The sequence below is a fragment of the Betta splendens genome, chromosome 9 (assembly GCF_900634795.4).
Source record: "Betta splendens chromosome 9, fBetSpl5.4, whole genome shotgun sequence".
Lineage (NCBI taxonomy): Eukaryota > Metazoa > Chordata > Actinopteri > Anabantiformes > Osphronemidae > Betta > Betta splendens.
Window position 1 is genome coordinate 26365808 of NC_040889.2, and position 114070 is coordinate 26479877.

The 114070-nt window shown below is 47.3% G+C and overlaps 9 protein-coding genes and 1 long non-coding RNA gene across 21 annotated transcripts in view; 5 read left to right on the forward strand and 5 right to left on the reverse strand.

The window, feature by feature from the left end:
• Nucleotides 1-15059, reverse strand: part of LOC114862584 (transducin-like enhancer protein 4) — a 22033-nt gene extending 6974 nt beyond the window's left edge. Inside the window, exons 1-8 of one of the 3 annotated variants that reach the window (XM_029163060.3) lie at nt 14390-15059; nt 13927-14024; nt 12538-12601; nt 12379-12423; nt 6718-6780; nt 4489-4563; nt 3945-4143; nt 2521-2537 (exon numbers count right to left, since the gene is read on the reverse strand). In XM_029163060.3, the coding sequence (XP_029018893.1) occupies nt 2521-2537; nt 3945-4143; nt 4489-4563; nt 6718-6780; nt 12379-12423; nt 12538-12601; nt 13927-14024; nt 14390-14434 (606 nt within the window). In that variant the 5' untranslated portion in view covers nt 14435-15059. Of the gene's footprint in view, nt 1-2520; nt 2538-3944; nt 4147-4488; nt 4564-6717; nt 6781-12378; nt 12424-12537; nt 12602-13926; nt 14025-14389 lie in introns of all 3 variants that reach the window. The other 2 variants (XM_029163059.3, XM_029163061.3) reach the window with 2 other exon arrangements.
• Nucleotides 15060-30709: 15650 nt separating this feature from the next.
• On the reverse strand, nt 30710-34472 carry psat1 (phosphoserine aminotransferase 1). Its single transcript, XM_029163897.3, has 9 exons — nt 34316-34472; nt 33688-33748; nt 33492-33561; nt 33190-33395; nt 32712-32884; nt 32459-32628; nt 31818-31946; nt 31566-31703; nt 30710-31474 (listed from the first exon to the last, which is right to left on the reverse strand). Exons 1-9 carry the CDS (start codon nt 34370-34372, stop codon nt 31372-31374), a joined length of 1107 nt encoding a protein of 368 aa, XP_029019730.1. The 5' UTR covers nt 34373-34472; the 3' UTR covers nt 30710-31371.
• Nucleotides 34473-35915: 1443 nt separating this feature from the next.
• On the reverse strand, nt 35916-36930 carry LOC121202472 (uncharacterized). Its single transcript, XR_005898110.2, has 2 exons — nt 36175-36930; nt 35916-36047 (listed from the first exon to the last, which is right to left on the reverse strand). It is a non-coding gene; the product is annotated as an uncharacterized LOC121202472 (long non-coding RNA).
• A 403-nt stretch (nt 36931-37333) lies between these two features.
• Nucleotides 37334-40828, forward strand: cenatac (centrosomal AT-AC splicing factor). The gene is made up of 11 exons (XM_029163896.3): nt 37334-37621; nt 37861-38027; nt 38229-38327; nt 38405-38471; nt 38579-38641; nt 38852-38919; nt 39021-39135; nt 39222-39252; nt 39422-39523; nt 39752-39884; nt 40125-40828. Exons 1-11 carry the CDS (start codon nt 37505-37507, stop codon nt 40243-40245), a joined length of 1083 nt encoding a protein of 360 aa, XP_029019729.1. The 5' UTR covers nt 37334-37504; the 3' UTR covers nt 40246-40828.
• Nucleotides 40829-41500: 672 nt separating this feature from the next.
• On the forward strand, nt 41501-61564 carry LOC114863263 (atos homolog protein B). Of its 4 annotated transcripts, none has more exons than XM_029164195.3 (11): nt 41501-41898; nt 52792-52910; nt 56010-56188; nt 56346-56531; nt 56896-58218; nt 58861-58919; nt 59170-59269; nt 59402-59560; nt 60344-60412; nt 60562-60767; nt 60856-61564. In XM_029164195.3, the coding sequence occupies exons 5-11, from the start codon at nt 57055-57057 to the stop codon at nt 61007-61009; spliced, it is 1911 nt and encodes a 636-aa protein (XP_029020028.1). In that variant the 5' UTR covers nt 41501-41898; nt 52792-52910; nt 56010-56188; nt 56346-56531; nt 56896-57054; the 3' UTR covers nt 61010-61564. The 4 variants fall into 4 exon arrangements, with proteins under 4 accessions (XP_029020028.1, XP_029020032.1, XP_029020031.1 ...); XM_029164198.3 differs by lacking the exon at nt 41501-41898 and adding an exon at nt 52014-52488; XM_029164199.3 differs by lacking the exon at nt 52792-52910.
• Nucleotides 61565-61630: 66 nt separating this feature from the next.
• Nucleotides 61631-78596, reverse strand: naaladl1 (N-acetylated alpha-linked acidic dipeptidase like 1). Of its 5 annotated transcripts, none has more exons than XM_055512012.1 (19): nt 78319-78596; nt 66710-66869; nt 66419-66591; nt 66224-66345; nt 65537-65656; nt 65272-65464; nt 65085-65178; nt 64898-64999; nt 64745-64830; nt 64555-64674; nt 64323-64408; nt 64178-64241; nt 63744-63972; nt 63574-63667; nt 63424-63505; nt 63189-63362; nt 63027-63114; nt 62786-62878; nt 61631-62650 (listed from the first exon to the last, which is right to left on the reverse strand). In XM_055512012.1, the coding sequence occupies exons 1-19, from the start codon at nt 78473-78475 to the stop codon at nt 62473-62475; spliced, it is 2415 nt and encodes an 804-aa protein (XP_055367987.1). In that variant the 5' UTR covers nt 78476-78596; the 3' UTR covers nt 61631-62472. The 5 variants fall into 5 exon arrangements, with proteins under 5 accessions (XP_055367987.1, XP_055367988.1, XP_029020026.1 ...); XM_055512013.1 differs by lacking the exon at nt 78319-78596 and adding an exon at nt 74916-75407; XM_029164193.3 differs by lacking the exon at nt 78319-78596 and having other exon boundaries at nt 63744-63835; nt 63905-63972; nt 66710-67602.
• Nucleotides 67741-73457, forward strand: erap1b (endoplasmic reticulum aminopeptidase 1b). Its single transcript, XM_029164188.3, has 19 exons — nt 67741-67960; nt 68319-68844; nt 68931-69069; nt 69136-69270; nt 69345-69465; nt 69567-69721; nt 69820-69933; nt 70021-70152; nt 70229-70360; nt 70480-70563; nt 70634-70791; nt 70929-71008; nt 71083-71266; nt 71343-71499; nt 71575-71759; nt 71834-71995; nt 72089-72229; nt 72338-72419; nt 72519-73457. The coding sequence occupies exons 2-19, from the start codon at nt 68348-68350 to the stop codon at nt 72687-72689; spliced, it is 2829 nt and encodes a 942-aa protein (XP_029020021.1). The 5' UTR covers nt 67741-67960; nt 68319-68347; the 3' UTR covers nt 72690-73457.
• Nucleotides 78597-78623: 27 nt separating the features above from the next.
• LOC114862952 (skin secretory protein xP2-like) lies at nt 78624-89204 on the forward strand. Of its 3 annotated transcripts, XR_008695727.1 has the most exons (15): nt 78624-78968; nt 79638-79797; nt 80451-80520; nt 80698-81022; nt 81117-82406; nt 84134-84475; nt 86393-86440; nt 86731-86769; nt 86865-87161; nt 87291-87323; nt 87427-87486; nt 87564-88097; nt 88243-88399; nt 88479-88562; nt 88637-89204. XR_008695727.1 is itself a non-coding variant. In XM_041072454.2 (14 exons), exons 4-13 carry the CDS (start codon nt 82362-82364, stop codon nt 88539-88541), a joined length of 1548 nt encoding a protein of 515 aa, XP_040928388.1. In that variant the 5' UTR covers nt 78624-78968; nt 80451-80520; nt 80698-81022; nt 81117-82361; the 3' UTR covers nt 88542-88562; nt 88637-89204. The 3 variants fall into 3 exon arrangements, 1 of the variants encoding a protein (XP_040928388.1); XR_008695726.1 differs by lacking the exon at nt 79638-79797; XM_041072454.2 differs by lacking the exon at nt 79638-79797 and having other exon boundaries at nt 88243-88329.
• A 209-nt stretch (nt 89205-89413) lies between these two features.
• gak (cyclin G associated kinase) lies at nt 89414-104981 on the reverse strand. Its single transcript, XM_029164187.3, has 29 exons — nt 104514-104981; nt 102370-102431; nt 102139-102198; nt 101416-101530; nt 100875-101017; nt 100543-100668; nt 99869-99958; nt 99631-99766; nt 99424-99536; nt 97931-98009; nt 97151-97268; nt 95775-95824; nt 95440-95588; nt 95222-95344; nt 95017-95150; nt 94689-94883; nt 94470-94587; nt 94311-94390; nt 93943-94136; nt 93694-93858; nt 93446-93615; nt 93099-93357; nt 92820-93014; nt 92604-92741; nt 92397-92483; nt 92038-92319; nt 91787-91935; nt 91510-91686; nt 89414-91431 (listed from the first exon to the last, which is right to left on the reverse strand). Exons 1-29 carry the CDS (start codon nt 104653-104655, stop codon nt 91330-91332), a joined length of 3951 nt encoding a protein of 1316 aa, XP_029020020.1. The 5' UTR covers nt 104656-104981; the 3' UTR covers nt 89414-91329.
• A 2744-nt stretch (nt 104982-107725) lies between these two features.
• The window catches only part of aacs (acetoacetyl-CoA synthetase), a 23046-nt gene continuing 16701 nt past the window's right edge, over nt 107726-114070 (forward strand). The window contains exons 1-6 of the mRNA XM_029163018.3: nt 107726-108064; nt 108885-108988; nt 109347-109467; nt 110064-110177; nt 113376-113473; nt 114052-114070. The exon at nt 114052-114070 is cut by the window's right edge and continues 96 nt beyond it. Coding sequence (XP_029018851.1) covers nt 107926-108064; nt 108885-108988; nt 109347-109467; nt 110064-110177; nt 113376-113473; nt 114052-114070 — 595 coding nt within the window. The 5' untranslated portion in view covers nt 107726-107925. The remainder of the gene's footprint in view (nt 108065-108884; nt 108989-109346; nt 109468-110063; nt 110178-113375; nt 113474-114051) is intronic.

The window sequence follows — 114070 nt, forward strand, 5'->3', positions numbered from 1 at the left end:
CATCCTTTAAATATCATTACAGGAGGATTAATCCTCTTTGAGAAGCAAAGATCAAAATAAGGTCAGCTAAAAATTTCCCCTCTTGCTCGACCCTGCTCTCTCTCTCTCTCTCTCTCTCTCTCTCATTGCCGTCTCCTTAGCCGGCAAATGACGGACAGAGAGAAGAAAAATAAAGCAGGACCTTTAACTCGACCTTTCCTCTAACGCACGCGTGTGACCTTTCTGCTGCCCTTTGCCGTGCTGCAAGTGTTGATTCTGCGCTGGGGGGGAGGAGCGAGCTTCACTCGGTGCGCGCGCGCCGCCGGACACCGCTCCGACTTGTTTACATTTCAGTCCGCGGCACGTGCGAGCAGCGCGGGTCTGCCGGTGCGCGTGCGGCTGTGCGTCCCGCCCGACGGAGACGGAGAGGGCTGATTTGATTAATTAGCCCGCAAATTAGCTCCTTCACAGGCATCAAGTCAAATTAATTTTGCTCCTGAGACAGATGAAGGCTCCGCTGGCGCTGGGAGTGTGAAGACGCGTGCACATCATAATTATATTTGCCTCCTGTTTGAAATTGATTTGGCGACGTCTGATAATGATAGCCGTAACCTTCTCCTTCTAATCCTTTAGTAATAACATATTAAACAGAGGCTGATGATGACCACACCTCATTTTGGGTTTTTGGGGCTCATTTGCTCATGCTCTGGACTGTGAGCATTTCCCTGAAGTTTCTCATTTGTTTTGGAGGTTTCCTTGTACATGTATGTCGTCCATCTGACCTGAATGACTTGTTTGACTCAGTGTTCGTCCCACTCACTTTTTAAAATCTGATTATGTCCATGAAAATATTTGAAATGATTAATATTCTATTTCTCTTCCTTGTTTTTATCTCCTGTCATAGCTCATACCATCGTGCGTCTGCTATTTGGAAACTGGGTATTTGGCTTCTTCTTTCCCTCAGTTTTTCTTGCTCGCAGACACAAAACACGCTTTGTTCACACCAAAAACCAGTTTTACTCAGGATTCATGTCATTTGATCTGCTCCAACATTTCTGATCCTTCTGCTTCTCATGCTGCTGCCATCACAGCATGGAGCTGCACAGTGTTCAGGGCTCTTTACAGGGGTGTCCTACCATTAACTAAAGCAAGCCGGTCTCAAGCAAGGTCTGTCAGCCATTAAAAAACATGAGAAACAAGTACAGAACAACAACAACAAGCTGAAGTATTTTTACTGCAACAGGTGACTAATTGTAACAGTCCATTTAACCTGGAGCCTCAACCTCATTAGGATTTCATGTCGCCCTCAGAATCAAAGATGGCAACTGAAATGATGACATTTAAAATCATCGGAAAAGAACTGGAGCATTTATCACACCAATACACAGGAAAAGGCTGAAGCAGGAACGAACAACTCTCACATCCTCCGGACCTGATGCAGATGCCGTGTTGGACGCGCCGCTGCTTGATTGACAGTCAATGAGAAGGCAGACGCAGACGTACACACCCACATGCATTTATCAGTGTGTGAGGTGCTAACGCCAAGGACACACACACAGATGTTCAAGCATTTCACACACACTGTACCCTGTGGACTGTTGCCAAGGCAACTGTAGACCACTGGGGGTGGGGGGAGGGGGGGGTCATGAAGTGACTGTTGGCCGCTGTGTCAAAGAGCAGTGTGTGTGTGTGTGTGTGTGTGTGTGTGTGTGTGTGTGTGTGTGTGTGTGTGTGCGCGTGCGTGCACTAATGAAAGGCATTCATCACTCGGGTTTATCTTTATCTGCACGGCTGATTTTTAATGACCACACATTCATGCTGCTAACTGCTCCCATCATGGCGCCTGTGGGTCTGCACGCGTGTGTGTGTGCAGCGAGCAGGACGTATTACATAAAGAGACAGCGTATTAAATATTCACTCACGCATGCACGCACGCACGCGTGTGTGTGCTGCAATAAAGAAATGCTAATCTGCTCATTGAGTATTCAACAAACCAAATGTTTGCCTTGGGAAAAAAGCCTCTGCTTAAGGGACTAATTACTACAAGCGCTGGATGTAACAATCTGTTGCACAGCCTCTTTCTGCTTCCTTCACTAACCAGAGTTGCGATTTATCTGTGCTCGTCTTGGGGGTTCTTCTTCCCCCAGTTCACGTCTTGCTTCGTATTTATTGACACCAGAAACCTTAAAAGCATATTTCTTGTTAACACTAGAAGGAATTTACTCATCAGAAAATACTAATGCTCCCATAGGAATTTGTAATAGTAGTGATGGCCCATATTCATCACTCAGCCTTTTACCCACTGTTGGGCACCTGCATTAGTCACCAGCGGGTGTGTTCAAAATTATAAAGCAATCTGGTGGGAATGTTGATGGCAGGAAAAGCAATTGCCGCCTAATAATGTACGTGCACCGCCTGTCCTTTCATTAATATTGAATAGTGTGGAGTCAGACAAAAGAAGGAACCTGACAGAGAGCGAGCAGAAACGAAGCAATGCTTCAAATGTGCCTTTTTGCAGAGGATGGAAGTAAAATTACTTACCTTGACTGAATCTCTGTCTGAGGAGGCAGAAGGCAGGAGACAGAAAAAAATGATTAAAGCATTTTATGGCTCAAACACACACACACACACACACACACACACACACACACACACACACACACACACACACGCACACACAGTAATCAGCAGAGGAACACACAGAGCAGGAGTATTAGTATTACTCCATGACAGGGTTGAACCCCAAAACATTTTACATAAAAAGATGTTGTTATCAGGACCTAAATTACACAGTTGTTGTTGATGTGAGGATTTGGCCCAAACTGGTGGAGGCGTCATCACCTGCCATATTACATCACTTCCTGTTTCCTGCCAGCTTCCAATCGTCTTTGACCTTCCCTCTAGTTGTTCTGTTAGTAAGTTTCCGTTTCTGCTTGTGCAGTGACTTTCAGTTTGAACTTTTGTGTTCAGAGTTTTTGTCCTGCCTCGCAGTGCTTTTGTGTTTTCAGCGCTACTTTGTTTTGCTAAGTTTAGTTTCCTTCATTAAGTTGCTATCATAGTGAGGCCATCCGCCTTAAATTCTGCATCCTGTAGCAGTCACTCCGAGCTAAAAGCATCATTTGCTGCATTGCTCTGCTCTCGGATGATGTAACAGCTGCACCTTTTCCCATGTGAATGGCTCAGGATTGTTAATATTAGAGGCAGCGGCCTCCGTGCTCACGCTGTGTGCATATGAGGAACGTCTTCTCCTTTCACCGTGCGCGCTCGTACGAGGGGGAGTTCTAGCTCTTAGCTTTCCTGCAGCTACGGGGCAAAGCCGACTGCTCGGCAGCACCGTGAACCCTCGCAGCGAGTAATCAAGAGCTGGCGCGGGCTGTGTCTATCGCGCGCCACCACATGCTCTCGCTCATACAGTGTCTACGCGCGATAATTAAACGCTTGAGCTCTGAGTCAAGCTCAGAGAAGAATTAGAGGCGCTCTGTGTGTACAAGAGAAGAGAGGCATCATGGTGGTTGTGTATCGCTCCATATTAAGCCAATTAAAATAGCATAATGACTAATCAGAGATTGATTGCTTTAGCTTGCACTCATTCAGAGAGCTAACAATCTGTACAAATGGTAATTCATAACTGAATGTTCTAGAGAAGATTGAGTATTGTTGCCTGTAAGAGACTCTCACCATCTGCTTGTGAGCAACTTAAAATGTCAGACTATAACAAACCTACAATGCTGAGTGTAAATGTGCTGATTATAGAATTCAAAGCATGACATCATACAGCTTTAAATACAGCTGATTTGTTGATTATAACAAATTTTGCGTGCACCTCGGCAGAAAAAACATCCTCACTGAGATGTTGTGCCTTGTTACCAGAGCCAATAAGGCATGACAGGACTCACTGTAGACATGAAGACAGTCGCAACACAACCAGACCAACACTGAACGCACACAAACGCGGCGGGTCTCACCTCTGGGGTGCTCGCTGTTGCTGTCGTGGTGTTTCCTCTCGTCTTTGAGCGGCAGCTGGTGACTCAGGGCGGAGGAAAGCGCCAGCAGGCTGGCAGTGCTGGCCCCGGGGGGCAGGGGGGGCTGGAGCCCGGCGGGGTGGGGCGTGAGGGGCACTGGGATGGCGTGGCCATGGGACAGGTGCTGAGCCTGGAGCTGCTGCTGCTGAAGCACACAAAGAAGCACTCCGTGATGCTACAGTTCAACTTCGGAAAAGAACAAGAGAAGAGGGTGCAGGAAACAACAAGTCTGGCTTGATAACAACATCACACAAACAGCTGCCACGTTTCATGCATTTGATGAGCTAAATCTACCACACCAACAAGATCCCTGCAACAGGTGACTTCTCTTTCTCTTACCCTTCATATCTTACATTCATATCTCTTTGCCACTACTACTGTATAACACTTATCTTTGCTAGAAAAAAGATCTGTGTGTGTGTGTGTGTGTGTGTGTGTGTGTGTGTGTGTGTGTGTGTGTGTGTGTGTGTGTGTGTGATACACCCACTCCTATGATGGCGTTGAGCTCAGCCATGGTGACCTGCTTGGCCCTCTCCACTGCCTGCACCACCTGCTGCTGGTGCTGAGGAAGAGAGCGACAGAAACAATGAGACCAAAACAGCATCTGGGATGGAAGCGGCTCGAGAAATGTGGATTTGATGACGACAATACCTACGGATGAATGCAAAGTACTGCATTAAACTGATCATGCATTAAATTACAGGTAACCCTCATCCTGCACAATAAAGTAAAATAACATTAGAATACAACTGGTTCCTCACATCTGTTTCTTTTCTATCGAACAACTACAGCAAGTCACACTTAAATTAATTACAGTATGAAAAACACAAATAATTTGGACATAAGGTCATAAATCAGTAAAGCAGATTTATTTGCTTCTCACCAGTTTCTGGACAGAACCATGCATGCTGTTAAAATTAAAGGCTCTGTCCAAATGCAGCTTAAATACCATGAGATCAGAGCCAGAGACGCCTCTGAGTCACCACTGTGCTTTGCTCTTTATTAGGAAAGCAAACGCTGCTCCTCTCCATTTGACAGTGACCAGCGCTTCCATCAAATATCTCCACACGGACAAAACCCAACTAATTAGAGCGTTCGAGCTGGTTAAGTGTAGTTTTGAGAGGCCAGTTAATTGTAGATTAAAAGCAGATCACGGTGCTGGAGACGTTTCAGTCTGGGGGAGGGATGAACGTCTTCCCTTCATTAACGTTTCCGTTTTCTGTCACTTTGCAAAATGGTTTCCACATCTTCAATGTAGAAACAGCAGAGAAAAAGGGAAATCGACAGTGAGAGAGAGAGAGACGGCTAAGAGGGTAAAGTCAACCAAGGGGTAAAGTGAGAGAAAGACGGCTACGGAGGGTGAGACGGCGCAGCGAGATTCAACCAGGAGTGCAGAACATCAAAGTAGGCCTGAGATGAAAGAGCTTATCAGGTGTGGAAATGAACCTGGACATCGAGTTCAGCTGCAACTTCGCAGGCTGAGTCTAACCTGCTTGAACGTGACAAGCACGGATGAAAACATCCACCTTTGTGATGCATGCTGGGAAAAAAAGCTTTAATATGACCCATGTCGCTCATTCTTAATCGACCCAGGACGGCGGGAACACGCAGAACGGGTCACCGGAGCATCGCAGGGTCGACACATGGAGACACGGGCTCACGGATCAGGACGAACATCTGGAAGCCAGAGGTGTTTAGTCTGTGTGATCCAAACCCGTCGCTACGCAAGTCTACAGTACGTGTGCAGGACTGTACACACGTCTGTGCTGAGATCCTATTAGTGACAACAATGCAGCCGTCAAAGAAATGTACAAACAGCGAAGAACAACATCAGAAAATGACAGAAATGAACGGACGCAGAATGAGCTCTCAGAATCCCGTCCAAACACAGTCAACGTGATTTGCTGCGGGACAATGCTACGACTGTGTTAGCCCTCATACACGCGATCAGTAAAAGAAGCTGTGCATCAAAACAAAGCGATGAAAGCTGCCTCCTCTCCCTGCGTCCCCTCTCTGTGGGCCTCGGGGCTGTGTAGCAGCACCGCAGTCTAATGCCATTATTCCTAATCCACCCTAAACCCTCCTAATCCATGGCTAATCTGGAGGAGAGCTTTGGAGTCCACACTCACTCCTTCCTGCTGCTCCCACCCCTGAGCGCACACACACACACACACACACACACACACACACACACACACACACACACACACACACACACACACACACACACACACACTGTCAACTCCTCCAGTGAAAGGATTTATCAGTGAAACACACCAGCACCTAAAGATTTTAAAATCACACACTGCCCACACCCACCGCTGCTTGTGCGCATATTACTTACATCCGGCTCTGTCACACACATACGCACACTCCTGCATATAGTAGAGGAAGACATTTAATAAGTTCAGAGCATATCTGCCTATCCTGAGCAAGGAGGATTAGCCCCGGATAATCTTTGCGTGTGTGTGTGTGTGTGTGTGTGTGTGTGTGTGTGTGTGTGTGTGTGTGTGTGTGTGTGTGTGTGTCTGTTATACCTCACAATCCACCACACGTCTCCTCCCTATATGGCTCCTATCTGTCTTCTTTACTCCTTCTCTCTCTCTCTCTCTCTCTCGCTCTCTCTCTCTCTCTCTCTCTTTCTCTCTCTGTCTCTCTCTCTCTCACCCACCCACCCCCAGATTAACTCACAGTGACAGGAACCTTTGAGTCTTACCTCTTGAGAGAGGAAGGGGATGACTTGGGCGCAGATCGCATTCAGCCGCTTGACGATCTCCGCCTGCAAGACAGAGAGGTCGGCGCAGAGAGGCGTCATCTTTAAATTCTCCAGCAGACACCAGGGAGTCAACGACTTCACGTAAACTTACAAATCCCCACATCACAGAGGTTTAATGTGTCAGTTTCTAACTTCATAGTCTGTCGTTTGTAACAGGACATAATAATTATAAGTGTGTAATTGGTGTTAGCTGTAGTGTCTATAGACAGTCATCCTGCTGCTGAACGTCCCACTCATCCTCTTGGATTATTTGTTGACCTAAACCCAGGATTCATCCTTCTAGAAAACCTGAGCAAACAGCTGAAGACATGTGGCGTGTTTGTTGACTCAGTCATGTAGATTAAGTCCAACTCACATAAACACAATCATTCCAGCAGCTGCAACACAAAATCAGAAGTTGAAGTTGTTCCACCTTTAACCCCGTCAGGTGCTTATTTCCTGTATATAACCTTGACAGAGGTGAACTTTGCTCCGCTATCAGCTGCTAACAGATGCCCCCAGAGGCCACACACACACACACACACACACACACACACACACACACACACACACACACACACACACACACACACACACACACACACTCCTCAGACAGCAGCACGAGCAACGCTGCTGCAGGGTGTTGCACACGTGAACACGAGCGCGTGCACGCAGACAGACAGGTACATCCCTCCACAGGCTCTTCAGTATTCATCAGACGGTTCCACTGAACCCAAGGGTTGGTTTTAAAAGATTACACAGCTCGCTCTCTCCCCACATCAGGTAGGTTTTTTTAACAAGATGTTGCCTGATCCACTGTCCCACAGGGAGTGCTGGTAGTGCAACTCAAATCCAAACACAAGCACAGACAAAAGGCACTGACTCACACAAACACAGTAATGATCATCATCACCTCCTGGCTTTAGACACATACAGTAAACCTACAAGTCTTTTATGGTTGGTTGGTGATGGGTAAAATACTGCATCTGCTGCAGATTACAGTAAAACATACAGTAAAATTGTTTTTCTGCTGTTGTGTTCAATAATTAACTGACTTGTACTTTTATATGTGCTGTACATACATCAATATGTAAATAATAACAATTACAGTCTAATTTTCTACTACATACAGTAATGTGTAGTGATGTTGAATGACAGAAAAACAGAAACACGCGCTCACTTCAAACCGAACCATATTCACACTTTACACAATTAAAGTCTTTGACCTCCAGTGGAAATCTTGCTCTGGACTGAACTAAGGGCGATAGAGGCGCTGAGCGAGCGGGCGCCAGGTCTGCAGCTATTCGCGTGGCAGCGCGGCTGCTCACACCACCTAAAACACTGACATTTTCATTTTATAATAAACGTTTATCCAGGGAAGACTCGCTCTGCACACATGCCCTTTTTCAGCTGGTTGTTCTATTTCACATTCATGCACACCAGGGAGCCGCCCAGTACATATTAGCCTTTGAGCAACTCACCGCATGAATCGGCTGGGGTTTAAGTACCTTGCTCAAGGGCACCTTAGCTTTAAGTGCTGAGGGAAAAGGAGGCCGTGCTCCGCTGGGGAATGAGTTTGGTGATGCTCCATGAGGCTGACACCAACGTCTGCTCCTCTGTCATGGTGTAAGGAAACAGGAGCGCTACAGCTACAGGACAGTGGGCAGAGGCGCCACTAGAAGAAGCTAGAGAGACGATCAGCTGACAGAACATGAGCTAGAGGGAAAGAGGGCCACAAGCAACAAGCAACGATCCAACGCTGGACGTTGAAGGTCCAACTGCCCCAAATCCAGGCTTTTATGATTAGTATTCTGCCAGTTCAGCCTTTGAGTCACTTTGAAGAACTTGCACTTTGATTATATGAACAAAAATGTCATCACACTCATTGCGATGATTTGCTAATTCATTTTTAGCTCATCCAGATTTTATATCTGGATAATTTCTTAATGGTTCGTTTTATTGCACAATAAAAAAAAGAATATTATTCACTTAGTCTTTATCAGCAAGATTTTCAAGTACAAATGGCACAGTTCAAACGCTGCAGGTTCTCGAATGTGAAGCTCAGTTGTTTAGGTCTCATATTTGCTAAAATGCACCAAGTCAAAGATTGCAACGGTTTTATTTTGAAACGCATCCAGGCAAAACCATTAGGGTTAAAAGATCTGCTTTAAAGGATGGATTCAAGTCTCCACTAACAACTCTACAGCCTGAACCTCCAATCAATTCATTCTGGAGACTTGACCCTGAGATGTTGGCTCACAAATGGAAACAAAAGCGCTGGAGCAGAAAAGGAAATGGAGATGCTTTTCCACAAGGCAACACAACCAATTTCAGGTGACATTTTACATCAGGGGCAAACAATGGTGACGAGCAGAGTGCAGAGTTGTCAGCGTGTTTGGCCAACAGATCCGTTCACGCTGCAGAGACTAAAGGGAAAAGCGGGGTTCCTTTATTTTCTGAAAAGTGTCCTGTGATTTGTGCAAACCTGGAGAATCGTTTTTTGGTGGGAGCGGGTCTCATCTTCGACCTGGACCCGTCAGCGTCACCGTCCTGACAGTAAGTAAATAATAGAGAGTCCTCTAAGGTTAGGACTCCAGGCGGGTCGATCCAGGATGCTTATTGACAGAATGCAGGACTCTGTGGCCACATAAAGCCCAGAAATCTCCCAGATGAGATCATGTGCAATGAATGCATCTTTGATCCCGTAAGTGAGTCACTGGAAAAATGTCCTTCCAGTAAGAAAAAGATGAAAAGTGAGCGAAATGTACTTGTCAAATTGCTGAACACCTAATTTTATCATTTCCTAATAATTCAATTAGGAATGTTGAGACCAGGAAAAGGTCCATTAAGCATTTGCCACAGAAAATGATTTTCTGCTGTAATTTACCTGAGAACCTGCATAACTTGCTGTGCTTCACTGACATGACAACGTGTTGACACCACAGCAATAATGAGCAGAAAAAAAGAAACAAACGGCTCAAACAGTGGCACTTTAACTCCTAACAACAGAGAAATGAGATCAGACAAGAGCCCCGGAGTCAGACTGGGTCAGACAGAAGATCAAATGTCCGCCTCCCCCGTGGAGCTTTGTAAGCACCACATCAGCAGCACTTTTCACCAGCAGCTAATACACCTAATGGACACGGCCGTATAAAGGCTCTATTCCCTGGTGCCTGTGTGTTTGAGTGGGAGTGTGAACGACACCGCTAGGGTGGGCAGGGCTGGAGACGGAGAGGGAAAACAAAGAGCGCTCTGCAGAACGCTTGAGCCGCCGAATCAACGCAAACGTACAAAATGCTGCCGCTCGTAACGAAGATATAAAACAATATGAGTCAGGTTTCAAATTGACTGCTTTGATCCACAGCTTGCAACAATGACTTCCTCCAACCTTTGGCTGCCTATCGGCCGACTCTATACTGGAAGGACTGGTGTCAATAATCTCCAGTCACATCCGGACCACTGTGATTGACCTTTTGACCCCTCGTTTTGAGCCCCAGATTGGGCGCCACTGATACAGTCACTGATACAGTCACAGTACAACCTGTCGCCGTTGTTGCCCTTTAAGTGTTTTTTTCTAGGTGTAATCATTCATCCACAACTACATGACATCTGCTGCAGCGTGAACAGAACCCGCTGCTGCTCTTCAGGAGTCACACGGTCCCTTCTTCCTCCACGTTCTCCTCCCTCCTCCTCTGCTCCCCATCCTTCACTTGCTCTATTCCTCTCTCAGACTCTCTAATTTGCAATTGATTAGCTGTCCTCTCGCCGCTCTACGCCACTCGTGGTCCCCTCCCCTCCTCACCCCCCCCACCCACCATCCGCCCCCCGCCCCGTCCTCTCCTCCGTCTACGAGTCAATTTCTCTTTAACGAGCGTTGGTACATTTCACTCCCCTGGCTCCGCGGTCCTTCTGTGTAAATAAAACAGGGAGCAGAGCCAAAAATCAATGGACCTATTACCCTCAGAAAATGCTAAACAAGCAATATTAGCAATTGGCTTGGTAGCAGAGGGCGACCGCCTTAATGGGACTGCAGCTCGACACCCTCCCCCCAGCGCTGGCACCACCACCACTCGCTTCAATCTTCATCCACTCAACAAGCCACACGCACTGTATCATCACACACTGGATGGGGAACTAAATCATCTGCTCCCACACACACACACACACACACACGCATGCACGCACGCACACACACAGTGCTGGCAAAAATTAGAAATTCACTCCCCAAAACAGCTCCCTGACAGAAATGACTGGACAACACACACACTTTGTATTTTATCATAAACACAGATTACTTCTCTCTCTCTCTTCGAAGCTGCGACATTCAAACGCACAAGAAACCAAGCAGACACAAATAGCATCACATAACACACACACAACATACAAACGGTGCACACAAAGCTGAATAAACGCGTACAGTGTGCATACAGACAAATGAACACACACTCAGTCAACATGTAGCGCCGACGTACAGGCTGTTACACACAGTCAACACACGGCACAGCGACACACACGCAAACAGAGCGAGACAAAGGCAAAGTATTTATCACATCCCCTCACGCAGACACACACCATTTATCTGGAAATGAATGCGTAGCCGCTCGCGTAGCCGTGGCCCATTTAGCCTGGCAGCTGATGTGTGGTTAACACAGACAGTTATGCTAATGACGGCCCGTGTTTAAAAGCGGCAGCAGTAATGTAAAGGCTCGTTAAAGGCCAAATCCTCGCTCACTCCACTCGTTTCGGACCATTTTCTCATTCAATTAAACTGATGGATCTATTATTCGCACGTGGAATCGCCTCGGAAGCTCAGCGGCCGGCCGTGAACGCCCGCGACCGGATCGCGTGGCGCCTCCACTGTATTTTACGTCTCAGTGGACGTGTTGGAATCATTTATTTGTGGGCTACTTCAGCGGTGCTGGGTCGTCCCAGGTCTCCGTGGACCGCCCTTCCTCCCACTCCTTAATAAGCTGTGCCTAATTGCTGGCGAGCACTTTCTGCATAGACGGATCAAAGGCGTCTGATGTGTGCTTCCCTCTGGCACAGACAGACCCGCAGCTCGTGAACGCACACTGGCTGCTGGGCAGCGGATGATGGCCACTTTCTGAAGTTTTGGTCTCGCTTACCTGCAGACCTGAAAGCTCGCCTCAGGCACCACATCACACACGGTGGGCCTCGTGATGGCGGGTGGCTCCAAGGCCTCATATGGAGCGTGGAGTCAGGCCTGTGGTGATTGTACTGATCCTGTGTGTTACCGTTCGTCTATTCACGTTTGAACTGTCTGTTTCCTGAGTGAAGTTGTGGTGATGTGGTGGTGGTGCACCTGTTTTCTGTGATAAACCTCAAAAAAGATCAATGCTCAGGCTAAAAACACTTACCAAAGCTCAACATGTGGATGGAAATAATAGTTTTTTTTAGAAATATGACTAATAATAATCAAAACATGCTAATATCAATAATTTGGTATAATTTGGTTCATATTAAAGCATCTCAGAAGGAAACTGTGTAGCAGAGTGTTTCTGCTTCAGACATATTTATAATGCACCTTATACCAGGCTAAATGTGGTTGGAGTCCCGTTTACTTTTTATGATAATAAATAAAGGGCTGAAAAAGATTCCTACCTGCTTGTGCATCTCGATGTTTAGTCCGTACGACATTTCATAGTACTGGAGGAAAAACATAATAAAAGTCAGGACTGTGACCTTTCGGTTCCTCTTTTTGCACAGGCTAAATATATGAACACACTCATGCATGTCACACATGCAGACAATGAAACCCACCATAACATAGTGCCTCTGCATCTCAGTCTTCTCACTGGCCAGTTTCTCACACTCCAGCTTCAGACTGGACGAAAAAACAGAAAAATGTTATGTCAGCATCAAAAAGCACGAAGACGCAGTCGAACAAACTCCCAAAAGGTGAAATATGAGAATGTTACTGGCAGAATGCGAGGCTTTTAAGTAAGTGCATCCTGTTACAAATTAGCATTTCTAAATCTGGATAGAGAAAAAAAAGCCTGAGAAAAAGAGCTCAGCATCTACAGCTCAGTAAGTAATGGATCAATAGACATCTCATCAGCCATCACGTCGTCCTGAGTGAGGGGAAGCCCAGACTGCACCGTCAACACAAAGAGCTTCACACGAGCAGGAACCATTTTACAACTGTGATTATGCAAAAGCTTAGCTCTTGCAAATCGCACGCGTTACTGGAAAGCTTTGAAAAACAAGCACGGTGACAAGGGAGGACTTCTATGTTCTATGAATTAACCTAGTAAACGCATCTGGAACTGTTTGTGAGGCGGATGCCAGCGAATCTTTCACACTGACGTCAAGCACATTTAAAAGTAGATTAAGTTGACGGGTGAAAACACAGCTACGTTTTCAGCTCAATCAAAGTTGCAGAAACAATGAAGCCTTCACGGAACCAGCAGGAGCCGGTCTCCAGTGAAGACGTGAGCAGGGAGCAGGAGTTCGACTGAGCGCGTGCAACAGACGCGATCTGCGGCTCAGCTCATTTCACCGGGCGATGGGGCAATAATTAGGAGGCGGCGTGCGATTACTGCGCCCTGGCATCCCGGTTCTGCCCCCAGCGCTGCGTCTCACTCCACCGCGGCGGCTGAGGGAGCGTTTCACGCCACTTGGCGGTCCGGGGTTGATGGGCTTCACCCGTGGGCGGCCACGGGCGAGCGCCGGACTGGAGGCAGCCGCTGTTACCGCAGCTCCACACGGAAGGTGTGAGGTGACGGACGGCGCCTCGCGCGGGTGCTTTAAACCAAACAAAAACCTGTTCTGACTTGTATTTCACATCATTGCGTCATTTCCCTCGTAGTTTGAGTGCTACATGACTGGTGCAAGGCAGCTTCACACCACACTCTCTTCCTGCAGTGATCTGGATGTTGAGTTTAATATGGATGAGGCAACACGATCCACGGATTCCTTTAATGCAGACTCATTTATCAATAATGAGATTTCAGTTAGTAAATCAAAACCTGTACAATACATTTTTAACAGAACATTTTCTCTTCATATGTGGCTTACTCCGATTATACAGTGCAAACTTCAATTGCTGCAAATGTATTTTATAAAATGATTATTAATCTAATTTCTAATCACCCTTCACCCGGAGAAAACAGCTCCCTGAGCAGGTACAGGTTGATGTGAATACTTTACCTGTGATACTGCGCTTGGAGGAACTGGAACTCCTCCTTGATCCGGTCGCAGGACTCAGAGACGGTGAATTTAAAAGGCTGTCCCGGCTGGTGGGGGACCTCGACCCAAGCCCAAAAGCGTGTGAGGGGAGAGAGGCAGAGCTGAGCCACCGAGGTTCAGAGTCACGACACGCAGACACAGACACAGGCACGACTGTACATCACAACAGGCCTCTGTGATCGCGGTGGCCTTTGGCTTCTCTCGGGCTTCTCTTACACGTTGACCCACGCACACTCACAGGCGCGCACACACACACGCACAGCTGCAGCCGCGCTGACAATGAGAGCAATTGTCCGTGCGAGCGCGCGGCGGCACGGAAACTTGATCTAAAGTGATTACGCATCCAGAGCGCGCGGCCGTTAATCTGCGCTCCTCTGACGGACCGCCTCGGCCGCCGCCGCCGCCGCCGCCGCTTCCTACTTACCGGATGCCGCGCCGGGGGGTACATCTTGCTCAGATCTCGAATCATTAAAGACGTGTCGCAAAGTTCGCCCACATGAAAACGAAAAGAAAGCGCGCGAGCACGGATTTCTGCCCGTGCGTAAAAGGTCAGTCAGCGGCCGGCGTGGGGACTACGTGCCGCTTTCGTGAAGAGTGGAAGCATCGTCGGACTTTGGGCTTTGCAAAAACAGTAAGTCGGTATTTCAAAAGTCCTTCCAGGCCGGTAATGAAAACAGGTGTTGTGTCAGTCTTCTTGAAAAAAAAATCCAGTGCGTTGTTGTTCACGCACAAAGCTGAACGCTCGTCCTCTGCGTTTAACAGCGAATCCGTTTATTTTCTCGTATTTTCTCTACGAAGCATCAATTTGGCGCTCATCGCGACCCTCCGCGTCCACGCCTGCGCTTCCCCGCCGCGTCCCGTTGTCACGCATTTATCGCTTTATGTCCTACAGCCTCCGTTAAGCTTCACATTCCTCGCGCGGCGGCGGCGGCGGAGCGACCACCTCACCGACTGTAGAAAGCCAAATTTAGAAGCAACCAGTCGTACGAGCGCAATTACATATTCACAACAATTATCAGCGGCCGTGACGTGACGTCGGGACGTGTAGTTTAATTCATATTAGTCGATAGTAAGCACTACAGATGTGCGTCTGCTGTAAAGAACTACAACTTCCCGGCTCCTCCGCGAAGCCCCCGAAGCCAATGGCGCGTGGCTTGAAGGAGGAGCGGCCATTAAAGGCAGCCAATGGAGGCGCGAACGTGCCCGCACCGGACGCCATCCTCCTGTCAGTCATCGACGTGCGGCCCAATCGCCTCTAACAGGCTGCGATTTATGCAGACGCCCCACGTGGGGGCTCGATCTTGTACTGTCACACGGATTAATCTGGAAACTATCTGTTGACTTATGTTTTTTTTAGAGGCTTCCAGGCAGAAGCGAACATATGGCCCCGAGGTGTCTCGTGTGTTTCCTGTTTTTAATTGAATTGCCTATTAAAGCAGTCTGCTGTTATGTCCACAGATTAGACTCGTAACCCAGCAATTAAATTCTCATTCAGCTCCCCAGCACGCTTACGTAGGATGTAAATAATATGGAGGGTAGAGGAAATAATGTAAACAATTAAATTCAATTAAAATATGATTAAGTCAATTAGCCGTGTCTGTGGCACATGTTGGAAAATGTCTGCGTGGTTTTCTACACTGTTTTCATGAAGCATTTCTCTCTCGTTGACCCAATCATGACCCAGCTTTTACACTCAGTCTATTGTGAGCTTGATTTACAGGACCTTTCCTTCTTCACTGACTGATCACAGTTGTTAAAACAATAAATAACACATGTCCCGAAGGCTGCTGAGTTCTGGTTCTGGTTTCACCGTCTCTTCTGTGCAGTAACTGCACCTCATTCATTCATTGATTGACGTCTCCTTCTGTCTGCTGTTTGTCTGCACCCGTTAGAGCTGCACTTGCACATTTACAGTTTTATTGCACGAGCGGCTACAAACATTATCAGCGCGTGGAGTTCGGTGATGTCATAAAACTTCCCGGCAGCGCGCAACGCTGGGCTGGACATGAAATCAGTATCGGAGTCCACCTGTGCCTAATTGAAAACCATTACGAGCGGAGCTCACGCGGTGTCAATCCATCAGGCGTGCGCAGCGCGTCGGCTCGTGTGAGGAGATCAAACGCGGCTGCCGGGTCAGCAGAACCTTAACGATCCTCCGCTGCACGGCGCCACGGTCCCGCCTCGCTTCCTCAGAACCCGTCGCCTGTTAAGCTGCGCGTGGGCTCAGATTTGTCATAATGTGTCGGCCTAATTGTGTCTTAAAGCAGATAATTAAAGGTGTTTCCTCCTTCCGCAGCCTCTCCCGCACGCACGCACGCACGCACGCACGCACGCACACACACACACACACACACACACACACACACACACACACACACACACACACACACACAGGACTGTGCACACATACACACAGCCATTCAAATACACATCTCTATCTGCCTCACATACAAACTAATATCTCAGGTAAGCACGAGGCCTAAAGTGACCTGCTGTCGCGGTGCGTGAATGCACCGAGGCTCAGAGAAGGTAATATCTCGCCCTCCCTCACTCCCCTCCAAGGGTTGAGCCGTGCTGTGGGCGAGCATGGGAGGTGCGGAGGCGAGGGGGGGCAGGTGAGCAGAAATAAACAGATTTATTTGCCTGTGCCCCTCTCTGATTATTTTGCCCCTGCCTTTTGTTCCAGACCTTATGAAACCCAAATGTCAAGTGAGGCGAGGGCCTCATATCGAGCCCTGTCAATCACGAGCCTCTGCGCACCTGAAGCCTTGACGCTGGATTATTGGCTTCAACACGAGGGCTGCCTTCGCCGCCAGCCACGCTGCCTCAGACGACTCGACAGCCCGGCTTTTTTTTTTTCTAAAGAGGAACTTCATTTGGCAGCTGATGCGCAGGAGATTGCACAGGAGCGGATTTGGAGGTTAGATGGGTAGCAGGCTGGACGTGTGTATGTATGTGGGGCCAGAGTGGCTTATTGAGGGTGGGGGGGGATTAAGGTTGAGGAGGTGGGCTTGACGCGGGGAGTGGGTGGCGAGGGACCCCGGCCTTAACATGTTGCTCGGTGCACTCGCAGGCAGCTATCAGCACCTGTACATATGTCTCCTAATCTCAGCGCCGCTCGCACACGCACACATCGCCTCCCACTTTAATATCACTCCCTCACCATTACTGGCCTTGACATGCATGCATTTTCACAAACACGGCCCACTGGTCGTATAATTTACCTTCTGGTGGCCTTCAACTGCAGCTCCCCGTGTTTTATGTGGGGAGCGACATCCAACACATCCAAACAAACTTACAGGGAAACGTAAGGAAAAGAAAACACAGAAATGTCCAAGCACGAATCATAGGAAGTTCCATCAAATTATTATCATTATGTGTTTAACCCAGAACTAATAACAAATATCTTTTTCAGACAATTAAATTTATTAAAAATGCAAAAAAAAGTCCGTATGTTAGTTTTTTTATTCGTGCGTCACAGATTTCCAGATGTTGTCACTCCTCCTGTGACTGATCCTCAGACTCTGTTGTTGTTCTACAGGTCAGTAGGTCGCAGAGGTTATATTTACTATAGGACAAGCACGGTGCTATTATCCTTTCACCACCACACCATCCTCTGGGTATAACAGTTTAATACTATTGGACCTGCCTGTCACTGTGTGTGTGTGTGTGTGTGTGTGTGTGTGTGTGTGTGTGTGTGTGTGTGTGTGTGTGTGTGTGTGTGTGTGTGTGTGTTGGGGGTTAGGTGTCTGACTAATCATACTTCACCGAGCACTAACCACTGGTCTGTGTTCTCAAATCTCTTGTCCTTACGGCAAACCGCATCCAAATCCCCCACGGTCACCCCTTTAACACGTCATTAATCCCCGGCGGCCGCCTTTTTTGAAGACGGAGCTTGCGTGAAGGGATAACCAGGCCTCCTCAGACACAGAGATAGGAGGCGGAGGCAGCACAGCGCTGGATTTACCCCGCTACCTGCAGGTTAATCCTGCTGCCACGCTGAGCGAGCGAGGGGAAGCGGTGTGTGTGTGTGTGTGTGTGTGTGTGTGTGTGTGTGTGTGTGTGTGTGTGTGTGTGTGTGTGTGTGTGTGTGTGTGTGTGCGTGTGTGCGTGTGTGCGTGTGTGCGTGTGCGTGTGCGTCTTTATTGGAGACAGTTAAGGATCGGGTCCATCACGGTAACGACTCTTGGGGAACATCAGCATCTGGTGCTCAAAGTCATCGAGTCCCTTGAAACCAGCGTACAGATTGCTGCCATTTCTTTATTAGATTACAAATGGATGGGTGCAAGCGTTTGTGCTGATAAAAACCAAAATAGCATGGAACGACCAGATGACAAACAGACTGAGACGCTGAAGGCAGCAAAAGGAGACAGACCTAGATGAAGAACAATTAATTACCAGGGAAGTGGTGACATCGGCAACATTTGAAAAAATAAATCTGGATAATGCAGCGTCTGAGGAGCACGCAGCCCAGCTGATGGCAGACATTGTTTATCTCCATTACCTGCTCAAGGTGTGGTAGAAACGCTGGAGCAGGTATCATTAACGCTCAGAGTTTGACTAATTCTCTTATCAACACACATTTTTCAGGTCAAACTGTTGTGCATCTTAGAGGGAAGCGGCACAAAGGCTCGTATGCGTCCCGTTGACATGCTGTAAAAGGCGGCGGTGGGGTTTGCGGCTCTAGAAGCGGCTCAGCGGCAGCAGCACGATGCCTCCTCACGTTCATCCGCATGCCTCGAACGTCCCCGACCGCCGGTCCTCACCCGCTCCTGAACGCAGCGTTTACCGAGGCTGAAACGTAAAGCTGCGGCGCTGCTGGGCTCCACAGCATGAGTCACAGCCTCCACGCGTGTGCACAAAGAAAGGTACGGAGCGCGGCCTGAAACATGGCGCCGGGTGCCAACACGGTCGTAAAATTAAAATGTAAAAACAGGCCCTTAAATAAAAAATCTGCAACGCAGCAGATACAAACCAGACGTGCCGTTGGTTTAAACCGAGCTCACTGTGTCGCTGCACCGGAATGAAGCGATTCCTCAGCGACACGGTGTGAAAATTGTGGATAAACCCAATTATTGTTCAGTTCAGTGTGTCACATCCACGAGGCGACAATGAGGCTGCTAACAGTTGTTTTCAGTGGAGCAAGTCCTCGTCTTTGTCTGCCGCGTGGAAGACTCTCACATACTGTAGGCAGTTGGACTTTTAACATTCTGTCTCCTCTTCAGTCTAAAAGACTAATCAGCCACTCGGCAGGACTCTGGCTGCTAACCAGGACTAATTCTGCCTCCTGCTGGCTGGTGACACACACTGGGACAGCCATGATTGGCTGTTTAGCACCAGGGGGTACACCTCTGATTGTCTGCTTAGCATATTTTCTTCCCTCGCTCTCAAGGCACACGCTCACCTTATTGTCCTTATTGCACAGTGCAATGCCAGGGAAACAGTGGGACGTTCCAGGCGTCGGTGTTTTTCCGCGGGCGAATGTGTGTTTTACATCACATGCCACAGGAGTGTGATGGGCAAAAACAAAACGCCACAGCGAGCGAAGCCGTCCCCTCCGTTCACCTTTCTCCACCGCAGCACAGATCAGATAGAATGTCACCTCCACAAACTGCCGCGAGCTAATTAGCTGTTAGCCATGTTTGTGTTCTTGACTGATGACAGGATCATTTACTCTGGTCTCCAGCTGGCTCTGTTTGTCTGAGCCATCTCATTAGCATGGCAAATTAGTCCCACTCAGTCAGGGCTCTGCCTCGCCCAATGAGGAGTGATTGGAATGCAAATCAATCAAGAGGGCGGGGAAATGGAAATCACTAAATTATAGTGAAGATGGAAGGATGAGAATATTATGTAAACTTTAATTTAGGAGGCCATAAAAATCAAGTTGGCTTGTTTCCTGCAAATTAGGAAAGGCCACCGCGGAGCTAATTCAGGGGAGAGTCCCTACGAGAGGCGCCGCCGAGTGTTTGGGCCGGTTCCATCTGCCTGGAAGCCGCCTGGAAAAAGGAGCGTTCAAGGGCGACGCCTCGCTCTGCCGCACGCCACTGTTATTAGTTCAAGGAAATCCACTGTAAATTGTAGGAACATTGCTCTGAATTTGTGAGCTTAATTCCCTTAAAAGCTCAAACTTCATTGCCAGAACCGGAGCCCAGATTTAATCAGCAGCAGCCATTTGTCCAATCAGCGCCAGGTGCAGCGGGCCTCACAATTTAAGTCCCGCACAAAAAATAGCTCCAGTACCAATAAATAAACGGGTTCAGCGTCGTAACGAGCAGCGCTGCCTGGCAGAGAAACCGTGTTTGTCATCATTGCTCGGTAATTCTGCTAAGTGAGCCGTTAATACGTTCCCAGCGTAAAACAATCTTTAATTTAATATTCCGTCATCAGCTTTTTCTCCTCATCAGCAGGAAGTTATTGATCACGCTCAGGGGCCGCTGTCATAACAAGACAGCGGCTTTCTCCCTCTGCCTTTGCCTCGGTTTAGTATTCGACTGAGGCGCCGGCCGTGTTGTGAACGGCGTGTAGCACGTTCTTTTATTTATTTTTTTTATTTCTGCGGCTCAGGACAATGGATGACAGAGCCACTGGGGTTTCAGAGGTGCATTTATGCTGTTAGAGGTGCGAGAGGTCTCGCTCTCTCCTTTTTTTCTGTGTGTTTTACTTCTTCAAGTCATTCTCGGCAAAGCTGCCGCTATCTCCAGTTTCATTTGTCGACAGGCCTGACAGCGGGGGGGAGGGGGGTGGGGGGGGCAGCAGAGGGTGGGCTGGCGGCGGTGGAGAGAAGGACGGAGGTGGATCGAAAGGGAGGGGGAGCAGTAATGTAAGAAAATTGGTGGATTAGACGGCGAGCCCTCTTCCTGTCTGCTGCACCCCCCCCCCCCCACTTCTCCACCGCCTCCTCTTCTTCCTCCTTCTCATGCCTCCATCCAACCCTCAGACTATAATAACACAGCCTGACATGCTGATGATCAGCCACCCCCCCTCCTCCCACTCCTCCCTTATCACTAACAGATCTGTCATACCTCCTCTTTCTCCCCGGCTTCATTTTCCTCTTCCCTTTGTACATGTGGAACCTGGACGTTTCCTCTCGCTCTGCCTTTTTTCAGTTAAAAGCAGGATTACGCTCTATTTGTGTCTTTTTCACTGATGCTCTCACCTCCTGCCATCGTCAGCGTCGCTAATCTTTACAGAGGCCTCGTCTTTGCCGTAAAGGATTTGTAGGATCTCGATTTCGTTGTCGCTGTTTCTTTTTTCTTTTTTTTTTTTTTTTTGCATGCGAGTAACAGAGCGCACAGATGTGGTGCTGACACGACACGAGGCAAAGAGGTAGTGGTGGTAGTGGTGGAGGGGTGTGAGCAATGAGCAAGAGTTCCAGAGTGTACATGGAGGGGTCTGAAAGGGCCTAAATGGATCTGCGATTGGACTCTCTGAGGTCGTCATCAGCCCAGATTGCAGGCCATTAGGGCCTATTTAAAAGAATTACTTCCAGGATGCAATCAAAAACCCTGATAGGTAATCAATGGCAACTAGATCAGGGCACAAAGGCAGTCCATGTGTCTCAATCAGCCACCATTCAGCAGGACAGGGAGATCAGTACTGGCCAGAAACTGCGTTCATTTTTGACACACATGCACAAAATATACACCAGCAGCAAATATCTGCGACGTGTACATATGCACACACACACACACACACACGCCACTGTGTAAAAGGGCTGAAATACACACACACACACACACACACACACACACACACACACACACAGGACAGTTAGTTGATGTTACTCAGCTCAGGCTCGCAGATAGTGATTTATCTGGAGGCCTCCAACACCACCCCCTGAGCTTTAAAAGAGGAATTACAGGACAAAAGAGAGAGAAAGAGAGAGAGAGAGAGAGAGAGCGAAAGAGAGAGAGAGAGAGAGAGAGAGAGAGAGAGAGGAGAGAGAGAGAGAGCGAAAGAGAGAGGGAGAGAGAGAGAGAGAGAGAGAGAGAGAGAGAGAGAGGAAGAAGAGAAAGGAAAATGACAAGGAGGGAGGAAGGAGTAGATACGAGGAAAGGAAGGAGGCGGCTGAGGACAGAGAAGCCTTATTAGGCCTTCTAGTTAGCAGAAGCCACACACACACACACACACACACACACACACACACACACACACACACACACACACACACACACACACACACACACACACACACCTGCAGCATCCAGTGAGAGTGATGAGTGGGTAGAGGTTGGTAATGCTGCTCAATGATGCGTATGGCGTTTAGTTCAGTCTGACTGCACCTTTCTCCAGCCATGCAGGCGCACAATATGCCCCAGCAGGACAAAAAGAGAGGGAGAGAGAGAGAGAGAAAGACAGGAGGGGAGAGAGAGGGAGGGAGAGAGAGACAGAGAAAGGCATGGGACACACACACACACACACACACACACACACACACACACACACACACACACACACACACACACACACACACACACACACGCACAGAAAGGCAGGAGGGGAGAGAGTATGTGCCAAGGCCACAAATTGGGTCAATATGCCTGGTTCATAAACAGAGCAGAACCCTCAGAGCAGCCCAACACACCGAGGGGCAAAATTAGCACCCACATCTGAGCCGGTGGGGGCTGGGGGGTGGTTGGGGGGGGGTGCTCCTGGGTGCACACGTACATATGCAAACAGAGGGCGACGCACAAAAATGTGCAATAACTCGACTTATTAGGTTATATACACCAGCGCATATAAATGCAGAAACACATATACCAATAGGAACAATAATAGTCCTGACATGATAAAAGACCATCAAGACGGGGATATGAAACACTGCGCTCTCTGCAATAAGATTACCGGCTATCAGCCCTCAGTAGGTTTGCCAGCGGGAGTCCCCAGTATAATAAAATCAGATTAAAGGACAATCATATTTATTTCTAGTATATACAATATATCAAGGTTGCTCAGTAGCTCTTATTGTGATAGGCTGTGAAAAGGCAAGCCTCTGTGTACTCTCCTTCTTCTAAGTTGACGTTAGGCTGTGTTTAATGAGCTTCAGGTGTCAAGGACTCCACAATGTAACAGGATGTGTTGCTGAGGCTTATTGATTTATTGTTTTTCAAAGAAGTTTTGGTACTTTTGTTATTGCCTGGCTGTCGCCCGTAATGTCATTTCAAAATCATTTCAAGTGAATAAAAGTTGAGGGACGGTGTGTAAATGTGAGCGTGTGATTGCTCTGCAGCGGGAAAAAAATATTGGAAAATCAGATGACTCGGAGATGTTAATACGACGTGTGACGCGTAAATAAATCCCGCGCCGTGGGAATTGAAAACGATATGAGGACGAATGCAAAGCTGTGAGTCGGAAATCAGGTAAAGGGATGCAAAACAAACCGGGACTCTGAATTAACGCGTCTCAATTAGGTGTTCGCTGCCAGTTCTGCTGCTGCTGCTGCCGCCTCTAAAACCAAAGGAAAGGAATTTATGGCAGGAAACCGCCGAAACTACAAAACAAACCCGTAGGAGCGAAGTTGTTTGCAGTTAGGGCTCCTGAATTGATGTACTGGCTTGGGTCCAGACGCTCTGCAGTAGGTGGTCCAACAATCGCACAGGTGTCCTTCCGCATTCATTAAAACCTGGGAAGGTTACTGAACCGCAGTCAGCTAAATTGGCAGCAGAGGAACACAAAGCGCAGGGACCGCTCACATGAATGTCAGCTCGCCGTATTTCAAGCAAGAATGTTCTCTTCATGTATGAACCACACGAAACGAAAGGCAGCAGTTGTGACGCGTTAGCGCCCCTGCAGAGGCTCCTATTCATATTATGTGCCTTCCTTCCTTCCCTCCTGTCGCCCGTGGAGCCTCGTTGCCTCGTCTGAATAAAGGAGGCTCCACGAGCGCGGCCCTCGTCCGCTGTGTGCTTATGCGCCCCCGTGTTTGACTGCTTGGCTGCTCCCGTCCAGGAAAAGCAACTGTCCAAACAGCGGCTGTGTGGTTCACCAGGGCCGTAGTATAAAGACAGTTAAGACAAATATATTGGACCGGACTCCCTGGAGGTGCTGGTCCACTCTCTGCAGACACCAGTGACCACAGAACCCAGCATCTCGACCATGATGTCGCTGTCTGAATGCAGGACCACGGGCTCTGATGAGGAAGCAGCTGCGGGGTTTTGTGAATTGAACCATTTTGTGTTTGCTGTTTATTAATGAACTAAAATAGCATTATTAGCTTTGTCACATGCTTGTGACGCGTTTAAGTGTCAACCTTTAGCTCTCCTGTTTCTGGACGGCTGAATGAAGTGGTTCGTAGTGAGCTCACAGGGGACGTTCTGGCCCTTTTTACTCACTAAATGCTCTGCAGCCAGAGCCTGAACACGTCCGCTGCTGCAGGTGGCATTTTCCACATGATTTAAATGTTATAAAGCAAAAAACCTCGATTTGAGCTTCTATAAACGCCTGGATTCCACTTGTTTGAGCTCAGGAACATGGCAACTGTGTTTATTCTCAACAAAACACCCCAACATGTAGATGTGGGAGCCTCAGACTCAGCGGCCCACTCGCCCACGCCACTGCACGTCCCTTCCCTCTGCCTAAATGCCACACAATTATGACTAGCTCCGGGACTGCGGCTGAGCATGTGTGTGTTTGTGTGAGCGTGTACATTGTGTGAACAGAGGAGTCATCTTATTTACCCACCTTGGTGTTAGGGCTGGCCATCGCCCGCCCAGCTAAATGCCATGCAAATGCTGCCGCCGCCGTCAAGCTGCCAATCACGCCGGCGCTGGCATTCACGGCACAGCGCCGGAGCATTTACAGCCTCTGTGATCTTTACTAAATGAGAAATAACCCTGGCCTGTCCAAGCCGGCCGCCACGTTTAAACAGCGCCATCCCCAAATTCCCACAGGAGGAGCGCCGCGGAGTCAAGACATCATATTGTGTCAGAGGAGCGATAAAGAAAACACGGGGGGACGGTGCATGTGTGGGTGGGGGGTGAGGGAGGTGTCTCACTCCCACAGTACAGCCTCATTATGATGATGTGATTTGGCGGAATGGCAGCAGTGGCTCTCGTCACTAATACCAGCTCCCCTGAGCCCCGAAACAGCGCTTTATTAAACTTTATGAAAGGCTTAGCTGTCCAATTTATGAGCCTGCCTGCTGAGGACATGAGCATGTAGAGACAGAGGAAACGCTGCAGCGCGACATCAGATGAGATTACGCCCAACAAAAAGTTTTACCCCTGACACTACTTCTTCTCCCTCGTTTTGCTCGTGAAGGCAAACACACGACATTGTTTGAGACTGGTCTCACAAGAAGCGATGCGTTCATGTGATTAGGCACACACACGAGATTCAGCTATAATAAAAAATACATTCTTTAAAGAATTTCTGTAATTAAAGCATTTTGGAGATTTTAAATAATTTTATCTTGTTTCACAAAATGGCTACAAGAAATGACACTGAGGAAAAAGAAGAGGATCCAACAACAAACCCTGAGGAACTCTTTAACGCAACGAATGCAGACAATTTTGTTAGTGTTGGTCAGTCTTGCTAATATTCTCATCATCATCATCCCAATAATCCTAGTCAGTGTGTGGATTGATAGTCGACTCCGAAGCGCCTGTTGTGATATTCTGATGCTCTGTCTGACAGTCTAAATTATGCACAGAAATAGAGCAGCGTGCACCTTCCTCAATCCACTCCTGGTGACAAAAAAGGCTCATTAACTCCTCCATCTTTGCTGACATTCTGTTATCACACACTGACAGACACACAGAGATAAACACATGCATTAAATATTCACTAAAGTGTTTATGTTGGCAGAGAGACAGCAGGGGAAGCATGCAGCACGCACACATGCACGCTGATCCCCAGGCAGCAATTAGTCATGCCCCATGCGAGGTCCCTGCCTCCTCTCATTCAGCTGTAGGTGCAAATTAAATTTGTTTTAATGCACCGTCACCGGTCTCCTCTCCTTCAAGAACATGTCAGGGTCACACTGAGACAAAGACAGGTGCACTCGCTCACGCTCACACCTTGAAAGTGTGTAATTACCCAGCGCTTTTTATTTCCTGTTACCAAAGGAAGAATCTGCAGATATGGGATGACGAGAGCAGTAACTCAGTATTTGATGCACTGAGCACAGATGTCGTAGCAGATGTACAACAAGTGAACTTACTAAACTACAAACCGTGTTTGTTCACAGGTTTAAAACATAAATTTAGCTGGTAGTGATAATCTGTTAGCAGGTCTTAAAACACAAATGTACCACAAAAGGATAAAAACTGCTTCATTATGTTCTCAAATCAAAAAAACTTAGTAGTCAAGTGAGTTTTTGTAGTGACTTATTAAACTGTATGCCCTTTCATGCCAGTTATTATTAGTGTTATGGGCCATTTGTGGTTTGGCTGTTTTAACTAGTAAGGCACAAGCAGCCACTGGGGGCATTAAATGAATATTTATTTATATACTTAAATCTTTATTTCAGTATCTCCTTTATTTTTTTAGTGACCAATAATGTTTTGGTATTTTTTGCCTGTAAATGTGAGGTAGCAACCCAAGCCAAAATACTGGTGTTCAAAAGTAATGTAGCACAAACTAGTACAAAAAAGACATTTACTAAATTAAAAATATGAACCCAGACATTTATAATATCAATATTGCTTCCTTGAAATATTGTAGAATATTTATTCATTCATTGTGTTTAAATACATAAACACATAGTTTGGTAGTGGTTTGACATTGTAGTGCTTCTAATGAGATGATTGGTTCACAAAGGCAGTGGCAGAATCTCATTGGTTTAAATTAATTATTTCTTATTCCATGAGGGTCTAATCCCATCAGGTAGGGATGAAGTTAAACGATTGGCCCCGCCCACCACAGGTACCTGGATCAGGTGTGTTTAGCCAAGTAAGAAGACGCATTGTGCTCGGACGACTCAGAGAAACTTTGTTCATACGGGTAGACTCAGGTTCCTTCAAAACATGGTTCCACTGAAGCACGTCTCACTATTTTCAGCTCTACATTTGCATGACAGGAAATGTTTCTCTGCAGCATCAGGGACATTCTGGGGTTTCAGAGTCTCGATAATAAATAAAAATAAAAGTAAAACACAAATGCATTACCAGATTTCTGCATCACTATAACTTAATTTGCCCCAGTAATCCAGTTTGTAAATGCAGCCAGTGACTCAGCAAAACGGGCGACGAAGCCAAAGATGTGACTCCCCGACATGACTCCGCCATGTGAGCGCGTTCAGCGCTAGTGGTGCTACAGCAACGAGTGGCAAAATGACAAAGTAACACTCAAATCAATGGCACTCGGCTGCTAATGAATGACAAGGCTAATTGCAGGAACGGCTTGTTGCTCTTTGGTTTAGATAAATACTCCGACAAGTGAAGTGCTTTAATTATCCCCAGTGTGTTTGTGGCTGAGTGCCGTCGCCACCGCTTCACTCGAGACGCCTGCCTGAATGAGACAAGCTAATTAAGAGTGATTTCCCCGCTCCCCACTCATTAATAACACAACAGCAATTAAGAGGAGCTGGCGGAACATGGTGCATTTGGTGCTAACAAGATTAGCCTCATGGAGCAGTGAGTTTACAAGAGAGACAGGCAGACATGTACACACACAAAGGAAAAGATGGGGAGAAGAGCTTCAGAGGGAAGACGGAGGGGGGATCACAGAGGAATGCGGCTGAAATGAGGAAGCAGGTGAGGAAAAAGGCAAATGATGCTAAACGAGGAAGACAAAGGCGAACGCACAGGGACAGGAGACAGAATAATAACAGACGGGAAGCTGTGCTCCTGTTTTCTTCTTTTTTTTCCTTTCATTTTTCTGCATGAATCATCAGATTGGCCTTTAAATGAGCTGTTGCATAAAGGACATTCACTTTCACGAGCTCGCTGAATAATAACAGGGGCAGGGAAGTGATTGTGCACCTCTGATCATGACAGCCTTGAATTACCAAGAATGTTTGAGGGACATTATACAAGTAATAAATTCAGAATGCAGCAAATGTACTATTCTGGTATATTTATATATAGCTTCAATAATCTGAAGGCGCGATTAGACAATTTCTATAACAATCAAGTTGGTTTCAAGCGGTTCCTTTACTACTAAATGATGTAAATAGGATAAATTAAACTAGAGGCTTTTGTTTCTATAATATTGAGTGAAACTAAATCATCTGAGCCACGACTGAGCCGTGGCAACGGGCCGCCCGCCGTGAACGACCTGCCCGGCACCAATCGGCGCGGGGCCCAAATGAAAGCGAGCAGCTGCTGATCCCGCAGCGTTCAGCAGAGCCACATATTTCCCTCAGGAGTCGGGAGGGCCCAAAACGCACGTAAACAGACAGCGACTGGAGGACGCGCCGCTAAATAAATGTTAGCGCCGTGGTGTCTAGATGTGTAAAGACGAGCACCCGCGCTCACTACTAGTGCAGCCGTGCCCTGCGGTCGGTCAGAGCGAGAGGAATGCACATTCTGTAACATGTAGGAGTCGCCAGGATTCAGTGATGGTCCTCTTCAAGCATCCGGTATCTGCAGAGAACAGACTCGCAGGCAATGCAAACTGTGTGTGTGTCTGTAAGAGGATGTCAGTCACCGTAACTTTTCATGCTGCAAGAATGGAGCTCTTGACAAGAGACTCAATCAGCAGCACTAAAGCCTGCCTCTGCCTCCTGTGCCGCTGCCACCCTACTTTTGTGTCGGCTAATCTCCACTGTAGGATGTAGAGGAGCCATTTGATATTGTCTTCCCCGGTGTTTTTCATTATCGCCGTCTTACTGCAGCCTGCCACTGGCATTAGCTCGACATTAGTGGGCTTGACGGGATGAGAAGCACCACACAATCCTGTCACAACCTCCCATCTCTGCTGTAACCCTACTCGCATTTCAAAGCTCCTCTGCCTCTTCTTATCTTCCCCCTGCTTCTGAGGCGGAGGAGCAGCCGGTTCGTGGACAATATTTTTTTGGAAGATGACTGAGAGGGTAGAGTTTGTCAGAATCCAAATTTCATTTAGAGCACAGGGCGTAAACAACATGTCGCCGTGCATGAGACACATGCAAAGTCTTAATTTGAGAGAGAAAAATGCAATTGTGTTTTCTCCAATGAGCTGTGCAAATACCCCCCTAGTCACACACAGAAGTATTGGTTGAACACAAAGCTTTTCATAGTTTTTTTGACCATAAACTGCCTCTGCACGGTTAATTTTATAAGCCAAGTTTCATCACGGTTCACATTGTTGACAGACTTGTTTCCATTAACACATGACTCATATTGAATATTGTGCCCCCTGTGGAGCCCACGGCAGCAGACTGATTCCCATATGATTTACAAGTGAAATGAAACATACATTAAGTAGCACAGAAACATGAGGGTTCTGTTGGGTTCAGTAAATGATATAATTTACTGACATGACTGATGGCGAAACGACCAAACAGTTGGTCCGAGACGAGCGCGGACTGACACAAGCTCCTGCTAAAAGTTGTGAAAGTTAGAAAGACGCGGCCGAGTCTTCTGGTTCCGAGCGAACACTCGCCTGGCTTAAAGTAATACCTCAGTCTGACAGAACATCTTTGCCTTTCAGCACACACACCTTCGCAGCAGGTCCAACATCACCTGCCCTGGGGAGCCACAGTCAACACCAGCACTCAGACTTTCTCCCCTGCTCGTGGTATTGATATTTGCTAACAGCCAAAATTACTTTTTGGAAAAGACCATGTGGGACGTTATATAAAATAATAACTCCTGGATCAACTTTGCCATGTGTTTCATTACATTTCCAAATGAACAAGAAAATAGCTGCTTTCTTCCCGCAGTCGCTTCAAATGGCTCAGAAAGAGTTATTGTCAGAGGTTACGCTTCATAATCGCCTGCCATCTAAAGGGAGCCTGTAGTATATGAGCACAAAGCAGCTAATTGGAAAAATCTTACAATACAGACACTGAGGCTGGAAACGTGCTGAGAAGCAGACGCGCTAATAGTTCACTTCCCACATACTGCACTTAAACAACCATTCATTCTGTGATTTAGTTGTAAAACATAAAGGATAAAAGCACTAACAAGATGCTCATCTCGTGCTCTATTAACACCCCAGACTCACTAATAGCCTTTTTATGGAAGTCCACATCAGGACAGCATCTGGAGAGGAGTCATCTCCATAATATCCAGCTCCTGGAAAATAAATTAAACCTTGTGTCTCTTACAAAAGCTGCAAACAAAGGCAGAGATGTAATTTTACTCTTCACCCAAAGACCCACTGTCTGTGGTAGTGAGATGACCTGGCAGAGCAAACTACACCGATCTGTGTCAAGCCTTTGTGTATTAATTGATATATTATGTCACTGTTAAACCCTCACTACTTTATCTTACTTACCAGGTGTCTGCACTGTCGTAATTGCTTTGGAAAGATAATTAAATCAAAATATCATCGCAATTAAGTCTTATTGAAAGGGGTGGACAAAGGCAGACATGACGAATGACGTGAGGATGACCTTCTGCGATCACACGTGTTGGAGGACACTGCCACCTAGAGGTCAAAGGCAGAAAAACCTCAATCCTGTAGCACATTTACTGCAGCTCAGACTAAACATTTGACAAATCTGTATGTGTGTGCATATGTATATACTGTGTGTAAATATATATTGTGTGTGTGTGTGTGTGTGTGTGTGTGTGTGTGTGTGTGTGGCTGACACGCTCACTACAACAACATCAATAGTTTGACGTTATTTCGCAAAGATGTTTTGAATTCAGGAAAATACACAAATATTATTTATTGAATAAGAGGTAAACCTTCACAACAGGTCAAAGTTCAATCTGATTGCATGAGCTTAAAAAACACTGACGATTGTAGGCTTGAAGTGAATGTGTTCTACACCATGTACTGGTAGGGGTTGTAGCAAAGCCTCAGTCATCATCAAGCATCCTGTTTGGTTTAGAAAATCATTACAAGGCCCAAGAAGCAGGAATGTCAGTAGTGGGTGGTGTGTGAAAATAGCAGAAAGGTTAGTATTGGTATTAAAGACCCCTACTTCTAGTTCATGTGTAAAGTCCCAAATAAAATAAAAACCTACCAACTGTACCATATTGATGTGAAAGGCATACAGTGTTTGCAGAAAACATATTATTTCTTTCTTTATAAATAGAAATCACCTCAGTCTGTTGGCTGTCCTGCACTTCAGACACTGGAACGTAAATATATTCTCAACAACAATTACCCTCACTATGTACAGTACATCAACATAGCTTGATTCAACACGTTCATTAAAATAGTAAGTCTAGAAAGCACAGGCATAATTAGGACATTAGCACAGTGGTTAAAGCTTATTAGAAACGCTGTCCAGGATCAACGAGGACCTCGACTACCAGTAAGTGTTTATGTGATAAAATGCAAGTTTGACAGAATTCGCCTCGGCCCATTTCATTGATGCTCTTTGTGGAATTCCTCCATATACGCAGCCAGAGCTCCAGCGTCGTCCAGGGTTACTGCGTTGTACAGAGATGCCCGGATTCCTCCCACGGACCTGCAGGAGGAGACCAAAGGTCACATTTTGAGGTCAGCCCTGCCAGACTCGACTGCGCCACCATGTGGAGGGAGGGTGGGATCGTCTCTACCTGTGTCCTTTCAGTGATATCATCCCACGCTTGGATGCTCCGTCCAGGAACTCTTTCTCCAAGGCGTCGTCTCCCTCTTTCTTCCCTATGCGAAAGGGGACGTTCATGCGGCTTCGGCATATCCTGTCTACAGGACACCTACAGTGACAGGAGAGGTGGCCTTTACTCAGTCACGCCTGGACCACGAGTGATTATGTAAAAAAAAAAAGAATTTCTGACTAACGTGTGCTGCAGACGTTTCGTCGTACTCACACATAGAAACCGTTGGATGCATCGATGATGTCATAAATCAAAGAGGACTTCTGTTTGTTGAGTTTTTCCATTGCAGTGCTGCCTCCGTTGTTCTTAATCCAGTCCAGCACAAGACCCATGATATAAATACTGAACCAAAACAAATATTAGGAAGGTTAAATCGGTCACAAAATAAAAAGCAGCCTGTGCAACTGCAGTTTGTGTTATTTCTTCTCTTTCTGGCATCACTCACTTTTTCATGTTTTTACTGTTTAGTTTTTTATTGAATTAGCTTATTGTTCCATAGTGAGTGTTTTTCGAGTAGCCAGCCATCTACAGTACATGGCAGCAGGTATAGATGGGGAGATCCATCTAGTCTGGATCCAAAGGTCAGTTGTTTTTAGCTCCATGAGCAACACACAGATATGGGAACGTTGTATCTCATCTGAACTCACCACAAAAATGCAAGTCAGCATATTGCACAAAATCAAAAAACCTCCTGGGACTAGTATTACTGTGCAATGGTCCAGAGACAAGAGAACTACTTTACTTTAAGATATCATCACATGTTAGCTTTTATTGATGTGCAAATACAAATCTTACTTAACATGTCTTAAAAGTGCTTCCAGAGAAGTGAAATTAAAAAAAAAGTGGACCAGTACCTGAAACACGGCGGCGTGTTGTAGAGGGAGTTCATTTCCGCCTGCATCTTGTAGTCCAGAACAATGGGACACTCCTTCAGAGCGTGGCCTATTAAGTCCTCCCTCACGATGACCACAGTGACCCCGGCACAGCCCACGTTCTTCTGAGCCCCGGCGAAGATCAGCCCAAACTACGCAGCGAAACAACACAATAACACCTCACAAACAGCCGTCCGTCAGTTGAATACTTTATTTCCTTTGACATCATTCTCACCTTGGACACATCCACAGGGCGAGAAAGGAAGTTTGAGGACATGTCGCTCACGAGGACCACTCCGTTTGTCTCAGGTGTGAAGTTGAACTCGACGCCGTGCACCGTCTCGTTGCAGCAGTAGTAAACGTAGGAGGCTGATGGGTTCAGGGCCCAGCTGCTGGGGTCGGGGATTTCTGGACGGAGCAACGACAGAACTTTGAATCAAGATATGCCACAGACAACAGGGAAAACCCTACACAACCTACATCAAATTCCCAAATACTTTAAAACTGCTCACAAATATTGGGTTTGACAAACACGCCACTGAAAACCTGAATCAGACACAACCATGCGGAAAAAGCTGCTGGCACACCAGAGCCTTTCACTGGTCGGCGCCTCTATTGTGTATTACGTAACAGCTAAACAGTCTTTACCCAGTGTGAATGGCAATGACTGCTCATAGTGGCTCTGTGAGCGTTAAGCATCTGACCAGACTTACTGGTGTAACTATCCAGCTTTGGGTGAACGACATTGATCTTCCCATATTTCTCCGCTTCTTTCGCAGCCTTGGCCGACCAGGTGCCGGTCACCAGGTAATCGGCACACCTGTCAGGCGTCAGGCCAATAAGGTTGAGGGGGACGGCGCTGAACTGCCCAGACCCACCGCCCTGCAGGAACAACACCTTGTAGTTGACTGGGATCTTCCTGTGGAGACAAAGTGTCAATAAAAACACAACAATCTGAAGCACACGTCTCAAGGTATTGTCATATGCAGAGCAAAACAACACATGCACCACTTACAACAGCTCTCGCAGTAGAGTCTCCGTCTGGTTGAGGATTTTGTTGAAATCGGACGACCGGTGACTCATCTCTAATTCAAAGAAGATCAAAAACAACCTGAATTTAAACTCGCCGCCAAAGACAATCGCTCATTCGCTATGTGTACGCATGGATGTGTGCAGCTGTTCCTCTATAACATCTGCATAGTTCCACTCACCGAGGACACTGATGCCAGTGCCACTATAATTAATCAGCTCCCTCTGTGCTTGAAGCAGCACCTGAAACAGGTCACAGAGAAGGTTTTGGTTTAGTTTGGGTTATATTGAAATCCAAAGATCTCACGGTTACAGAAAACCTCCGGAGGTGCAGAATGTGACTTTAGCCGAGGCCCTGGGTCAAAGCCCAGTCCAACCCTGGGACAGGGTTTGATGGGAGCTGTGATTTGTTCTGACGCGCTGTTTTTCTGCCATCTACTGGATTTGCGAGCTGCTGCCAATGGAGCCGGTTTTCACACGGATGAACGAGGCTGATGCAACTCAACGCCGTGTTTTCAACCCGCCGGACCTGTCGCCGCACCAGCCGCACCAACAACGCAGGAAGCGGCGTTCGTTCACCGGCTGCGGGGACAGGATCCGTGGAAACCAAAAGCCGCAGCGACAATCTGAACCCTCGATACAACAGGAGAAAATGTCCCGAAAAAACAGCCTCCATCAGACGTCTTCGACGTGTTCTCACCAACGTTCCCCTCCACACCAGTTTTCTTAGAATAATTGGCTTGATTTAATTGATTTTTTTTACAGGTTTGCGCCTTAACGTTACACACGCATAGTTGAACAAAAACTTACGGATGGGGGAAGTTTTGCAGGTCCCGCACCAAAGTTGATGGTTTGTTTCTGCTCCATGACGGTAAACTGCTTTGTTTCCAGCCGGTGGTTCCCTCGCGTTCATTCGGCGATGAGGCAGATCTCTTTCTGTTCTCATTCGCTCCTCCGTGGGGGAAATGATGCGTTAAAAGACTGCTCGTAAACTCGCGATCTTTGCGAGAGGGCGCGCGCGCGCGGTAGGTTGGCAGGCATAGTGCAGGAGCCCTTCTCGTGTACGTTTGATTTTTCCACAAAATTAAAAGCTTGGAAAACGAGATTTTTTTTCTCAGAACGATAAAACGGGTAACGACTTTAAATCAAAGTCTGTGTCTAGTTTTGAAAAAACAAACAAGTTCAGCTGGTTTATTGGTTTTTAACACGGTGCTTTGAATAAATTCCGTTTCTTGCTTATATCAGGAAAAACGAAAAAACTGAAAATATGAATCCATTATTTAATTCGTGCGTCAGCACCGGCTTCCTGCCTTCGTGTACTACGTTTCAAAATAAGAGTCTCGCTTAGGCCGCGCGTGTGGCGTCTGCTAAGGTTCGTTCGATGGATGTGGTAAATTTGCCACTACAGTATTTGACCTCGTGACCAGAGTTACTGTATCTTCACTGGACCTCTTATAGCAGTTATAGAAGGCCATTCATAGGTCATCCCACAAATGAGCCACTGTGCTCATCGGCTCTGATCGTTTTAGAACACATGCATGATTGTAGAATAACATTTGGTGCATCCACAGCAAAGAGTTAGAAGTTATTCTCCACTCTGACAAACACGTTGGGCCGTATTTCTTCTATTGACCCCTTTGGTCTGACCTGGTGACAGTCCATGTTTCAACCTGTTCACCCATGAAGAAGCAAATAGAAGACAGGATCTATAGGCCGCTCTACCACACATGCACACATATCATTGTTTTGCTTTGTTTTGTTTTTACTTTTTGTTGCTAAATTTCTGTAAGAAGAACAGTTTTTAGTGAAAACTATTGTTTGACGGCAGAAATTTTAATTTTGGGTTTTACAGAAGACTCAGTCTGAGCAAGTTACAATTAACAAATAAAAAGACAAAGACTAGAGTGTTTTATACAAGTCCATCAGTGTGTTGCTTGTGATATAAAAAAGGAATTCAAACGACACTTGCATGTATTGTTGAAAGAATATCATTTTCAGAAAGAAGCATTAACTTTTGATTGTAGTGTTTCATTTTGGCAAAGATGTGAGTTGTTATTCCCCAAGTGCTATGTCTGATTGACTTGTTTGTCGAGTTGACATAGTCGCTGCTTGGACACCCAAAACAAAGCAAGACTTTGTGTGTTGTGATTTCTACTGAATTTTAAGGTTAATAGTCAAATTGAACAACGCACTAATTTTACAAGTTTATTTCTTAAATTGATGTATGTAGTGAAGCAAAGTAAGAAAGAAGTTGATGTGAACAAATGCACATCATGATTAGTGTTACAACACTGCTCTGACCTGAGCGTGTTATTGAGCAGATGTTACATCCTAAGTAAAAGCATTTTTACCATTTTACCAACACAATCATAATCTCAGTGGCACTTGAAGCAATACAAAAAAGTATGCGTTTAACATTAAATTGATTTATTGCGGCTTGTATCAGATGTTCTAGATTATCTATGAAACTAATTCTTCCTCTTTGTGGTTGATATCCGGAGGCTCCTCGTCGTCTGCGCTGGAGGGAGCAAAGCAGTGCAGGCTGCAAGAAGAAGCATCATGAACAGATGTATTGTTATCATACCTCTCTACATTGTCAAGTTTAAGCTAACCACCACTTTATGTCGCTATTATTACTCTGGTAAAATACTGCTTAGGTGATGACTTACTGCACTGAGCCACGGAATGACATCTCTATCTCTCCACGTCCTGTGGTCGTTATCTGGTCCCTGTCGTCAAGGAAACCCTGGAAATAGTTTTCCAGCCTCCACAGCTGCACCTGTCATCAGGAGTCTGCCCGTACGCTCCATCAGCTCTGGTATTCTTCGACCGGTGATGATCAATTTTCCTAAGGAAGGCACAGAGGACAAAAAGAGAGAGGGACACAGGGAGGGAGGGAACTTGGATAGTGAGGTAGGAAGAGAGGGAGTTTAAAGAGACAGAGAAGGAGGGAGGGAGAGAGACCAAGACAAGGCGGAAGAGCGGGAGCTTGGAGAGAGAGAAAGGGAGCTTGGAGGGAGAAAAAGATGGAAGGAAAGAGGGGGATTCAAAAGAGAAGAGGGAGGGACGGATGGAGAGAGCTTGGAGAGATAAAAGGAGGGAGAGACAGAAGAGATGCGAAACCGACATAAGAATACTATGGTACTTGAACATTACATTTAGCCTAATAAAGCTGCCACAGGAGCAGCACACAAACTAGCATTGATAGCGCGCACACACACACACACACACACACACTGTAAGGTTTGTTCTGGCGGTACACACGTTGGACGCTTAAGATAGCGAGACTCTTATTTTGAAACGGACGGCAGGAAGTCGGGGCTCACGCGCAATTTAAATAATGGATTGATATTTTTCTTTCCAGAGGACATCGACAGAAATTAAGCCGTCCTCTGATTAAGTTGTCCAGAAGATCAAATACAAAGCACATTCGTTTTCTCGTTTCTCTTATGAGCAAAAACGGAGTTTGATCAAAGTACCCTGTTAAAAAACAATAAACCAGTGGAAAATAGTTTTTTTTTCAAAACTAGACAAAGAAACTGATTTAAATCCATCCTAGTGTTTTAGATATTTGTCAGCACACTATCAGCTCAGACCAACATACAAAAATGATCTTGCTTTCCAGAGTTAACAGTGCCTGGCAGAAATTCATGATTATGCTCCAGGTTACTACCTGTTGCATTGAATAAAGTGCAAGTGGGGGAGATGTTTTCTTTTCATGTAGTATTTTAAAGTGACTGCTTGGACTTTTTAGAAGTCAAATCACGTACCCATAGAATGAAATATGTATCTTGTAAGTAGGAACAATTACACATGAGCTTGCGTTTCCAAGGGACAACATACCGAAACGGACCTGCTTCCGCTAGCGTTGTCCACTGTTAACTTGTCTTCTAACCTGTCGTACTGTTAGGCAAGAAATGATAATAGCAGAGTTTTTTTTAGCTTAGGACGAGCGTAAATCAGCTTTCGTATATTTTTGACTTTTAATACGCCGTATAAATGGGCACTTTCTACTGTGCCATATGTAGACAAACAGCGTTTACTGGGAAGTCGCATATATTCGGAAAAAATCATCAAAGCAAACTAAGAGTCGTTCTCCTAAAATTTTTAGAAAAGGTGGGTCCCATAACTTAAACTTAATGTCAGGTCATGTCTAATCCAATCCCTCCCTTGTTACTTTAACAGTTACTAACTACAGTATCATTAGGATTAAAAACAATGTTAATTCCAGAAGGTCCTTGTCTTATTGAACTTGACTAGTCCTAGTTCACTTGACTAAATGTTGCTTTGCCACATTAATTTTTGTTTTTATATTGTAAGCAGCCTTTTCACCTTTTTAATCATTATGGTTTTAGGTGAAGGAAGCTCGACGAACACTAAAAAATCCCCAAGTAGAAAAGTTTGATTGCACCCAGCACAAACAGACGTTCTGGTGCTATTGCTGTGAGCTAGAAATTGAAAGACACAGCACAGATGGTAACATGACTGTGCTGCACGGAGGCTTGATAGAACACATGACCACGTAAGTACTGTTAAGTTATCTTTTAACTTGTTTACTGTAAGTGCTTTAATATAAGTATCTCATGTACATAAGGCTTCCCTGCATTGTAGAATGTTATGATCATTTGCACTTCCTTAGTTGAATATTAGTATCTGTGATTAACAGTTTTTTTTCTTGTTGTTCTTATTGCTGATTTACATTTCAAATGTTTTTTTGTTTCAGGCCAGAACACAGAAAGAATACACACAAGTTCTGGTGGCACAATAAGGCTGACCCAAAGTTTAGAGACAGGGTCATCATCACAGAGGAGGAAACAGAAAGGTAGACTTAGTAAGCCAAATGTTGCAAAAAAGGTTTATGTGTGCTGTATTAATTATCATCGTTTTTTTTAAAATCAGATTTAAAGCTGAGGTGATTAAAGTGTTGGAATCATTTGTCGAGAAGGAGGATGAATTTATTAAACAGGTAAAACAAAAGATTAGTGTTTTTAATAAACTTTCTCAACTGAGAAATAACACTTGTCAAATTTACAGTTTTACAGATGTTATTTTTTAACTTGTTTTTTGATGCAGCAAGCTGATCATATTCGCACACAGGAAAAGCATCGTCAAGAGGTCCTTCAGTCTCTTTTAGAGGTTTGTTTTCCAAGGATGCAGTGGCTGTATCCATCACTTGGCTTGATGTGTGTTTGTTTGTTTGTTTGTTTGTTTATGAATTGGGTAAGGTGTTATGGCTGATTAAATGGAACCTGTAAATAGAGTGTGTAGATTGTGTTGAGATAAAGTGGGATTAGTGTTCAGACTTCCTCTGTGAACCACTGTTGGCTTTTCCTGAATCAATATCAGCGTGATACAGAGACGGTGTGTTACAATGGACCAAATGGTGCCAAGGTGTCTTTAGAAGACTCTGTCGGGTAATGCTACGGTCCAAATGCATTATTTTACATTTTCTCTCTTAGTCATGAATACAGTTATTACATGACATTTGCCTTTTTTATTGTTGTTTGTAAAACAGCTGTCAGTATCCATCTCATGTATCAGACCAGCATGTTGGGAGCAACAATGTTGTCTCAATGACTGAAGTACAATGGGCATCAACAGGACAAGGCCTGACTTTCATAGGGCATCAGGTAAAGGGAAAACTATTACTAAAGATGTTTTAATAACTGCATTATTTTAAAACTAATATACATGTAATGTGATGTGTGTGTTATAGGATTCATCAAACAGTGGAAATGTTCATACAGGTACTGTTGCATGTAAAGTTGTATAAAGGTTTAGGTTTCTGATATTCTCTGATTAGACAAACTTTGAACTTTTCCTACTTTTCAAAGATTGCTGAGGAAACCAGTGTATCTAGTAGTTACAAACTTTGAATATGATTGAGGGTAAGTTAAAAACGTCTCTGCACTGTAGGTGCTGTCCCTCCTTGGCTCCAGGAAGATCCTTTAGAGGGAACCTCCAGGGGTACGGCACAGCCGGCGATCGGCCCTTCACTTCAAGAGTTCCTCAAACAGAGTAACACTTATTTTCCTTTTTTTGGGTTGTTGTGTAATTTCTTTGCCAAAAAAGTTGCACTTATAATGATCATTCCTGTGAAACTTGAACATTATTTGCTCTAGCTTGTAATATATTGCTCTCTGATGTTATTCATAGTCTCTTAATGTTACAAAGTATATTTTCACTTGGATTTAAACAGAAGAAAAAGAGGCATGCTATTAAATTAGATCATGTGATTTTTACCAGAGGAGCAAGAGAAACTGAAGAAGCTGCCACCAAACAGAGTTGGTGCCAATTTTGACCACAGCTCACACACAGATGCCAACTGGCTTCCTTCCTTTGGTAGAGTGTGGAACAGTGGCCGACGCTGGCAGTCAAGGTGAGAACATTTGACTTTTGCAACAACAGAAACCATTTGTATCAAAGTATGTCTCCGTGATAACCAAATGTGTGTTAATAATGTTCCCTTTTCAGTTTCTTTCTCTTTAAAATCACAGTTTACAAACCAATGTTTTCTGCTTTGTCTGTCATGTGTATCATCAGACATGTATCATTTTCAGTTCCATAACTTAAAAAAACATTCTGTGTGCATGCAAATGTGACTTCTTGTGTTCATCAGACACCAATTCAGACAAGAAGAAGGGCAGAAGAACCGACAGAAAAGGAAGAGGGAGCAAAGTACAGATGGGTCAAAGAAAGCAAACACAAGTGAACAGCAGACAAATTCTGTCAACACCTAAAACACATTATCTGTGTAAAAAATTCACAAATGTAGGGATGTGTGTATGAAGTGGTGTTTTGAGAAGAACCACTTGGTAAAGACGTTTATTCCAGGTTATTTCAGATTATTCCAGTAGTTTTGAAATCCGTTAAAAAAAAGAAAGAAAATTGGGTGAAAGGAACACAATTGGGTTGGTGGGTGTTCTTGCAAGTGAACAGCAGGGGGAACCCTCGGCTTAATATGGGCTGATATGATGGCAAAGGGAGTCTGTTAGAGTAAACATTTACAGTATAGCACAGTATAGTTAAAACCTATATTGAACCATATATTGTTTTTTGTTTTTGTTTAGCATTATCTGTGTGTTCTCTGTTCAATTTAACAACTATCAGCAAATAACGACAGCAACACGCTTTAGTGTGACCTGTAAACCATACGACAGGCTTTCATTTCCCTTTTCACATTCTGTGCTACTGGAATAACCCTAGGTTGTATAGATACGCTATAATGCACTTTGAATAAACAGTGTTTAAATGTATATAAGAAAACCTTGCAGCTACTCTCATAATGAGAGCTTTCATACAAATAAAAAATGAATGACACAACCAAGTGGCTATTTACTACTCTTTACTGCAATTATGTCCTTGTGCCAACCTTATAATCACACAGAAGTCAAGCCATTGGTGCCTCATTAACCTTATAGTCGTGTAGCTGTTGCATCATCCACAGCTTGAGTTTACATTAGGCCTATATTTTATCTCTACAGGCCACCTCCGCCCCGCAGCCAAGTGTAATCAAGCCTCCCTGTGCTCTGGGTGCGGGGCAGCTGGAGGCGAATATGGCAACACAACGTTGTTCTATTCTTAGCGCTATGACAACATTGCTATGGCTGATTCATTGTAAGCGGAGGAAAATAAGGTTACCGTGCATACACGCTTTATTCGCAAGTAAGTTAAATATAGATGACGCTGATGTGTAACTGAATCATTTTTTAAAATCAGTGTACAATGTAGTTTTGTATCGTAAGAATCTACTGACAGCCGGATTCCCAGGACCACAGCAATGCTGGCAGTGAAGAATGGGAGGGGAGAAAAAGCACGTGTATGGGCGTTTCTTTGGGTAATCCTTGATCCAATCACAGAGCAGGAAATCTGAATAAATCTGAATGTTATAAAGATGCGCGAATGATCAATTCTGATTGGTCGAGCAAAAGCAATATCATCCAATCGTTTAAATGACAGGCGCTCAGCTGGCCGTGAAGTCCCGCCTTCAATATGTTAACCACCAAACCCCGGAAACGTCGCTTAAAGGAACAGTGGGGAAATTTCAGGCAAAGGTTGAAACAACGAAAACAGCTGCGAGTACAGAAAAAAAGCCATCCACGGGGAGGAAGGGACGTAGTGAGCCAACAAGCAAGCTATGTGGCAAGGCAGAGTGGGAGGACAAGGCTGAAACCGTTCGCTTGTTTTACGCTTCAAACGCCCTGCTAACTACGGTGGCTAACGGCTTTTAGCTTCGGTTTTTGTCCGACAGCGTTAGCGTCCAGGAATCCGACAAGGCAGCAGCCAACGCGGCAGAGAGATAACAAAAAGGCCAAACTCCCAGACGACAGGGACGCCTCGGTTCAGCCTGCCGGGCTGTGCGGTACCTCTGGAGCGCACCTCTTTTTCGCTGGGTGAGTAGACTTCTGGATCTTTAAATCCACCAAGCTAGCTGCCTCGCAATCGTCCCGCATTGTGGCAACTTTAATCATAGACGTTTGTGAAAATTGCACAAAGGCGCAGATCATTTCGTCATTTGTGGGTGGTGTCAGTCAAATGTTTGCTTTATTGCCATGTAGTCCTGCTTTTCTCAATTAACCTTTTCATCGGAGTAAAGAATGACAAGAATCCAGCTTAGGCCAGCTGATGACCTGACAGTGTCTTGCAGGGTGTAGGGGGCGTTCCCTTGCTTTGTCTTTCCTCCTCTCTTTTTCTTTATGTGTGTAGCTGCAGTCTGCAGTGGTTATGGACCAAGTGCCAGGAAACCCACTGCATCAGTCATCCTCATGGGTTCATGCGTGTCATTTAAATGCATGTGGGGGTGTCACACTTTGTGTTAACTTCATATGTCCTTTTGATATTGTGCCTGCTGTATGTGGGCTTTGCTGCAAGGAGGGATCTACCAGCCCTGGTTTATGTCTGTGAGCTTATTCCTGTAGATCAGCGGGTGGAATGATGATGATGAGGATGATGATGAGGATCACTGTTAAGCTTGCATGACAGAGGATAGCGCTGAGTGCAGTAGGCGTATTGTTCCTTTTGGAATGCACTTGGGAGTTGCATCATGCAGTGCAGAGAGCTCTGGTCTTAAACTCTTGATGTCCAGCTGGGATTCACTGCCCTTCTTTGTCCTGGCAACAACAGGCAGGCTGTGATGGCATTGACATACACCTTAGATACAAATGCAGTCACACTCACTTTACCTATGCAGCACACGTGCACATGGGACCGCTTTAGCACATGCACCCAAATAGAAGATTTCTGCACACACACACACACATGTATTCACACATTGTTAGAGGAAAAATACCTGCAAGTCTACATTTTCTGTCTCTTGCTTGCTCTTATGTTGCTGGAACACCCCTCCACCCACCCACACCCTACCTCTCTGTCTGGGAGAAACCAGTGGGCTTGCTTTGTCCTCAGCTGAGTGTGACGTCATGGCAGCTTTGCTTTTTTTTTTTTTTTTTTTTTTTTTTTTTGCTGTAACTGACCCTGAAGGCGAGGTGCATGTTGTTCAGCAGTCCTGTGTTCAGGCTTGTCCTAAGCACAGCCATCGTTTCACTTGGCTGCTTCACGTCTTCAGCGCTAATATATGCCAGAAACGCATGGAAGGGAGGAAATGAACAGAGTCTGTTCAGGTGAGACACATAAACCGAGAAATCCTATCACATCAGGCAGAAGGTTCAGTGTGGGACATTTTTAGCACTAAAAACAACAGCAGGAATCCCAACTTGACTTGTCAGTTTCCACATTTGATGTAGCTGATGTAACTAAATATATATAATATTCATGATTACTGCCATGAGTTAAGTAATAATGTTGTCATGAAGCTGTGTAAACGAGCCTCTGTGATGCTGAAAGTTGAGCCTCAAGTTAGTGAGTGTGACTTTTTTACTGGGTTAATAATGAAATAGCCTCTGTTAAACATTACAAGTGTTTCTTCTTACATTGTGTTCTGTTCAGCGCTACATTAAAGGTTCCAAGTTAAAGTAATCCATTCATCCTGTGTTCTCCTGTGCTTTCAACCACTATGCTGTACTGGATTGTAGCTGCCATATCTCTTAAGGCAATCTGCCAGAGTAGTTATGGTTTACAGTTGCAATTCTTCCATTTAGTGCCTGTACCTGGCAGCGCTGTGTGTGGAAAGTGGGGGTGGCTGTGAAAAGCTCTGAGCTGATGAAGGGTTGTTGTCAGTGTGTCGCCGCAGGATTTGATGTCAGAGATTACAGATGATTATGTAGGTTAGGTCCAGTACTCAGCACTGCTCTGGGCCTATATTGATCTGTGTGTGTGTGTGTGTGTGTGTGTGTGTGTGTGTGTGTGTGTGTGTGTGTGTGTGTGTGTGTGTGTGAGACACAGAGTAACTGTGTTTTTGCTCACGTATGTTCATTATGAGGGTTCATGGCTGCTTCTAAAGAAAGACAAGCGTGAGGATGTCACCTTGAATATATAATTTAACACGTAGCCTTAAGGCATCGCCAAGAATCACCGCTGGTTGGTACATTGACAGGAACAATGTGTCTGTGACCTTAAAATGCAGAAATAGTCACTTCTCTGAAAACCAGTGTCCTTTTCTATAATGCAGTGTGCTAGTCTCCAGAGTGATGGGTAAAAATCAAAGTGCTCTATTCACAGAGTGAATAAAATATCCATTTGTTTTCCCACATGGTGTATGTTTAGAGGGAGCCCATCAAACAAACCTCTCCACAGTGAACAGACATGAGGCATTTTAGGCCGAAGATATTTTATGAACCTTAAATAGCTCTCATGCAGCTTTACATGGTGCCACTTAAACCCTTATTCTGTTGCCATTCACACTCACAATGTGCAATACTGTATACATGTGCCCCCCACTACCTAAACTTAGCTTCAGGCTCGACACAGTATCAGTCAGTGCACTTACAAACCTGCGGGCACCCATGCGTTTATAACAGCGTTCCCTCAAAATAATCAATGAAATGATTGGCTGTAAAACATCTTGTACATTTGTGTGAATGTGTTGCTTGAAATTCAGTCTCAGTGGTTTTAAAACAGATTTCACAGATGCACCACCATGTTTCATCAGGCCTCTCCCCTGTGTTGCCACAGTTTAGGATTTCATATACACATACACACAAATGATCGTAATGAGCACAATGTGTTTGAATACCTGCAGAACGACGGGGCTGAAAAGTGGCTATAAATGACCTACAATGGTTTTATATGCATATTTATTATGTATTTGACTCATCTGTTTAAGGAGAAATCTCATGGCATAATGTCCCATATTATGTTTACTTGCACAGATTCTTCATTAATCAGAATCACAGCTTGTGAGAGCTGGCTTTAAATGCGCCGTCTTTGTTTCTTTGTTGGCTTTGGTGGCCGTGCTAAACCCAGAGGAGGATGAGGATGGTAGGTACCACCTGCTGAATAAATCAACATGGTCTGACATTACAGCCTGAGAGGCTCAGCGCTGTGATATCCATCCTGCTCACTGCGGGTTTGAGGGCTCTGTCTCTGTGTAGAGAGGCTTGTTTCGTTATTAGCTGAAACAGTAATTCCACCTCCATCTACTCTCATTACTTAACCTAAGAATGACTCTGCTTTGTTCTGCAGTGAACGGGCTTAGTGGTTTTGAAGGCACGTGTTTCTGGGCAGGATGTAGGGAAGCACAGAGCTCATGAAGCCGGGACCTCTTCACGCGCTGCTCTTCACCTTCTCGTCCTTGTGTTGTTGTCCATCCATTACGCTGTAACGCTGCCATTTGTCTGGTTCTCCTGTCGCAGCATCAGAGCCTCCATCCCTCTGCGCTGCTTTTACTCCCATCTCTCCATCTTGTGGAGGCAGAGTGTGTTTGACAAGAATGCATCATTTGTTCACGGAACAAAAGGGTGCTTCCACGTGGAAAACTGTTGAATGAATCAGTATTTACGTCTGACAGAAACTTCATTGGGTGAATTCAAATCAATGAAGACTTTCAGGTTATCAGTGCTGTACCTTGACCGTTCTCCTAAATATGAAATGTTTGGCTGTTTTCTACTCTCTTGTTGTTGTGATCGCACAGTTTAGCTGGTGACCAAGCATCAGTCTGCCTGTGCAGTGAGCGCTGCTTAGGTCATAGTGAGCTCCATAGCAAAGCTAGTGTTTTCTCTTTTCCACTCCCTGCCCAGATGGCAAATGTGCTACATTCACCCAGCCGGTACCTATTTGAGTTGTGCAACACCATCATGCAGTGCGAGTTCATCATGCATGAAAGGGAATAAAAGGAATTGATTATAAGTGAAGGAATATAAGCAGAAAAACCCCAAAGGCCAGAGGAAGGGGGGGGGGAGGAAACGCACAGACACGGGTGAGGAGACGGCAGGACAGGCGGCGGAGTTCAGGGTGAAGACGTGAAGGCTGTGAGGGAGGAGAGGTGGGAGCGAGCTGTGTTTCCTGTCCTCCATGAATAGGCAACATATTCCACCAGAACATTCCATCCAATGAACCGGGCCGGCCTGTCACCAGGGCTCAGGCTGCCTCACTCCTCCACATCCTTTCTTCCTGTCTAACTTTATCGCTGTGTTTTCATCCCTCAGCAACTGTGTTGTCTACAAACCTGTATCACAGAGAGTGGTAGATTTAAGTATTAGCATGAGATCACCCATTGGCAATCAGCTTGATGATGATTGATACTATACATAAATAGGTTTACATAAATAGGTTTTAAAGGTAGATTAGATCAACTTACTTAACCTTTTCTGCAGAATCTGATTCTCAGTGCTGCAGCATTTGGTTTAGTAATGGAAAAGTGTAAAAGGTTATTTAAAAAATGTTTCATTTGGACTGTGTGCTGTATAGATGTGCAGTGTCTAATTCCTCTTTTGCCCAATTTAAACCTGACCTCAAACCTAAAATAGGGCTCTGACTGTATTAGTCAGATATGTCTGCTCGGTTTGTTTAAGTGGGAAAAGTACACACACACACACACACACACACACACACACACAGTATGCATGGACTTGCTCTTCTCCAGGGAGTAAAACTAAAAGCTTCTACTTCAATAGTCTCTTTTCAGCTTTTTATTTATCAGTGTACAGCTGGTCAAACAGAGAGTGAGAAAGTGAGAGAGAGCATTTCACCAGATTGTTACAGTAGTGCTCCAATGTAAATAGAAAGAGACCAGTGCGTGTGTGTGGGGGGGAAACGGCCTGCAGGAACCAGCTCTGTGAGTTGGCAGCTCGTTTGTGGGCTCGGCCCGTAGCAGGTAAGGATCCGACCCACAGGACCTGATCCTCCACAGCAGCTGAGATGTGGGACACGCAGTGATAAAGGCGGCGTTTAGCTCACATCCACGCTCGCAGGCTGTTAAACCGAGGAGGAGGCAGTTGAAGGGAGGAGAGAGGCCCTGAGTTGTTGCTTACTGCTGCCGTGTGTTTCATGGGTGGCAGTCGCTGTAGCAGCGTTACAGCAGAACTCCAGCCGTTGCATCAGAACATTCTGATGGCGATGAAGCAGCAGGAGGACGCGTGGCGACTTGAGTCTCTGTCGTGTCGGAGCGCAGCTGATGTCGATCGCTTTGTGCGTTTGGAAGCGGTACATCCTCCCTCAACACTTACACACACTTTCCTCTCCCACCCTTCCTCCACCTCCCCTGCTTTTGTTCTCTCACTGCTCAGAGGGTCACTTGGCCTGTTTCTAATATTTAACACTGGCCGAATAAACCTCTGCTGATCTGGTTTTCTCTTTGAGGTTTTCGGGGCTGCTAAACTCAAATCAAATCCTCTTCAGGTTTAAGGCTGATTGTTTCGAGCTGGTGGGTAAATCCCACTTCAATAAACACAGCTGGTGTCACAGTGAGAGGCTTAGAAAAACAAGTGGTGAGTTTTACACGTGCCGCGCATGAAAACCCTGCGCCGTCGTCGGTCGCAGACGTCACAGCCGTGATGTCAGGTCAGAGTTGCGTAATTGTGTTGCTCTCATGGAATTGCAGTGTTTTTCGACGCTGCGGCCCTTCGGCTGGACTCATGGGGGAGCGTCTTGCTGGTGAATGTGGAGGTCAACAGAGTCTCTTAAAGGGACAGAGGTGCGAGTGTGTGCTCGTACGCTACAACACAAGCTACTCAACTGGTCCCCATTATTATGAACTCAGCCTGGTTTCATCCACTTCGTCTCCCTCCGTCTGTCTGTCACTGTCTATGAGGGGGGAGTCAGCCCTCCCCCCTTGCTGCTCTCCCCCGTCCCCATGTCTCTATATTTGGAGGCATGCAGCTGAGGACGTGTCGTCTTTTTCCAGCCTCCTCTTTGCACTTTTACTGTTGACACACACGCAAGAAAACAATTGTGCACCCTGCATGAACCTGATCAGGTCCAGCTTTTTAAGTGATAGCAAGTATTTTTCACTGCTTATATATATATATATAAGCAGTGAAAAAAAAATAAATAAATATAAATATATATATATATATATATATATATATATATATATATATATATATATATATATATATATATATATATATTATATATATATTATATATATATATATAACGGGGATTCGAACACACCGGTTCGAATCCCCGTTAGGGCGAATAGGCATCCAGTGTGGGTCCTTGGGCAAGACCCTTCAAGCTACCGCCTACCTCATATCATATCATATCATGAGAGACAATGAACCACATGAGATACCGGCTCAGACGTCGCCCGGTCTAACAAGGTCTGCGTCAGGTGTTGGGGAACCAGAGCACCTTGGCGAGAAGTGGGCTACTGGAACAAGAAAGAAATGGCTGAGATGCGAGAACAAGGCTCTGTTGGAATGCTACTACTCAAGTAACCCTAGTCAGAGGGGTTACATGCAAAGAATGTGCGGTGAATGGGAACGGAGAAACCCACATTCAAGGCTGACGGCGAAGCAACTAGTAGCTCAGTGTTCCAACATCCACAAACGGCAACTGCTATCACAAGTTGAGATTGACGAGATACAACACAAATGCTACGGCAAGGGGGAGCCAGGACGCCAGGTCAGAGGGGAGGTTTCACCATCTCCCCAACCGGAAATTGGGTACGAAGCCCCAATGAGCACAGATACGCTGAGCGAGGCAGCGACTGACCTGAAAGATAAGATCATGGCGAGATTGAACAGGCAACCCCGAACCCCACTACAACGGCTAAGTGAAGTACCATCAGAAAGTCTCATGGAAGATGTGAATGCAGCATTGAGAGCGATCCCTACCACAACAATCACAGAAACCAATGAGCTGATATACGCTTCAGCATCAGTGATCCTAGAGATGCTTGGCTATAAGAGCAACCATGGGAGCCATGAGAAACAATACCCACCATGGAAACGAAGGTTGGAGGCAAAAATCAAGGCAGCTCGGAGGGAAGTGAGCCAAATGACAGAGGCCCAGAGAGGTGCAATGAAAAGACCAATGCCTAAGAGGTACAGCCAGATGACCATACCTGAAGCACTCGAAACTGCCAAGCAAAGGCTACAAGCCTTGGCCAGCCGCCTAAAGAGATACACCAGAGACAAACGAAGCCAGACGAATAAAACCGGCTGTTCGCAACACAACCTGCGAAAGTGTACTCTCAATGGCAGGGTAATAACAACAGAGCAGACCCACCAAGGCTGGAAACTGAACAGTACTGGAAGGGTATATGGGAAAGGGAGGCATCACACAACAGTGATGCACAGTGGCTGGTGGATCTGAGGGAAGACCACAGCAACCTCCCTGAACAGAATCCAGTGACTATCACAGTGGCAGACATCCAACATAGAGTCTCAGGTATGAAAAACTGGACAGCACCTGGCCCTGACATGATCCACGCCTACTGGCTAAAGAAGCTCACTGCAATCCATGAGCGTCTGGCAGCACAAATGAACCAGCTGCTAAGGGATGGGACTCACCCTGAATGGCTAACCGAAGGGCGAACGATCCTGATAATGAAGGATCCCTCAAAGGGCACAGTCCCATCCAACTACCGGCCAATAACCTGTCTCTCCACAACATGGAAGCTCATGTCAGGCATCATCGCAGCTAAGATAAGTGGGCACATGAGTCAATACATGAGCGAAGCACAGAAGGGCATTGGTAAGGATACCAGAGGAGCCAAACACCAACTCCTGGTAGACAGAACAGTCGCCCAAGACTGCAGAATGCGACACACCAACCTGTGCACAGCCTGGATCGACTACAAGAAAGCCTATGACTCAATGCCACACACATGGATCACTGAATGCTTGGAGCTGTACAACATCAACAGAACTCTAAGGGCCTTCATCGCAAACTCGATGAGGTTGTGGAGAACCACCCTTGAAGCCAATGGGAAGCCACTTGCCCAAGTATCCATCAAATGTGGCATATACCAAGGAGATGCACTGTCCCCACTGCTGTTCTGCATAGGTCTGAACCCCCTCAGCCAAATAATAAACAAGACTGGCTATGGATACCGACTCCGGAACGGGGCCACCATAAGTCACCTCCTCTACATGGATGACATCAAGCTGTACGCCAAGAGTGAGCGAGACATCGACTCGCTGATCCACACCACCAGGATCTACAGCTCAGACATCGGGATGTCATTCGGACTAGAGAAATGTGGGAGGATGGTGACAAAGAGAGGCAAGGTAATCCACACAGAAGGGGTCTCACTCCCAGAAGGAACAATAGCAGACATTCAGGACAATTACAAGTACCTTGGAATACCACAGGCAAACGCCAACCTTGAACAGGCAACAAGGAATGCGGCAACAGCCAAATACCTCCAACGAGTAAGGCAAGTCCTAAGAAGCCAGCTCAATGGCAAGAACAAATCCCGGGCAATAAACAGCTACGCTCTGCCAGTGATCAGATACCCTGCGGGAATAATAAGGTGGCCAAAGGAAGAGATACAGACCACAGATGTTAAGACTCCTCACCATGCATGGAGGGTTCCACCCCAAATCCAGCACCCTGAGACTGTACGCTAGCCGCAAGGAAGGAGGCCGAGGACTAGTGAGCGTGAGAGCCACTATCCAGGATGAAACATCCAAGATCCATAAGTACATCAAGGATAAGGCCCCGACAGATGACGTGCTGAGTGAATGTCTCAGGCAGTGGAGAACAGAGGATTAGATGCTGGAAGAGGGACCATCATGGGAGGACAAGCCCTTGCACGGGATGTACCACCGGAACATAACTGAAGTGGCTGATCTCAACAAATCCTACCAATGGCTTGAAAGGGCTGGGCTGAAGGACAGCACAGAGGCACTCATCCTGGCTGCACAGGAGCAGGCCCTGAGCACCAGAGCCATAGAGGCCCAGATATACCACACCAGACAAGACCCAAGGTGTAGACTGTGAAAAGAGGCCCCAGAGACGGTCCAGCACATAACTGCAGGGTGTAAGATGCTGGCAGGGAAAGCATACATGGAACGCCATAACCAAGTGGCTGGCATAGTATACAGGAACATCTGCGCGGAGTATGGACTGGAAACCCCAAGGTCAAAGTGGGAAACACCTCCCAAGGTGGTAGAGAACGAGCGAGCCAAGATCCTGTGGGACTTCCAGATCCAGACTGACAGAATGGTAATGGCGAACCAACCAGACATTGTGGTGGTGGATAAAGAGCAGAGGAAAGCCGTAGTGGTGGATGTGGCAATACCAAGCGATGGCAACATCAGGAAAAAGGAACATGAGAAACTAGAGAAATACCAAGGGCTCAGAGAAGAACTGGAGAAGGCTTGGAAGGTGAAGGTCACAGTGGTGCCTGCGGTGATCGGAGCACTAGGGGCTGTGACCCCCAAACTGGAGGAGTGGCTACGACAGATCCCTGGAAAAACATCCTCAGTCCAGAAAAGTGCAGTCCTAGGAACAGCAAGGATACTGCGCAGAACCCTCAAGCTCCCTGGCCTCTGGTAGAGGACCCGAGCTTGGAAAGTGGATGAGACCACCCGCGGAGGGTGAGAATAGAGTGTGTATATATATATATGAAGAGAAGTCTGTTCATACTGTAGATGGGAAGACGAGCTGGAGGTGAACGACTGCCCCATGAAGGCAGCAGGTTCAGCCATGACACGTCAGGAGCCCTGGTTTCCTTAAATAAATAGAAACCCTAAGCATAAATGTGCATTGGTGTCTCAACACAGTCACGTAAAGTGGCTAAATTTGGTTTCTTGAGTGTGTGTGTGTGTGTGTGTGTGTGTGTGTGTGTGTGTGTGTGTACTTCAACCCCTTCAAAACAACTGTGGCTCGGTCATCGTTCTGTTTCTTATTAGCTCACAGATGTCCACACACACACACACACACACACACACACACACACAGACACACACACACACACACACACACACACACACACCGCTAGCTAGCAGCTGAGGCTGGTCCTGATACTCAGCTGATACACTTCGCTCTCTATCTGAACTCCAGCAGCTGATGAGCCTTCTGCTTTTTCCGCTTGTGCAGGCTACAGGTGTTGTGTACATGTCGCGCTGCACACGCACTCTTTTGTGTGTGTGTCTGGGGGAGATTAGGGGAGAGCGAAGGGAGGGGGAGGGTGCACCGCAGAGATGCATTCCCTCTGGAGCATTAAGTGCTTTTATTAAGTGTTGTTGTTAACGCACAGACACGCAACCACACATGTGGCTTCTCTGTGGGAAAAGGTCACAGCAGGTCACCTGAAACGCAGCCACGGACGCTTTTACAGCTCACACTCGGGGGAAAGGAAACTACGGGGAAAGTGGAGCTCTTTAGTCTCTAGTTTTGCAGAACAGGCTGAGCAGGTGGGCGGGGCTTCCACTCCATGCTCCCCTCCAGCCAATCAGCAACTTGGCAAGTGCAGCTGACCCCCCCCTTTCCCGAGCCAATCAGAGGGCAGCCCCCCCTCGCCTGTACGGCTTCACTGCTGAGTGAGCATAGCATGCGTGGCTCTATCAGCTGAGAGGAAACCGACAGAACGAAAACACACGCCGAGAGCGAGGGAGGACGGGACAGAGACATGTTTGAAAGGAGGGGCCTGAGTTAGACGGAGGAAGAGAGAAGAGGGTGAAGGAGAGCCGGGTAAGGACGAGGCTAGAGAACGGAGGAGTGTCTGCATTCAGGAGAGGAGAACGAGGGCCGGGGGGGTGCATGCAGGGGCTGAGCACCACCGTGTGTGTGTGTGTGTGTGTGTGTGTGTGTGTGTGTGTGTGTGTGTGTGTGTGTGTGTGTGTGTGTGTGTGTGTGTGTGTGTGTGTGTGTGTGTGTGTGTGTGTGTGTGTGTGTGTGTGTGTGTGTGTGTGTGTGTGTGGACAGGGAGCTGGTGCAGCTATGGGGCATCCCAACAACCTGACGTGTCTGTCTCTTTCAACACATCCCGTTCAGGAGGAAGGAAGCAGAGAGGCGTCGAGACGGCAGCCCGACGCTGATAGAAGCACAGGAGGAGCAGAGGCGTCCGTGCAGCCAGCAGAGCAAATAGAGGAAGCAGGGTGAACTGCATCAGGGTGAGCGTCACAAACCATCAGCTGTCACGTCGGGCTCACTTTACGTTCCTCCTGTCGTATTGTCAGCTGGGCTCTGGGGGTTCAGCGTCTCCTAAAATGGCTACGAGGGGGGGTCAGGGGCCTGAAAGGGGCCCTGCGTCAAACCGCACTCTCAGCAGCCCTGACTCTGAGCCAGATGAGTGCAGGCGGCCGTGGCTCCTGTACGAGCGCCGTGTCGCGTCTCGCCCTCACTTCCTGTCTGCCGTTTGTCCAGCGGCGCTCTCATTCCGCCCCCTGCACACCGTGACATCACACTCCCAGCTACAACAGGTGACTGTTTGCTGTGGGCAGAGCACAGGCCCAGGGAGCAGCTCGGGCGGAGCTCTGCCAACAGCTGATGAGACAATCAGGCTGCTAACCTTGAGCTGATGCTGTCGCACATCTGTTGGCTGAGCGATAGTGGCTGAGGACACTGAGCAGCACTGGGCATGAGATTTACCAAAGGGACGCCACTGACAGGTCCTGAATCAGTTCAGAAGACGTAGAACACGGAGCAATAAACTCATGCCGACATCAGCAGCTTTCTGCTTCAGTTTAGTGACAGATGATTAATCCAGCAAATGCATTTTTAATTATTCAGTTGCTGGTAGTTACAGTAGCTGTTTGCTGCTGAGAGCGGAGCCTCATGTAAAACCTACACCTGCTACGTGTCCATATAATGTGGACGCTGTCCTCCACATCCAGACATTTTACTGATCTCTGGTGTCTAGGTTAGTGTCACTGGCAAACCTCAAATCACAAGTTTCTGTTTACTTCTGTGTGTTTCATCCCACTCTTGTGCAACATTTCAGAGTTTACAGACAGTCACATGGTCTGAGGCGAAGCGCGCTGACCGGTGCTGCATATGTTGGTACAAACGAGCACATACATCAGCTGCCTCCCACTGAATGATGAGCGTCTCAGGCTCGTTGGAGAGAGTCTTTGTTGCCTTTGCAGACACCACCTCTGGGCTTCCTGATGCGCTCCAAGTCATCTGACCCCAGACGGGTGACCTTTGACCTCATGACCACGTCCCCTCTGGCTCCGTTCACGCGTTCGTGCTGAAACTCAGCGCTGCTTAGTGTGTGTGACTTGAACACACAGCAGCAAACCTTCTGTTTTGTTGGTTTTGTTTGGCATATTTTCAATCAGAAAAATCTAGTGGATGGCGTGAGCTGTGATCAGACGACGGCTGCGTTTCATGTCCTCATTCACGTGCGTGAGCTGCAGCGAGCGTCCACGGGCCGTGCTCAATTCACACAGATCAGGTTTTACAGGTAGAATAAACGCCAACATTATGAAAGCGCTGACGGGGCGGTGAGCGTCTGAGGGTTTCTGACCTGTTAATGCAGCAGCCTGAAGCGCCTCTGGCCTTGTTGGGAGCCTCACTACCTGTTCTCTGGCTCAGGCCTGAGCCTTTAGCTGCTGCTGCTGCGACAGGCAAAGGCTGTGGTTGAACTTTGCCGAGTCCTCTCCCACTGCTCCCCACCCCCCAGTGCGTCTGTGCTCCCACGACCCACCTGAAGGGAGGGCTCCGCCCGCTGTGCCGATTCATTTCGTGTACAGGTCCCTTCTCATTTGAATTGGTAATGGCATTAACCAGATATCCCTGCTTGACGAGGCAAAGTGTGGTTTGGCTCCTCCCCACCCTCGAAATGATGGCAAAACATTCCCCTGCTCTGGATTTCCAGCTTTAGCTTGGAGCAGCAGTGGATGTGTGGCTTCAGTCTGTTAACATAGCGTCACTGGCTTGTTGCCTCTTGTTCATATCAGTTTAATGTGCAACGAGCGCTGACGTTTATGGTACCACAGTAACTTGCATGTAATCTGTAACGCCTTCTATGCATTCGATTGGGTGAATAATTATCAGCTCTTTGCTTTGCTCCTGACATCATGGCGGTGTGATCCTCTGCGTTCCGTGGCGCTTGTGTCACTGTTACTGCTCTGCTCCACATCAGGCTGCAGGGGACTTTGCCCTCTGCCGGTTTAATGTCTCTTTGTCTTGTTCCTGACTCATCGTTGACAGATGATCCCTTCCTTCTTCTTGACTGAAGGCTGGAGAATGAGGACCTCTGTAACACACTCTACGTCTATATGACATATAATCGACCTTAATCGCTGCCTGCTGTATTTTGCTCAAACATCCCTGCAGCTGATCCACGGGTTCCGTTCTGGGGCACGACTAAAGCAGCTCTGCTTGTCTGCATTTCTTTCTTATCACTTCTATCTTTAGGACGGTGTCATTTTTGAGTCCTGCACATCATGCGTCATCCACTGATTCAACACGATGACTCAAAAGGAAATGGGTGCTGTAATGCAGGTCCAAATACTGTAGGAAGCTTCCCTTTTTCTGCTGGATTGCTAATAAGTGGCAGCAGCTTGTCGTCAGAGTCACTTTTTTGGCTTTTAACTTGCATTTCAGGCTTTGCACTGTGTGAACGGCACTGTTCATTTTGCACCGAGGCCGTCGGCGCAGTGTGTTGAATCCCCGCTCCCTCATGAAGGACAACACTGCTTTTCCAGTTATTCTCTGGGAGCAGCATCCCATCTTCCCCTGCCCCTCCAGCATCGTCCAACCCCCCACCCCGTCCCTCTCTCTTTTTCTCTTTGTGGCCAAGCACAAAGGAGTTGTTATCCTTGGGCTGCTGGTTGCCATGGCGACAGCCCACCGTGACTCCAGCCCCACACCCCGCTTCTTCACATTGCCAAGTTCTGGTCCAAGTGGGTCAGGAAGTGGCCCGCTCCTCCTCGTGGCCCAGCACCATCTAGTGCCAAAGTCAGTGCTTGGAAACACGTTTAATTCAAGTGAGAGGCGTTAAACTGTGACTTCAAAGGAAAAAACAATAACCCAATAATATTTCTGGGATTTGATTTTTAGGTTGTGGGTTTTTACAGTCACTTCCTGGTCATGTTTGCACAACATGTGTGTCTTTGTCTGCAGTGTACGTGTGTCCAAATATCCACTGGTGTGTGGGAGTGTGTGATGTTCTGTGGTCGGGGTCATTTCTGACACCACATACATTCTCTCTGTTCTGATGGCAGCCGACTGCCCACTGAGTGCATTTGTTTCTGTCACATCAGGAACTCTGGGAGGAATGATCTTGTCATGATGCCACAACTGTGCCACACCCTGCGCATAGGAAACCAAAGAGGACGTGTCTGGCGAGCGGCCAATCGCAGAGGGAGCCCAGCGAGAGTTAAATCCCACTGCTGTTCACAGACGTTTCCCTTCATGAGCCTTTGGTGTTATTGACACTCCAGTAAGTTTTTCAGCCTAGAGGAGGATGAGTTAATCTAAGTCACTCATACAGGCCCCTGTTTGTTAAAAAGCTGGATAATTAGATAAGATGTATTGACCAGGTGCCTGCCTGCCGTTAATTGTTCAACACGCATCACAAAGGCTTCGTTTCTCCACAGGTCGTAGCTCCGGCTTCCCCCGGAGTCCTTGCTGAGTACCTGTCTTGGGATGTTGTCATTGTTTTGTGGCAGCTGTCATGAAGAGAGACATCTTCCTTTAGGAGGCCATTTCAAACAGAACCTCCAGATGTTGTGCCAGATGCAGCTTGTCAGCGCACTCAGATTTAGACAAGGACGGGCACAGAGGTGACATGTTAATCTTTTTAATTGTTTTCAGTGTCCTTCACTTAGACAGAACACATATATCTCTAGATAATATGTGCAGTGCCCCAATAATACAATCTAAGTGCTGTATTCCCACACAGAGGACATGTTGGGATCACCAGTAAATGTCATAACCAAGCATGTATCTAAAGCAATTGATATCTTTTATTAATGACGCTCAAATGACGCTTTAATATTTGCTCCTTGCTGCGTTTATCTGCTTATCACGTTTATCTGTGGCCGCCAGCTCTGCTCAGTATAGACAGGAAACCTACAAACCCTGAGATGGCGTCTCATTTCATCAGTCCGGTTTTCATAACGCTGTCATTTTGTTCCTCTCACTCAGGTGCTGTGCTGCCCAGCTTCCTGCTTCACACCGTCTGACATCACAGCAGGGACTCTAGGACTCCCTGAACCCGTGGGACATCGGGCTCTGCGTCTGACGACCCACTCGACCCTGTTGCACAGAAATTAGTCAGGACTCTTATCCTTTAACATAGAAACCATGCGGCACATTCACGTGGAGTTAGCCCACAAAAAGAGCCCGTTAGAGCTTCCAGCTCAGGAAGGGGACCTGCCTCCATCCACCAAACAGGACCTGGACCCTGGGGTCAGGCCGGGACCCAGACACTTTGGCCAGGAGGAGCTGCGGCTCCAGAAGGTCTATCAACTTTCTATTTTCTCCCAGCTGGGGGGATTTTCTACCTGCACAGAGTCTCAAACTGATGCCCAGCAGAGGTCTGTCCGGTTGGGTGTGAAAAGGGGACTAGAGGAGCCGCAGTTGACTCACAAGCGCCCTCACCTGGAGAAGGACTCCTCAGACAGGGAGGTGTTGGAGGGAGGAATGCTCTGTGGGCCGGCCCCGGCTCAGGGTGTCGCGATGGGCCCCGGGAGTTCTGGTTCTTTATACTCGTGCACACAAATGGAGCACAGAGACTCTGAGAGCGGAGTGTTGCCTAGGTCGCCCCCCCTCTCCCCAACTCACAACCCCTCCCGACGTCCCGCTCAGCACAATCATGACAGGCCTGTTCCTGATGTGTTCGCTCCACTGTCGCCTAAATCACCTCAAAGGTGTGACCCACACGGGCACTTCTGTGACCCGGGCCATTCCCACGGAAGCTCAGTCAGAGTCGAGCCGTCTCACGGCAACCGCACACCCACCGGCTCACTAGGTAGTCCTGGAATGGACGGCTGTAGTAATGGGTCATGCGGAGGACAGCCCAGCACCCCGCTCTATGACATGCCCATGTACGAGACTCCCAACCCAGCCAGCCCCACCAGCCCGCCTGGGCCCTTCTCCCCCCCACACCACACGGAGCTGCAGGAGCCCGGGGAGGCCACCGAATGGGACGCCGGACTCGAGTCCTCCCCACCTGAGCGCAGTGCCACCCAGGCCGCCTCCTCCAAGGGCCTGGCGTCCTGGGAGAAAACGCCCAGCGCCAACGGCCACCGCCTAGCCTCCGGGGGCCACTGGCCGGCCAAGAAGCGGCTCCTGCCCCCCAGCGACACGGGGGAGTCGTGCTCCGAAGACGAGGGGCCGTCCACGTCCAAGAGAAGCAGGCACTCGGCGCTGACACAAGGACTGGGTCCGGCCTCGTGTCGCAGCACTGATGCTAAAGCTGCCCCTTACTGGAACCACCTGCTACCCTCTGCATGGGATCAGCCCAAGGTCAGCACACAAGCACACACTAAGCTTCTCTCCTAGAAATTACCCAGAACAGCTGGTGTTTGATGGCGATGATAAGACACGAGTCCTGGAAAAGCAAACTGAGTGAGTGAATGAGGTGATGGTTGGCTCATCATCATGCTAGAACAGGCTGAGTAGCTCCAGAATGAAGCCCATAGAGGCAGCGGGGATTGTTCCCCACGAGTGTGTTAATGGAGACAATAGGCTTCACTGGTTGTGTCCCATCCAGTACTGCTGGTCATTGTCACCAGAGGTGTTCAGTGAATCTGTCAGAGGAGCACAGGAAGGTGGGATGAAGCGAAGGTCGCTGTAAGACAGACTTAAGGAGACAGAATGGTACCTTAACATGTCCGATGCGGTTCCAGTCAGGTCCGATGATGAGACGAGCTGCCAAAGAACTAACGGGCAGCTCGGGGTCGGGTTCACTAGGGACTTTATCATCAGTGGCAGCCGGGAAATAGGGAACGTTTGCGCTTGTTCTGTAAGTAAGATGCCTGAAATTCACAATTTCAATTCCAGATCTCTCTCAGGGCCTTTAGTCTCCGCTTCTTCTGAGTTCAGAGGTTTTTAAAATTGCAGGTGAATTTTTACAGTTTCTTTTTTCTCTTCTAATATCGTATTCAGACTTCTACCGACTGTACGAGATCATCGAGGCGTCTTAAAAGTGGGCTGCGACTAAAAAGGTGAGTGAAGCCTTTAGGTGTGTTCACCAATATTATGAGAAAGATCAGTTCATTAAAAAAGAGAATATGTATTTAATGGATGAAATGGGTTTGAAGTCAGGTTTACTGTAGCTCAGTAGCCACAGGGAAGGACGCTGAGTATTAGTCTAAACGGAAATGTTGCGTGTGGATTTAAACACTCTGACACATCCAGAGGTGAGACAATATAAAGTAATCTGGTATTTTCCTGCTTGTCTGTGCTCGTCCTCAGCCGGCAGCTGCGCAGCGGCAGACACCCGGACTCCAGCCGCTCCTCGCGGTCCGGCTGGTCCTCGTCTTCAATCAGCAGATCGCTCCTCGGCAACTTTGAGGTCCACATTTTTCATTTCTGCCACAGACAGTTTTGACAGTATTGGGTTTCTGATGGTCTCTGGTGATAGTCAGGTGTTTGACGTGGTAACCTATGGGGTCCCCCGCTGATCATGGCTGCTTTGTGTTTGCAGGAATCCATCCTGAAGGGCCGATTCTCGCCGTCTGGCCAGATCGAGGGCTTCACGGCGGAGCTGGGCGCCAGCGGCTCCTACTGCCCGCAGCACGTCACGCTGCCGGTGCAGGTCACCTACTACGACATCTCCGAGCACAGCGCGCCCTCTCCCTTCCTGGTCAGTCTGTGCGCATGCACTCGCGTTCACGTTCATGCTTCGCCGAGCGAAACCATAGCGTCGACAGAAAACCGAGACTGGTTATTCCACATTACTGGTGCTTTGTTTGCTCTCATGATGCTAATAAACTCACGGAATGTAAAACAAAAGCAAATCTAGCGATTTCCTAAAACCTTAGACTTAAGTGGATGCAGGACGAACAAGTGGTTGCATCTTCACATCCAGATGTTTAAACAAAGAGTGAGAACCTCCACAGACACGTGTTCCAGGCTCATGATGTGAAGCCTCTTCCCACACCTGTCCACATCAACGCATGCCCTTTATGACATATAGAATCAGAAAACTCCAGGCAGACAGACTATGATCAGCCCATTTACAGGTTGTGAGAGCGTTAGCGCTGCTAATGAGTTCCATTGGACCATTTGGACGCCAGCTGTTTCCACTTTCTTTGCTTCATGGCTCACGCTGACTTTGAATTGTTGTGTTTAGATGCGGTGAACGTCAGGCTCCTTGTGATTTAGCTCTTTGAACTGTTATTGCGTTAAGCACAGTCGCTGTGCTCCTTGCATCTACAGGCTGATGAATTTCTGCGGTGGAACGAACCCAGAGTCAAATTTAATGTTGTCCCTGGTGCTGTCATTGTGCTGCTCCCATTTAATGGCAGCTTATTGAACACAGATGCTAAAGTTTTAGTGCTCTGTTATTAGAATGTGCCAAAGAATGAGGCTTATTTCATCGTTAACACATTGGAGGATGCTGATGTCTGTGTGTCTGTCCTCACAGGGGGTCATAACCCTCGAGCCTCTAGGAAAGAAAGGATACAGCATACCCAAAGCAGGGACCATTCAAGTGGTGAGTAGCTCTGCTCCTATTCCTCCCACAAGAACTTTAGTTTGAAGTTTCAACAGCAAACAACAAATGCTTATGATTTAAAAAGCCTTAAAGTTAAATTTCAAATCTCTCGTCTGAATCGCTGACTTGGGCCTGATTTATGTCCTCAGACCTTATTTAATCCCAACAAAACTGTGGTGAAAATGTTCCTGGTGACCTACAACCTGGGTGACATGCCCGTCAATCACATGACCTTCCTGCGCCAACGCATCTTCCTGGTGCCTGTGGAGGAGGGGGTGGAGGAGAACGGCGAGGCCACCCCAGGGGGCGGAGTGCTGGACAGGAAGAGGATTCTCTGCTACCTGATCCACCTCAGGTCTGGCTGCGGAGACGATACAACATCCACGAAAACCCCTCATTTAACGCTGTGTTTCAACGAAACGTTTCTGTCCTGCCCCTCTCAGATTCCAGAGCTCCAAATCTGGGAAGATCTACTTGCACAACGATATCCGGCTGCTATTCTCCCGCAAATCCATAGAAGTGGACACGGGGATCCCTTACGAGCTGAAATCTTTCACCGAGGTGCCAAGAAACCCTAAATACTCCCCGCGGGTGTGACCCCAACTTGACCCTTGACCCCTCCCAACGCAGCCCCTCCCTGCTTCCTGAGGAGGAGGGAGGGAAGCAAAGAGACTGCTGGAATGATGGACATAATACTTGATAAGACCCGATGAGACACGCCACATGCTTAGACTCACACACACCTCATGCAGTGGTCGTCACTGGAAAAGTCCCCGGTTTATGCGTTAACTCTCAAAAACCAAACATAGCATTCCTTGTATCCTTCATTCACTGAAGATGTAGAACAAACGTTTCTGTGGTAGCAGTCAAAAGCAGGACTTCATCCGACGCCTTCATTTGTACAGAGACAGATGCTGACACACACACACACACACACACACTCTTCTGGTGGTGACTCTGAGTTCAGTGTTAACATGCATGCCTTGTGACTCCAACACCTGGATTTTTCTCTAGTGCCGTATCACACTGTCCTTCACTCTGCCTGCAGCTGCAGCCGCCTGCTTGGACCCAGCACGTCCACAGCTCTGGGCTGCCTCACACACACACACACACACACACACACACACACACACACACACACACACACACACACACACACACACACACACACACACACACACACACACACAAAAGCACATGCCTGACGGTGAGGTGAATAATCAGGTGTTTATTCCCCTTCACACACTTGCACTGACCTGCAGGGAGGAGATGAGCAGGGGCACAAACACTAGTAACGTTCAGGCCGAGTTCAGATTGGCTGATCAGACGTCTCCTGACTTAAATATTAAAGCCACCAACTGATTTGACCGAGCTCAGGACATCTCGTCTTGTCGCAGTAAAGACCACTGTGTAGGTGAAACAGGGGAATCCAGTTCAGTGTATGTAGCCAGACTGAGGGACACTGTGGTGTTTTCTTATTTTAAAACTTAATTTTTTTTTTAGATTCTGTTCAGAGCAGTGTGATGTCGGAGCAGAAAATGGAAAAAAAGACGAGCTGTAGTATTTTTTAATTTATGTTTTCGCAAATGTCTTAATAAGCAATATACTGCACAAAGTAGAGTGTGTTTTTCAGCCGGACGAGCTTTCAGTCTCTCTATGGAGGGGGTAAAGCGAAAGCAGAGAACCGAGAGTGAGGGGGAAATGGGGGAGGAGGAGGGAGGGAGGGATGGGGGGGGTATTTAATGGGGGAGAGAAAAAAAATGTATATTTAAAAGAATAAACTCTGCGACTGGCGAGTCGTCTTTGTTGTTTCTGACAAATGCATCAAATTTTTTCATTAACTTAATTGGAGTAAATTCATTAACAGTAGTTAGTGCTGATTGGCACACCTTCAGGTGAGTGGCTGGCTTTGTCTTGTCACATGGTTCTCTTATCAGGATTACAACATATAATCTCAACTGCCGATTTATGCAGTAGGATTGTCTCACAACTCGCTCTGCCCCCTGGTGGCAGGTTTGGGTGTTACAGCTCAGCATCCAAACCCACGAGACCCAATAAGTCTATATCACGTCGACCAAGGTCTGGGCAGCACCATCGATGGACTGGGTCAGGACCGACAGCTGATAGTGGACCCTCTCCCAGTCTCTGGACTGACCCGATGACTCGGCCTGGGCATAGGCATCGGCGAGACCCGGGAAGGTCGGCTGGCCGGCGCTGCTGGAGGCCCAGATGACGTGTCTACAGGAAACAGAGGCGTGATGCACAAATGAGTCACAACGACGCAGATTACTTTACTTTCACCAGTCCAGAGTGTGAAACAGGAGTGAGTCGATGTCAGTATGTGTCTCGTTACAGCTCAGAGTGCTTTCTCACCTGTATGCGTATTTTTCTGGGAAGGCCAGTGGGTTCAAGAAGGCTCGGTCCAGTAGCATGAGCTGGTCATTGATTCTTCTGACCTTCAGAGGTCTGTGAAGAGAGGGTGAGAGTTATAACAGACAGCTGTGTGTGTGTGTGTGTGTGTGTGTGTGTGTGTGTGTGTGTGTGTGTGTGTGTGCGCGCGCGCGCGTGTGCGCATGCGCGTGTGTGCGTGCGAGACCATACGTGCTGCGCTCACGTTTCATTTTTCAGGTCTGAAGCACCGATAACTCGATCCAAATGAGACGCTGCACTCCGGAAGTTGGCCACTGCCCGTTTGAGTGGTTCTGAAACGATGCAGTCAGACTGTCAGCTGTTGATGTCGGTTCCGTGTCATCGTGTCCGCGTGGCCTCTTCTCACCCATGGGTATTTTCTGAGCACTCAGTTGCTCCTGATACAGAGACTCCGCTGTTGTGAGGTATTGCTCCAGGGTCTCTGCGTAGTCGCTGCAGTTGAGCGGCAGCAGCAGGCTGTCGGCCACGCGGATCAGGACGTTCCCTGCCGTTCGGGCCACCGCCTGGTGGCTCAAGAACCCTGAGGGAACACGGGTGGAGCGGTGACGTGGGCACTCACGTAGCAGCACATGCGTTCTCACCTGGGTCGATGAACCTGGAGGCGTAGTCGAAGGTGTCGTATGCGGTGTGGTAGGCGGGGTAGGTCCGAGCGCTGCTTTTAGTCTGGAGGAGTCACAGTCAGAGGCGCGTTCACGGTCACACACACGGTACATGAAGTGAATGAGTCCTACCCTGTCGTATGCGTGTGAGAAGTCCATGGCAGTGATTCCCAGGTAGTGCACGAAGGCCGCGTAGTCGCTCCCTGCTCCCGTGATGTGGCCCAGTCTGTGAAGGGAAACGGAGCTGGTCCAGTGAGCGGTCCCTGGACCTGGATCTGACGGACCGAGCTGCAGCTCGTCACCTGGGGATGAGTCCCAGAGCCGGGCTGGTTCTGTTGGAGAACCGCAGCCAGTTCTCATACACGGAGGTGGACACTCGTCCGGGAGCGGCGACCTGCGGAGCGAAGAGACCGAACGTGAGCGGTTCCGCTGCAGCGGCGTGCGGCGCTTTGTGACGGTTCACCTGTTTGGCAGCTGTGAAGATGACGTTCTGCACCGACGGCATCCCGGCCGCGCTGAGCGTGGCGCCGCCTGGGGAGCAGGGGAGGAGAGCGTGTGTGTGTGTGCGTGTGTGTGCGTGTGTGCGCGTGTGCGTGTGTGTGTGTGCGTGTGTGCGCGTGTGTGTGTGTGCGTGTGTGTGCGTGTGTGCGCGTGTGTGTGCGTGCGTGTGTGCGTGCGTGTGCGCGTGTGTGTGTGCGTGCGTGCGTGCGTGTGTGTGTGTGGGGGGGGTTCTCACCAAACACAGCGATGTCCACGTTGATGTAGGCGACGGTGCGTTCGCTGAGCTTGGTGAAGTATTGCTGCAGAACAGAGGAGACGGCTCAGCGGAGGATTAACAGACCCGGATCCTGGAGAATGACCGAACAGCAACTGAACAGAACCTCTGTGTATTCTGCAGATCCGATGAGTCCGAACTCCTCTGCTCCCCAGCTGCTGAAGATGATGGACCTGCGCGGCCTCCATTTGCCTGACGCAGAGAGGAACAGATCAGCTTCTCCCCCGGCACCAGCGCCGCCCACCAAGACTCACCCTGCTTCACCAACCGGACCAGCGCCGCCCACCAAGACTCACCCTGCTTCACCAACCGGACCGGCGCCGCCCACCAAGACTCACCCTGCTTCACCAACCGGCCCAGAACGCGGCTCAGCTCCAGCATGACCGAGGTCCCGCTGCTCGGGTCGATGGCGCCGTGCACCCAGCTGTCCCTGTGGTTCCCATAGATCACGTACCTGTCTGTGGACGCGGACGCACTCAGAACACAAACCCAAACGGATCCTGGCTGTTTGTTTGGGTCCAGCCTCACCCGGCTCCACGCTCCCTCTGATCACGCCCATCACGTTGGAGGAGTTCCGCTTCTCTTCATAGTTGAAAATGTCCATTTGCACGTCACTGGAACCGACATTTAATTCAAGGAGGAGACACGTGGAGGCCGTCGTTTTGACCCGCGGCTCTTTACCTGGCGCTGAAAGCGGACGTGGGTTTGAACCCGGGGCCAAGGTTGTAGGTGCAGTTGAATCCTCCCTGCCAGTTCTGCGGAGCGGCGTCTCCATCCAGCGCACTGATGGACCCAGAGAGGAGAAAGGAGCCGTGAGTGGACCCGCTGGGCCGAGTCGGCTCCACGGGGACGCGCGCCCACCACACACCAGATGAGCACGTAGGCGTCCTCATATCCGATGGGCTGAATGGGAATGGGAGGAATCCCTGTGACGTTCTCTGCTGGGATCCGGTAGGTGTCCTCTGCAAGCGGAAGCACAGCATTCACAGGTGCAAATAGGAGCCTGTTTCCATGGTCACGTGTGTGTGGCCGCCTGCTCCGGGCAGTGAACGCACCTTTGGCAGCCAGGTACGGCGTGAGCAGGTCTCCAAACTGGCCGTTGAAGGAGCCTCTCTCCACCCCGGAGGGCGGCAGGTACCAGGAGTGCGGGTACGTCTCGCCGGCGTCCGACGTGACGCCGTCGTTGATGTCCCGCGGGTCGGTGTAGACCAGCACGCCGGCGACGCCGTACGGCGCCGCGTTGACGGCCTGCGGGCGCGAAGCACCCGCTCAGCGCGGCTCCGGCGGACGCGCTGAGCGGTGCGTGGCGTCTGGACCCACCTTGGCTCCTCGTCCCGCTCCGCCGTATCTGGTGATGGCGATGGTTCCGGCCAGGTCCACCGTCTGGTTCAGGCGCTCGTAGTCGCTGGGAGTCCCCTGGTTGGCGTAAACCAGCTTCCCCTGAAAGCACAGAATGCCAGCGAGAGTTCAGTTGGTAGGAATTAAAGGCTGAAAACATCTAAACTGGACCGTTAGGAAGTGGAATTCCTCACGAGAGAAATCTCCATAAGAATCTTTTCCATTTGTCTTTTGTCTAATCAAAATCTAATCAAAGCCTCCTCGTCTTTGAAATTGATGTTTATGTGGAAGGCTGTGAGTCTTTTAGTGGTCTAACTGTGTCCACATAACTTGAAGATAAGCTCAACGACACCTGATAAGAGAAACGGGTCAGCGCATTTTATTACCTGTAAAAACCATCAGTGCGATCATTTTCCACTTAAACTTTAGATTTACACAGGACCCAGCGAGTCCAACAGGTTTACAACAGAAAACAGGCGAAACATGAATGAATGAATGCATTAATGAGTGACACATGTATTTCTCCTGTCTGTCCCCTCAGACGTTAGTAAAGGTTACCACAGGAAAGCATGAGGTGTGAGTCATTCATCAATAATGTAAGTATCTTCGCCTTCATGCAGTCACCGCGTGTGGAGTCCTGCAGAGTTGGACACAGACGGAGCTTCGTACCTTGGCGTGTCCGGCGGGGGAGTAGGCGGCGTACGGCTGAACCACCTCCGGATCCTCCTGCTCCGCTGTGTACGGCTTCTCCTTCTCCCTGATGGCGTGCAGCACATCGCCGGACGGACCCACTGAAACGAGCATGGTCACAGAGCTAAACGGGCTGAGTCCAGGTGCTGCGATCCCCGTCGCAGGTGGACTCACCCACTGTGACCTTGTTGGGCTTCTTGGGGTCAGGGAAGGACAGGTAGACCAGGTACTCCTCTCTCCAGGCCCGGTCCAGACCCGTTTCAGGGTCCTGCCACCTCTTCAGCATGAGCTGCACTGTCCGCTCATCTCCAGCTGTGGTGGCCATGTGGGGCACCCGGGTCAACTCCCTGAACACAGGAAATGCTTGGGTCAAGTCAGTGGAGCGACTACGAGCATTTAGAAGCAACCTTTAAATGCCAGATACAAAAGGATGACGAAATACAGGTGGATCATTTATGAGCTCACCTCAGGTTTTCCTCGATGCGGAGAGTGTTCACCTCAGACAGGAACGTCTCAATCAGGCTTTCGTCCACGTCTTTCGCCACATCCTGGAGCCAGGGTGGTGCCGAGCTGCCGCTCTTGGTGATGCCGAAGTGGCCGATGAGGATGCCGATGGTCAGCGCGGCTGCGCCACATAAAATGCCAATTAGCAGCGTTTTGATCATTCTCTGTCCTGGGACGAGATCCTCTGTCACCGAGCTGGGCTGCCGTCGATGCAATCGCTGCAACTCCAGCACATCTGCTGAAGCGGCCTCCAATAAGCAGGTGAGCTCATTGTAAAGGTTACTCATTAATGTTTGCAGATGAGCTGGACTTTAACCCTGTTTGTGGAACAGGCTCGAAAAACTATGTAATTACATGTCAGGAGATACTCAGGGCCACCTTGTTTATTTAATCTGAAACCTTTAATTTGCAGCAATTTCTACAGATTGTGATTTGGAAGTGCTCCAAGGCTGTTCAGCATGTAAAAGTGCCTCTAAGTGCAGGATGAGAAAGAAAATCAGCAAAAGAGAAGTGAATTGGATTTAGAGAAGTCTTTAGAAATGCATGTTCTCTTTCTCTGTTTATACACAATCTGCTTAATGACGGACCTGCAAAACTGAAAAATGAGGAGACATTTCAGGTGAGACCTTGGTCCACGGAGCCCAATTAACCTTCAGTGACACAGTTTGATTTAGTGAGTTGTACAAACCCAGTACTTTGTTTTAGCAGATTTATAAGTTTCACACCAATTGGACCACAAAATGGTCACAGATCAGTATTTATGTGCGTCATGTCTTTGCTTGCAACACATATAATAGGTGTAAAATGCTTGTTTTCTCTGAATGAAGAGAGGGTGAACTTTTTACAACACTTTTAGGCTGTTTTTCCTCGTAGTCTTTGTATAATTTAAGTTAAGTACAGTTTTCAGAGCAACAGCGACCCCCAGTGGTTAAAAACGTCCCCGCAGCTCAGAACACGGAACTTCCTGTCCACAGTGGGTCTCTGTTTCTGTCTCGCTCCTTCTGCTCCTGACGTTCACGGCGCAGCGGTTCGTGCGTCACCGCCACAGCAGCAGCTGACCCAGACCCGGTGCCGGTGCCGGTGCCACAGACCCGGACGGGCCCGCGGCTCCACGGTTCCGTCAGGCTCCCGTCACGCAGCAGCTCCTCCTGCTCCTCTTTCACTTTCACTCTTGAGTCGTTTGCGCCGTTTTCACGCGTAAGAGACGACGCGGTGAGTGGAAATATTCTATGATAACATGCGTAATTAAAAAAAGAAAAAAAAATGTAGATATCAATGTTTAAAACATCACTCAGCGGGTCCGTTTTATAAAATGGCGTCTTTTTCTCACGACTGTATGGAAATAACTGAAATCGAAAGCTTCGCTTTGTCAGATCACCTGTTGTCATGCGTTTATCGTCTTCCTTCCTGGGTTTGACGTTAGTTCATTTAACCATTCAGCCTCAGACCAATGTCTTAGAGTTTTACAATAAGAATGTAACATGATCCATTGAGAATGCGTCCACTACAACCAGGACCAGCTCCATGAAGCTCTACCGTCTCCTAATACTGGTGTTTGCTTTGCTCCCAGTTTGGGAGGATTTTCCGCTTCCAGTCACCATGTTCCCACCTCCTGTCCTCCTGCTGCTGCTGCTGAGTGCCGCCGCTCCTCTCACATCTGGAGCACAGCTGCCGGACCGGGCGGGAGCCCGAGACGCCCCCGTGGCCACCAACGGGCAGCCCTTCCCCTGGGACCGCATGCGGCTGCCCCGCACCGTCTCCCCGCTCCATTACGACCTCAGCCTCCACCCCAACCTCACCTCCCTGGACTTCAGCGGCGTGGTCCGCATCCAGCTGGAGGTGCTGGAGGACACCAGCGCCGTGGTGCTGCACAGCAAGCGGCTGCACATCTCCAGCGCGCTGCTGCTGGCGCCCGAGGGCGCCCGGCCCCTGCGCGTGCTGGAGCATCCCCGCTTCCACCTGCTCGGCCTCCTGTCGGACTCGGCGCTGACCAGAGGCCGCAGGTACGAAGTCCAGCTGGAGTTCGCCGCCAACCTGTCCGACAGCTTCCACGGCTTCTACAAGAGCAGCTACCGCACCAGCAGCGGGGAAGTGCGGTGAGGCCTGCGCTCGACCGCACGCGGCCGCGTTCGTCGCGCGCCCCCTCTTGCGTTGAATCGAACCCTCTCTGCTTCATCCTCAGAGTCCTCGCCTCCACGCAGTTCGAAGCCACCTTTGCTCGAGGAGCCTTCCCCTGTTTCGATGAGCCCGCTTTCAAGGCCAACTTCACCATAAGGATCATCCGCGAGCCGCGCCACATCGCCGTCTCCAACATGCCCAAGGTGCCCGAGCGTCCGTAGACCCCACGCACGGCTGTGCAGCAGTGTGACCTGTGCCTGTGTTCCCAGGTGAAAACGGTGGCGCTGCCCGGCGGCCTGCTGGAGGACCACTTTGACACCACTGTGAAGATGAGCACCTACCTGGTGGCTTACATCGTGTCCGACTTCCTGTCTGTGAGCAGGGTCACCCAGCACGGGGTCCAGGTGGGGCCGCTCTCCCGTTGGTGCCGGGTCACCAGCTGCCGCGTCGCCGTGTTACCGCCTCTGTTTCCCCTCAGATCACGGTCTACGCCGTCGCAGAGAAGATCGACCAGACGGCCTTCGCGCTGGATGCTGCTGTGAAGCTGCTGGACTTCTACGATGACTACTTTGACATTCCTTACCCGCTTCCCAAACAGGGTCAGTGAAAACACACCTTCATATGTTACTGGAGCTAAATGTTAGTGGATCACTAGCAGGTGACTCAGAGGATGTTGCGCGCTCCCGACCCGGTTCTGCAGATCTGGCTGCCATCCCTGACTTCCAGTCGGGGGCGATGGAGAACTGGGGACTGACCACTTACAGAGAGACCGGCCTCCTCTTTGACCCGGACAAGTCCTCGGCTTCAGACAAGCTGGCCATCACCAAGGTTATCGCCCATGAGCTCGCCCATCAGGTAGGAGGCCTGCGGCGCCGGCCGCCGGGTCCACGGCGACGCTCAGCGGCTGCGTTCCGCCCGGAGACGCGTGCTCACCGGTTCTCATGCGTGTGCAGTGGTTTGGGAACCTGGTGACGATGGAGTGGTGGAACGACCTGTGGCTCAACGAGGGTTTCGCCAAGTTCATGGAGTTCATTTCTCTGGACATCACCTACCCAGAGCTGCACGTGGTGAGAGTGGATCAGAGAATACGTCCGGCAGATGCTGTTATTTGTATTCCTTTTTCAAGCCTCACACGTTCCTTTTCTTTTCCTCAGGACGACTTCTTCTTGGGGAAGTGCTTTGAGGCCATGGAGGTGGACTCGCTGAGCTCCTCCCACCCCGTTTCTACTCCAGTGGAAAACCCCACCCAGATCCAGGAGATGTTTGATGATGTGTCCTATGACAAGGTTGGTTCAAGGAAAATCAACAGGAAATCAGAAAGTATTAGATTTATTAATATTCATATAAGTGTGTGTTTGTCAGGGAGCCTGTATCCTCAACATGCTGCGCGACTTCCTGACTCCCACAGCCTTTGAAATTGGCATCATCCGATACCTGAAGCGCTACAGTTACCAAAACACAGTGAACAGCCACCTGTGGGAGAGCCTGACTAATGTGAGTTCAACAGCCAGTGCTTTTAGCTGGAGCACTGATGCATGATGGGTAATGACTGGTCCCAATGTGCCTGTGCCTGTCTTAAATGTGTGCCTGCTTGATTTGTGCCTCAAATCCAGATCTGCCGTTCTGATGATCTGGACGGAGCTCGACTGGAGCACAAGGAGTTCTGCTCCAAGCGCGGCCTCTCCTCCGAAGCCTCGGTGGGTTCTCAATCCTGTCCTGTGCACATTTCTTTAGACCTCATTCTAATTTTCACTCGTGTGCACACAGAAATGGTACTCGGGCGACGAGCTGGACGTCAAGGCGATCATGGACACCTGGACTCTGCAGGAGGGTTTCCCGCTGCTCACTGTGGAGGTCAAAGGTCGGGAGGTCAGACTGAGTCAGGAGCGTTACCTGAAGACAGACGACCCCTCCCTCACTGAAGGGTAAACATCAGTCACCAGTCACTGCTCATACGACGGAAGAGGCTGAAATAATATCACAGCAATAATAGAATTTAAGGCTTCATTCTTATTTTCAGTCGTTGAATTGAATCATTTTTTAATAACTCGTGTGTGAATAGTTTTCTGTGGCAGATCCCACTCACCTACGTGACCAGCGAGTCCAACACCGTCCACCGCTTCCTGCTCAAGACCAAACACGGTGGGCGTGTCATCCAGCGTGATGAACCCCGTTCTTCCCAATAACCCTCATTCACATCCCCTCATTTCCTCCAGATGTCCTGCACCTGCCCAGCGAGGTGGACTGGGTGAAGTTCAACGTGAACATGAGCGGCTACTACATGGTGCACTACGCCGGCGACGGCTGGAGCCCCATCATCAAGCTGCTGCAGCACAACCACACGGCGCTGAGCGGCAACGACAGGGCGAGCCTCATCCACAACGTCTTCCAGCTGGTCAGGTGGGTGCTGCCGGCGGTGCTTTGTCCCGCAGCCCACCCCACCGTACCACAGCAGGTTTGCTTTGCTGCCTCGCAGTGTAGGGAAGGTGAGACTGGACACGGCCCTGGAGCTGTCTCTGTACCTGTCCAGAGAGACCGAGATCATGGCTGTGACCCAGGGCTTCGGGGAGCTCGTACCTCTGTACAAGCTGATGGAGAAGAGGGACATGGCTGCTCTGGAGAACCAGATGAAGGTTAGAGACGCATCAACCCTCATCACTTGTGGAATGTTTGTGTAAAATGTCTAAACTGGCCACGTTGTCTCTCAGGGTTACATCGTGAACCTGTTCCGGGGGCTGATTGATCGTCAGGAGTGGACTGACTCAGGATCAGTGTCTGAGCGTATGCTGAGGAGTTACCTGCTGCTGTTTGCCTGCGTCAGGAACTATGCTCCGTGTCTGAACAAGGCCACGCAGGTGTTTAAGGAGTGGAAGGACTCCGATGGCAGCATGAGGTCAGCAGACGACGGTCTTTTAATAAAGAACCGCTTCATTAATGGCTCCTACAGTGAAGTCTTCTGCCTTTTAGCCTCCCCGTCGACGTCTCGATGGCTGTGTTCATGATTGGCGCTCGAACGCCAGAGGGGTGGGACTTCCTGTTCGAGATGTACCGCAGTTCGCTGCAAATGTCGGTGAAGAGCCGCTACAAGAGCGCCATGTCCTTCAGCCCGCTGCAGGACAAGCTCAAGTGGTGTGTGCTCGGTGGGAGTGGGACGCATCAGTCAAGCCTTGTTACCGTGGACGGACTGGTCATTTCTCTATCTGTTCCTGTGTTTCTCCACAGGATGATGGAGCAGAGCCTGCATGGTGAGGTGATGAAGACCCAGGACCTCCCAGACGTGATAGTGGGGGTCAGCAGGAACCCCCACGGCTACAAACTGGCCTGGGACTTCCTCCGAGCCCACTGGAACACTCTGATCAAGAAGTCAGTCATTTTTACTTTTAACCAGACATATGAGCTTTGAGCTTTAACACCGAACCAAAAGAGCCCTTTCATGTCTGCAAGCTCAGTGTCTGTCCTTCCAAACGGCAGGTTTGACCTGGGCTCTAACACCGTATCTTACATGGTGAACGGAGTGACCAACCAGTATTCCACCAGAGAGATGCTGGATGAGGTAAACACGGCCACGTCAGCCAGCATCCAGCCCGAGAGTTGTTGTTACTTGGACGTCAAACATATGTTGCACACAGCGTTTTGATGTGTGTGTGCTCAGGTACGAAGCTTCTTCGGCTCCCTGAGTGAGGAGACGGGCTCCGAGATGAGGTGCATCCAGCAAGCCTACGAGAGCATTGAGGAAAACATCCGCTGGATGGACACCAACCTGCCTCTGCTGCAGGCCTGGCTGGACAAACACAGCCGCAGAGTGGTCCATGAAGACTTGTAGCCCCAGGACACACGCAGTCTGGCAGAAACAAACCCCTGCAGGTGAGGTGGCAGCCGCCACCAGCACCAGCGGCTCAGGAGATCCCAGACCACAGGAAGTGTCTCTGAGCCTCCGAGTGTATTTTATTTACTGACTGCTCTCTGCAGCAGCGGTGGAACCTGAACACTCGTCTGTAATGTTTAATGTGTGTGTGCATCTTAAGGGTGATGCTGTTCTGTAACCGCAGACGCTGATGAAATGAATGTTGGACAGTGGTGGGAGACCTAGTGACCTTAGTGCCGAACACTGCAGATTCATGGCTTTTTTCACAATCAATCCAATCAATAAGTAAAAATACATAATAATGGATTTGTAACGCACTTTTGATTCATTGAATCTCAAAGTGCTAACAATAAAAAATAAAGACATAGTATGAAACAATTAAAACACATCAACAATTATAATTGAAAAAAGAGGTCTTCATCTTCATGTTGACTATACTGTACCAGGCACTTCCTCTAAGAACGAATTAAAGCTAGTCCATAATTCTTACCCAAAAGCTGCTGAATTATAGTGGACAGTAAAAGGAATTGGTTACAATGCTATATTTGTGTCTGATATTGTGAACATAGACACAGTATGAACCCTAACATCCACTCATTCTGTCTGGTTTGATGCTAAACAAATGCTCTTAAGGAAATTTAATGTTTTTACTATAGAAATTGTTTGTTGTTTTCAGTGTTTGTTTGCTGGTTTAAATATTGAGCAATAAAATTAATTTGGACTCCATTTGTGTTTATATTTGTTTTTGCAGTGTTGCACTTTGTGAGTTACCTGTGCATTTGGTTGCCGTTGTGTGATTCTAGTGTTTCATTTCCAGTTTTGTGAGTTGGTTAACTCGCACCTGCTCTGAACCGTAGGGTCACAGCAGGTCACTGGGGGTTCGCAAGCGTTGAGCAGACGTATGTTTGGCCTTAGGGGCATGTTGCATTATGGGTAATGTAGGTTTTAGTGTTTCTGGTGCTTGACCTGTGCTACAGACTAAAGTCCAGCGTGTGTCAGGCTTTGCTTTAGCACATGGTGAGTTCACATGTCCCCAGGCCTCCAGCAGATACAGGATGAAAGAATGGCGTCATTACCCTCAAAGAACCAAGAGTGACTCCGTTCTCAAGAGAACTCAGAGGAACCTCAGGATTTTATTACTTATTACAGGAAGCGTCCTGGCGCTGCCATCATCCTTGTAAAAACCTCGAGTGCTGCCATAAAATCTTCTGTTGGACCTTAAGCCCGAACTAATAAAGCTCACTGACCTGAGTGATGTAACACACACACAGTCACATGTGGGAGTATATAATCATACAAAATAATGCCAATCAGAACCACAAGCAAACTAACAACAAAGGGAGAAGACCTCCACTCCTGATTGTGCTTCTGTGGATCATATCCAGTATAAGTCATTCCTGGTCTTTGCACGTTGTCCAGTGCATGTACACGCTGGGACTCACCACCGCCCTCTCATCAGCTCAGCCACAAGACCAAGTGCACTCTGATCCAGTGAGGTCGCCCTCGCCGTCGTAGAGCACATCAGCGGTCTCTGAGCCCAGGTAAGTGCCTGAGTGTTCTACTAGGTACATTACAGGAGTATTACAATGGGTCTTATTATAGGCAGTTCTGCTCTCTGTTGAAGTGACCGTTACCAGAAACGGATCAAAGTCTCATCATAGAGTAAACGGGACAAATTGGGTTCTGTTTATTTGTTTAGGCAGTACTTCCACTTCTTTGTACTTTAGCTGCTGACTGTGTTTGTCCTCAGTTAGACCTCTAGTCTTGTGAGTTTAATTTTAATAATTCTTTCAACATCTAAAAAGTGAAGAGGAGAAGGAGCCCGTTCACTCCTTGTTAAGGTCTGCTCTTAGAGTCAAGGTGGCAGATGGTAAAACGCATTCATATCAATGGCACCCAAGCCTGTGATGAACCCGATCATGGTTCTTGTTGTGAGGAGCGGCTTCTCTGGCGCTGTTCTGACCCGTTGACTGATCCAGACTCACTTAGAGGAACTGAAATCCATTTTAAAGTTTCAGATCACACTGGCAGGAATTTACTCACGATTCAAGCTTGTTGTTCATTGTGCCATAATGAAGGTATTAATTTTTAACTTTTTTTATAATCCAGTTAAGTTTATAATGACTTGTGTGTGACAACGGTGAATTATAAACTCTCACGCACAAAATAATGCCTGTGACTTACTGAACAACACTGTTGTCTTCGGATGTTGCCTTGTTGGTCCTTGAAGACCTGGAGAGTAGTTTAGTCCAAATGTAATTGGGCCCACGCGCTTGGCTGTGGCTCTGACCTCCTCATACACGGGCTCCCTTCCTGTTTATTACCTGGCCGGTTCGGAGGGAACAAGTGTGATCATGTTTGTATAGCAACACCAGCCAGTGCAGGTGGACGGACTGACTGTAAACCATACTGCAGCTCAGGAGATGGTGGTTTATACCTATATTATGGTCGCAGCAGCGAGTCCAGGTAAGCAATAAAATCAAAAACACACATTTATGGTGAGGTTCAAAGTCTGTGTTCGTGTTGAACCAGAAAGAGAAAAAAAAGTGGAATCTGCTTTTAGCGTGAATGTGATCCTTGAACAGCAACAGAGGATAAGATGTTGTGGTAATAAGACATAGACTTCATCGTAAAGCCCAGTGTTGTGTTCTTTCTCCTCCAGGTGTGATTCGTTTTCCATTCCAGTCCACTGATAGTTTGTCCACATGACTTTCATGATGGGTACTCTTCCTATTCTAGAGTAAGAAACTGTTCACTTGGTTCATAAACGTCTTCATTTCAAAGTTACTACTGTTCCAGTTCTTTTTCCCATAAAAACCCAACAGCTCTACTGTCACTTTATTATTCTAATGTGTTTATTACTGATCTGAGTGGACGCCATGAGGTGATTGTAATGTTTCAACCATTCAGCTAAACGTTCTAATCACTGTCTCTGTTGCATCGGTCCCTCATCGTCAAACAACAAACAAACATCTCTCCATTCTTCTCACGCTTTCACCCAAGGATCTTTCTGGGCGTGATGGGCTTCGGTTTCACCATCCTGTTCTGCACCACCTTCTGCAAGGCCTGCAGTCGCATACGGGAGCAGGAGAGGCAGAGGGAGCGTGAGCGGGAGAACTGGCGCAGCGGCGAGCAGGACGGCCGGCCACCCTCCATATACTTCATCCCCTACTCTAGCAACACGTCACAGCAGGAAGGGGAGGACCACTTCAGGCCGTCTGAGTACAGACAGGAGCCCTCAGCGCCTCCACGATACAGCAACACGGTCTACTTCGAGCCCCCGCCCGCTTATAACGAGGTGACTCTGATAAAGATACAGCTATGCCAGACTGCAGCTTAGTGTGTGTGTTCTCACCTTTGGATGTGTGTGCGTTTCAGCTGGCGTGTAAACCCGATGACCTGCCCCCTCCGTACACACGCTACAACATCCCTGTGTATCCAGTGTCACCCCCTCCCCACAGAGACTTGGTCCAATCACAAACGGAGCCATAGGCTCGGGGGCGTGGCACTGCGTCTCAGCAGGGGGCGATGGACAGGCTGATTATTGCACTGCCTCATGGCTGTGAGCGAACTGAGCAACGGAGCAGAAGATGCTGCTTCTCTTCTTCTGTGGTAATAATGCGGTAACGGCACCAATAGGATGAAAGCTGCTAGGATTCCATCAGATGAAACACTGAGCACATTCTCCAGGACAGTTAACTAAATTGATTAGTGTTGTTTTATCCAACAAAGGTACAACTTCTGTTTCTGGGTCGCACTACTTTCCTAATTTGCCAAAGTTTTGACCAAACCTTGGGCAAAATGATGTAAATTAAACTAGATTAGTGGGTGTAAACCATGACCAAGCATTAACGAGTCAGAGATATTTGCCTAAATCAAAGCCACCGCCATCTATTAGCATCACCATCCGCAGTCAATTCCAACAAGCTGACTGACGATATTGTCCTGGAACTTTGTTCTTTCTGACGACTTTGGACCAACTCACTGCTCAATGAGAAGCATTCAAATTTACTGTAAGTGGACAAATTATATCAAAGAATAACCTCAGGATGTGATGTGAATGATAAATTGCACAAAGTAGCTGGTCTACGAAGGTGACTCTAAATACTGAAATAATATGTTATTGTCTCACTCCAACAATATGCACAGTTTATATATGAGTGAAAATTGTGACAGTAAATTTACAAATAAAATTAGAAATATAGAATAAATACACAGTCTTTGTGTCTACATTATGCATTTGTTTTTATATCATGTAGATATAAATGATGATATATTTTAGAAGCAGGTTGTAAATGAGTCTCTGGTTTGTACATTCAGACATGAGACCAGTGAAAAACAGTTATTTATCATTCAAAATGAGCTTTCCACCAGTAGAAAAGTTGTGTTTTGCAAACAGTGTTGTTTTGAGTCCTACATGCTTGAATTATTGTCTGACTGGGCTGTTCATATTGTAAGTGTGATAGACCGGACTCACTTAATGTGCCTTTAAGTTGCAGGACGATGGAGTCGTGTGGTTGACGTGTGATTTTAACTCATTTGATCTCTCGTCCTCGAGCCGCCAGAGTCCACTGTTGCACCAGAAATGCGATTTCTTGCCTGAGTAAAGGATCAAATCTAAGCTGAAGCTGGGTTTCTGCAGTTTTTCATCCTTAACATAATATTGCTGCAGCTGCAGATATTCTAACATGGCATTTTACGTCATATTGCAGCGTTTTGCGTTGAGCTGCGTGTTTTATTGCAGCTGTTAGTCATTTATCACTTCGGTTAGTCCAGTAACACTGATTATGTTAACAGGTTGGAGGTTATCAATAGAAATATAGGATTCATAGAGGTTCAAGGTTCCCGTGAATTAGCAAACTGAACTCTCCCCTTATTGTGAAACATGGTTGTAAAAGTTGCTTAATCACCGCCGCGCCAAATGAACGACAATTAGACGTCTGTCTGATGGAGATACCTTATGTCATAGTCCAGTCATGGTTTTCTGACCTGTTAACCAGCTGCAACAGGCCAGAGATGTATTGTACTGTACTGTATTTGTACTGTATTTAAAACAACTGATTCTCACTCTGTGTGTGTGTGTGTGTGTGTGTGTGTGTGTGTGTGTGTGTGTGTGTGTGTGTGTGTGAAGATAAACCTTTATCCCCCCCCCCGTGAAAAAAACGCACTGAAATGACTGATCTGTCAGATTAAATACATGCGCACAATCACCATAGGGTTACAGGGCTACAGACGCTCTACAGTAATTACTACCATGCTTGAAACGACACGATGACGTCAAACTACCTCGTGCGCTCGTAAAACTAGCTTGTGGGCGAGCTTTCCTGTGCCAGCTGCGTCACGGGCAACGTTGTAGGCCACAGACTTAGTTCATGTCCATGTTCTCCTGAGAGTAGCTTTAATGTCACTGGGTCCAACAGCTCCTCGGTACTTGCGTCACCGGTACCGTAAACATCAGTGCAGGCTGATGAGCGGACCAACTGCTGTGGCTAACTGCTGAATCCCGAACGGACAAAGCATACCGTACCGTAAATGTAGTAATAAAGGGGCGGTAGGCTCGGCCGCGTCCCCTGAAGTGAAGGCTCACCTGACCGCAGTACTTCTCGTAAGGTGTCTCGGCTGCTGGAGCCTGTCTCGGCTGCTGGAGCCTGTCCCGGCTGCTGGAGCCTGTCCCGGCTGCTGGAGCCTGTCCCGGCTGCTGGAGCCTGTCCCGGCTGCTGGCTCGGTCGCCGTCGCCAGCCCATAACAGTCAGAAACCGCTCACATTGGCATCTGCAGGCATTTTACTATGTCCAGTCATGTTCCTGGTGACGGGACAGCAGCGGTCACTTACTGTGGTCGCTTTTGATGGTTGGGGTTAATTTATTTCAATTGCATGTATGAAAGCATTCCACTTGCGTGAATGGTTTTGAGTACAGTAAGCAGATGACTTGAGTTTAACTTGTGGGTGTAGGGGATAAGTGAAGAATGTCCCTCACGGGACCTCGTACGCTCCTCCACTCCCATGTCGAAATCCGCTCCTCGCTTTTCCTTTTTACTTTTTTGGGGGCGCAGCAGTTTAACTTCCAGTAAATCGAGCAGCACTGTCTCCTCCTTCCGCATAGTTGTCACTTTCTGACATTTCAGGATCATCCACTTCTTCCACCGCAGTTGTTTTACTCGGCGGCATTTCACCGTTGATGATCGTCAACTTTTATTTACTTTTTTATTGCTGAACGTTCGGACATCGCTCACATCGTAAGTGACTTATTTCTGAATTTCGAAACGCTTCCCTTTTATAGTGGACTATAAAAGAAACTGCTTTTAATACAGTGTCTGATATTGTGAACATGAATATGAATCCCAACATTCACTCGTCCTCTGTCTAACTGTTGGGATTCAAACTTCACTGCTCTCTGAGGAAGATGGCACCGAACCTTGGATCGCACAGAACAGCTGCGTGATTTGCTGGATCACGGTCACAGCGGGTCACTGGGGTTTATCTCTGTTTGGGTTCGCAAACGTTGACCAACGTCATATGTTTGGCATCGGGGGCATGTTGCATTGTGGGTAATGTAGGTTTCGGTGTTTCTGGTGCTCTGACCTGTGCTTCAGACCGAAGTCCAGCGTGTGTCAGGCTTTGCTTTAGCACATGGTGAGTTCACACGTCCACAGGCCTCCAGCAGATACAGGATGAAAGAATGGCGTCATTACCCTCAAAGAACCAGGAGTGACTCAGCGTTCTCATGAGAACTCAGAGGAACCTCTGGATTTTATTACTTATTACAGGAAACGTCCTGTCGCTGCTGCACTTGGGCCCAAACTAATAAAGCACACTTATCTGACTGATGAAGCAGATGCATGCAATCATAATCATGCTGTACAAGCAGAACAACAAGAACTCAACTTCTGATTGTGTTTCTGTAGATCAGATCCAGAATAATTTATTTCTGGTCTTTGCACGTTCTCACCACTGACACCACCCAACACCACCTCTCATCAGATCACCCACAAGACCAACTGTACTCTGATCCAGTGAGGTCACAGAGCACATCAGCTGTCTCTGAGCACATGTTAAGAGCCTGAGGTCCGTATTTCTGCTCTCTGTTGAAGCGACTGCTGCGTTACCAGAAACGCATCAAACTGAGTCTCATCATAGAGTAAATGGGACGATTCGGTTCTGTTTATTTGTTTAGGCAGTCCTTGTGAATGTGGCAGATGGTATGACTTCCATATAAATTTCATCCAAGCCTGTGATGAACCTGATTATGACTATTGTTGTATAACATAGTTAAGCCTGAAGGAGCCAGCAGCTCTCTGTCGCTGTTCTGGTCCAGACTTATGTGGCAGGAGTTTTACTTGTGATTTAAAGTGGTTGTTCATTGTTCATTCATTTTCAACTTTGTATTTATAATCCAACTGACTTTATAATGTGTTGTGTGTGTGTGAATGTTAAATTATAAACAATATATAACAATTTAAATTATATAGAGCAACTCCAAATTGCCAAAATAATGTCTATGACTTACTGAACAACAGCGTCAGCTCCAGATGTTGGCTTGTTGGTCTTTGAAGACCTTGGGGCCACACACTTTGCTGACGTCCTCATACACTTTGAATCCCTTACTGTTTATAACATATCGTGAACATCCTTAAACAGTTACAGAGGAATATAAAATGTAACATAATAACACATTGAATTGATGTATTCTAAAGCCCAGGATGCTTTTTCTCCCTCAGGTCTGCGTTGTTGTTCTGGTCCACTGACAATTTATCCACATAGCATGACTTCCCCTCCTCCTCTTGTACCGTAAGTTCATTTCCTTCCTGTATTTGCTTTTCACTTTATTAGGGACACCTGTACAAAATTCAAGCCAATACAGCAACTTGGCAACTGCCACGGATTCCCCTTTTACCAATGTGTTTTAATCACACAATGTTACTATATGTATTCTACATATCTATCTCTATATGTCTCCCCACGCAGCGTGTTCCTGGGCCTTGGTTTCACAGTCCTGCTCTGCGCCATCTTCTGCAAGGTCTACAGTTGCAGACGAAAGCGGAAGAGAGAGAGGGAGCAGGAGAGAGTGAGGGAGCGGGAGCGGGAGATGGAGCTGGCGAGGGAGAGAGAGCGGGAGAGGGAGTCCTGGAGGAGCGGCGAGCAGGACTGGCAGCCACCTTCCATTTATTTCATCCACTTCTCTAGAACCATGTCCCTGCCAGATGAGGAGGAGCACTACAGGCAGGAGCCCTCGGCGCCCCCACAGTACAGCAACGCGGTCCGCTGCGAGCCCCCGCCTGCGTACAGCGAGGTGACTCAAGCAAAAGATACGACTCCACACATACAGACTGCAGCTTATTGCGTGCTCTTACCTTTGGATGTGTGTGTCTGTGTGTGTGTTTCAGCTGGCGTGTATCCCCGATGACCAGCCCCCTCCTTACACTGTCTACAACCTCCCTGTGTATCCAGTGTCACCTCCTTCCTACACAGATAAAAGACACAAAGTCAAGAAACATGTTACTTTCAACGTGTGATTCTTGACTTTTAGTTTTATTGCTGACTGACGTTTTATGTCCTGGAACCTTTTCTTTCTGTTCACTTTGGACCAATTCACTATTCAATGAAAAACGTTGTTTTGCAATTGTATCAAAATTTTGTATAAAAGTATATTGGTTTGAATATAGAAAAATGTCTTTGTGTATATATTATGTGCTTCTTTTTATATCATGTAGAAATAATTATTGATATATTTTGGAAGCAAATTGTAAATAACTTTCTAAGACCAGCGTGTCTGTGTTTCATTCTTTCTTGTCTTTGGGCCACCAGAGTCCACTGTTGCACCAAAAATGAGATGCGCAGATGAAGATGGACTAAAGCACCAGGCTCACACAGTCTCTCTTTCTTCCTGTGGTCACATTACCCCCTGCTGCTCTGTGATAGGAGCATGTGGTGGTGAAGCCCCTACGTTTCCCACTTGGCCGATGCTCGCGGTGCCTGTGCTGCTCAGTTTAACTGAGTTTTTATTACCACTCTGAGAAGGCGGTTTTATTATTTTACTGATAACTGCTGACTGTGATTTCAGGTGTGATTGGTGAATTAGTTGTTCTAGTCAGGAGTATGTACAAGGAAAATGTACATCAAAACACACAGTTATAAAATATAATTAAGGTTTTAGTAATTGCATTTAATAAGAACTCTTTTGCTTTAACCACGTTAGTGAGGTAATGTAATAAAATACTGATTAACAGCTGCTAAAACTCCCTTTGTGCCTCAACCAGTTTGCCCAGTACACAAGGTCATGCTTTTGGTATTTTTGGTTACAGTGATTTATAAGCAAATAACAAAACATTTAAATCTGTTAAAGAAAGAAAACAGGATATTTTGAAACTTTAAAAAAATCTTCTTATAATAAAAGATACAGCTAAAAATAACTTTTTTAACTCTCTGCCCAAAGATGCACGTGCCACGTGATAGACAGGCAGCAATGTCTACATTGCAACGCGCGCGCGTGTCTGTGTGTGTCTGTGCGCGCGCGTCTCTCCACGCCCCCCTACTTTCATCCCACTTCTCCCATAGGTTCGGTGTAAACGTGCCGGAGACACTGGGCCTTTATAAGGATCCGCCGTGTGCGCGTCGTGCGAACCTGTACGATGCCCAGCAAGAGGAAGAAGAACAAGCGCCGCATGCGGAGGGCGGTAAGTGGCGCCGCGCGCGCTCCTCTCGCCCTAACCCATTTAGAGCGTGCTCGGTTCCAACACGTAGCTTCGGTCTCGTCGGTACCGTTCACCAAAGGACCTTTTTGACAGTTTGCGGCGGTCGATTCTGAATCTGCAGACGCGTAAATAACTGATGCAGCTCCGCGTTTTACTGTCTATTGATGCACAATGCTTAAATGTAAAACTCTAAATATGATGCAACATGTTTATGGCAAATTTAATATAATCGACGCCTACATTTGACCCATTCTTTAAGTCAGTCACGGGACTGTAAGTTGGTGTTTGCGTTTCTTGCGCCGTCATCTCTGACTGACTGCACTGGAGCGACTCACCTCGACCGTCTGTTAAACACAGAACCTAAATGAACGCACTCTCGTGCGCAGTGTGCACGATTTGAGCTCTCCTCCGCAAAGCGAGCGTGTCTGAACCGCTACTGAACCACACCAGCGACGCGGCGCGCACTGTGTCCCCTCACGTTGGCCCCACTGCTTCCATCATCATCATCATCATCATCATCATCATCACCATCATCATCATCATCACTATCACGTCTGAACACTCAGAAGCGGTGGGTGTGGCAGAGGAGGACGGGTTCATAATGAATGAGAACCACAGGCTCCGGCTCCTCAAAGCTCAGCTCCTCCATCGCCGCCGCCGCCGTCACCTCGGCTCAGATCACAACACGCCGTGGCTCCACCAGGGGTTCTGTGGAGTTCTTCCTCCCCCACCCGTCCCCCCCGGCCTCTGGCTGGACGCTCACTCGTTGACTCACAACACCACACGACTGTATTTGGTAGGGTTTAGGCCGGAGGAATGCCCTGCATCCGTCTGCGCAGGCTCTCGGCGTCTGCGAGTGGGATAAAAATGGCACCTGGAGTCACTCAGCTCTGTTATCGCCGGTTCCCTCAGCGATAGAGGAGCACAGGAAGGGACGGAGCCACTGGAAGACGTCAAGTCAAGTGTTTCCCCTTTGGGCACGTGCCTCGTTAGAACCCTCACTCTGATCAGAAATAGCTTCCTGAGCCTTTTATGGTTTGAAATGTATGAATGGATGTGTGGGAATGAGAACTATTCCGGGGGACGAGGGAGGGGTTGTTTTGATGGTGGCGGCTGGACGGGCGCAGACATACTGTATGCTCTCACGCACACATGCTCCGTCGAACAGGCTCTCAGCCCAACAAAAGCGTGTTCGGGGAGTGATTGTAGCCTGATTATAAGCTGATTATGATGTGCTTAGCGCCGCTGTCTGTCCCGCGGCGCATCCACCGGTGCTGCTGACTCGCACAGTTTCCACTCCCGCTTCACCAAACCCGTCAGGACCGCTCTGATCCCAGTAATTAGCTCCCATTATCTAACTGGCTGTGCTGGGCCCACTCCCAGTTACCCGGCCCCGCCCTGCGCTGGGCTCCATTAAAGCCCGAGGGGGGTTTTGTCCCGAACTAGCAAACATGTTGGACCTGAGCGGGACCTGATCACGTGCCTGGCATTCCTGCAGACAGACATCTGCCGGCGTCAGCTGCAGACCAGCAGCACCAGTGTCTGGACCCCGCAGCTCCTCGAGATCCTGCAGACTCCGTAGACCGCTTATTAGGAACCTCGCCCACAAAACGAGCCACGCGGGTCACCCTTGGAACCGTCTGCAGCCGAATGAAGGAGACGAGGTTTAACCCCCCCCCCCCCATGTTTCCCCTCCTTGTCCCCTGCAGCAGGCGCAGAGGAGAGCCCTGGAGGAGCAGCACGCCAACAGCCCGCCGGTCAAAGCCAGCGCCCGGGTCGCAGCACGCACGCCTCCTGCAGCGGCTCCGAAGAAGGCCCCCAAAACGCCAGCCCCAGGGGGGGCCGGGGGGGCCACGGGGGCCGCGGGGGCCACAGGGGCCGCAGGGGCCACAGGGGACCCAGCCCGGGCCCCGCTTCTGGAGACCCCCAGGGAAGAAGCACAGCCGCCTGTGAAAGGACCCCCCGCTGAGCCAGAGGCAGAGGTGGAGGCTGCAGGAACAGCATCAGCTGAAGCTGCTGTAGACGTGGAGCGTCTCACTCCAGGAACCGAGGTGAGAACGTTTGTACACAGGTCTGAACAGGGCATTTATTAAAGCGGAACCCTCAAATCGCGCCACGATGAGCTTTTTTCCTTGTGACTTCTGCATCAGCTTGTCGTGAACACGAGGGTGAACGTCTCCCTCCAGGTGAACGCAGCTCGTTCCAGTGAATGAGCTGCTCGTTGGAGGCCGATGTGGTTCTGTATCCGTTCAGACGCTTTGATCTCGTGCCATCTCACATCCTCTATTAGATTTGCTTCATTTTCCTCTGTGCGTTATCACCTGCATAAAAAGTGCGTCCGTCATTAAGCAACTTTCTTTGCAGACGCTTCTAAAAGGGTTCATGTGTTCATCCTGTATGTTTCTAAGTCATGTTCATGCTGAGCTTGTTTTTGCAGCCGTAAGGGATGAGAGAACAAAATGTTCTGCGTGCCAGTAGGCTGCAGGCTACGTGGACACACACACACACACACACACACACACACACACACACACACACACACACACAAACACGCACGCACACACAAACACGCACACACAAACACGCACGCACACACAAACACGCACGCACACACAAACACGCACGCACACACACGCACACACACAAACACGCACGCACACACACACGCACGCACACACACACACACACAAACACGCACGCACACACACACACACACACACGCTCCAGTGCGGGGCATTCATGTATTAATAAGGGCCGTGGCACCACTGGGCTCAGCGACCCACACCTGCTCGGCCGCTTCTCCTTCCTGCTGGACCTGATTGGACGATTCACTTCCTCGGTGGTGCCTCCACCTCCAACCGCTTCACACCCTGTTCTCCATTGCAGCCTGTGGACCCTGTCTGGCAAACCTGTCCGATCACGTGCACGCGTCAAAGCACGTGTCTGTCATTTGTTCCGTTCTTAGTGGTGGTTGATGGGAGCAGACAGGACAATGGGGCGCGCAATCCTCAGACTATTTTTGAACAGGATCATCTGTTTGTTGGTGTGTAGTTAGTTTGATATGCTTGGGTGGGTGCTTGCATGTGTGTGCATGTGCGTGTGTGTGTGTTTGTGTGTGTGTGTGTGAGTGTGTTCTGTGTGTGTGTGCATGTGTGTGTGTGCGTGTGTGTGTGTGCGTGTGTGTGTGTGTGTGTGTGTGTGTGTGTGTGTGTGTGTGTGTGTGTCTTATAGGATGTACAGTGTTTCCTGCTCTTCTGATGCTGGTTTCTGACCAGGAACCGCCTGCACTCACTAGACTTGTCCTACTTTGCAGAAGACAATCTAAATAATTCACTGTCAGATTGTGAAGATACGATACAATATTCATGCGTCTCCCTGCGAACGCCGCCACGGCTAAACACACTTGACTACACACACGGCGTCGCCAGTGGACATTTAGGCCACGGCCAGATGTTTGATGGCTGCGAAAAGCGACTTCTTTTACAACACAGCACACGACGACTTAGAGCCAACGTCATAAAACATCTTTTGTGAAGCAATGGAGAAGATCCGTTTTTTTGAAGCCGAGGCTTTGGTTTGTTGGTTGTTGAGGAGAGGGAGGCGGCGCCCGGCTGTTCCTCCAGTGTTCCCGGCTCCAGCTCCGCTCGTGTAGACGTCCAGTCCTACTTTATTATCTGGAAACACATTTTGGCAAACGTTTCCTTTTTAGGACACGGTGAAGCTGCTGAGGCGCTCACTGCTGCTCCAGTGAAACAGCTCCAGGCCCACGGCGCTGTGGAGCTCAGTACGACGACGCTCCGCTCAAGGCACATTCTTAGGACCTGTCCCTCCGCACACTCAACGTGTAACGATAATTCAGGAGCACAGCAGCATCGGCTTTCACATATAACTGACAACATGAGGGTTTATTAAATAAAACATTTATGTTCATAATTGTTCTGCTGATTTGTGAACCATCGCCTTCACAGGTGTCGCCCCCTGCTGAGCCCCTGATGGCGCCTGCTGCTGAACCTGATGTAAATCAACACACACACACACACACACACACACACACACACACACACACACACACACACACACACACACACACACACACACCCCTCCTCTTCCCTCAACCCTTGTCCTACAGGCCCCGAGCAGATTCCACTGGTGAGAACTAATAACAGCAGCACATAACTCAAGACGAAGAGTAGAACGTACTGTCACAATAAAAGCTTGATTTGCTGATCTTTCAGTGCCTGTGTTTTCCACTCACACACTGATGTTGTTGTGAATACGATGCATAATCTGTTTCTGTGTCGTGCAGACGGTCGATGGTTCAGTCACAACCACTCAGGCCGAGCAGGTGAGGTGATCTTCCCTGTGACCTCTGCACAGTCTCCACACTGTGGGTTTGGTGCATGTTATGTGAGACATGTGTGCCTTTTTGTGTCTTTACAGCCTCTATGTAGTCGTAGTCATGTCAGCGTAGCAGAGACGCAGCAGGAGAAGGAGGAAGGAGGCGTCCCGGAGGTGCAGGAGAAGGTGGAGGCACCGGTCAAAGTCGAGGCCGTGTCGGAGCCTGTGACGGGAGCAGAGGTGGCGGAAGTGCTTCCCACCGACCCGGTGGAGGCAGAACCAGTGGAGGCGCACAAACCCGGGCCTGAGCGGGCGCCTGAAGCAGAGGGGTCTGCGGGAGAAGCGCTGGTTCAACACCACGCACCTGGAGTCCCTGCTGAGCCTGACACACTCACACAGGTGCACTTTGCTTTTCACGTAATGGAAAAGATCTGTTGAGGTTAATGTTATTTCTGTTTATACTGTATAATTATTACGTGTGGAAAGGATCATTTTTATAAAGAACTCTCACCTATTTAACTTTTTCAGGTTTCTCCTGTCCAGTCTCTTCACATCCCAGTGGTGAGTTATGTTTTCTAATAACAGCTTTATTTAGTAACGTTTTGCGAGTAGGAACAGATAGAAATATTTTTCATAATATATAATATGAGTAATGTTCAACCAGGTGCAGGAAAACATCTCTGAGACGCTGGTGGAAAAGGCTGAATGTGTGTCAGCAGTGAAGGTAGAGTCATCAGATCCACCAGGACGCCTCACGTCAGAGCAGCCGTTCCTAACAGCTCAATGTGCTGCTGCCTTTAGGACCATGTGGCCACAGGTGACGTCCAGACGGACCCTGAGGACGTGGCCCCTACCGGACCCCAACCTGCTGCCGGACCCCAACCTGCTGCCGGACCCCAGCCTGCTGCCGGACCCCAACCCCAACCTGCTGCCGGACCCCAGCCTGCTACCGGACCCCAACCTGCTGCCGGACCCCAACCTGCTGCCGGACCCCAGCCTGCTGCCGGACCCCAACCTGCTGCCGGACCCCAACCCCAACCTGCTACCGGACCCCAGCCTGCTGCCGGACCCCAACCTGCTGCCGGACCCCAACCCCAACCTGCTACCGGACCCCAGCCTGCTACCGGACCCCAACCTGCTACCGGACCCCAACCTGCTGCCGGACCCCAACCCCAGCCTGCTACCGGACCCCAACCCCAGCCTGCTACCGGACCCCAACCCCAGCCTGCTACCGGACCCCAACCTGCTGCCGGACCACAACCTGCTACCGGACCACAACCTGCTGCCGAACTTCTGCCTGCTGTTGAACCTCAGCCTGCAGACGTCGAGCCCTCGGTAAGTTCCCATAGACATTTATGGCCCTGTGTGTTGTGCTACATAGGTGCCTCTCCTTCCTGTTCTTCTTGGTGCTCCCTCCGCCTCCTCACTGCTCCGTCTCCTCACTGCTCCGTCTCCTCACTGCTCCTCATTTCTCTTCCAGAACGTGCTGCCCGAGGAGCCCGAGTCAGGATCGTGCGATGCAGCTCAGACGCAGCTCACTGTGGAGTCGGCTCAGCTCGTCTCAGCGGTAACAGACTCCACATGTCCAGTGTGTGAACAGGTGGAACACACGCTGGCACGCTCTGACCCTGGCAGAGGTCGAGTCCAGACTGAAAGTGTGTGTTTCTGTGTCAGGTTAGCTCAGGTGCACCCAGTAAATGTGTCTTTGCTGTTTAGGAGACGGTGGCTGAAGCTACTGTGAACGGACACGTCGTTGCAGAGGTCTCCACTGAAGGCTAGAGCTGCACCAACCCACATTCTGTACGTCTCACGCGCTCTGGGTCTCATGTTGTAGTTTTACTCCTTGACTGAGTCTTCTTCTCTTTCTCCTTCAGTCATTTTGGGGGACTCACAAACTTCACCTTGAGTCAAGCAGCGGACGTAAGACAGAACTGTCAGGAAATTGAAGGGACATCCACACTTTGAAGTGCCTTTCCTGTCCAGATGTGAACCAGCTGCAGCAAGGCAGCAGAACAGACTCTTGTCATTGGTGCCGACACGGAAACAAAGATAGTCTTTTTTCTTCAATATGTATTTCTTACAGTGAACTTATATTAGCAGCAGAACTTATTGAGAAGTGGAAATTTCTAGGAGAAGCTAAAAAGCTGTGCCTGGTCTTTGTGCACGTTCCTGGTCTCCATAACACTTTGCTTCATGCTGTGACGCTGTAGCATCTGTTAATGTGGCTTTTTTACAGCCTTCTTTTTAATTCACATCTCAAAATCCCTCAGTCAGAGCAGAGCTGCACCCCAGCCCGTCTGTCGTCCAGGTCCCAGCATCCACCAAGGGCTTCATCACACGACTCTGATGCCGACACACACTTTTTTATTGTAGTTCACATGATGTGCAGCAGCCGTTTGTTCAGTCTGTGGTCTCATGAAATAAAGCTGTAACTCATCGTGATGCTGTGTTTCACTTAATATAGTTTAAAATCCCCGTTCATTAATTTACATCAAGCTGTAAATACAAAGGTCTTTTCATCATTACCTTTAAGAGGATCGTAGAACAATCCGTAAAGATTAAACCAGACTTCTAATCAAGTTAATTTCACTAAAATCAACTTAACACCTCGTTATGAATCATTTTCAAAAGAAGCACAATAAAGACCCACGTTTGCCTCAGATCAAACGATTTAATGTCTTGTTTTTGCATTGAAATCTACATTCATATTAGTATGACGTCATTTGGTACAGTTGACTGCCAATGTGTGGTTTTGCCGTCGTCCCTCATACTCTGATTACTCAGCGGTTTATTCACTTGATTTTTTTTCTCACCTATGATTTCTGACCCCTCTTGTTGGAAATGTGTCAAGTTTTGAGGAAACACAAAAGTAAAAAAAAAAAAGTGAGCAGACAAATGATAAACACTTAACTCATAACAACAGAGAGGATATATTCTATATTTACATTTGTAAAAGCACATTCATATTAATATTAGCTTTGGAATGAAAACGGCAACAAAGAGGCTTGAGATCAACCACTTGCACTCGGCACATCCCGCCTATATATTATCTGTGTCTCATGCCCAACTCTCCAAAAACTAATAAATAAGAAAACAGGTGATTGGTCCATGAGGTAAAGTGTAAAATTAAAAGAAAAACGAGAAAAAGCTGAAAAGATTTTTTTAGACAAAAGTGTGAAAAAACAAACTAAAAACACAGAAGCTTATGTTTGTAAGAAAGCACGATGCCCAACAATGATTATGTTCCCCCAGAACGAAACCCACGCACACAACAAGTCACGCTTTCTAACAATCACCGCAGGCTGTCAAAGCAGCCTAAGGAACAATACTTTAATATTAACACCAAAGTGATGATCAACTGACAAAACCTTAATGCGAACACATGATGAACACAGAAAAAAAAAAGCTCGAGAAAGAATAAAACCAAAAGCAAATTGAATCAAGGTTTTCTCTTGTCGGTCCTTCACTTTCACGTCCTGTGTGCTGGATGTCCTCTGAACTGGGTTGAGGCTCACGGAGACGAAGAGGTCAGCAATGACGAGTGGTCACAGAGATGCTCAAACGCATTCAGCAGAGTGAGCCTGATGCTCAGACACATCGGGGGGTCGTCGGTTCTCTGTTTCTGCTACAGTCACAGCAGCACTTCACTGAGAGTCAATGTGCCGTTGGACGACCATGCGAACACACCTTTCCACCGTTGTTGTGGGGACTGGATGTGGGCGAGCATGCGGGCAGCTACGCAGCGTAGCCCCGGTGGGGGGAGGTCAAAGAGCACTTTAAAAACAAAGAGGCTGCTTATTGGAGGCTATAAGGCTCTCAAACAATTTCACCGTCACTGTGGGGAGTCCGAGGTTTACGATGCAGATTTTAATACCAGTCTGAATGAGTTTAGCAATAACTGGGATGGTAAAAGCAGCGCTAGTAGTGTTCAGCAGGTGTCTTTCAGTAGGTGGAGGATCCACAACAAACGCAACCAAAGGCTGGGAGGAGGTGTCCATCTGTTGGTGTGGCTGGTACATTCAGAGTCTCCCGTAGAGAACTAATCAACAGCCGTGTTGAGGTTTGTAACCACTCACTTAATCGACTGGTTGTAGTGAACAAACTTACCAACCACAGTCCAAACATTACCATCATTTTATTGGCGAAGGGTTATTTGAGGGCCGTTTCTATTCAAATACCACTGACACGAAAATCTTCTTGGTCAATTCTTTGTTCCACTTTGTCTTCCTGTGATTGTCACCCATTTCTCCCTCCTCCTCCTCCTCCTGTTGCAGCACCACGTGGGCAGTCGCACAGGTAGGCAGTGAGCTTAAGAACGATCGTGATGCTTGTTTACTGGTTTGCTGATGAACCCAGTCAGGACATTTTTCACTAGAGCTGGGTCAGTATTTGAGGCAAAAAGTCTTTTTTCTCCATGACTGTAGAAAGAGCAGAAAGTAAGTGAAGGTGGGAGTGAAGGGAATGGTAGAGAGGACACCTCTCAGAGGCTCTGTGCTCCCTAAGGCCCAATGTGAGCTCAGTCCTGATCAATCTGGCCCAGTCTGGTCTGGCTTAGCCGAGCTCCAGACTAGAAGAGTGCTTTGGATCCCTGGTTCTCGAACTCTGACCAGGCATCATTCAGTTCCATAAAGATCATCTTGGCGTACTGTTCATAAGGCTGACCTGTGGCCTGCAGAGACAGAATTATAAAGGTCAGTTTAGAAGTGAAGTCCTTATTACTACGTGTAAGCGGCGTGGTCCAGCCTACCTTATCTGGATGGACAACCAGCACAGCCTTCCTGTAAAACCTCTTCACCTGGTCAGGCGTCACCAGGTCAGCCATGCCCACAGGCTTCCAGCGAGTCTCCCCTTCCCACAACACCGTGTGCAAAGTGGACAGCAGAGCCCGAATGTTTCGCTCCTTTCCCTCGATCCAGTCTAAGATCTGCGACACGGGAGTATGGCAGAGTAAACAAAAAGGGTCATAAACACGTACACATGCTTTTCTTAAATAGTAAATAAATAACACACATTCAGACTATTACCTGTAGTTTAAGAGGATCCATGTCCCTTGTGATTTCCTGTCTTCTCATTTCAGAAATAGTCCTTGGTCCCTTTCTATCAGGCCTAGAGGCAAAACCCTGAGTGGACAGCAGATCCTCAAAATCATCCTCCTTCACCTTGGGCCTGGGGCCTGTAGTGGAACACAGCACAGAGAGGTTGAGGTGTGAGATGGGATTGTGCCTCAGTTCTACAACGTTTCAGTACACTTTTCCTTGTATTCACTAACTCTCACCAAATCCAGGCCCACGAACGCCTCTCTCCTCTCTCCCGCCGATGACGCTAGAAAAGTTGAGGTTGTAATTGGGTTTGTTGGGTTGCGTGCCTGCGGACTGAGGTGCTGAAGACACTTTGGGTGCAGGCCCAGATCCTGTTCCAGGTGTCCAAGCTTTATTCTGTGCTGAGCTGGGTCTCCCAGACTGCCAGGCCTGGCCCTGAGGCTTAGCTGAGGAGGACGTAGAGGACGAAGGAGCCTTTGTGCTAAAAGAAGGCCCTGTAAAGTTACTGCTGGAGGAACCTGCAGAAATATGAAAATGGTAGTTATTTACATGAATCTGAGAGTTAAGGCAGTTAGATAAGTCTGAGGCATTTTACTTGGTAAATTGGAGCCCAGGTTTCCAAGATCAGCAAATGGATCAAAGGTCTGAGATTTGGCCTTTGACATGGACGACGCACCCGAAGCTATAGACACAGCAACATGAGTGTACAAGCCACAGATACATTACAAAACAGACAATGCAAGTGGGCCAAAGCCTCAGTCAGCCTCAACAACATCATCTGACAGAACAACGCTGCACCTACCTGCGTTGGTGTAGTGAGCCCTGCTGCTGGAGCCGCTCATGCTAGTGGTGGTGCTGGTTGCCCAGCTGTCCCATCCACCCAGCAGGTCTGGCTGGCTGGCTGACGAGGTCATCTTAGGGGTGTCATTCACTACCTTATCTGAGAAAACAAAGCATCAAAGTGTCACCAAGTAACTTCTCTTTATTAGTATTTTACTGAAGCAACAGAGGTTTTTACTGAGGTTCAAGAGGCTTGCGTTGGAGGCAGGAGTGGGGTTACTGTGAGCTGAACTGAAGCCGCTGGTGGCTGAGCCATCGGAGGCCAAAAAGTCTCCAAAGAGGTCCGGTCCAGAGGCCTGCCGAGACGAGCCCACACTGGAGCCCACTCCAGAGTTAGAGCCCATTCCAAATGGGTCAAACAGGTCACTCATGGCTACACAGAAAGGAGGAAATTAAATGCACAGATGAGAAGGATTATTGGGATGGTGCTATCAACACATGAAGCCTCAGGCCTTACGTTTTGAGTCTGGCGTCGCCCCACTGCTTGGTCCACTAAAGAAGAATTCCTCTTGCCCTGCTCCTGGCTGACCAGCAGGGGGTGCAAACAAGTCGTTGAGGAGGTCACTGTTGCTGGAAGCAGCTTTGAGTCCTCCCTGGCCTCCCTGATGAGGAGCAGAGGAGGCTGAGGGCATGGAAGGAGGTTCAGGATCACAGTTCAACCCCAGGAGGTCAGCGGTGTCACCAATAGGAGATTCCTGGTCCAGAGGTGGACATGTCTGGGGAGAGGAAATGGAGAGACCAAGACAAGATATAAATGATTGGACTTAGAAAATGAAAGACACTGGTACTGACAATGATCCGCACCTGGAAATCAGCATCAAACAGTGGTTCACTGGGGTCACGTGAAAGTGGCTCCCCACTGGGGGCTGAATAAGAGTAGGACTCTCCCTCTGACTGATCACTCAGGTCCTCCTGCTCGTTCATGGACCCCCCTCCTCCCTGGCTGTTTGAGGCGTCCTGGGGACTACTCACTTCTGCAGATACAAAAAGGATTGTTAGTCAAAATGTCATGGTATTCATTAAAACAACAAATTATCATGAGAACAGTTTACCTTCCCAATCTAACGTCTGGAAGAAGTTGTTGGCATTGGTGTCGTTGCTCACAGGAGATTCTGGTTCTGTTGCATTGGAGCTCTCTGGAGTCTGAGCTGGCTGGTGGCTGGACTCAGAGTCATAAAAAGCAGAGGAACCTGGCTGACGGGGCAATTCCGGCTTACCTGCAGTGATTAATATTACGTTAACGTTTCAAGAAAAAAAAAATCAACAAGAAACCTCAAAGACTCTTTTATAATTCAACCTACCAAATTTGCTCAGGATTTCCTGTTGTTCGTCTCGAGAGGAGAAAAGAATTTTGGGGTTGAGGCCCTTGGTTTGGAAACCCTCCCATGGAGGAGTCTTAGTGGTGGGTCTGTCCCTAGATTCCACCTCAATGTCCAAGTTGACCTGGAAAAGGTCTGGGTACTTCTCCTGGATGTCACAGGCATCTAGGTCATACCTGACAGGAGCACAGGGAGGACGTTAAGAAAGCACATTAAAAAATTTCAGGCCTTCACTACTAAAACAATTTTAGAGACATTTTAGGACCTATGTGACTCTTTCAGATCAGAACAGATAAAACTTGTTGTTGCCGTCAGGAAATTGGAAAATGTGCAGACTCAAGGACACATACTTGGCAAACTTCACAGTGGCTGCATTTCTGGGCACAAAGCCTGTGTGAAACTGGATCTGAAACATTTTCATTGATGCCATCTGAAATGAAACGCAATCAGTTTTTTAGTTAAGCAGTTTAGCATTTCGACGGGGAAGCTTTATATTGGCTAGTACTTACCTTGGCCTGTAGACGCCCTCCCAGCGTAGATCTTGCATGATAGATCACCACCAAAACATCTCCTTGAACTGTGACATTGAGGGGAATCTCTGCTCTCCCATCCTCTATCTTAAAATCTCTGTGAGCCCAAGAGTGAGGGAGGATCAGTGAATGAAAGGTTAGTTCTTCTCTAGGTCCTTTCATCAAGGCAATGCTGAGGTATGGTGTGTGTTAGCTTACCTCATCCTGTCATACTCCTGTGATGTGGTGAGGACCCTCTCGTCTCCTACATAGACTTCGCAGAACGGCCTGCAACCATTACGCTGCTTGTTGAACAGCGGCACAGGCGTCATGATGATGGAGCGGATGACTATGGGTTTGCAGTGGGGGACAATGGGCTCCTCTGCCATCATGTCGCACATATACTCGATATACCTGACAACCAGACATTTGATTAAAAAAATGGAAATATATAATATGGAATTGCATATAATATTATAAAAAAATGATGTGATGCCTTTCGAGGATCTAGCCAGTGATTTTGGTATTGATGTTCTTGTTTTCGTACCTCTTGTGTGAGGGGGCTATGCCGGGTGGGCAGCGCTTCATAGAGAACATGTAGACCGCCGCCTCTGCTGTGCTGAAAAGGCGACAGAAACACAGGAAGGAGCAAACAGCCACCGCCGATGCCGCTCTGCCATCCTACAGAGAGAAGCTGAAGGTGAAAAACGAAGCCTAAGGTGTCGTCTAGTAGGAGGCCGGGGGCGACTTACCAGACAGTGCACTATGCAGATGTTCCTCTGGTCCTGTTTGAGCCACAGATGCATGTTCTTACAAACACTGTAGAGACTGCGGAGGTTGGGGGCACGGCGCACCTGCCAGTTACACTCTGACACCTGCACAGGAGGACAGATAATGCAGCTTAGCTACAGTACAACTGTGCAAAGTGACTGTTAGAGAGTACAACAAACACACAGACACACACACACACCCTGTTGTGGAATCGAGAGGGCCTGTATGATCGCTTAGAGAGGTTGTACACAGCATAGTGCCCAGCGTGACGTGAATCCAGGAACAGACGGACGTCTTCAATGTTGTTTTTTATGGCCGACTCCACGCCTTCAGCTGGGAAAGACATGACTACAAAGACAGAGAAATGTGTAACTATGACATCAAACGTTTAACAACCTAACCAGTTGCTTCTGTCACTTTCACTCAAGCCACTTCTAAATAAAATTAGATGAAAACAAAGCCAAAAGCATGCAGCAACCAAAATATTAGAAATTACTGTGTTATTAGTAGGTTCATGAAGGGTAATGTGCCTACCTGCTATTCTAGAGGTGATGTATGATATATCCAGGTCCCCTTTGGCATAGCTGTAAGATAAATCACAAGTGAACCTACTGTATAGAAATAAGGTGAAGCTGCAGTGTCCAAAAGCACAATTCACAGAATAAACTAGGATCTGACAACTAGGATCTGGGAATCTGCACAAATAAAGCCACTGACAAAGCACTCAGTAACAAGAGCCGATGGAGCAGCAAAGATCTATGATACTAATGTGACTGGTCCTGGCTGACGTTTGACTGAGCATCTGAGTCAGAGCTACCAGACTGAGCTTCGATGGAGGCCGCCCTTGAAATAAACTACACTAAGTTTCCAGTCTCCAATTCTTTCTTTTGACTTATTAGTTGAGAATATGCATCTGATGTTTTCTTCCAATACAAGCATGATACGATACGATCACTGTTCATGGTTATGTCATATTAACCGGTAACCTTTAACAAATAAGCTCTGGACTCTTGACAAACAGCAGAAAGATTAAGCTTTAGTATACACAAAGACATTAAGCCATCTATGCTATGTTTCAAATAGTGTTAGAACAAACAGGCGATGCGGGTTAAAACACAAATGCTGAATTACTAAGCGTTACAAGCAAGAGACGTGTTGAACAAAAGAATAAAATGAATAACTGAAAAAATATCGTGCACCTGCACAGTTAGAAGTATAAATACAGTAGTTGGCCAATGGTAATGAGGAAGTGGTGCATAAGTGCCTCTGATGAGGCTGCAGTGATGCCGTGTGGATGAGGGTTAGGTTCAGGTTCATACTCCTTGTCAAACAACGATCATTGTTACACCAGCAGGTTGATTTCAAATGACCCACACATTTCCCGTAGCACACACAGAAACCGAGGTTTGCTTACTGATTACCAACTCAAATCTTAACATTTCATCCATCGATTCACATCACGCTCTGCATTCAATCAATTACATTATTGAATGTGTGATGTTAGAATCAGCAAGCTGTGATTACACACAGCACAGAAAAGCCTCAGCAGGTTTCCACCCTCTAAGACAAACACACTGAGGAACACAGAGCAACGCACGACTGAAGGCACTTCACCGACCCATATTTACCTTGGGTTGCTATGCGATGGACACAGAATGGGAACACAAGGGGACGGGACAGAGAAAAGAAACAACAGAAAATAAACGAAATGGCCAAATAAATGAAGATAATTATGACAAAATAACAAAAGGACTGTAATGGATAATGGAAGGAGCGGCTGTTAAAGGAACCTTTACAACTATCCTCAGCGAATTCAGCAGCGTTACAGCGTTGAACATTCCCATCATCCACCAACTCTTTGCCATCACAGTGGAGAACCATAGTTCAAGGCACCAGAACAGACAGCCTACCTGGCCACCGACTGGATAACCTTAGAGGACGTGTCTTTAATGTTGGTCAGGAAGCGCTCGGTTCCTCCCCTAAGGATGTCCAAGATGCCGCTGCCCGCCTGATCCGGATCATAGATGCCTGGAAAAGAACATTCACTATTACAACCTCTGCACAGACAACGGACTCAACTCACACAGTTTATTATTTAGCTCTGTTAGTGTGAAGGAGCCACTCCCACAGGGAAAGAGCATATTCCACCTTCCGACAGATGGCTGAGTGGCCGTGCAGAAATCCTCTTAATGGATATTACACACCCTTCATGAGTATGTTGTGTGTGGAGATGGGAAAATAATCAGCCTATTTCCTCACCAAGTACATTAAGCTTGTGCAAGAAACACACTCAAATATGTTAAAAAGCCGTAGGAGCCAGTAATTCCAAAGCAGCGTTATCTCCCTCAAATCCTCTGCAACAGAGACGGCAGAGTAAAGAGCATTTAACTCAACTCGTGCACAGCAGCATCTTTTTTTTTATTTGGTCTTCTGGCAAGAATATTGACTTTTGTGGCAATATTAATAATTAACTGAAGGGATCCTGCAGCTGTTTGTGTGTGTGTCAGAAGTCGAGTGGGCCTAAATGAAACAACCCTATTACAATGCCAAGCTCTCACTGGTAACAGTGGTGATTGGGGTATGTATGAGTTAGTCGCATGCAAAGGTGCAATATTTAAAACCACAAGCCTCCTCCTGTCCAACCAGCTCTGCCCCGACCCCACACACAGCATCACAGCCACAAGCCTTACCTGCACTGTTGTGGACGCTGTGGATCTGCATGGGCGGCTGGGCTCCATTGTTCCCAAAACCTCCATTCTGCTCCAGCAGCTGCAGACATTCATAGCCGTCATACACCGGACGCCAGTAGTAGTACGCGCTCAACATTATAACGGGTTTTAAAAAACGGCAAATACAAAAAAAAAGGAGACCTTTAGAATTTAAAATGGATGTTAACGAGTCACAGCAGCAACAAAGAAGTGGTTCGAACAGAGAATCAAACGCAAACAACACATTTCTTCCTTGAAAACAGTAAAAATGTTCATCTTGTAAAATCCCCACGTCAAGACACAGATTAAAGTCAACGTCTGTGTGAGGAGCAGCAAACAGCCTCTGCAGCTCACTTCCTCTCCTGGACGTCTAACATGACTCCCTCCTACTATATCACTTCCATATTTACTCCTTTAATTCACAGCCTTCCTCTTCTCTGCTCCGTCTCACAGCCAGTCTGCCGCTCCATATGTTTGTACAGAGCAGCAGCCGAGAGAGAGGAGAGTGAGGAGGAGGAGGAGGAGAAGTAGGAGGATGATAATCTCCTTATGTTGAGCAGGGAAACCCCTTCTTAACCCTGAGCAGATCAGTGATCACCAGCTCTGCCCTCACTCTGTATACGTTTACCGTGATGGTCAGGATTCACTTCAGTCAAATAGTGACTCAATCCACCTATTTGTTCCTGAGTTAAAATGAGACATGGGCATTCACACGTTTACCATTGGTCAAAATGGTAAACGAAAGGGAACTCAAGACATAACTATATAACTCCTATATAACTATCCATAATCAGGATAGTAAATGTCGCAGACCAGAAGGCTGTTCAAATAGACTGACTCCAAATCAGCTTTATACAAATCACAACTGTGGCTGAGATTTTGGTGCCAAGTATCAGGATTAGTTGTAAGAATTATAAAAAGCTGAGGCTTCTTAGTTGGTCATGACTTTTCTGGCCAAATGTTTAAACCTGATTATGGTGAATTAGCTACTGTAGCTGGTGGATTAAAACATAAGTCTGCCCGTACATTAACTTCTTTCTGTATCAAATGCACAGCTTTAACACTGAGGGCATCTGTCATGTGCCTTTAACTTTCAGTTCGCCCATTTTGCACTCCTTTGTGTCTTGTCTGTCTCTTTAGGCCCATTAGGATCATGCCAGCTGGGAAGAGAAGAGCCTGGGAAAGAGGACAGGGAATCTTTTGTGACTGCCTCTGTGTGTGTGTGTGTGTGTGTGTGTGTGTGTGTGTGTGTGTGTGTGTGTGTGTGTGTGTGTGTGTGTGTGTGTTATATAAACTCTGTAACCACAAAGTGTGTATACATGTTTACACACACACACACACACTGGAAGAATGTCCCCCTATAACGTTGGCAGACACATCAATCAGCTAGTTTAGTCAAGAGTTGCCTTTACATATGTTAAAGAGCTTCTAATAGCTCTTTAGGTTGTTTAGCAGTGCATTTTACACACACTTACCTCTGTAACGGGAGACTTGGGGTTAACGTTGCGAGCTGCTGCTATCTCCTGGAGCTGGTTGACTAACTCTGTGATAGACAGACGCTCCTCTGGGTTTACTTTTAACATGGAACCTGGAAAACAGGAGAAAAGAAAGAAATGAGAGCAGGAGACGGACAGAACGATGCATAAATGAACTGCAGACACTACGCAGACTGAGGTACGTACGTATGAGGTCCTGATACACAGTGTACTTGACATCATTCTGCGGGATGGTGTATTTCCCGTTGACAATTTGTAGCTTTGCTCCATCCTCGAATGGATGTTGTTTAAAACACAGCAGGTAGAGGATGCATCCAAGTGCCTGCAAGAAGAAAAACAAGGTATGAAAACTCTGAAGCCTTCAACTCTTCTTATTGACATCAAGCAAATAGTTTCAAGAAAGAATTTTAAAATCAAATCTAACCCAGATGTCCTGCTTCTCGTTGATAGGGAAGTTGGAGTAAAGGTCGATCATCTCCGGTGTTCGGTACGCTGGAGTTGTGTTCCTTGTGATCTGCACACGAAAAGAAAATAGGAATAAACATGACAGTTGGACGACTCTGAGCTGAAGGACATCAGACCAGAACAGAGCATCGAGCTAAATGACACTGGTAAACCCTGCATAAAATGTGTTAAATTTAAACCTAGCTCCTTCCCTTTTGTGCTGTTGGCCTGGAAGCAGCTGCTGAACGAACACTCAGGTTATTACAGCTGGAAACCAGAATCTCTGTGGTGGTGAATACTGAGGCCATCTGTGGTAATGCTTCTGTGATTATAGCATAAATATAATCAACCTGATAGATCATTGCTTCCTGGACCTCTAGCTGTTAATTCAATCCCAGGTTTCTGGTTCCTGTCGAACATCATGCCACTAATCCACTGTGACCTCACAATGTGTTTTTCTCCCTATCAAACTGCCTCCAATAATGAAATTAGACAATATGTCATGTAATCGCTCTGTCTGGTTTATTTAGATGACTCTAAATCACTGTACAGACAGTGACACCCTCCTTCTTCAGATAAATATTTGAACATGACAACACAACTAATGAGAGTATACAAACGTGTGTGGGTGTGTGGGTGTGTGTGTGTGTGTACCTCATCTTCCACCATGGACCTCTTCTGAGCTGACCAGCTGTAGTCGGGGTAATGTGACACCGTGGTGGAGCTGCCAAAGTCACACAGCTTGATGGTGCCCTGGTTACTAATCAAGAGGTTCTCAATCTGCAGCACATCAAGTAAACAGCGAGTTAGCTTGTCAACCAAAGCACATTACTAAAGAGAAATTATAATGGCCCGTCATTTAAAATACTAATAATTGCTGTGCAATCATTTGCCTGATGTTAATCATAACAAAATGTTTTCATACTGTCATTACAGCTCTTCATCAGCTATATGACATCATCCGCTCATATCAAGGACAGACCAACCTTGAGGTCTCTGTGTGTGATTGGAGGTTTCTGTTTGTGCATGTGCTGCACAGCGCGACACGCCTGGTAGAAGACTTTCAGCACCGTGTCACATGACAGGGGCGCCCGCTGCTCCACCCGCTTTATAAAGTCCACCAGCTGACCTGAGGAGGCAGACGGCAGATGAAATAAAACTGCTGTCTCTACCTATATTTAATACATGTCACCACAACTAAAGCTGCTTTCTCTGAACAACTTTAATAAAAGTAAGAAAACTGTCTTAAAGCTGCTGAGAAGAAACATTCGTGTCTGTCTAAGCAAAAAGGAAGTGGAGCAGGGAGCACTAAGGTCACAGACAGGAAACTCTTTTATCACAAATTTCAGTGGACGACAGTGGGGAAATGATACTATAATACTAGTGTTAAAAACTAAATATAATTGTACATGACATCTAATTTTTAGGGAACTTCAGTGTTGAAGTAGTAGACAGTAAAGCAAAGAGCACAGACGCTGAGGAACATAAAAGTCTGTGTGTGTTGGAGCGTGTGCGCATTTTTTGGACCTTGACAAAGTTCAGTGAGGATCAGGAACTCGGCCTGTCCAGTGTCCGACTCCTCCTTGCTGATGGAAGCAGCAGAGCAGAACTGCACAATGTTGGGATGACCTGACAGTTTTTTCTAAAGAACCAACAAGTTAAGGAAACTAAAAGATAAACATGAGTGCATCAGTATTTCCTAAGAAATTGATGTTCTGGAGGCAGAGCCTGTAGGATCCAAGTGTGGCTCGTTGAACTGACCAACTCACACAGATGTTGTTTTGCTGCTCTTTACTTTACACAGTCACAAAAAGATGGAGCAATTCATTTTTAAAACTATGCACTTATTTGCTGGTCAAACAATGAAGAGATTACAGCCGATGAGGAACTGAAGAAATTTGAATCATCGAACGTTATGCAAAATATTAAAGTTTAAAGCAGAATGTTGCAACAGTAGCAGGAACATTTCATCATTTACCAACAGTCTGCGCCTCCACATCGTGCTACACAGCATAAAGCAGCCAAGATGTCACAGCATTACAGCTACAGCCAAAAGGTCCATTAGCCACTGCCTCTGTGTCGTTATTAACTCAGTCCACAGCCGTGTTAACATGTGGTTAGAGTTTAACTAGCCTTCGTCACATGTCTTGATCCTCTGTGTGCGAAAACAGGAATCCTTATGATTATGTATGTATTAAGAAAAAAAATCAAGTGTCTTCTCAACGTGGTCTGGAAATGATAAAAGGATACCATAAAACAGACTTCCTGTATGATTTCCTTGTTCTTCTCCTCGTCGTTGGACAGCAGCCTCTGAAAACAAAACACACACACACACACACACACGAAAAAGAATGTACTTATATTAATTACACTGCTGTTAGAACAACGTGTTAAAAGAGCAAATGTTTAGGTCAAAGAATTCACTACTAGTAGAGCAGGCAGTGACATGGAAATTCCTTAGTTGCTGAACCATCATAGTACCTTCAGGGCATAGTCTTTACCACTGCTCATGTCCTGGGCTTCATACACGAATGCAAATCCACCTGAGAAGAGAGAACAACAAGGATATAATTAACATTGTTGACATCTACACTGCCTGAAGAGTTGAAGGAAGCCTTAAGCTTTTAAAAGGTGCCATAATCATCAGTCTTAGATGTTGTACAAGCTGTGTGACAAAGAGCAGCCTGCGTGTCTGAAAACAGTCATTTGGCCTGATCATGCCCGATTTGTTCGGACAAAACAGACAATCTCTGCATCAGAATTTCACTCCTCCAACGGATCACACCGATGTTCACTTAAGGTGTGGCTGAAACCTGAAATAGAGATTGTGTGGCCATTGTTGCTGCATTCTACGACCAGCTATCAGACATGGAGTGTTCCCCGTTTTGCATGTTCTTTTACAGAAAGACAGTTTCTTGCCCCACAGCAACTTGTGAGTGCACTGACTAATTGAATTAAAGTTTTTTTCCTGTAGTGTGTGGTTACAAGTAAATGTTTTGAGAGAAGCATGAAGGCACGGACACAGGGCTAGGTTGCCATAGGAATGAGTAAATCAGCTTCCAGCTTTACTTTGTTAGAACTTGAATGAACACAGCTGTGATTCTAATCTTCACAGCTTTAGGTAAACACAGAGATTGTCCAACTGTGAGCAGTGGCTTTTATTCTGACAGTCCTGGGTTTTCTTCTGACAAAGAAAGGAAACGAAACCCAAAATGTTCAATTTCCTTTGCTCCAATTACAAAGCCATTCTGAGTGAAATTGTGTGTGTGTGTGTGTGTGTGTGTGTGTGTGTGTGTGTGTGTGTGTGTGTGTGTGTGTGTGCGTGCGTGTGTGTGTGTGTGCGTGTGGAATCCCTAGATGATTTAATCTGGCTGCAATACAATGTTTGTGCTTGTGCTGAATAATATGAAGCAAATGAAGCTAAGCGTGTCCACATTAGCTCTGCATAAAGAGACCTCTCTTGTCTACAGTTTCACCTGCTCAAACGGACCAGGCAGAAGTCACTGGACCAAAAAATTGGCTGTTATGTGAAGATAAAGATGTCTTAATTCATGCAGCCTTATCAGTTTGCATTTCTCAATCTGCTGTAGGAGCGGGAGCTGCGAGAAGCAGATATGGAAGTGCTCATCTTGAATTACAGGAGAAAACGAACTCTCCGAAGCATCTGACATGTTTCTTTCATTACACTCTCTGAAAGTCATTGGGTTTCAGGGACAAATCTAAAGAGACAGCCACTACCTGGGTTCATTCAACAGATGACCACTATTTGTTGTGGAGTCATACATCATTAATTTAATCACAGTTTGACCAGTATGTTTTAATTAATACTACCATCCAGGTAACTGGTTGTTTTGCCACAAAAAAAACTTGATCTATGTAAACAGAGGTGTTACATACAAACACAGGCTGTGAGTTCAGATTCATCATCACCAGATGTATTACATATAAACTATGTGGCTGAAATGCTGGTTCTCGGCAGCAAAGGATGAAGGCACGCAACCAAAACAATTATATTTCACAGGAGTTGGCAGTTAACCTGACAACTAGTCCAACTTCAAAAGTGTCACGTAAACAAACACAAACGTCCTGATACTGATGCTCTCATGATGATGCAGAAATAGCCTTCAGCCAAAACCACTTAAAACCTGTAACAGGAGCAAAGAAGGAACAAAAAAACGCTGGTCAAGCTGTGAAGAGGCTGTCACTCAGCTGCCAGCATTAATAACACAACCAGTGCCTCTTTAACGCACCGTGTTGTCATAACTTGTTTGTTCCGACCTTCTCGACCCGTCTGTTATGATCCTCTCTCCTATTTCCATGCTGACTGTATTTGGACATTGTGACAGGTGAAATGCTGCGACGCGTACATTCCTATATTTTGCTCAATTAGAAGAAACGATGAACACGCTTCACCCTTAAACGTCACCAACAACAAACTGGTTTATCGCTTTCTCGTCACACGAAACCAAAGCGTTTCACTGCTGAGTGACTCATAGCCCTGCACTTTCCAGCGCTACTGGTATTAACAATTGTCTGTGGCACCAACAGTAGCCCGTTAGCCTGCTCGGCTAGCTTAGCATGCTAAGGACGTTTTCAGCATCTCGCCTGTTTGTGCGACACCTCACCTTCAGCGATCACCCGCTTGATCCTCAACTTCATGTCGCCGAGCTCAACAACTTGCCCGACGAAGTCATTCTGGTCCCGACTGGCCGCTCCGGACGAGCCGGGCCCGGCGAGGAAATCCAGTGCCGACTGGAACAGGGACATCTTATCCAGCAGCGCCCGCTTTAAACTCACAGAAGCCGGCTGCGGGACGGAAAGCGAGCTGTCTTTGCTTCAGGGGCTCGGCGGAAACCCTCGACGGCCACTTACTCCGTTACACAAGCTTAGAATCAGGCGATGTTATCCTTTCACTGGAAGCAAACATCCTCTTCCTGCTGGTAGGCTGACGAGGCCGCCATCATCGCCACTGCCGCGGACTTCCGTGAAGGCTGATGACGTCAGGACACGACTCAGACATGTGACGTAGAGAGGCCAAACACAAAAGACGCGAGACACGTGATGAAATGTTGCAACGTGTTCAAACGCATACTTGGCATGATACTTATCAAAAGGCTTAATTTAAATCAAAATTACGGTTTTGCTACTTCTCATTGCTTTTTTATTGTCTGCTACTTCAATCTTTGACTTGTTTTAAACATCTTGCTTGTACACAAGATGTTTTCCTATCAATTCTAATTTCATAGTTTTACCTTTACTTGATAGCTGTTACTTTGTATAATTCATAAAATCGTCAGTTACATTATTCCAAAAGGCTATAACATAATAAATATACTAATAACAAGCAAAATTAACAAACTGTCTAGCTCTATGAAACATTATAATTATTTCATACAGTACAGCCAAAACGGTTCCACTACTATCAAGGGCAGCTTGATAGTAGATGATAAACATGAACACTGCAGATGAACATGGTCATGCATAAATATTTATAAATACTAGGTTGCATTTACATTCATAAGAAACAAGACATTTGGATATTTATTGAGCTTTTTTGAAAATAATATAATAATTTTATATGCAGGACTTTACCTGATTTTTTAATATATATATATGATGATATGTTTATCTGCTATATAATATATATGTATCTGCTACTTTATATAAATTAGATTGCAAAACTTTAATGTGGTTGTGACATTTGCTGATGTTAAATCTAATATAATAGTTTCACAGTACATTAAATACAGATAACTGGATGTCATAATATAAATAATATAATGTTCACATACTATATAGTGTTTTGTAGGAATGCACACATAAATTGGCCTCGTTGCAATTAATTTCATGCATTACGCCTCCATCTACTGGACACTTTGGAAAATTTAGAGGGCTTTTTCGCCAACTCCACACCCAAGCACATGCCAGTGAAATACCATGTAGAAATGAGATACAAGCACTTATATATGTGCTTAGATATGTATGCCAAGATATATGTAAGGCATAATGGATTATGCACATATATAAAACATATTGGTAAGATAAAGGTGGTGCACATTGTCAACCTGGTAGTCTAAGCATTTTTTGTTTGCCTTGTCTGGTTCATTGTTGATTGTTCTGAAGTGAAAAGTGATGCATTGCAAAATGCTGGGCACAAATAGCATGTTACTTACAGATCCAAAGAGCAGGCATTGGGAAATAATTCATCAATGAAAGGAAACGAAAAGTTACAAAATGTGAATTTGGCTGCAAGGCAGGTGACATCAGCTGATGTAAAGGAGGGGCCAGGATGAACTGGTAAAGGGTCAAGAATAAAAGGTTCATTGCAGGTCATCCTCACTGTCCATGCATCCATAAGTTCATCACGATGAGACCATAACATGCACAAAGTAGAGGAGCAAACAACCTTGTGGTTGTGGACTTGTCAGCTTTATTGTAATTGTTGCTATTGTGTACATCTATTCAAATTATATCCAAAATGCACTGCGTCTAATACTTAAATCAAGGTTTTACCATTTCTCCTACCAAATGGAGTGATGCTATATAGTAACTGCACATCAGAAGCTACGGTAGACTATACTATTGACTTATACGCCTGTTTGATTCTATGTACCCTGATTTCACATGAGTCCTCTGATTTTGCAATCTGGAGGCTGTGCCTCTAGACAGTTTTGAAAGTTGACGAAATGCCAGAACCCCTGACTGTGCATTTTGTGGCACATTCGATTTTCGCCTTTGATTATGTTATCTATAACTTCAAATATAAATCAATATATGTCCATTGAAATGTGATACAAATGTAAAATATGTGTGATAACATGAAAATGTTATCACACATATTTGAACACATATTTGAAATGAACAGTTTGACCCTGAACAACAAAATGTGTGCATCAATAAGCCTTTAAAGCCATAGCTAAAGATAAACTAATGCCTTATGAGACATTTAGTTAAATAGCTATGACTAAACCAAAAGCCATCGTTGACTTAAAGTTGACCTGGCAATAAGGAGGCTGCTGGCTCCTTCTCACTAATTGGTCACACCCCTGAAATGGTCCAACGATCTTGTTTCTGATTGGCCAATAAACCGTTCTGATCCAGGTTGCTATTGACAAAAACGATACGCCCTCTCGCATAGAGCGATCTGTCGGCTGATGTGGAGCCAGCGTAGTCTCGACCAATCAGAAGCCTTCATTCGACAGGCACGAAAACTCTATGAGTTTCTACTGCGCGTGCACGTCTAAGGGACGTTCAAGACGTCTGCGAAATCCAACCGACCGTTGAAAAAAAATCCTTTGGACTATCAATGTAAAGGTTTTTAATGATTAAAATGACGTTATTTCCTTACTATGTATCGTATTAATTGTTCACAAATAATTGCAGTGAAAGTTAAATAAACTTGACAATTTGGTGTGATGTGAGAAATTTTACATTACATATTCCTAGTTACACTCTAATCTAAGAAAGTGTACATATGTAAAATAAAACAGAGTAAAGATCTAAGCTAAGTTTACATGTAATTGAAGTATTTTTAATCAAGTACTTGGTTACTTGGGCGTTGAATTTGTGTCCTTCTCAATTCTGGGGTCATAAAGGAGCAGCAGGTTTCCTAAAATAACTGAAAGAGCTTTCTTGCCAGATACAACAACCTAAAATTCATAGGGAAACAAAACACAAGTGTAAAAAGTTACAAAAAAGTAAAGTATACGGTAATGCTGTATTTGAGCTTTCATGCACACTTGTTTGATTTAAAACGGCATGTGTTCGTTTGGATGCATAGGTTTTTAGCCTGACGTTCTTGAACCCAGCTCAGCGTCCTACGTCATGACGTCGGGGCGTGGCCTCCGAGTTTTGCCTGAAGCCTCACGCCTGTCTGTGACAGTTGCTGGCTGTCGCACAGCGTAAGCCCGAGGCCATTCAAACTAAGTAGCTGTCCGGTGATTTAATTTAGGACCAACTCGCACCTCTCGGGCACAGTTGGCTTCAACACGACGCTCGCAGTTCACCGTAAACGGCCGACAGAGGGACGCAGCAAGCATGTCCAAAGACACGGAAAGAAAGAGCGAGAAAATCATGGACGTGGAGAACAAGGTGTTGTGGTATCCGGACTCCAAGAGGAACACACACATGGATACGTTTAGGACACAGGTCAACGCGAACTACGGACTTAATCTGGGTGAGTGCAGGCGAGGCAGGAGTCCGACCCATAGAGGGCCTTCAGCAGAGGCAGGACGGGCGCAGACGGGGTCTCCTTCCGCCGCCGTCCGTCCCCGTGCGCTCCGTGCGCGTGTGAGAGCATCTTACTGCTGCCGGATCACCACGGTCGCGGTCATTCGCCGTGCGGCGCAACCTAGCTTGTATGCACCCGCCTGACAGCCTCGTAGAGCTACTTCCCAAACAGCCTTAATTAGCAATAATTAGCTGTTTACGACGCACGGGGCACGTAGGGCGTGCTGTCACGCGTGGAAGAGCTGCCAGACGACGGGATGACCCGTTTAACTGTTGGATACATGTCGAGTGAGGCAACATGAGGAGGAATGTAGAAAAGCCTGGTCAGCCGGGTCCTGGATGAATGGAGAGGACATCTGTGGTTGAGCTAATCACAAATATCTGATCTGAGTCAGGCGATACCACATATAAATATACAATATGCAGTTGTAAAAGTATGGCATCTCACAAATATATGTACCTTTCTGAGTTTTTGGATTCCTGCAGGGTAATTAAGAATTTCCCTGCAGAATATTGAGGCAGCACACCCTGAGACGGGAGCATCAGTCTGATCTGCTTACAGCTCCTGGACATACATGTACTCTAGCCAAGCTGATTAGTGATTTGCCCGTAAGCATTTCACAGGGTCATGAGCCAAAAAGGCTGGAAGCCACACTGTCGGTCTGCTCCAGTATGCACTGGATGCCGTCAATCACCGCGTGCTGTCTTTAGGCAAGCGTGCATCCCCATGTACAGTATGTAAGATGTGGTGTTGTCTGACCTTCTAGTCAACTACAGTGACCTGTACCAGTGGTCGGTGGACAGCTACCCCGAGTTCTGGGCTGAGGTTTGGCGCTTCTGTGGAGTAGTCAGCTCCAAATCATATGAAGAGGTGAGTCTGCAGCAACATGCTAATAAAAATGAAACAAAAAAAGAAAGCATGCAAATAAGTATGTCCTTTCTGTGAATAAGAGGAAATTCTAAAAATAAGAATGAACGAAACATGAATAAGCATGTGCAATAAAATAAAGTATCTGTCAGTCCGAGGTAAAGTGGGTGGAGTTAGAGAAATATGAGCAAACATTATTAGCAAGTGCAGCCAAGCTTTACGTTTCTTGACCTTGGCCAGTGACTGTGCGCGTCTCTCCCTGTGTGTGTGTGTGTGTGTGTGTGTGTGTGTGTGTGTGTGTGTGTGTGTGTGTGTGTGTGTGTGTGTGTGTGTGTGTGTGTGTTTTGTGGGCGTATGTGAGGTGGTGGATGCATCTAAACAGATCTCAGATGTTCCAGAGTGGTTTAAAGGGGCTCGGCTCAACTACGCAGAGAACCTGCTCAAACATGCAGACCAGGACAAGGTAGCGCTGTATGCTGCAAGTGAGTCCATATCACAGTAATACTGTACAGCAGTGGATATGACTGACTGCACCTTGAGTCGTGCCTTTAACTGTATCTAGTAGTAAATATCGGATTAATGTACATTTTGACACATTGCTCTTATTCCTCTGTCATAAACACACCTGTACTCAAATGTATTTGCAAATGACATAAGCACAAGGAGCATCAGGAATGAGCCGATGAGCGTATCTTAGAGCTGCAGAATCAATGCAGCGGTGAGTGCAGCGCTGCTTACGTCACTTTATTAGATTAACTGGTGCTCCCTGCTTTAGCTCACAGGACTGTCACATTCTAATGGACAGGCCATTCTTTATTGCTGTGTGCGTATGAGGAAGACACACACATACACACACACACACACACACACACACGCACACCTCCCTTAGGAGCTGTAATGTAATAATGAGAAGGCCCACTGGTCACGATGCTACGGTGCCTCGGTGCACGTCAGTAAACTATTACTTGGAGAGATGAGACTACGGTTCCTCAGTGACTCTCTTCCGACAGCATCAATGCAAACACATAGAAACCTTATAGAAGCAGCATTAAAACCCAACTCTGCGTCTGTCCACCAGGGGAGGCAAAGGATGAGATTGTGAAGGTGACGTTCGGGCAGCTGAGGCGTGATGTGGCCCTGTTTGCAGCAGCCATGAGGAGGATGGGAGTCCGGACAGGAGACAGGGTCGTCGGTGAGTGTTGCATTCATTTCTCTGTAAAATGCCACCAATCAATGGAGGTCAGGTCCTCTCCCGACTTCCCTGTTTCATCTCTTGCACATTTGACCCCTTCCTCCACTCGTGTTTCGTCAGCCGTCGGCTGCGTGCGTTGGGAGTGTGCGCTGGTGAACGGGGCGGCTGCTCTGTCTGAATGCCACTATTTATTCTAGGTTCATATTTGTACAGGGAGGAATGGCTGAGGCTGCAGACTCCTGCAGCGCCCGCTGTACAGTGCTTTCATTCAGGTCCACCAACAGGCCGCAGGAGCCTTTGTTTCCGCTGCCCTCAGCCTTCAGAGACGCGTTCCAGCTTCATTTCAGCACCCATAGGGCGTGGCACCAAATCAAGTTTCACCAACTTGCAGGGGGGGGGGGTATGGGCTTCTTGGGCTTTTGGCCTTCTGTGATTGGGCAAAGGTAAAAGCTGCCTTCTCTGAAGCATTAGCATGAAAATGGGTAAAAACATCAAGCAACTCAAGAGATGAGGAGTCAAATATGAGTGATCGCCTTTAGGTTGTGTGAAGCTCCACATCACAGTTTGGTCCTACAGATCCTACATTCGGACGGTTGTATGATATATTATCAGTCACGCATTTATGCACCAACACCAAAGGCAGCCGTCCTTACACACCGACTACGGCTTCATTATTTTTCCCAAAGACACGTGGAGCCGTGAATGGAACCATCGATCCCACATTCGGCGAAGGGCGGCACACGTCCTGAAGCGCAGCTGCTCAGCAGACGGAGGCTGCTCTGTCCTCGGAGCGTCTCAGATGTCTGGACCTCTGTTCCTCAGTACAGACTTTTGTTTCACTGAAGATAAAAACATCGACCTAAAAACAGTCTGTAGGTGTGGATGGAATAGGGATACAATTTCTGTTATTCATTCTCAACAGCTAAATTCTGAAAACAACTCAATTTAACTCGGTTATAGAAGTCATTCACAGAAATAACTTAAATCCCCGGCTTCAGTAACAAGGCTGCTCGTGTGTGTGCGTGTGCGTGCGTGTGTGTGTGCGTGCGTGTGTGTGTGCGTGCGTGTGTGTGTGCGTGCGTGTGTGCGTGTGTGCGTGTGTGTGTGTGTGGATATTGCAGTAAAGGCAGATCCATTAACTAAATGACCTAAGCTCTGTGGGAATCTCATTAGGAAGATGGTGGAGATGGAGGGCACGGCCGAGAGACGGAGTTAAGATGAAAACAGACAAAAACGTGTTGTGCCTCCTTCCATCCCATCTTCTCTCCTTTCGTTGCGCTCACTCTGGTTGGTCCAAACACACATTCGTCTTAACGTGTGTGCTCACTTGTGCGTTGTCCTTGTCACCTCGCAAGCAACTGAAATGTCCTGTCACTTTGTGCCATCCAGGAGATATATAAGCACTTAGCTAATGAACAACCCCCCCCAACGCACGCACGCACACACGCACACACGCACGCACGCACGCACGCACGCACGCACGCACGCACGCACACACACACACACACACACACACACACACACACACACACACACACCGTTTCCTTTTTAGTTTTGTGGCACCTTGGTTGATGAGACACAAGGTGCAGTTCGTACAACGACACAAACGGAGCAGCCCATTCTACTGCAGCACACACTTCCTGGTCCTGAATGGGCGTGGAAGAGGAGCAGAGTCACACACACTACGTGGAATATGTGACCTGGCCTGTAGCCACGATAGCATGAAAGCAACTTCTGTCTCCATCATGATTTTCTTTGTGTGACCGTTTTTACAAAGCGTGGCGATATGGATTGTTTTCCATATTTCACTCTAGCCTTAATAGCTCATTTATTCACAGGATTCCCTGGTAGATTTGACCAACCTGGACCATGTGTCCACCTCAGAGGCACCTTGTGCAGGTTTTATCTTCAATGGAGCGATCCATTATTTGCATCACACGTGTCAATGAAGAGTCACTTCATTCTGCCACTGGTTTCAGTGCCACTGATTAACAGCGCAACCGTAAACTGTCAGCAAATGTAGTTCTTTGTCCACAGAGGCGGTAAAGTAGAAAACCGCTCGTACACTCAGTAAACACGGATGTTAATGATTCATGGTTTAAAACAAAGCACTCACATAAAGCAAATGTCCTACGAGGAAGGAAAACCACTAAACACAGCATCGTTTACTCCACATTTCTAATAACTTATTCAAAGCTTTCTTGAGCCAGTTCAGTTTAATACCTCAGTCTCTGAGGTCGGGGTATTTTAGTGAAATTGTAAATCTCAAAATAATTGGTGTTGTGTCTATTTACTGACGGCGACGCCAGTGAACTGGCCTCTATTCAGTGGTTACAGACATGAATGATTTCAAAGGAGCCTGGCTGGATATTGTGGTGACGGCGATGTGCTGATGTGTCACAGAGGTAGTGACTCATACCAGCAGCCACGGAGGCAGTCGAGCAGGCAGGGTGTGAGCCGTCCCGTCCACGGGGAGACGATAGCAGTTTATGACAGCGCTGTAGAGCCAGCGTAGCAGGATGGAGATACGTCACCCAGCTCACACCAGCTTCCTGGTTGCAGCCGGAGTCTGCATAGCAAGCAGACCCATGCACATGCCTTCACAGGTTATTTATCTTATCTAAAGGTACAGTAACATGAGAGACTGGTTCATTATCATTTATTTAATGACTTAGTTCCTTGTTGGGAGGGGCTGTTTTCTGCTTACTAATCATGGGTTGTACTTTTATTGCTTTTAATAATAATAGCAACTGACTGACAATCGATGATGTCATACTTAGTTAATTCTTCCACGGAAACTGGAGTCATTTTTTTTTCTGCTTTAATGGCTGATTATCACATGAAGCTAGGAATAAAGCACGACCCACCTCCATTTGGCGCAGCTACAGTACCTGGAATCTCTCTCTCCGTCTTTGAGTCTGTGTCTGTCCAGTGAAAAGACCTTCATTTTCCACATTAATCAAAGAATTTATCCTATGATTTCAGGACTGGAGTGAATATATTACCGCTCTCTCCTCCTCCTGCTCATGTACAGTAATTACAAATCGCAGTATCTACAGTAGAATACTGTTCCCCCACGACAGCAGATTACAGTAACATACTTTACTTTTTGTCAGAGTGAAATTCCTTTTAAATCTCACGATTTCTGTGGTTCACTGGTTAATGCGTTAATCGTCTGGGTCTTCTCTCTCTCTCCAGGCTACCTTCCCAACGGTGTCCATGCAGTGGAGGCCATGTTGGCGGCAGCCAGCATCGGGGCCATTTGGAGCTCCACGTCTGTTGACTTTGGAATCAATGTACGGTTCAAATGATGCCTTTTGAGGCTTAAAGGTTTTATACACTTACATTTGGGTTAGATTGTATTTATTTTGTCCCTGCCAGTGTATTAGCAACAGGTGGTGTTTCATCACTTATCCCTTCACTGTTTATCAGTTCCCCCTACGGGGGGCGGGGCTGTGTTTACATAGTACAAATAAACTGGACCAAACCCAGTAACCCACTGGTTTACAGACAGCTTGTATGTGCTTCCATCAGTGGTAGGGCAGAACTTGTTGTAGTGGTGTCAGAGTGGACATGGCTGTACCCTAATCCTGGAGTTTATTCTCATGTGTTTGATCAGCTCCTGTCAGGGATTCATGGTTATAGCATAAATGTTTTACATTTCCAAACACAACACTAGTTTTTAGTTTCTATTTTTTTATTCAGGTGTGCTACTGCCCCTTCCGGCAGACTGGAGTATTACACTTTGTGTGTTGCTATGTCTAAATCATGGATTTCTTTTCTGCTGTGCTTTTCTGGACTTCTTTGTTTATTTGTCTACTACTAGTTTAATTTTTTATTTCTTACTTTTTACCCACACTTTTATTTGTCCCAGGGCGTTCTTGACCGGTTTT

Coding starts and splice junctions, on each gene's coding strand:
- psat1 (XM_029163897.3), bottom strand. CDS start 34,372: ATGGAGCAGAAACAAACCATCAACTTTGGTGCGGGACCTGCAAAACTT. Junction 33,396..33,491: donor ACTCTACTGCGAGAGCTGTT/GTAAGTGGTGCA, acceptor TTGTCTCCACAG/GAAGATCCCAGTCAACTACA. Junction 32,629..32,711: donor GCCCTGTGGATGTGTCCAAG/GTGAGAATGATG, acceptor TTCGCTGCGTAG/TTTGGGCTGATCTTCGCCGG.
- cenatac (XM_029163896.3), top strand. CDS start 37,505: ATGGGCACTTTCTACTGTGCCATATGTAGACAAACAGCGTTTACTGGG. Junction 37,622..37,860: donor TCCTAAAATTTTTAGAAAAG/GTGGGTCCCATA, acceptor TTATGGTTTTAG/GTGAAGGAAGCTCGACGAAC. Junction 38,642..38,851: donor TCCTTCAGTCTCTTTTAGAG/GTTTGTTTTCCA, acceptor AATCAATATCAG/CGTGATACAGAGACGGTGTG.
- LOC114863263 (XM_029164195.3), top strand. CDS start 57,055: ATGCGGCACATTCACGTGGAGTTAGCCCACAAAAAGAGCCCGTTAGAG. Junction 58,920..59,169: donor AGTGGGCTGCGACTAAAAAG/GTGAGTGAAGCC, acceptor GCTCGTCCTCAG/CCGGCAGCTGCGCAGCGGCA. Junction 59,270..59,401: donor CGCTCCTCGGCAACTTTGAG/GTCCACATTTTT, acceptor TTGTGTTTGCAG/GAATCCATCCTGAAGGGCCG.
- naaladl1 (XM_029164192.3), bottom strand. CDS start 67,035: ATGAGTAACCTTTACAATGAGCTCACCTGCTTATTGGAGGCCGCTTCA. Junction 65,000..65,084: donor GACGCCTACGTGCTCATCTG/GTGTGTGGTGGG, acceptor TGGGTCCATCAG/TGCGCTGGATGGAGACGCCG. Junction 63,506..63,573: donor TCTCACACGCATACGACAGG/GTAGGACTCATT, acceptor TGACTCCTCCAG/ACTAAAAGCAGCGCTCGGAC.
- erap1b (XM_029164188.3), top strand. CDS start 68,348: ATGTTCCCACCTCCTGTCCTCCTGCTGCTGCTGCTGAGTGCCGCCGCT. Junction 69,466..69,566: donor TTACCCGCTTCCCAAACAGG/GTCAGTGAAAAC, acceptor CCGGTTCTGCAG/ATCTGGCTGCCATCCCTGAC. Junction 71,500..71,574: donor CTCTGGAGAACCAGATGAAG/GTTAGAGACGCA, acceptor GTTGTCTCTCAG/GGTTACATCGTGAACCTGTT.
- LOC114862952 (XM_041072454.2), top strand. CDS start 82,362: ATGCCCAGCAAGAGGAAGAAGAACAAGCGCCGCATGCGGAGGGCG. Junction 84,476..86,392: donor GTCTCACTCCAGGAACCGAG/GTGAGAACGTTT, acceptor TCGCCTTCACAG/GTGTCGCCCCCTGCTGAGCC. Junction 88,098..88,242: donor CTGCAGACGTCGAGCCCTCG/GTAAGTTCCCAT, acceptor TTTCTCTTCCAG/AACGTGCTGCCCGAGGAGCC.
- gak (XM_029164187.3), bottom strand. CDS start 104,655: ATGTCCCTGTTCCAGTCGGCACTGGATTTCCTCGCCGGGCCCGGCTCG. Junction 94,588..94,688: donor CAGGAGTATGACAGGATGAG/GTAAGCTAACAC, acceptor TTGGGCTCACAG/AGATTTTAAGATAGAGGATG. Junction 92,742..92,819: donor CGCAAGCCTCTTGAACCTCA/GTAAAAACCTCT, acceptor TTGTTTTCTCAG/ATAAGGTAGTGAATGACACC.